The following is a 144,179-nucleotide window of genomic DNA, read 5'->3' as shown; positions in this document are numbered from 1 at the left end:
GACAAAAGCATGACTAAAGTGTTTTGGGCAATATTATCTGCTCATATTCAACCAAATTTTTCAGAACTCATTGGATGGCGCTTCACAGTGCAGATGGACAATGACCCAAAGCAAAGTTTTTGAAGTGAAAGAAGTGGAATTTTATGCAATGGCCAAGTCAGTCACTTGAGCTGAATCTGATTGAGCATGCATTTCCCTTGAAGACAAAACTGAAAGGGCAAATGCCCCAAGAACAAGCAGGAACTGAAGACAGTTGCTGTAGAGGCCTGGCAGAGCATAACCAGGAATGAGACCCAGTGTCTGGTGATGTCTATGCGTTCCAGACATTTGAAAGTTTGATTTAGGATTAATATTATGTCTCAATAGATTTGGTCCCTTAACAAGCGGGAGGCACATATGCAAATTGCTGTAATTCCTATACCATTTCACCTGATTTGGATGTAAATACCCTGAAATTAAAGCTGACAGTCTTCAGTTAAAAATAAAAATGTAAGAATTGTGTTAATGTACCAATATTTATAAACCTGACTGTACACATAAAAAGGTGTGTGAAAGCATATTGTAGCTAGTGTGAAGGTCTTTAAAAATGTCTCAAAAAATTTTGAATGAACAAATTTGTGTAGAACAGGTTATAAAAACAAATCAGTAATTTGCACTTTGATTAAGCACACAGACTCTAGATGTGTCTTCCAGTATGTTTTAGTATATGTTTGTAAGCTTTTACCAATACAAAACTGTATTTGTACACTGCCATTTAAAAGTAGTCAGTAAATGATATTATCAGTTTGGTATGATGCTAACAAATGTTGTACGTTTCCTTTCTTAAAGTTTCCACAAAAAATATTTTGTTTCTCGATTTTTATTTCATTTTGACTTACATTATTTTGAGGGCAATATAACGAAAACCTGCTGCAGAACTTGTTTCAGTTACAAGGATCGAGAAGCACTTCCACTTTTGGCATTAGTTAAAAAAAAACAAATCAAAACTGTAGAGATGGTCTAAAATATTTCAGTTAAGATGATGAGTGGGAGACCTTGAAATAAGTGCATCTAGAAGATGCGTCTCTTAGGCTTCATTTGGACTGTCAAATCAGATGTTCTGAAGCTCAGTGTGAGCTTGTTCCATCATATATGTATAAGGATGAGATTTCTGGAATTTGTGAGATGCTGATGAGTAGGAGTTTGGAACAAGGTGACAGTTTGATGTTAGTTTGAAGGTAGCAGGGAGACAGGCAGATTCTGGCAGCTGCTGACAGACTCAGAGCATGCAAAAACTCTCAGCGCTTAAATATATGATGATGGGACTTACAGATGACATACACTTTTTTTATATGTATTTGACAGTAAATATCGCTCTAGGTGTTATTTTGAAGATACATTTATACACAAGCCTGTAAGTTATATAATCATAGTCATAATAATTCTGTTTGTATATTTGCAGCTGTGACATGATGTATGAAATCAACACATGAACAATAAATAAAATAAACAAGCCAACACGTATACACATAGTTTTGTGGTTGATTCTCAATATATCAAATGTATTCATAAATATGAAATATTCATATATTCACAGCTCTGTATGGGTAAGAAATGATGATACCAAAATCAATACCCGAGCCAAAGATTTAATGTGCTACTTGTGGCTGTTTTGAAACACTTTAATTTCACTGTATTAATAATGTATACTAGCAATCAGAAGTTTGAGGTATGATTTTGTTTATTTATTTAGTTTTTTATTTTTTAATGTCTCTTATTTTTGACTTAACTGTAACAGTAAAAATTTGAAATATTATTACAGTTTGAGTAAGTATTTTGTACTAAAAATCTAATTAAAGAACCCCTATTATGCGTCATAAAAGGTCATATTTTGGTTTTAGGGGTCTCCAACAATAAGCTGATATGTATGCAAGGTCAAAAAACACGTTCAGTTTCTTATAATATGCATGTATTTTGACAAATTATCTCAACGACTCCCATATGATTTGTTCAGCGGTTCATTTGTTCCCAAACCCCTCCTTTGTGTAAGGCTAATCTGCGCTGATTAGCAAACTATTGAAATAAGGCAACAATTTTAATTACACTTACATGTTATGATCTGGAGGAAGAAGAAACTGGTCCATATGAACTGTAACAGTTACTGACAAAGTTCCATACATAATAGTCTGCTGCTCCTTTTTTTAAATAGCAAACAGCCAGCGAATCCTGCGTTGCTGCGTAGGTTATTGTATCAACAATCAGAAAAATGACAGGAACAAACACAGCACACGGTTGGCTATACTGTGGTATTGTTCTGAAAAATAACCCTTTATTCCCCACAGCCGAAATTTCATCTGTCAGTGATCGTCATCTGTCTGAAGAGCAAGGCACGTTCACGTTTTACTGGATCTGGCACTACATTTGGTGATGTACCGTATCGACCTCGATGCGTTCAAGCAAAAGATCCAAACCAACATGATTCATTTATTGGACTCTGAGTCGACTATTTTGTTAAAGAATCAATAGTTTTAGTCACGGTGCACTTTCAGATTTAAACCTCAGCTGGATGTTTTCATTCACTTAGTGCTGTGTTACACACTGCATGGAAGGTCATTTGCAAAAAGGGGCTCTTTAATTTTTGTGGAAATTGAACATTTCAGCATTGTTACTGTAGTCACTGTCAAATGATCTTTCCAAATCAATGTAGTATACTGACTTGGAGACATTTCTGATTATGATTGTTTTAAGCAGTTTTGCAGCTTAATATTTATTTATTTATTTTGTGGACTCTGACACATTATACATTTCTAATTAAAAATAAAAAGCAAAGCATGCTTTAACACGTGTTTGTGTGCTAAAATGCAGATTTTTTTTGTTTATTTATTTAATTTTTTTTTTACTTGTTCTGAGTGTATTAATTTGCTCAGAAACTCTGATTGCCTGTGATTCTACCTTTTGTTTAGGGGGTTGAGTATTTCACTTTTAACCAACAAACCACTCAACCTATTTTTTTTTCTCTCTCTTTGCAATTCTAATACACCATGTCGCATTGAGACAAGGCTCTAAATTCAGCAGGAGGTCTATTTCACTCTTCCCTGGGCATTCTCTCACAATAATTGCAACAGGAACATTGGCTTGTTTACTTGTTAGTAATTGGAGGATTTAGTCATGGAAGGCTGTTATCTGGTTGCATAGAGCTTCTAAAAAATTAAAAGCCTTTCCTATGAGAGTGATATTCAGTGCTGTGCTGTGTCTGTGTGGTCTAATTAAACGTTTTCTTTTTTTAAAACATAGGTTGACCAAAATAGGATTAGAACTTATAAACTTATACAACAATGCTCTAGAATGAACATGTAAGCGTACAAAAAATTTGAATTAACCCATTTGTGCCCAAAATTTTCCAAATAGTTTCATGCATGTAGCCTTGTTACTAGTGTCCTATATGAACATGTTTATTTTCTCCATTTTTTTTTTTCTTTTTTTTCGATATGATCCCCTAGGCCAGTGGTTCTCAGTCTTTTAAACCAGCGACCCCCAATGTAAGATTGCAAGAACTGGCGACCCCCCCACGACCAAAGCATATACAAACAATAAAAATAACTTTTTTAAGCTGTTCACAATATTTTAACTATATTTACATTACATTACAGGGCTCAAAATTAACATTTTTGCTTGGTAGTACTGGTGCTCCTAACATTAAAAATTTAGGCGCACCAGCCAAAATTAGAGGCACCCACCAATTACCGCACTGTTACTACAAGTTTTATAAACAGATTTATTGCATTTGAAATCAACACTAATCAAAACTAACAAGCAAAAAAATATATATACTGTATATGCGTGAGGAAAATATGTCTCAATGAAATCCCGTTATCACAAGAACATACATTTTTATAACATAATTGAGTGACCAAAAGATATCACGGACGGACCGCTCACCGGCCCTGCATGCACTGCTTGAAATGAATTCATTAATGTATCTGTTAACAATAACTGTGCTGTGTTCTCACGCCTGGTGTCTGATATTGCACAGATGCTTTTGACAGATACCTTATTATTTGCATACGTCATTTTAATAGCAATACCGGTCTTTTCATGAGCTGCAATATTAGTTTACTCTTAGTCGGTGGAAGTCCTTTTGCAATGGTGTACGTGGTGTTAAATGTTACGTATAGCTGCCACTTGCACGACTGACAGCATCTGGCGATTAATTGAGGGATTAAACAGAACCTCTCGTGCTCAAAATGTGCAGATGTGGTAAGCAGTTACCTGAAAATTCCATCCCACAGACTTTACAGTGAATGCTTTAGTTATTTTTATAGCGGACTTGAAGCCAATGGAAGTCTTTTATCCACTCTTCGAAAAATGTAGATGGTGGATTAACATTCACCACATGATCAGTAATCAGATAAGCCATTATTTGTAGCTTTAGGTGTTTCTAAGACAAAATCTGTCAGTGTTGTTTTCATTCTCTCATCTTCAGCGATTTACATTTTGGCGGTTGTAGCTCATGTCATCTGAAGACAGGTGGCGTTGACTGAGTGATTGACAGCTGATTTTAACCAATCCATTCGTGTTCAGTTCTTAGAGCAGTGGGCCAATAAGAAGAGCGCGAAGGCGGGGCAAGCGTTGCGTCTGTTTACTGCGGCAAGTTAACATGACAACAATTTTAAACAAAAAGCTTTGTATTTTCAAGTACAAAGATGCAATCTGCCTGAATGTGTCCTAAATACTTTATAAATTTATCAGTAAAATCTTTTTTAAAAATATGAAAATATTAGGTTTTACTTGTAATACTGAAAAATATTTATTATAATTACTGAAAATTACACAGTTTTTAAATCACTCTCGCGACCCCTTGAAATTATTTTGCGACTCCCAGTTTGAGAACCACTGCCCAAGGCGACGCTGTGGTGCAGTGGGTAGCACAATCGCCTCACAGCAAGAAGGTCGCTGGTTCATGGCTTGGCTGGGTCAGTTGGGATTTCTGTGTGGAGTTTGCATGTTCTCCCCATGTTCGCATGGGTTTCCTCAGGGTGCTCCGGTTTTCCCCACAAGTCCAAAGACATGTAGTATAGGTGAATGGTTGTTTCCCAGCGATGGGTTGCAGGTGGAAGGGCATCCGCTGCATAAAACATGTGCTGGATAAATTGGTGATTCATTGCGCTGTGGTGACCCCAGATTAATAAAGAGACTAAGCCGAAAAGAAAATGAATGAAACTAATGACCCCATATTAATTATCTATCATACAGTATAATTTCATGAATAAGAAAAACAGAAAGAACTAATTCATTTGTCCTAAAGTGATGAAATGCATGCTAGTTTCCCCAACAAACTACTGTGTCAAAAAGATAAATGATAATATTAATATAATTATTAAGTAATAAAAATATTAATATATTAAAATATATATTCATTGTCTAATTCTCTACACAGTAAAATCCCAAGAGCAGAGAATTTGGTCACACACTGCAGTTTTACAGCAGTCATAGAAAAAAGAAAAAATCTCGAGTCAAAGAGCGCAAGTACAGTAAATACTGCTCTCTACAATGGTGATGTCTAACAAAACGAGTATTTTTAGCAAATCTCACTGTGACAAAAATAGTCAAACAGGTTAGTAATAAGTTAAGCTGCTGATGCAATTTGTGGAGCTGTTTAATGATCCCAATGAGCTGAGATTTTGAGAGATTTAATAAGTTTTCAGTTGAGTTCCTCTAAGGACATGTCCACGTTATTTTTGTAAAAAAAAAAAATGTTTCTCCATTTTCTAAAATACAGACCCTGGCACTTTTTAAAATCTTCGCCCTAACAAGAGATTTGAACATTTGAATCATAGTGTTAGATAGAAAGTGATAGTAGACAATATCTATGTTTGTGTGGACAGCAGGGCTTAACTGACTGAAATCAGTCAGTTTTTTTTGTGTTTTCTTCAGTGATTCTGCTTTTTAACAGTAGGAGTTAGTTATTCTCTGTCCAATCATCACTTTAACTCTGCTCCAGTGTTATTTTTACTCTCTTTGGGTGAGTGGGACTGGTGGGGGGGAAGTTATTTTTAGGTGGGGTATTATGAAAGCAAAAAAAAAAAAAAAAAATCATTAAACATATATATATAATTCTGCCGAAGGCATTCAGAATATGTGTGCTACCCGAATAATTACTAAAAGTAAGTGTTTGAGAATGAGTTTCTCAAGACAGGTGGCGCATTAGACTAGGGGCTCATCTCCTGTTTCCAAAATGAATCACAAACTGCTTGATAAAAATGGCTTTTGTTTTGTTTTTGTTAAATTAATGTTGGATTAATATCCCTTTACAGCCATATCCTGTACAGTTTGGCTGTCCTTTCAAACTAAAATGGTTCTGTGGTCCACTACAGTGGACATGCTGTAAAATAAAAAAATAAATAAAATGTAAAAACTCTAAATTGTAGATTTTTTTTAACCCAAAGGATGTAGGAAATCACAAAAAACAACAAAAAAAGATTTTTTTTTTCTTTGGGTCTCTGGATTATTTTCAACACTTAATGCTTGCATTTGTATTCTTCTGTGAGTGAGTTCCCCATGATGCGTAGATTGCTGTAGGTAAATATTGGTGGTGCTGATCGGTTGTCAGTTGGTCAATTTTGAGTTCCTCAGGAAACCACTTGAACAGTTGGAGTTGTCAGTTGGAAGCCTTGTGCTCCCATTGCCATGCTGTTTCACAATAAAGTCTCCCAATGTCTTAGTGAGCTACAGGAGGCAGAGTATTATCTTCTTCTGCAAGGTTCAAAGACGGCTCAAATTGAAGGGAAATGGAAATTCTCATTGGTGATGTGCAGTGCAAGCAGGTGGTATTTACTAGTCTAAAGCTCAAGTTCTGGGTGCAAAAAAAGTTTCTCAAGGTTTTTCCTATAGTAATTCTGGCATTAGGACCACTATCATGTGTCTGTTCTTTTCTGTCATACATTCGGAGAGTTATTATCATGAAGTGTTGTTAGGCCATTCAGAGAATTAATATGTTTTGGAAGCCACTGAGGGTCTTCTTCTTTGAACAGTTTTCACTGTTGACCACCTAGTTCAGAGTGTGCAGTTAAGAGGAAAGACGGTTCAGATAATCAGGAACCACTGATTAGTTTTATGGCCCATCCATGAGTGGGGAGCTGCTTTGATCTCTGAGGGCGTACTCACACTATGCTATCCGAACTGTGCCCAGGCCCGTTTCCCGGATCGTTTGAGAAGTGTGAGTGCTCTGAATTGTTCTCAGACACAGTTAAGTTGGCCGGCCCTGGCCTGGTTGGAAGAGGTGTGCCAAAGCGCGGTTCACTTAGGCGTACAGGTATGCTTGTAGTGTGAGTGCAAAGCGTGCCTGAGCCCGAAACTGAAGATGGGACGTGACTTTTAAGGGACTGTTTTAAGGGACTGAATGGATTTATTAAGCATTCTTACTGTTCAATGAACACAAACTGCCATAGACTATTAAAGACGCAAACCCCTCACTGCACCACAGCTGCACCTTTAGCAAACCTCCTAATTCCTGCAGCACAAGGACTTTACGATTGTTTATGAATGTCAAAAGGGGCTGATCTGTTCAGATAAATATTTGGCTGTGTGTCACTACATTCCAAACGACTAAAACAATATAATTAATGAAATCTCCACTGTGCTGAGCGAGAGCACTCCTTACTGAACAGCGCATCATCGATGACGTAAGCGTGCTGAGACCCGAATGCAATATGAGTGCGGGCCGTCAGGGGAGATAGGAGGGGGGACAAGCGTGCTTTGGCCTGGTTCAAGGCAACTGTACATAGTGTGAGTACGCTCTGAGTCCCCGTTTACACTAATACGTTTTGCTATGGTTACGCCTTCCATCCACACTACCCTGGAGTTTTTGAGCCTTGACAATGGAGCGTTTTGAAAACACTGAACAAGCCGTATTCATTTTAAAACGCTGCTGTCTCGTGTTAGTGTGGATGAGGGAAACTGAGACATCTGGAAAGGGAGCCATGACTGCAGAAATTCGCCTATTTGATTGGAGTTTTTTCCTCAATATTAAGTGCACAAAGTTCCGTCTTGCATCCTTTCCTTAAGTCTAGACTTCACAAGTTTGATATGAAAAACAAACTCTCGATGACATGTCAGGTAAAAACAGTGTGCATCACATCACCTTTCACATCTTAACAATAAAATGAAAACTTGATTTAAGGAACTGCCTGTTTTCATTTTGATATTAACTTAACAGACACTAAAAATCTTGAGGCGTCATGTAGTTACATATTTAAATGACCGTCATCTTCACTATATGCATATTTATAACAAAACGAAGCCTATAACATAACTACCTAAGGGGCCCCCAAAAAAGAAGTTCTAATTCACCCAGCTGAACACCTCCTGCGACAATAAATGGTCTATAGATGTTATTCCAGCCATCTTTGTTATTTTCAGAAAAATAAAGTCAATTTATAACCCGATGCTAACTGACATGGCATGTTACGATAGAATATAGCTATAAAATAATAAACTAGATGCACATGTGATTTAGCTATTACAGAAACAGATGTGACTAGGTGTATCATATCTAGAAAAAATATGTCTAGATATCTATATCATAGAAAGCTATTACATTATATGTTTATCTGAATAATTTGCATGTATTTGCAATAATATGACGGAGATTTTATTGATTACAGTTATTTTATTTCAACAAAACTACACATTTTATTCCATGAAAACAAATATTAAGCTTTGTCACTACTTAGAACTCTTCAATTTTGCGAAACAGTTGTATTATTACCTCATCAGCTTCAGCTCCTCAAAATAATGAATAAATGTTGACAGTGCAGTGACAGTAGAAACAGGTACTGATGAACAACTGACCATTTACAACCGACACAAAAACTGTGTTAAGTCGAATGCGTGTGATGTATGTGGTAATTTTAAGTACTTGGATGACAAAATAAATGTTATACAACCAATTTATTTTTTTTTCTTAAGTGCAACATATTCCAAAAGATCAAGGGCTCGACAGAGCGTCAAAGCCCCCCTCTCGAATTGCCACTGTGCCTCCTTTCATTTTCTTTGAAAAATATGAAACATACCCTCTCTTTTGGTGAATATCAGTTCTAAAAATCAATAAGGGGCATTATAAAAGTATCACATACTGTACAATAAGTTTATGCAATACAGGAAATAAAGGTAAGCAATCAGTCAAACTGCAGAATCAGTGTACGTGGTTACATAAATTAATATATTAACTTATCTTTGCGTTCAGCCAAAACATGCTACCTGAGAACAAATAATAGATTCAAAAGACCATTAGATAGTGACAAGATGAATTAAATATCACGTTTAACAACTATAGTGAGATGAAATCCAGCGGAAGATCCCTGATGAACTGACCAACATGCTCTGCTCTCACCTGGGGAGGTGTGCTCAAAGCTCCTGCTGACTGCCTCGAGCTCAGACGTGTAGTGTGGATGGGGAGATTTTCAGAAACACTAGGTGAAACGCCAGTGTGGACGTGGATTGTTTTCATTCTAAAACGCCATTTTAAAACTAAAATTTATTAAAGTAAACAGGGCCTGAGTGTGTTTATTGGATGTTGTGTCCATTCAGCAAAATCTGGTTCATGGTAAATGCTTCATTACCATTAAAACAGACAAGGGCAAAGGCGAGAAGGACAATATGAAAAGAACTGAGATAAGAAACAAATGTTCAATCTCAGAACAATATCTATCTATCTATCTATCTATCTATCTATCTATCTATCTATCTATCTATCTATCTATCTATCTATCTATCTATCTATCTATCTATCTATCTATCTATCTATCTATCTATCTATCTATCTATCTATCTATCTGGATTTTAATTGTGCCACTTCACATGTATATTGTTGAACAAATGATTTCGTAATTACTCTCTTTAACACAAAGTTTCATCTCTTGAACATTAATGAGAGAGTAAATGAGCCATGTGAGGAGGCATTAGATCTCACTGAAAAGCAGCCATTTCCTCAGAGAACAAAAACCTCATCAGAATTTTAATTGCATAAGCGGAGCGCGAGGCCATCATCCGCCACTCTGTGCGTTTATCCTCAGCAACGTGTTTAGTGTAGTTCAGTGTAGGCAGTGTCGTTAGAACACACACACACACACATACACAAACACACACACACACACACACACATCTGCGGGACCTCTACTGTGACCAGACAAAGTGTTTATTATGTGAACCTGTCAATACTTTTCAGATTCAATGCTTTTTACACCCACTGCTAATAGCTGAGACTGGCCATTGATGTAATGCACAGAGTTTTAAAAACACAAAACCTTACTTGCTTTAAATAAAAAGAGAGATCACATTTCATTTCATGCTGGATTTGAAGCCAAATGTAAAATAACAAGTTAGTTGTAAGTCAGTGCACAGTTATATTCATATTTGGTTTTTATTCTGTTTATGTATTCCACATATTGTTTCTCAGGTGCCGAACAGCTGGCTTTATTCTCTATCCAAGCTTCACTGTATGCGGTGTGTATATATACGGTTCACGGTGGTATGTATTGATCTGGATTGTGCAGTGACATTGAACCTAAAACATGGATAAAATCACAAAGAAAGTGCATTCTGTTCAATGTTTACTCACAAAGTATATTGAAACTAACTAAATAAAAGCTAATAAAAACATAACATAATGCATATGCATTGATTTGTGATATGCAGTGGTGTAAAGTAATTAATTACAAATACTCAAATACTCATTGAGTAGTTTGTATCAGGAGTAGTAATTTACAGACTAGTTTTGAAAAGGTGTACTTTTACTTTCCCTTGAGTACATTTTTTTGCGCAGTATTGATACTTTTACTCCATTATTTTCCTTCAACCTGCAGTCACTACTTTATTTTCTTGTCTTTGGGGATCGGCTAAAGTAGAATAATCAGTCCAGTCCTTGTCCAATCAAATTGCACATAGAAAGTAAATTGCATCATACTGAACTACTGCAAGACATTAGCGCTTCATAAATGCAACAAACCATTTGGAGGCATTAAAAGTATGCAAGAAGATGTCTAAAATGTTTACACGCAATGATCGAGAGACTTTATAGACTGTCACTGATGGGAAGATGGATTTTTACTCTTTGAGGACTGAAATCAATCAAATGCCCTTAAACAATTACTAATGCACTACAGAATGTTACGTTTACACATCCGGGCTCAAATTGCATGTAAACACATGAGGCGCTCACATTGTAATACTCAACTCATTGCTCTTGAGTGCTTTAAAAATAGCTACTTTTTACTCCTACTTTGAGTAATATTTACAAAAGATACTTTTACTCTATTTGCACTCCATTTTTGGGCAAGTAATGGTACTTTTACTTGAGTTATTTCTCAGTACTCATTCCACCAGTGGTGATACAGTATGTAGTGACATTGAACCTAAAACATATTATCATTAAGACAATAGCTATTTTTCCATCCAAAACAGCAAACTACCTTTATGCGCAAAACTGGAATATCGCATAAAAGATGTGTGAATAAAGCAGCATTTCCATCAAACAAGTCAAAGCAAACAAAATCGTCACTTCCTGGTTAACTGCCACCAAATATCAACAGTAAAAACAAAATTTCTTGCGTTAAGAGAAGCTTCATGAATCTTTTCTACATTTAATAAGTGACTTGCGCCTCAGAAGACAGTCTTGACACGCTGTGAACGCGCTGTAGCGTTTGAAGGCTTGAGACATGGAGCACAGACGCTCATGATTCTGGAGGTCATTAATAATAGAATAACACTGATACTGAAATGGTTAAGGCATTTTAGAATGACCAAAACAACATTTCAGATGTTTTACAATGTGCTCAGCCTGCTGGTTTGTCCATTCACACAAATTTTTATCATCACATGATCTCTTATAACAACATCGCGTGGCCTTTTTTTAAAGTGCATACTGGAATTAATAGGTACAAATGTTTCTATCTTAGTTTATGCGCATCTTTTCTTATCAAATAAAAAGTTTATCCTACTTAGTCATGCGCATATGTTTTTATGCCTTTTTTAAAAATGTATGCACATCTTGCCGTTTCCATCAACTGTTTTTTTTATGCACATCTCCAAAATGAGCATAAAAATAGGCGAATGGAAATGTAGCTAATGCCACCAAGAATTGCTAACTCTGTTCAATGTTCATTCTAAACAAAGTAAAAAAAAAGGTATTTTAAAACTCACTCCTTCAGCTTAGTCCCTGATTTATCAGGGGTTGCCACAGCGGAATGAACCGCCAGTTACTCTGGCATGTATTTTATGCAATGGATGCTCTTCCAGGTGCAACCCAGCACTGATTTTAACACACTACAGCAAATTTTAGTTTTAGTTCACTTGAGAATTGTTATAGAATTCCAAAAGGCAAGACCACGAGAATTGTCAGGCACTAAAACATTAAACTTTCTAATCTGAGAAGAAGATCAGCTAGGAAACCAGTTGCTCAACTGTCTCGATCATGCATGCTGAGCCCCACTCTCTGCCCTCTACTTTACCTTCCCCACCAGAGCAGCTCACTCACATTCCACAAAAAATGTCCAAGTTTTAATATGGTGTGTCTTGTGGCTCTATATTCATGTTTGGTGTCATTTTAGATGTCTCTGTGTGATTGGTAAAGTAGTCTCAATTTCACAGTAGTATTTTATAATTTCACTTGTATATGGTGATCTAGGTTTCGGCTTTGATGAGATCTTTGCCATATGCTCCACTCCAGGGAAAATGGTCTTCACATCAACTCATGACCAGACAAAAGTCTTTGTAATGCCTTTATTGACTTGAATTTATGATCGTTTGTTGTGATTTGAGTATTTAAGGGAAAGGTGCAGAAGTGTCTGTGGGATTCTGTAGCCAGGATACCCCATTGCAAGTGTGCGAGTCTCTGACTTTTATGCTGCAACGTACTTCTACACGGTCAGGTATTAATCTCTAACTCCTAAATGTATCTTTGGGAAACTGATCTGAATTGACTTATTTTTGTTTAATTATGTGAATTGAAATGGAAAATCTTTGTCTGACAAATAAATGTAAAAGTCTTTTTTAACTATAATATCTCCAGAAGTTCTTATAACTAGATTGTTTAGGCTGATGTTTCTGCAACCTACGACCAGGATTTGTTCATACATTCAGGATCAATGGATGGAGCATAGGCACAGCATTAGAGACCTGTTGATATCTGACAATCACTGACTTAGTAGGATATAATCTAGGGGCTAAATCAAACTTTATGGATGAGCAAGCATGAACTGATATTACTTAAAATAAATTAGTTTACAGTTATATCCTCTATCTAACCTCTATCTAAGAACCAGAACTGGTGAGTTTGTGTCCATGAGCAGATGTAACTGACCAGCATACTGACTCTAAGCGACTTCGGGTAAACGATAAACCATTAACTGAAAATAAATTAGACCTAATCACAATCTATAAGGAAATCAGCTTGAATTAGATAAATCTAATTTTAAATTAATATAAATTGGAGTCATGAGAGTTAAGGGTTAAACAAAGTTTAAGAATTTCAGTAATCTGTTTTCTAGCTGCATGAGAAAAGGCTGCATTTAACCTTCACCCATGCTGTTAGTTCTGTCATAGGACTAACAGATGGACCCTTACACCAGAGCACCTGGAGAAAACCCTCGCAAACGTGGAGAACATGCAAACTCCACACAGAAATGCCTCCTAGTCTAGCTGGGACTCGAACTGTTGACCTTCTTGCTGTGAGGCGACAGTGGTAACCACAAAGCTTTAGAATAGTAGCAATAATAATAATAATAATAATAATAATAATAATAATAATAATAATAATTAATTAAACACAATAAATAGTGTTTCACATAAAGGTTGTTCTTTTTTAAGTCCTAGCTATCAAACAATTAAGGTATAGACAAATGGTAAATACATAAAGAAAACTCTTTAAAAATAAGCATAACAGATTGTTTTCAACATTATATATAAATATTAAGCAGCAATTATGAAACTGAAGACTAGTTAGTCTGAAAGCTTTGTCATCACAGGAATATATGACAAATGAACATACTGTATCTTAAAGTAGAAACAATTATTCTAAATAGTAAACAGTACTGCTTCTCTGACTGCTACAATCTGCTGTTGCTTTATTAAACATAAAAGACTTTTATTTTTATATTATTATTATATTACATTACATTATTAGGGGCTGCATGGTGGCACAGTGGGTAGCACATTCACCTCACAGCAAGAAGGTTGCTGGTTTGAGCCTCGACTAGGTCAGTTGCCATTTCTGTGTGGAGTTTGCATGTTCTCCCCACGTTCCTGTGGGTTTCCTCCTGGGTGTTTCGGTTTCCCTCACAATTCTAAAGACATGTGGTATAGGTGAATTGGGTAAGCTGAATTGTCCTTAGTGTATGAGTGTGTATGGATGTTTCCCAGTGATGGGTTGCAGCTAAAAGGGCATCTGCTGCCCTTAATAATATGAATTCTCCCCGTGTTCGTGTGGGTTTCCTCTGTGTGCTCCAGTTTCCCCCACAAGTCCAAAGACGTGGTATAAGTGAATTGGGTAGGCTAAATTGTCCGTAGTGTATGAGTGTGGATGGATGTTTCCCAGTGATGGGTTGCAGCTGGAAGGGCATCATCTGTGTGAAACATATGCTGGATAAGTTTGTTGGTTAATTCCGCTGTGGCGACCCCTGATTAATAAAGGGACTAAGCCGAAAAGAAAATGAATGAATTACATAATTTTTAAAAAATTATTATTTATTTATTCATCAGGGTCCTTGGTAGTGGCTATTTTTCCTAGGTTCCATCAAACACTAAACAAAATGAAATTAATACTAGTGCTGTCAATCGATTGACCTCAAAAGAGCACCTACTTCTGCTACTCACAAATCAGGTAATCAGCTAGACCTTATTTACACTCGACATTGCTTCGCTGATCAAACACTAGTAACTCCACTACAAACATCGGATCATTTCCTTCTGTCTCTCAACATCCACATTACTCCTGAGCCGCCACACACTCCAACTCTTGTTGCCTTTCGCAAAAACCTACGCTCTCACCCAATAGACTATCCACCATTGTTTCAGACTCTCTTCCTCCATCTTGCAAACTCTCTGCACTTGATACGAACAGTACCACTGATACACTCTGCTCCACACTAGCATCATGTCTAGACAGACAATGTCCTCTTACATCCAAGCCAGCCCGTGCCAGTCCTCCTACACCCTGGCTGTCTGATGTTCTCCGTGAACATCGCTCAAAACTTCAGGCTGCAGAGAGAATTTGGCGAAAAACTAAAAATCCTGAACAGCTCATGACATACCAAACTCTTCTGTCCTCTTTCTCGGCTGAGGTTACTTCTGCAAAGCAGACATACTTCCGTCAGAAAGTCAACAGTGCCACCAATCCTCGCTTACTTTTTAAAACATTTTCCTCCTCCTCCACCTGCATCCTCCATACTCACTACTGATGACTTTGCTACATTCTTTTGCACCAAAACTGCAAAAATTAGTGCTCAATTTGCTGCACCTACAACAAACACGCAAGATACACCACCAACACCACACACACTCACCTCTTTCTCCTAGCTCTCTGAGTCTGAGGTGTCCAATCTCGTGCTATCTAGCCATGCAACCACCTGTCCGCTTGATCCCATTCCCTCTCATCTCTTGCAAGCCATTTCTCCTGCAGTCATACCAACACTGACTCACATAATTAACACATCTCTTGACTCTGGTTTATTCCCTACTTCATTTAAGCAGGCTAGGGTAACCCCACTGCTAAAGAAACCCAACCTGGATCAAACGCTACTTGAAAACTACCGACCGGTATCCCTGCTTCCATTCATGGCCAAGATTCTGGAGAAAGTAGTGTTCAATCAAGTCCTGGACTTTCTTACTCAAAACAACCTCATGGACAACAAGCAATCTTGCTTTAAGAAAGGCCACTCAACTGAGACTGCCCTGCTCTCGGTCGTGGAGGATCTCAGACTGGCTAAAGCAGACTCTAAATCATCTGTCCTCATCTTGCTGGATTTATCAGCTGCTTTTGACACTGTAAACCACCAGATCCTGATATCTACGCTTGAGTCACTGGGCGTTGCAGGCACTGTTATTCAATGGTTCAAATCTTACCTCTCTGACAGGTCATTCAGGGTGTCTTGGAGGGGAGAGGTGTCCAACCTACAGCATCTAAACACTGGGGTACCTCAGGGCTCTGTTCTTGGGCCACTTCTCTTCTCCATCTACACAACATCTTTAGGACCAGTCATCCAGAAATATGGATTTTCTTACCACTGCTATGCTGATGATACCCAGCTATACCTCTCTTTTCACCCTGATGATCTCTCGGTTCCAGCTCGCATTTCAGCCTGCCTGTCAGACATTTCACACTGGATGAAAGATCATTATCAACTCTACACCATAACTTTTCAATCCAGATGGATGGGGCAACCATTACTGCATCCAAAATGGTAAAAAGCTTTCGAGTAACGATTGATGACCAACTAAACTTCTCTGACCACATTTCTAGAACTGCTCGATCTTGCAGATTCGCACTCTATAACATCAGAAAGGTCCGACCCTTCCTATCTGAATATGCAGCTCAACTCATTGTTCAAGCTCTTGTTCTCTCCAAACTGGATTATTGCAACTCTCTACTAGCCAGGCTTCCTGCTAACTCCATCAAACCTCTTCAGCTGCTTCAGAACGCAGCAGCACGAGTGGTCTTTGATGAACCCAAAAGAGCACATGTCACTCCGCTACTCACCCGTTTGCACTCGCTGCCAGTTGCTGCTCGCATCAAATTCAAAGCTCTGATGTTTGCTTACAAAGCGACCTCTGGCTTTGCTCCTTCTTATCTGCTCTCACTTCTGCAGATTTATGTGCCCTCCAGAAACTTGCGTTCTGTGAATGAACGTCGCCTTGTGGTTCCATCCCTAAGAGGGAAGAAATCACTTTCCCGAACTCTCGCATTCAATCTGCCCAGTTGGTGGAATAAACTCAATAACTACATCAGAACAGCAGAGTCACTTGCTGTCTTCAAGAAACTACAAAAAACTCAACAATTTAGTCTCCACTTTCCTTCCTAATCTGCAACTGCCTCTCTGGCCATACCACTAACTGTACTCTCTCTCTTAAAAAAAAAACATTACATTATTAATGCTTTGCTTCTTAGACTTTACACACCTGAAACTTGCCTATAGCACTTATTCACTGTTGCTCTTATAGTTGTGTAAATTGCTTCCTTGTCCTCATTTGTAAGTCGCTTTGGATAAAACATCTGCTAAATGACTAAATGTAAATGTAAAAAAAACATAAAATGAGATGATTTATGAATGGAGCAAATTTCCATCCCATAAATTCTGAAATAATATGAAAACATAATAATAATATTATTCCATATGAAGACATTTTTCATTCATTTGAACGTTTAGAATTAATAAACAAGCTCATGCTGTTATAATTACTAAAAAGGAGCATATTTTACATAATGTTTTTTGTATAACTGATATGTTTGTGACTAAACAAGAACTTACCATGGAAATCTGAAGGCTCAGGGAAATGGCTCATTCTTAGCTCGATGTTGTTGCAGGCAAATCAAAATCCTGCTGTGAAACAAGTGTAAAACTGCCTGTATGCCTGTAACCCATGGCGCTTCATAATATGAATATTTTTGTCCAAGTTTAAAGGCTTGCCTGCTAGTTAAATGATGTTATCCTGTCTGCACCTAGCGATTTGCTCTCTGCTCTTTGAAGAGGAACTATGGTAGGTTGAAGATGCACTGCAGTGAGTCTAGCTTCAAAACCCCTTTTAGCAGCTGACTGCCATGATGAGGCTTTGATGTGCCTGTGAGTGTGCCCACCCTTGAGGCTTGTTTTAGCCCTCACTCTGTGGTTCCTGCTTCTTTGTTTGTGTCTCTGATTTTAAACCACAACTTTTTTTTTCTCAGGCACAAGTCTTAAACATTTAACCCTCAACAACAAATCTATCTATGGAGAATCAAGCAGTCAGTAAAGACGTTAATGCTCCATATAAGTACTTCATGCAGATAATTTGTGATATATATATATATATATATATATATATATATATATATATATATATATATATATATATATACTGTATATATATATATATATATATATATATATATATATATATATATATATATATATATATATATATATATATATATATATAATTGCCTTAATAAATGAATTTCTGTATTGTATTTTGAAGAAATCAATTTCCAAATGTTAACCATGTGTTATTTTACATTTAGAGTTTGATTTGATGTTTTAGTAATTTTGCTGTTTCTGTTATTTCATTTACTCACTCACTTAGAATAATTACGTATGTAAAGTGTTTTTATGGTTTTAGTTGTATTAAATATGTATTTTTTTCTTTTTTTTTAATATTGTTGCCCTTTCCTTGTTACTGTACAAGTGTTATGTGATGGGACGCTGAGTTGCAGATCAAAATGCAAGTTTATTATGAAAATAGTCAGGTAGGTAACAGTCAACAGGGTCAAACAGATGTATACAGGCAATCCAGAGTCATGGTCATAAACAGGTGAATGTTCAGTTCCAGTGGCAAGCAATGTAAACAAACAAAGCAACGGTCAAAACACAGCAAAGCAAGGCAAGGGAAACGTGTTGTAATGTTCACAATAACATTTAAACAAGACTCAGCCAAGAGGTGTGTATGTGTGCTGTGTATATAGTCTGTGTGTGTGTCTGTGTGTAATCAATGAAACCCGAAACAGGTGCTTGTAAGCGGTGCATGACTGGATATGTAGCTCTTTAGTGGGGTGTGTGTATGTAGTTCTCCAGAGATCCATATGTATTCCAGCGATCTGCAAGGATTAGATCGCTAGTGATTGTGACAACATGAAACATTCAAGCACAAAGAAGTATGTTTTCCACCATTACCTTTATATTCTCAAACATGATTAATGTTCAAACCAAAATCAAACAAAAGGTGCTCATGGGTAGCTTAATTAGTGTGCCAGTGGTCTTTGGGTAAGTGATTTGTCAGAATAAACAGCAAAAGTAAGTCCAAGGCACTCGAAAGATGTGGAAAAAAAACATTTAAAAGCCTTTATTGACATGGCTATTCCTTAAAACTGATTAATATTCAGTTTAATCGTGTTTGAGAATATAAATGTAATTTTTTTATTCAGTCTTGAAATGTTTCAATTTGCTTTCATTATGAATGCTATGTACCTTTTATTTAATCGTAATTTTGATTGATAGACACTTTTGTTAGTGGCTGTCATATGTGAATACTGAATTTACAATTGCTTTGAAACACATTTGCATTAGTGTCAGACATTTATTTCAAGTATTATACAGTACTAATCCTGCAGCATACACTTAAATATTAATCATTTATGTGGGTTTGTAAAATTCTTCAGCTGTGGGCATTTCTTCACATTTCATATGGCACTCTAAAAAGCGTGGCACACAGATTTGCAAGTGTGATTCATCTATATATTGCACACATTTGGCACACAGAATGATCCATTTTGACTAAAATACTGCAGTCACGGCATATAGCCGGACATATTGAATTTATCTATTTTTTAAAAGTCAGTAGCACATTATTGTTTATTTCAGTTTTTTTTTTTTTTTTTTTTTTTGTAATCTGCAAAAAAAAAAATTATGTGTTTTTCTGTCAATAATGGGGTGCTGTGTATACATTGAGGAAAAAGTTTAAATAAATTTAAAATAAATTATCTTAAATAAATTTAATAAAGGGTTGTAATTTAACAAAGAGTGAAATATTTAGGATCATCTGCTCATTAATGCAAATTTCTAAGGATCCAATCACATGGCAGCAACTCAATGCATTTAGGTATGTAGACATGGTCAAGACCATCTGCTGCAGTTCAAACCGAGCAACAGAATGGGGAAGAAAGGTGATTTAAGTGACTTTGAACGTGGCATGGTTGTTGGTGTCAGACGGGCTGGTCTGAGTATTTCAGAAACTGCTGATTTACTGGGACCATCTCTAGGGTTTACAGAGAATGGTCAGAAAAAGAGAAAGTATGCAGTGGGCAGCAGTTTTGTGGGTGCAAATGCCTTGTTGATGCCAGAGGTCAAAAGAGAATGGCCAGACTGATTCGAGCTGATAGAAAGGCAACAGTAACTCAAATAACCACTCTTTACAACTGAGGTATGCAGAAGAACGTCTCTGAATGCACAACACATCCAACCTTGAGAAGGATGAGCTACAGCAGCAGAAGAACTCACCAGGTGCCACTCCTATCAACTAAGAACAGGAAACTGAGGCTGAGGGTATATTTTCTTGGCACAATTTGGGACAATTAGTACCAGTTGAGCATCGTGTCGATGTCACAGCTTACCTGAGAATTGTTGCTGAGCATGTCCATCCCTGTATGACTACAGCATTCTGATGGCTACTTCCAGCAGGATGAATCATCTCAGACTGGTTTCTTGAACATGACAATGAGTTAGCTATACTCAAATGGCCTCCACAGTCACCAGACTTAATCCAATAGAGCACCTTTAAGATGTGGTAGAACGGGAGATTTGCATCATGGATGTGCAGCCAACAAATCTGCAGCAACTGTGATGCAATGATGTAATATAGACCAAAATATCAGAGGAATATTTTCAGTACCTTGTTGAACCTATGCCACGGAGGATTAAGACAGTTCTGAAGGCAAAAAGGGGTCCAAACCGGTACTAGTAAGGTGTACCTAATAAAGTGGCCGGTGAGTATATATATAAATATCATTAAAATGTAATAATTTCTGAAATGTAATAAGTCTCATTGAATCATTTTTTGTACATTTAAGGGCTTAAAAAGTCTTAAATCAGAGCCTCAAAGTCTCATATTCATGTGATCTTGGCATTACATTGTGTGAAGTATAAATTCTGTAGTGAGCATCATTGTCATCATCACTGACACCTTCAGTGTTTACCGTGGTATTTATGTCAGAGATGTGATTTTACTTATATAAAAATATTTTCTTATTTATATTTTTATGACTGTAGGGCGCTTTGTGTATTACACAATGATAACATGTCCTATAATGTCTGCTACCAATATACAAGATCATATACAAGACATTCTCTTTTGTTTTTCACTGTGACTATTTTGAATGCTGGTACTTTTGAGTCCTGCATTTCCCTTCAGCAGTCAATAAACATCTAACTATAGGATGAAACAATTTGCATCTTCTCCATCATTACGTGAAGTTCATGTTTGTCTCGGTCTGTGCTGTGTTGAAGATGAAGCTGGAACAGAAAGGAGTTAGTCTGATAATGTATAACAAGACTCTTTCACCATTAGGAAGCCTCTGTGACCTTTAACCGAGATGGAGGTTGTGACAGCGGTGAAGGGCAGCTCAGTCTTGTTAAGGCTTAGCTCGAGGTGATGAGTAGATATCCATGTTGAATTCTCAGAAAGAAGGGCTGAGGTGTTCTCAGAGAAGTGGCGATGTTACTGACAGAAAACAATGAAATGTGTGACATTATGACAGAAGCACTAGGTTATTTATTATATGGCCAAGATCAGATTCCCTTGAGGCAACGATGGATGAATCTCAGACCTTTGCTGCTGATATGATATAGGATCAGTTGTCTCTGTAGAAAACAAACCTGGAATGGACTCTCAGCTGGTTTAGCGGAATGTAGTGCAAATATGGTATTACAATGTTATTACTTGTCATTACATCATAAAATTGTTACACAAACAATTTTAATTGTTATATTGTTGTGCTAGCAGTGTGTAATGTAGCTGTTTGTGATAATGTAGGTGTGCAAGGTTTTAAATGGCAAAGGATAAATGACAAAAGAATAAAGGAGTTTTTGCCTCTAAAATAAAACAACCAGTTGTGAACTACCTAGAATCAGTCGTCGGTAATTCCAATATGATTTTCTGCACAAGCCTGTGTCTGTGTCTGTGTCTGTGTTTTTTTTTTTTTTTTTTACATTTACATAATGGCATAATGGCATAATTCAGCTTCAATAGCTGAGGCTTGGAAGAGTTCATTTTGATGTTGAGAAGACGCTGTTTTCTGTGGTGTAAAAGTAAATACATTTGCATACACTTCCAAAAGCCTTTGGGTGTGTTGTGAATCGAAGAAGAGATAGACCAGGACACTTTTCAGGTATCTTCAAAGGAGAATCCTTTAATGAGAACTTGCCGTTGCTTTGTTGTTCAATGAAAAATCTGAACTAGAGCAGCATGGCACTCAATTAAATGCTAAATTTAAGGGGCAGTGCTTATTAGTAAAAACAAAAAACGTAAAGTTTATTTGAAAAATCTTTTGCCTGAAAGACAAAAAGACATTTTACAATTTGCATTAGTTTGGAGAAATGATACTGTCTTTCACACATAGGCAGTCAAACCTGATCTCTCGGAATGCACCTTACAACAGGGATGGATTGGCCATCTGGCAGACTGTTGCAGTTTCCTGCTGAGCTACTTTATTGGGCCGGGCTGGTCATCTGTTTATGATCTGGATTGCGTTTCCCAAACAATGACGTAACTCGCAGCTGAACTATCAGTATGATGCATCGTTTGAAAAAAGAACGGTGTAGTGACAAGTGTTTCCCAAAACCCATTTTCTGTGTCAGATCCATCGTTTGAACCACGTTAGTTAAATGTAAAACACCCATAATTATGCTCTAAATGGGGTGGTAACAACATCTTTAGAGAAGAACCTCATCATTTCTTTGGGAAATTAAAACCTAAATAATAGGTCACCTATAGCTTTCGTCATGAGCCACGCAGCTATGTTCAAAATGACATCAATGTTTTCAAAGTGCACTGCGAAGGGAGCGCAATTGTAAACATGAAGATCGCTAAAACTGAACTGTAAAACTACTTTGAAAGCAAATTACACTGAAGAGAGATGACTTTAATGCTTTAAAAAAAAGCATTCCAAGTTTAAATGTTAAAATGAAGGGAGATAATTGGGAATAGAACACAACCAGGAACTATGTTCCTAACTACAGCTCCAGAGGTGTAGTTAGAACGCAGTTTTCGAATGCATTTGGGAAATGCCAAATCAACAAACTATGTTTGTAATGACACAACTTGCGACCTTAGTTGGCTAACGATGGTTTTCGGAAACGCACCCCTGTTTGGCCCATAAAATGCTTAACAGCCTATCGTTTTTTCTGTCTATTTTTTTTTTGGACAGACCTGCCCATGTGACACAATCTGCAGCCCATTGGTTCTTATATTTATTGACATTGGACTCACCCTATTACAAACTGCTATGTTGAGCTCTTTGAGAGCGGTGTGTACTTGTCAAACTAGTTGAGAGTCAGAGAGATGGAGAAGAAACCAAAGGGAGGTGCAGAGAAATTGCAGAAAAAAGAGACAACTTCTTCGAACAGACGCTGATAAATTTAGCAAAAAAACAGAAATGTTTTCTGCTGCTGCCGCTGCTGTAGGGTAACTCAGTCCACACCATGATGCTAAAAATGCACATCCCGTGACCACACATGTTGTATCGTATGCGCAAGTATGAGCTCCAGGCACTTAGTGGGTGCTTTACGCACAATACCCCAGGTGAGAGCAGCGCACGTCGGACAGTTCATCATGTCACTATAGTTATGAAACATGATATTTAATTTATCTTGTTGTCTACAATATATCTGACTCTTTAGAATCTATTAATTGTTCTCAGGTAACTAATTTTAGCTGAACGCAAAGATAAATTAGTATATTAGTCTATGTAACTACCTACACTGATTCTGCATATTTGCTTGCTTGTCAATATTGCATAAACTTTTATAATGGCCGTTTTATGATTATATATACTATATTTTTTCAGCAAAAGAGACAGGGTATGTTTTATATTTTTCAATGAAAATTGAAGGAGGCAGTTATGTTATAGGCTATGCATACAGTGAAGATGACAGTCATATAAATATGTAGCTACACAACGTCTCAACATTTTTGGTGTCTGTTAAGTTTTTAATATCCAATATCCCTGTCTTGACATCATAGCTGTCTAAATAAATCCGTTCATTCACGCTTTCTTCAACTGCAAAGCTACACATTATACTTTACCCCCTCCCCCCACCCCCTTTTCCAACTGCTTCTACATCAAGCTGTTATCTGATTTATTTCCGATGTTTATATCCGATGTTTTACAGCCTCTAATGAGTAAAAGCAAACTTGTTAGAAGAGACTTAATTTCAAGGATTTGTGACACATGAACAAAACCAACCCAAGCTCGTTCTGAAAAAGCTATACATTTCTGAATACTGCCAAATACGTCCCAGGAGCTACTTTTCTTTTTTTTTCTTTTTTTTTTTCATTTCTCAAATCCACTAGAGGCCGCTGTGTACACTTTTTTAGATCTCAAATTTCTCTTGCAAGGCTGATGTCGACTAACTGTTTGACTGACCGACCAATCCCCCCACCCTCCTCCTTCCCTAAACCCAACCAACAATTTTAAAAAGCACTCCATAAAAAAGCCCTTACATGATTTTTAGCACATTTTCAGATTTTACCACATTCTCACCCTGTTAATTACTTGTTTATTTTATTTTTTGGATTCTGTTTTAGTCTTACCCGATATCTGGAACCGTTCTTCATCGAACTCAAACCCTGTCATCGTGGTCAACTGCTCTCTGCGTCTCAAGTCCATTGTCGTACATGGCAAGCTAACTGGACAAATGGGTAACAGTGGGAAAGCCGTCAATACTGAGGTTATCGTCAGCTGGAAAGCACGAAAGGAACAATGTCATACGGCCCTGTACTGTTTGCTTTAAAAACAAAATGCAGCCATACGTACTTCTGGCTACATAATTCACAATCTCCAGAAATGTATATTGGGCCTATGTTGAACAAAACATGCAAAAGCCTATTTACACTGGCCCCAATGGGTGGCTTTGTTGGTTTTTGTGGATCAGTGCGTTACCTCTTTCTTTGTCTACTGAACATGTTGAATAGGCACTGGTAAGGTCATAGAATCTCAGAGAAGTGAGCAGTTCACATTCTGTTGATTTTGTTGGCTTTTGAAGTGTGAATTTGCCTTAAGAATCATAAGCCTTTGTTGGGCACAGAATGTATTTTCTGTAGTAATCCAAAAGCCAATGGCAATATTCTATGTTTTTTTTTTTATTGAATTCAATTTGCAGCAGGGTGATGCAGACATCTGGATTGGCCTCCAAAATATGTTCTATTACTATTATATTATAATATATTACTGGTGCACTGCGTTGCATTTCGAAGAAATTATTACAGAAAACTTAAGAACAAACTTTGTGGTCACAGCTTTTGCTTGTTCAAAAGTAATATTCTAAGCTTCAACCTTTTCAAGAACATACAGTATGTTGCTTTTTCCTCGGCAGAGTTGTCTTTCAAAGGTTTGGGAGCATACAACTTGCAAACTTTAATAAATATAGTGCTACCAGTTCTTCCTTAGAAGTGCTCATTTTAGCAGCCTACTAACATCATCACAAGCTCAGATTCTGCAGGGAAACATAAAGCTGCCATAAGGTTCAACACAGCTTGGATGGGTCTGCAGCTTCATTAAATGGTAAGACAATTATTCATGAGCCTAGCTGCCGTTCTGGAATATGCAGTTTTATTATGCAGTTTTCATTCATTTAGAGGATTACCAGTGGGATAAAATCATAGCTTTTTTTTACTGGAGAAATAAAATGTAAAAAAATGACAAATTAAGCCTGTTAAAAGAATCATAAAGCTGTGCGTGTGCTTCTAACCCCAACCCTATTTTTTTTTGATCCACTTAAATATTGATAGTATATATATATATATATATATATATATATATATATATATATATATATATATATATATATATATATATATATATATATTATTATACATGTATATTAGTAAACGTAAAAACTGACAATAATAATACATGCTGTAGAAGGTTTTTTTTTTTTTTGGTCAACTTTTACTAATATACTAATAATATTATATTTATTAGTATATGCTAATATACTAATATGGTGGAGGCAGGCCAATGACTGCTGATAGGGTTGAGGGAGCCTGGTAGAATACAAAGACCAGCGCAAAAGAGTGTGAAGACAAAGAGGACCAGAACAGTTGGAAGGCCAAGGTGGAGTCCAGAGCTCAAAGATGGAGGTTAGGGATCCTGTTTTCATGACTGGGGACCATGCTTAGGTTTAGAGTAGTGCATGAGGGGATTTGGAACAGGAGGCGACTGTGGTGGTCCAAACAGATCAATCAACAGTGATGGAGATGTGGAGCTAATCAATCAATGAAAAAAAATGTTGGTCTGGACATCAAAGAAGAGGCTGGGTGGAAATCTTCCTCTTCCATTTGATCAAAATAATTTTTTGAAGCCAGCAGTAGGAGTGTGTGTGTAAACTACTCAAAAATGCCCTCAGTAATTGACCGTCTTGCTTGCTCCCCACACCTGACCACACTTTCTAGGATGTTCTGGTTCTGGGGCAGTGGTGGGCTCAGTCCTGTGATGATTGGCCCTGTCTCGCTGGGTACCTCCAAATTTTCCCTCATGGATTACTTTATGCAGCATGATGCACATCAGATCTTCTGGTCTCACCTTGCTGGAATAGGAAAGTCATGTCATCCTCAGGGGAGATACAACAGTTTAACACCACACACTCTACAAAGGCCATGAAACACTCCTCAAACCACATAAAAAAGAAAATGCTACAGTAATTCTAGTAAAGACTATAGGTTATTTGAACCACACTATGGACAATTACTTAAATTAATTTGTTGTGGTAATACTCTATTTGCCTTTATAATACAATATTTATAATTATAATAATATAAATGCATTACCCAATAATGTACTTTATACAACTCTATACAAAACACCACCGTTTTTTTTTTTTAACTGAAGTACACTTTTTTTAGTTTATTAGTTCAGATTAGAACACAATATGCTGTAGCATTCATTAACATGTTGTAAGACTAAAAAAGTCTTACTGCCTTAAATACTTTAGTTGAGTCAAATTAATGTTCTAGTCAACACTGGTATTACATTAGTCAAACTGACACAAAATATTAAGTTTAATAAACTTTCTATAACTTAGGCTACAAAATGTAGTTGAAACCAGTTTAACGTATTAAAATAAGTTTGGCTTTTTTGTCATTATTTTTTTACAGTGTATAATAGATACATTAGCATAATGCCTTTTACCATGGTATAGTTGAAAAATATGGCACTGTAATATTGAATTTTATTTACAGTAGTATATTTGTTACGTAGAAAACTCCCCAGTGGGTCCTTGAGGAAATGATTGCTTAATCTATGTCTAATTAAGCAATTTCTAAATATATTCCAAACACTCTCAGAAAAAAAAAAAAATGGTACAATGTTGTACCAAAGGTACAAACCCTTGTCACTGGGGCAGTACCTTTTTATGGAATAGAATTGTACATTAAGACCAAAACCAAAATGTACCTTTGGTTTTTAAAACCTGCAAATACAATATTGCACCTTCATCAAAGGCACAAATCTGATCCATGAAGGTTCCACAAATCTGATCCATTTTGCTACAGTATATCCTACGTGTGTCAATTTATTTTCAGTAAATAGAAAACATCAAATACATTTTTAAACTATGCTTTTAAAATGCACCTTTTTCATTTACAATAGTCAAAATACTTTATAAGATAAATCAAAAGATCAATTTTTTGCTAAACATACCACAACACTATTCACCAAAAAAATGTTACAGAAACACATTCTCCCATGTACAACTTTTTTCTCTCTAATTTTCACACAATACCTTTGTAATCACTTTAAAGTTTATTTTACTTATTTTAATTTTAATTTACTATTGCAAACGTGTTGTAACGAGATATGAACACTGTTTGATTTAGTTTTAAAATACTAAAATGTCTGCATGAACACTTTGCATATGCAGGACTTTTGCCAGCTCACGTGTGCAGTAGAAAGCAAACGCCAAAAAGTATGGCTATCAATAATGAAATTGTATTCATCAGAAAATGTTTATTAAAAATGCCTTAAATGTTTATTTTACAATACCTGTAGTTTTGTTTTACCAGTTGTTTTGTATTATAGAACTCAATAATTAGTTTTATGAGTTTCTTTAAACATATGCTTTTAAATGATGATTCGTGTTTTAATATGGAAATTATTCATAAAATCACTTTGCCTTTCCAGTACTATTTATTTTCATAGATATTGTAATAAAGGAGTTGTCCAGCACTTACTGTATGTACCCTTTTTATACGAACAATTTTGCTCCTTCATTTCAATTGTACCATATAAGGTACAGAACAGTATCATAAGAGGTCTTTTCTGTACCATATAAGGTACAACTTTTACAAAGGAACATTAAGGAACCTTATTTGTACCATCGTACACCTTTTTTTTTCAGAGAGAGTAGGTATTGTGTTCTGCTACCACACAGCTGTTTTTTTTTTTTTTTTGGTTATAAATCCAACAAGTCACTGAAAGTATGAAATCCAAACAGCTTTAATATGATTATTGGAACTAGCAAATGATTCTGGAAACTTGCATCAATGCAATGCAAAGGAATGAAGGAACTGTGCGTTAAATACAAACAAGGAATAATCAGAGGAACAGAAAACAGGTGTGACCTAATTAGAGACTTAAGAAACTAACAAGAGGCAGGAAAATAAGGAACAAAGGAAACTATGTCAAATGAATTAAGAAACAGTACAACATATACTGTAACATACATGTGACTATTAAGACTACTGTACTTTAGGCAGGGCACACATCACAAGATAACTGCTGATTTTGAGCCAATTTCTCCCCTTTCAACAATTCTAGGCAATGTCCTCATTTATCGTGGTTCTAAAGATTATCTTATCAGATTATCCTATGGTGTGAGGTGTGCTAAGAGTGAATTAATATGCTCAGAAGAACAATGGAAGTTCTATGATGATGAATTGTAAATATTTGGCATGTTGAATATACAGTCAGAAATCCTGATGTGTAGAGGAATTCTTGAGGACAAACATGTACACAAGTCAGAGATTGTCAAATGAAACTAAACAATATTAGAAAGTAAGCTGACAGAAGCATAACAAACACAGACATAATGCAGCTCAAATTGAAATGAATTTGGACAGCTGAGATGGAGGATCAGTTAGCCGATTTGTGGCAACAGTACACATGTTTATACAGTAGATCCGCCATATTCTCAAGTCTCGAGAGATTTTGTGAGATTTTATGTGTGCACATTCAGGACTTGAGCATCTGTGTTATGTCTTTTGGCACATTACAGCACACTACACTCTAAAAACAATGAAATCTATGGGTTTTTTTTGTCCTCATTTTTGTGATCTCTAACATTTTGAAACTCTTATAAGTTTTAAAGGGCACCTATGGTGAAAAATCTACTGTCAAGCTGTATGGACAGACATGTGTATAGGTATAGTGTGTAGACCGTCATATTAGGGTGATATAAACACACCCAGTCCTTTTACTTTTTCAATTTAACAACATGAAAACGATGGAACAATTGCAGCGGTTTTGAGATCGACCGCAACTTGACGTAGGAGTTTCAACCCGCCCACCAATATTGATTGACAGACACGCATTACCACATCTTCAGTTTGTTGTTTAACGTCCGCCATATTCAGCATGTGAGTCAAAGCGATGTCACCAAAGAAACACCCTTGCTCTATTTCTGATGTAAGGCTCATTGGGCTCAACACAAGATCAACATTCACCACATTGATCGGTCTCGTTGGCGCCATTGTTTATGACTTTAGGTGGGTTTGCAAACATGTGTACTTTTCATCGCGTCTTCCTTAAACTTCAGCCGTTTGCATTTCTCGCGGTCACAGAAGCTCATGTGATCTTAACTAGGTGCAGCTGGAAATTGTGAGCGCGTTGTCTCACGTGCGCGTCCCTCCATTGGAAGTAACAAATTTGCCTTAAGCAGGTCACACACCAGAAGTGCCGCTTGCATTTTAGGTTTCTATCAGGGTACACACCAGCGCCGCAAGTCGGCGGCTGTCCGCGGCGCCCAGCAACGACTCAGGACACTGCTCATTTGCTGCGCCACAGAGTGCCATCTGAATAGTTTCATTTTAAATAACATGTAAATGTGCGCATCTGGTGTACCATGTCATGGCTCTGAGCGGTGCATCTGGTGTGTGACGCCCCTTAGTTTTAGCCTCAAAGTTAATTCAGTGTGCGTGGTTATAAGTCTCAGTGTACAAGCTCTGAACTTCAAACTAGCACACAGTTGCCTGTAAAACTATACAAAGACACAAATGATTTCGTAACTACCACTCGGATATATTCTGGCACATTTGGAATATTGATTCAGTAGTCTCTTCTTGGTCTGCGTCCAAGTCGTACATGTACGGCTGAATACTGGTCCTCTCACTCATGTTGCTTCTCTCTGTCTGCCTGTCTGTTGCCATACACAAAGCGGAGCTCTTGACTCTGCCCCCTTGTTAAATTGGGCGGGAATTCGAAACAATTTTTCATGTGAAGCAACACACCCCTAAAACACTGACCTGTTTTAATGACCACCCCAAATTGACACTTTTTAACACATTATAATAAAACAATCTGAATTGTGTTTTCAACTGAACCTAGACTGGCACACTCAGAAGAACCTTAATATTAATATTAAATCTTAAAAAAGGGGTAAACTAGGTGCCTCTTAAAGGGCCATGAAACTTTATTCTTTCAGTTCAAGTCTACCTCAGAGTTTTTTTCAAAAAATGCTCCGAGATGCACATGGATTGATGAGAGCAGAGGGAGGAGTGGGCATGGCCAGCAGAGCAGGGGAAAAAGTAGGGCTTTTGTCGGTTGGCTCAGCAGCTCAAAAAAAAAAAAAAACAGATACAAAATTTGAGGAGAAGCATGATTTTATAGTTAGAGTTAAAAATGCATAGAAAAAAACAGTAAGTGATTTAATGCTGTGACATCTACAATTCATCTACATTCGACTATTCATAATATATAACCACGATTTATTATATCATTATATAAATAATCACTATACATGAGGAGGATTTCTCTCCTCCTGAATCCCCAGGTCTAAATGCAGTAATTTATTGTTGTTCTCTTTCACTTTCTCAGGCCATCCAATTTTTACAGTCTGCTTTTAATATTGTCCAGTCTCGTCTTAAGGATCTTAAATTGGTTTTAAATGTAGACAAATCTAAATTAAGGATTTTCACAAATTGTCCCACACCTGTGCAGGACCAACCATTAATTACCGCTGCCCAAGTTAAACAAATTAATTTAGTGTCCAGCTATAAATATTTAGGCCTTCTACTCGATCAGGAGCTTTCCTTCAAAGAACACAAAGCAAATTTGGTTTTTTTTTTGGGTTTTACTATCGAAATCCATCCTGCTTTTCTCGTAAAGCTCGTAAACATTTGGTCTCTGCAACATTTTTACCATTGATGGACTATGCGGATGTTTTATTTATGAATGCTTAAACTCTGTCTATCACAGCGCTCTGAGGTTTGTTACAGGCTGTCAGAGACTAATTCACCATTGTGAACTGTATGCCAAAGCTGAGTGGCCTTCTCTGTGTGTAAGAAGGTACACCCATTGGATGACTCTGGGCTACAAGGCTTTTCTGGGTCTGGTGCCTTCACACCCAAGTTCCCATCTTCATAAGTCAAAAAGCCAGTATGCCCTACGTTCAAGGGAATATTATCATTTGACTGTTCCCCGGGTTCGAACTGAAATAGGGAAGTGGGCCTTTAGTCATGCCGCCCCCTCATCCTGGAATACTCTTCAGTCTGAATTAAAAATGTCTGAGCTCATCCCAATTACATCTTTTGCAAACAAGAACAGTCCATTTATTAATTTATGTGTTTTTAACATATTGTAATATGGTATAGCTGAACAACCAAATTGTATTTTATATTATCTTAATTTTCTATTTATTATTATTATTATTATTATTATTCATAAGTCTTGTGTTGCAGAACTCTTGGCCAGGTCACCCTCGTAAATGAGATCTTGATCCCAATGGGTTTTTATCTGGTTAAATAAAATAAAAAACATATACACAGTGGATAGCAGTATACAGCAGGTCTCCTTCCTTATCTATTCCAATCATTAGCCCTGCCCGTTATATGGAGGATTTTAAACATAGGCGAATAGCAGCATGGATATAGGCGATGTGTCTGAATGGTAAAAACTCAACTGATAAAAGACAAAGTCCACCATTCTTCAACTCTCATACAGCTCTCCTGACAAAAATGCTTGCTGCACACAAACAGATTGGCTGTGTCGATGGCCCTGACAGCATCGCGGAGAAAGCCAGGCAACAATCTTTGTGGATCATGGAAACAAACAATTACAGTACAAGCCTTAATGAACGGCTAATTACTGCATGCCCTGCATGGACGCGGTCTCAAAGCTTCGCGGGTCTGTGGTCTGTCATTGGAATGCACTATAGATAGAAAGCACATGCTCTCATTAATAATTAAGAAGCAGGTCTTCTCATAGGATAAGATAACTCAGCTATGAATAATAATGAGAAACCGACGCATCATCACTCCACTTGCAGTTGCGCGCTACGTCACCAATTTTGATCCTGCCCAGCAAAAAAATATTTAAAACCCAGAAGATGAAATTAGCTGACAAAAGCTCAAAATGATATCCAGTTTTTCTCACAATGAAGCTGACAGGCGCTAACGTTGTCTGAAATGATGACAAATTTGGTGAAATCTCAAAAAAAGTACTCCAGGGTGTCTTGAACCTTTAAAAGATCTTTCAGTAGAAGCTCAACCTTATTGTGTACACTTTCAATTCAAGTTACTGTATTGATTGTTCATTGCTTTCTTACAGTAAATTCTGTGTCATGTTTTGTAAAGTTATGTTCATACTGATGTTTTGATTAAAAAAAAAAAACTTTGAAGTTTTGATTGAATTACAATGAACAACTGCTTTGTTATTTGAAGTTCATTTGAAGAAGTGTGAACGCTGCATTAGGAACATTGTGTACACTGAACAAATTAACTGAAACCTCTGAGGTGGGTTGCTGTGTACCTCCAATAAAACACATTTTCACTAAAATATTTATAGTATATTCATTTTGGTGCATCCCTAGTGTGAATGCTAAGCTAACCACTGTCTATCGATGTATCGTTTACTTTTCAGTTCTGATCAAACAAACTAAGTGAAATTTTCACAGTCAGAATGAATGAATCTTTCTCCTCCATGGGTCACTGACATCGTGAATCACTGACTTTATTTATCTTGTATTGTGTCTTTAAGTTCACTGCTATGAATCCTGCTCATAGTTTTGGGTTAATAGAGTGCAGCGCCACTGGTTTAGTGATACTAAACCTGAATGAAAAGCCTGTGCGTGTGTGAGTTGGTGGGGTGGACAGAATGTTTCAATTAGGCATACGTTTGAAGGGTTGTCATAGTGCTGTGACACATCCTGCAGTCTAACGACAGCACAAAAATGAATTGATTTTCAGCACAGCAGTAATTACTTAAAACCTTTCTCTATCGTCCTTGCTTCTTTTTTCCTTCACACGACACACTCTGAAAAAAAAGTAAATAAAAAGGACAGTTTGCTTTGAAAAGTTTGGTGGTTTAAGAATTTACCTTTTGAAGTCTAGTTCAAATAAAATGTCATGCAATTTAAGTCTTTAATTTATGCTTGTATTTTTACACAATGTAACAGCTCACGCACTTTGATTGAACACTGAACAGCTGCTGTTTTCTCATTAAGTTTTACATCTTGACTGTTATATCTGATTATTGTGCATTCTACACGTACTGATCATTGAAGTCAAATGTGAAGCTGTAAACAAATCTATAAATGGGGAAATGAAAGTGTTTTGAATTGTCTCTCATCTAGTGTATGATTTGATTATTCATCAGTAACATTGGACAGATTAAAAAAATAATATAAGAGGACATCTTGGGGGAAGTTGTTTGAGGATGTGTTGTGAAAATCAGACATGAGAAGATCAGTGTTGGGTAAGTTACTTCAAAAGGTAATTCATTACTAATTACTCATTAAAATTGGATTAAGTTACATATTTACTTAGTTGAATAATTAAAATGGCATTTCAGACAATGTAATTTAATTAACCTACACTGTAAAAAATAAACGTCAATTTCCAGGTAATTGTGTATTTTTTGTAGAATTTACCTATTTTTTTCATTATACAGTGAAATACTTGTTATTTTACAGATATGTTCTGAAATAAATAAAATTCTAACATTAAGTTTACAGTTATTGCTTGTATGTTGGTGTTATGTTATCTTTCTGTTTTTTAAAGGAAATGTTCTGTATTTTCAGAGAGTAACATGTAATTTTGCGTTAATATTTACAGATTATTCCTGTAAAAATAGGGAAACAAAAATTGTCATTGTTTTTAGTGAAGGTAGTAATCATATGAAAGTTAACGTGAGGTTAATAATGTCAAATAATAGCCTATTAGACTGTATAAATGTTCATTTTACTAACATTGTTTACTAACAATGTTGTTATGCTAATTGTTATGATGACCAGTGATCTAGCGGCTGCGGACCGCTAGAAAACTACATACACAGTTACTACTTACAACACTACAATACTAATACTTACTACAACCCCCAGCATGCACCGCGCATATCCGGGTTGCTAATTCTAACTAATTACACACACAGTCAGAGGATTGGTATGAACTGATTTCAAGGACTATAAACTCAGCACACACAGACACATCGTTGCTGAGTCCTAAACTGTTTAATGAGCATTACGATGCACTTTCCCTTGCTGCGTTTGACCCCTTTACTTTATTTTGTTTGCCGCCTTTACGCTTGGGATTATTAGTATGCAACTGTTTATTCCTGCTTAAACCTTTAATTGCAAGACGATTCTCTTAATAACTGGTATTTGATCCTCAACTTTGTTGTGTAGTTTTGTATTTTTTCAAGCAAATTGTTTTGGAGTTTACCCTATATCTCCTAAAAATATTTGTTAAACTATACAATAGTTTATAGTTGTATTCACAGTGTTTTATGACAACAGCAAATATTTGTACCCAACCTTTTTTAATCATTGTTTAAAAGCTTTATTTTTCTGTTATAAAGGTATGTTTAAAGTGGAAAGTTTTATGGAATATTTTGAGATTTCATGCAAAATTACATGAATTAATCTGTAAAATCACATTATTTAATGTGCATAATTACATTAATAACCTGCATAATTACAGTGATAATCATTATAATCACATTTATCTGCATAATTACAGTAATAAATTATATATTTACAGTAATCATTTGTAAAATATCTCTGGAAGCCCTGCTGCGAGTCTTTTGACCGTTTTTATTTTTATTATTATTTTTTTTTACACAGATTTTTTTTTACAGTGAACTCAACACAATACTAAATAGAGATTTTTTTCTTTTAGTCTAACGGGTTACAGTATTAGCTTAACAATAAGAAAGCTTTAAGTGAGAAGAGTAAAATGTGGCAAAGGCATTAAATTCTCAAATTCACTCATTCATCTAAGAAGATTTATCTATGTTCAGGCCATCACATCACACTACATTTTATCTGTACATAATATATTTCAATTATTAATATCCAATAAAAAATTATAACAGAACTGTTGTGCATTCCTGATTGTCACACAGCAATACAGCTGTGTTTAGTTGCTAATTCAGTACGATTTAGTGACTCATTTAATGAGTGATTTACTGTCAGTTTTTGTCATTTTTTAAAGTTTTTTTTTCTTGTTTCACATTTTAAATTTGTGCATTTGGAACCGATTCCAATGCAATTTTTTTAAGAATACAGTGACAAAAGACAAAACTATGATCTGAACACATTGATTACTGAGCCACATTATTTGTAATTTGTTCTGCTTTTGACAGATTGTGATGCTAATTGTAGAAATTAGCTGCTTCTTTGTTCTTAATTTTCCAATATATCCTCCAACTAATGCCACTGAATAGGTTGTTTGACACTCTCCTGAAATTAGACCTATTCAGAGCATTTATTAAAGTAGAACTCCTCTACAAGTAAGACGTAATGCATTGTATGCTTTCATCAGTGAAGTTCATGAATTTTGTAGCTTAATTGGTAGAGCATTGCTTTGTAGTAGTACAGTACAACAATCATGGGCTTTATCCCAGAACACATACATTGGTACAATGTGTGCCTTGAACTGACTGTTAATCATGTTCTAAAGCCTCTGCCAAATGTGTAAATTTGGTGATTTTGAAAAGGAAAAGTAGTGATTAAGACACTGTCTAAATAATCCACATTCTTCTTTTTTTAAATAGACCTGCATTTTGATTGGTTACGATGGATATACTTTCAGTTATTACAAAAAGGTCATTTAACTCTGCAACCCAATATTATAATGCTGAAATGTTGACAGATAGAATGTAGAGAAGTGTCTTTGCTCTACTCTCATAAATAAAGGTTCAGAAGCTGTCACTGTAGTGGTACCTTTTCAAAACATATACCATTCTGTTTCTTAAAGGGTCAATGTTGATTTCTTAAAACAGTGTTCCCCTACCTTTTTTTCACCACGGTCTGGTCAAAGATTGACAATTTTACATAGATTGCTAGGCGACCATCATCCATTTACTCAGAGGATGACAAGCTGATAAAACATTGCTGAAACTCCAATACAAGTTTTATTTATTGAAAAAATCTAATAAGGTGTTCTGTGTTTGTCTGATATAATTAGTCTACATTCTCAGAAAAAAAAGCGTTTGCTTTCTGCTACGCATGTGAGCTGGCAAAAGTCCTGCAAATGCAAAGTGTTCATGCAAACAATTTAGTATTGTAAAACTAATCAAACAGTGTGCATATCTCATTACAATATTTTTTGCATAATTCAATTTATATTTTAAAATAGAAAAAAAAGGTAAATTCTAAAAAATATTTAAATTCAAAAAAATTTTTGAAGGTAAATTCCATCACAAAGGTATTTTGTGAAAATTGATTTTTTTTTCCATTGGAAAAAAATGTTTTATATTGTAAGTGGGAGAATGTGTTTCTGTACAATTTTTGTGAAGTGTTGTGAAATGTCTAGCAAAAAATAGATCTTTTGATTTATGTTGAAGTATTTTTGATTCTTTATTGTAAATGGAAAAGGTGCATTTACACAAAAAGAAACTTTTTTAAAAGCATTGTTTAAAATGTATTTGATGTTTTATATTTACTGAAAATAAATTGACACATGTAGGATATACTGTAGCAAAATGTCTTCAAATAGTTCTTGAAGGAACACATTTGACACTGTTAAGGTACAAAGTGTCTTGTCACTGTAGTGGAACATTCATGGATCAGATTTGTACCATTGATGAAGGTGCAATATTGTATTTGCAGGTTTTAAAAACCAAAGGTTCATTTTCCATACAAATCATGTCTTTAAAGGTACAAACTGCAATGGTACAAATTAGTTTCTTTGTCTTTAAGTGCAATTCTGTTCCATAAAAAGGTACTGCCCCAGTGACAAGGGTTTGTACCTTCTTTGGTACAACATTGTACCATTTTCAACAGTGTACCGAAATGTGTATATTCCATTCAAAGTATAAAGCTGATTGGTAAATTCTTATCACATGACTCGTGGTGAGCTCACAGCAGTTCAGATGTTTTCCACTGAGTGCACCTGGAAGGTGCGAGTGTGTCGCAAACAGCGCATGCACCAGTGCACGAAGATGCAATATGTGAATGGCCGTCATTGTTTGCAATTTCCAGCAGTTGATCTTTTTCTCACACTCATCGTGCTGAATTCACCTGATTTGCTGACAAATGGTTTACAGAACCATTACTTGGCAGTTCACTGAGCCTTATCCCTTTTGCAAAGAAACTTTCCAAAGACATCTGTTTCTTACACATCCTACTTGCTTGTGGGTTAAATTTTGGTGGTCAATGACATTTGTTAAAATAAAATACTTTTCAAAATAAAATATTGTTCGGACCCAGATAATAAATAAAACTGATATAATTTCTGATTTCTTGTGTGACCCGGTACCAATTAATCTAAGCCCAGTGGTTGGGAACCACTGCCTTAAAGGTAGTACCTACATTTTGATAATACTATTTACCTTTGAGGTATAGGACCAATTGTGACCCTTAAGAGACAAATGTAAACCTTTTGAAAAGGTAACGCTCCAGTGACCGCTTTTTTACCTGTTATTTCTAAGAGTGTACAGATTTGTTTTCTGTGGTATTTAGTAATAAAGTAGTGAAAAGGAAAGAATGCATGAAAGGACAAAAGAATATTTGATTCTAAAGATTTTTTCTAAAGTCCATTTCTTCTCTAGTCTTTTTTTCTGTCTCCATTCTCCACATGCCACTGTGATTTAGCATCAGGCTCAGTGTTGTTTGCTGAACTGTGAAACAAAGGCAGTGCTGTGGGTTCACTTTGATACCCACAATCACTGAATCCAATAGACTGTTTATTTGCCTTCTCAGTCTGCTATCCTAACATTATTTTGTGTTCCAACTCAATTGAGCTTTTACTGTTCTGTGATTTAAAGAGTAAAATAAGGGCAGTGTTTGAGTTTCAAATGTGGAATTTCTCAGATAATTTTACAGAATTAATTTTTTCAAATCTTTGTTGGGTAATGAAAAATAAAATAAAATAAATACAGCTTTAAATACATCATGTTCATACCATATTTATTTTGAATGTAAATGTAAGTTTTTTTTAACAGCGGTGGTTGGATATTTTTACCAGGATTGGTTTCTTCCTATTTTCATTACACATTCCAATGATATTTTTATTGGTTAAATTACTGATTTTTATGCATTTTATATTTTTTTCTGAAATGCTGGACTCTCTTTAAAATAATAAAAGTTATACCAATGTTTAATACTTTAAGTCAGAGCTGTTAGGAATTAAGTAGAGACAGGAAATGACAGATATTCAAAGTACAGCAACAGACATGCAATTTTATTTGAAAAATATTCAAAGCGCATCAATCAAATAGCTTCCATACATAAAAGGTCAATTTATAATTGTACACTTTGTTTAATTTTTTTTTTTTTCATTTTAAAAGCAGCTTCTAAAAGCACTGCACACTGAGTAAGAAGAACATGCATAAAGAATATACAATACATATACAGTGGCTAATGAAAATAGTCATCCATGTGCTTTCCTTTGTTCTAAAAGAAAAGTATTCCAGAGTGTAAGAGTACAGAAAAATCCCTGTAACCCATAAATCTGATAGGGGTATGAGTAGCAGCCAACATGGACTATGTATGATTTGGAGTGTATAACATTGATGATAAAAATGTTGAACCAGAGCATGCAATTTTTGGAATATCAGATTCCTTAATTTAAAAACACTACAGAGCCAGGCCAGAAGATATTGCATTGATCCCAAAATTAAGCTAAAGCAAATGACATATCCTGGTTAGGTTATTATATCAGCAGCTAGTTTTTGTATGCATTGCAGCTTGTCAATTGTGAATTTGGAACCTACAGTTGAAAGTGTGTTACAGTAATCTAGATATGCCAAATAATTGTTTCAGAAACATACAAATGTAATGCTATCTTAAAATAGGATGCTTTTACAGTTCTTTGATCGATGTAAAACATGAATGGAAGATAGTTCCTCATTTTAATTTTATTCTGTAGGTCAGAGCTACAGTATCAGTAGACAGTGGGGATGGATTTACTTTAAGTTTAGACATTAGATGATGATGGCAATGAGTAAGCATAATTTTAGGTTTGCCACAATTCAGAAAAAGGAAATTACCATTTATCCACATATTTATCTTACAAAAATAGTCTGAAAGATAAGAAATGTCAATGTCCTCACTAGATTTTGAGTGTATATTTGCATATCATCAGATGTTTTTTTCTGATAATTTATTTTTTAAATATGAAACCTAAAATCACAAATTAACTACAATAAACCCCCTTTTTCAAGATTTATTTTAAGCCTTTTGTGTCTCCAGAATGTGTCTGTAAAATTTCAGCTCTAAATAGATTATTTGAATTTTCTGCTCTGAACACACTGTTTTTGTTGCCTGTGCCTTTAATGCAAATTAGCTAGTTCTCCCCACCAACCATTCCCATGTGCCTGTCAGAGTGTGCCTCAATCTCCAGCTGTGTCAGATAAACAGCAGAGTGACAGGGATGAAGGAAGTAGATCTCGTGATGTTTGTGAAAATTTTCACAATGATTATTCAATTTATTTGTTGTGTGGAGTTAATTCAAGCCTTTTTGCAACGACGAGTCGCACACAATGTCGTGTGTGACACACACACAGCGTGAGCACACACACACACAGCTCATGTTTAACTTTGCACTGTTTTTGCATGGCAAATATGACAGGATACAGGTTAATATCCACTTCTGTATGGATATCCGTTATGTTAATGTACAAAGTAAACCTCATTACACATCCACAAACCGGGATTGAAGCGTCTTCTTTTATAATTGTACTGACATGCTGATGAATGGTGATGAATTACAGCAGTTTTACCGTTACAAACATGCATTGTTTTAAAAACGTTTTAAACTTGTAAAACTCATTCTTGGTCACATTTGATGATGATTGATGATCACAGATCTTTTTTCCCATTTGCTTTACGCAAGTCCTGTCTTGTTGATATGACTACATGCGTTACTACAGACACATGTTAATACATGGCTGTCAATAAATTCGGTGAGTGGGGAAACCACACTCCTACATCACACTGCGGTGGTCCTCAAAATGAGAGGGATTTGAATCCTATTTTAACGTCACAAAATTAATAAAAGAAACGTATTGTATTTATATCACCCAAATATGAGTGTGGACACACTATATCAACACACAGTTCTGTCCAAACAGCCTGCAAAAGATGATTTTCATCATAGGTGCCCTTTAGGTTACTTTTTATTTCCACTTTTTAACCTTTTCCACCGTTCAATGACTCTTTACATATTTTTTGGTTTCAGTTTTTTTTTTTTATTATTTATTTATTTTTTTGGAATTTCAATATTTTGTTGAACATAATGTATCACACGAGAGCTAAAATTTTTAAACTTGCTTTCATTGTTTATGTGAACTTGTCTAAGCTTGTTTCTTAGCAAATGTTTAGCCCCAACCTTAATCAAGCACACCTGCTTTAGCTTTCTAGTGATCTTGATGACATTTACTGCATGTCAATATGCATATCATCCATCGTAAATAGTATTTGTAAATAGAATTAATATGCCAGGGGGCAACACGGTGGCATCCGGTGTGTGGTACAATCCCTTTCCATAAGGAATCTGTAATTGTAAATTTGTTTAAGGACTGGTAAAAGTTTTACGTCTTGTTAATGTTTTTCGAAAATGTTAATTTGTTTCGTCCTTGGTAAAATTGTTTTTTCTATGTAATTGTGCTAACAAAGTTAGTGTTAGCTCTACTATAAAAGATCTGGGTGTCATATTAGACAGCAATTTAACTTTTAAAAATCATATATCCCATGTCACAAAAACGCTACGGTTACTAAAGTAACCCTTCGTTCCCCGAGGGGGGGAACGGAAATGCTATGTGGAAACTTCCACTATGGGGATTTCGTCAGAATCCAATCATCTGAAAGAGTATAAAAACGGGCCAATGAAATGCCAATAAGTTGGCAGCGTCAGCGTGCACAGCTGGCGTCAATGACAATCAGTCATGCTATAAAGACGCAGCCAGTGCCATGCTCGACATCCTTTTCTAGCTGAAGAGACTTTCACGCTCAACAGCTAAGGGACAATCGTTGTGGCGAAGGAACATAGCATTTCCGTTCCCCCCCTCGGGGAACGAAGGGTTACTTTAGTAACCGTAGCGTTCCCCTTCGGATGGGGAACTCCAATGCTATGTGGAAACTTCCACTATGGGGAAATCTATGGAAAACGCCACAACGAAAGAACCTTACTGCGCCCCTGGCGAAGGGTGTGCCACGCAGTAGAGCAAGCGCACCTACAACGCCCCGAGACACAGTCTTCCAACGTGTCCCCTGGCCCTCACTTACCTGTTCAGAAACGGTTATATTTTTCGGGGAGTCGCAATAACCCTGTAAAAAGGTTTTGATACGACAGTGCGTTGGGAAAGCGTTCAGTCCCGATAGGGAGGACGCTGCGGAGCTCACCTGCTACCCAGAGGGGAGACCTGGTGACAATCTATGGACCAGCCCAGAGATGGGGGGGTCCTAGCATAAGGATGGTTAGCGGGGAGGGAAGACACGAGCCTGCCCTAGAAGGGGGGACTATACCGTGGCTGTGTGAACGTATGGGATCGCCAGCGGGAATCACACTTAGCAGGCACCTATACCCAGAACGCGGGCTGACCAGCGGGCATGCCGACAACGTAACGGGCCAACACCTGACTCCTCCGCTGAGTCAGGTGCTGGGGGCCTCGGAGGAACTCTGCAGGGTTCGCCAAAGAAATGGGGAACTAAACTGACAAAGCTGAAAAAGCGCACGTATCTCCGGGTTAGGGAGAGTGGCGCAGCAAGCGTGTTTCGACACCTCAACCGAATCGTTTCCTCAATCACCAAGGGTTGCCTAATACCCTTGAGGAAACCGGCTCCACTCGCAGATTGTAACCTTGCAAATGTATTGGGTGTCACCCAACCCGTAGCTCTACAAATGTCTGTCAGAGAGGCGCCGCGTGCTAACGCCCAGGAGGATGCGATGCTCCGTAATGGAGTGCGCTCTCACCCCCGGGGGACACGGCTCACCCTGGCCCAAAGGCGAGGGAGATGGCATCCACTACCCAGTGGGCCAACCTCTGTTTAGATACGGCACTTCCCATCTGCCGACCACTGTAATGGACAAAGAGCTGGTCAGAGGATCTAAGGCTCTGAGTGTGGTCCCCATATATTCGCAAAGCGCGAACAGGACACAACAATGAAAGGGCTGGGTCTGCCTCCTCCGCGGGCAGCGCTTGCAGGCTCACTACCTGATTGTTAAACGGCGTGGTAGGAACCTTGGGCACATAGCCGGGCCGGGGTCTCAGGACAACGTGAGAGTAGGCCGGCCCGAATTCTAGGCACGAGTCACTGACCGAAAATGCCTCCAGGTACCTAACCCTCTTAACCGATGCCAACACGACCAGCAGAGCTGTCTTCAAGGACAGAAATCTCAAGGATACTGAGTCGAGTGGTTCGAAGGGATCCCCACGTAGGCTCGTAGCACTACCGCGAGATCTCAAGAGGGTATGAGAGGGGGGCGGGGGAAAACATCCGCCTCGCACCTCTGAGGAACTGGATGATGAGGTTATGCCTCCCCACGGTGCCGCCATCCACGCATCATGATGAGCGGAGATGGTGGCCACGTAAACCCTCAGTGTGGAGCGCGACAGCCTTCGCTCCACCTGTCCTGAAGGAAAGAAAGCACAACACTGATCTGGCAAGATCGGGGGTCTTCTCGGCGAGAAGCGCACCACTCAGTGAATAGACTCCACTCCAGGGCGTAGGCATGCCTCGTAGAGGGTGCACTAGCCTGAGTGATGGTATTAACCACCGCCACCGGTAGGTTACCTAAGTCTTCCTCGTCGCGTCTTATGGACCCCACGTGGAGGTTCCACAGAACTAAGCGAGGGTGCCAGATGGTGCCCTGTCCCTGAGAGAGTAGGTCCTCTCTCAGAGGGACTCGCCAGGGGGGGCGTCGCGAGGAGGGAGAGTTCTGATATCCAGGTCCGGTTGGGCCAGGGGCGCAACTAGCAAGACCTGCCCCTCGTCCTCCCTGACTTTGCACAGAAACTGCGCGAGTAGGCTCACTGGGGGGAGTGCATACTTACGCATGACTCGGGGTGGAGTCGCCATTCTCCCGGGGAAGGAGCTGCCGTGAGAGCCTGTTGGCCGCACGGTTGAGCCCATCCGGGGTGTGAATAGCAAGCAGCGACTTCAGCCGCATATGACTCCAGAGGAGCAGACGACGAGCGAGCTGAGACATGCAGCGGGAGCGTATACCCCCCCATCCGGATGGAATACGCTACCGCGGCCGTGCTGTCCGTCCTGACCAGCACGTGTTGCCCCCTCAGCACCGGTAAAAAGCGGCGCAGAGCGAGAAACACTGCCAACAGCTCTAGGCAGTTGATATGCCAATGCAGCTGGCTTCCCCTCCACAGGTCCGCAGCAGCATGCCCGCTACACACGGCCCCCCCACCCCATACTGGAGGCATCTGCCGAAACGACAGCCTGCCTGGACGCCTGACCTAGGGGCACACTGGCCCGTAGGAAGGAGGGGTCCTTTCCAGGGGGTGCGGGTGCGGTGACACAGCGCAGTGACAGTCACTCGGTGTGGGCCCGCGTGCCATGCGCGTCTGGGGACCCGATCGTGAAGCCAATGCTGTAGTGGTCTCATATGGAGCAATCCGAGCGGCGTGGCCGCGGCTACGGATGCCATATGCCCCAGGAGCCTCTGAAATAATTTCAGGGGGACCACTTTTTTTTCTGTCGAACTCTCTCAGACAGTTCAGCATTACCTCGGCGCGCTCTCGTGAGAGGCGCGCCTCCATAGTGATCGAGTCCAGCTCCAACCCGAGAAAGGAGATGCTCTGCACGGGGGCGAGCTTGCTCTTTTCTCGGTTGACCTGAAACCCCAACGGGCGGAGGTGCCGGAGCACCTTGTCTCTGTGCATAATCAATTGCTCCCGAGAGTGGGCTAAAAATCAGCCAGTCATCGAAATAATTGAGCGTGCGGATGCCGGCGAGCCGAAGGGGTGCGAGGGCACCCCCCGCGAGCTTGGTGAAAACTCGCGAAGACAGAGAGAGCCCGAAGGGGAGGACCTTGTATTGCCACGCTCGACCTTCAAACGCAAACCGCAGAAACTGCCGGTGGCGTGGAAGTGTGGAGATATGAAAATACGCGTCCTTCAGATCTATTGCTGCAAACCAATCCTGAGGACGAACGCATCGCGTGATGCGCATCTGCGTAAGCATTCCGAAGCGCAGCCTGTGAAGGCAGCGGTTCAAAATGTGCAGATATAGGATTGGCCATAGCCCACCGCTTTTTTTTTTTTTTTTTTTTTTTTGGGGCACGATGTAGTGCGGGCTGTAAAACCCGCGCTCCATCTCGGCTGGAGGGCCGGCTCGATTGCATCCTTCGCCAGGAGGACAGCAATCTCCTCTTGCAAGACAGGGGCGGACGCAGGACTGACCCTGGTCGCCCGTGAACCTGGGAGGCCGTTTAGCGAACTGAATCGCATAGCCGAGTCTGGTCGTATGGATGAGCCATTGCGATGGGCTGGCCCGCGCTAACCAGGCAGGCAGAGCCCCCGCAAATGGTCCCACCCGCACGATTGCTAACGTACCAGCGGCGGGGCAGCGTGGAGTGAGTGGGCTCATCCGGGGAGAGCTGGGGTCCCACAGGAGAGGAGGAGAGGAGATGTTCTCGTCTCGCACTCAAACTCCAGGAGAGGGGCTGGGAGTGGAGAGAAAGGAGACCGTTCTCTCGTGCTCCATGAGCCATTGGCGAAATGCACCGATCCTGCGAGCTGGAAAGTATAGTGTCCCAGACTGGCAGTGTTCGGGCTGTCACATCCGGGAGGGGAAAAGTGCTCTTTCACTGAGGATTTTGATGGCGTTTTTTTTTAATTTTTTTTTACGCCTTTAAATAACGTGCCCCGCCCTCCAGCGGGGAAAGAGCAAATTCCCTCCTCCCCAGATGGCCCGCCTCAGGGACGCTTCGCGGTCCGTTTTACCGAACTTAGCGGCGCCCTGGGCGGGGGACGCTGGTTGCCGGCGCGATGCTCGGCGCAGCCGCGTGGCCGGAGGCGCAGGCGGGGGCGGCGAAGCAAAGCTGCGGGCGGGCGTCCTCGGCGAAAAAGCAGTGGATGTGGATGGCTCGGCGGGGGGGAGCGGTCATACAATCCCGCCGATAGAGACCTCGCCCATCGCCTCCGACTGCTCTATCACCGGCGTGAATTCCTGGGCGAATTCACCGCCAGTGTCGCCAAACAGGCCAGCCTGGGATATGGGTGAGTTAAGAAAGCGAACTTTGTCAACGTCACGCACATCACAAGGTTTAGCCTGAGGTGGCATTCCTGGATCACAGATGTGATCATCGTCCTTCCCAGGGCACACACAGCCGACTTTTTTTTTTTTTTTTTTTTTGTAAGAGCATAGTCGGTTGCGGTGCGGAGCGCATGCTCAGTCCTGGGTCAGAACCATCCTCACGCAGCCGGGCCAGCGCCTGCGCTTGGTAGCACTGGTAGGTGGCCATAGCGTGCATGGTGAGGGGGAAGGCGCACGCAGCACACTGCGTGAGCCTACTGTGCCCATCCAGGAAGATGGGGATGGGGAGGCTTAGAAGGTCTCGCCTTCATCCTCCACATCACACCCCTCTAATCGGTCCGGCCGCGGGGCTGGGGGATAAACCATCTCCAGAGCCACGGCCGAAGCAGCCTGGGGAAGCACAGCCGCAAAGTCTGCTTCTGGATTCGACGCCGCACTCAAAGTCCCGGAGGGAGCGAGCGGGTTCGAATCCTCGTCAGACCTTGACAGCCCAACCTCCAAGGATGGTGAGGATGGAAGCGCACGCAGATCGGGCAGAAAAAAGTGCCCTCAGGACCGCGTGAGTTTACTGTGCACTTCCGGGAAGAAGGGGACGGGAGGCTTTGAAGGTCTTGCCTCCTTATATCCTCCACATACACCCATCTAGTCGGTCCGGCCGCGGGGCTGGGGGATAAACCATCACCAGACCCACGGTCGAAGCAGCCCGAGAAAGCACGGCCATCACGTCTGCTTTTTAGATGCTAACGCCGCGCTCTCCACCCCGGAGGGAGGGAGCGAGCGGGCTCGCATCCTCATCAGACAATGACAGCCCATCCTCCGATGCAGCGATGGACATCTGACCCCCGGTGTCATCAGGTGACAGCGACCATCCAAGGACGGAGCGCTTCTCTTCACCTGAAGCTTGGATGGAGCGCGTGGAGGAGCGAGAGGTCCGCGGCCCGGGGGCGGCGGATTTACTCTCACTGAAACCCTCAGATCTGCCCGAGTGCCAACCGCAGTGCGGGGGACAACTGGGGTGGGTGGCTCTTTTGCAAGAGCGAGCCGCGATCTTAACTGCGCAACAGACATGACATCAGTGATGGCATGCACTGCCCGCGAGCACCGCATTAACATGCTGGACCCCCAGACATGAAACGCTGTGCTCGTGCCCATCATCCGGGGATAGGAAACCACCGCATCCAGAAACGCACGGTCGGAGTGACGTCTTGAAAAAGACGCGCTGCACGACCGTGTTGCTCTTTTAGGAAAGCTTTTTTTTTTTCCTATATACAAACCGCTCTTGGAGGACCGGACAAAAGACTCTCTCAGAAGGTTCGTGAAAGGCTCTGAAAGCGAAAGGAAAGGATGTCGAGCATGGCACTGGCTGCGTCTTTATAGCATGACTGATTGTCATTGACGCCAGCTGTGCACGCTGACGCTGCCAACTCATTGGCATTTCATTGGCCCGTTTTTATACTCTTTCAGATGATTGGATTCTGACGAAATCCCCATAGTGGAAGTTTCCACATAGCATTGGAGTTCCCCATCCGAAGGGGAACTGCTTTCTTTCATCTGAGAAATATCGCTAAGTTACGAAGTATTCTATCCATCTCAGATGCAGAAAAGCTAGTCCATACTTTTATGACTTCTAGGCTGGACTACTGTAATGCACTGTTTGCTGGCTGCCCAGCATCCTCTATTAACAAACTTCAATTAGTACAAAACGCAGCTGCCAGAGTTCTTACCAGGTCTAGAAAATTTGATCACATCACCCCAATTTTATCCTCCTTACACTGGCTGCCTGTTAAGTTTCGTATTGAATTTAAAATATTGCTTCTTACATATAAAGCTTTAAATAATGTAGCTCCTGTTTATCTAACCAATCTTCTGTCTCTCTACAATCCAACTCGCTCTTTAAGGTCTCAAAACTCAGGGCTTCTGGTAGTACCTAGAAAAGCAAAGTCGAGTAAAGGAGGTCGAGCCTTCTCATTTATAGCTCCTAAACTCTGGAGTAGCCTTCCTGATAATGTCCGAGGCTCAGACACACTCTCCCAATTCAAAACTAGATTAAAGACCTATCTGTTCAGTAAAGCATACACTTAGTGCACCACTTAGGGGGCTTCCACACAGGTTATGCATCTTGTTGATATACACTGTGAACATCAGCTACGCTAATTATTTTCTTTATTCTCCATTTCCACCTGGGGATACTCTTCCCGAGGCCCTCAGACTATGCAGAGTCACTGATTCGATCCAAGACCAACGACGAGATGATCCCAAGGTTTTTTAAATCCTGGACCTGGCCGAATACTGAGCAGCTACTGTGATGGTCATGGAAGAGTGGAGAACATGAGACTGATTCCTGTGACGCTCCAGAGACAGACGAGTCTTCGCTGAGGCCAGCTTCCAGCCTCCGCCACTGAGACTGCAGCTCTGCACAAGACGTTTGGCCAGCGGAGAAATTAAAATGGTCGTGCCTAACTGAGCCTGGTTTCTCTCAAGGTTTTTTTTTCTTCACTTCCGCCTTTAGTGAAGTTTTTTTCCCTCTCCGCTGTCGCCACTGGCTCGCATGGTTCAGGATCTGTAGAGCTGCGCATCGTTGGATTTGCTCTTCAGTATTTGGACTCTCAGTAGTGATTATTAAACCACACTGAACTGAGCTAAACTGAACTGAACTTAAACACTACAAACTGAACTACACTGTTCCTATTTACTATGACCTTTTATGTGAAGCTGCTTTGACACAATCTACATTGTATAAGCGCTATACAAATAAAGGTGAATTGAATTGAATTGAATTGAATCTTATGATAGGTAAAAATGTTTTTCAAAATGTAAATTTGTCTCGAGCTTTGTAAAAATGTTTCACATTTTATAATATTGTTTTGCACTTCCCGGCCACCGTAGCTTCTCATGCATTGCATAAGATAAACAAGAGTCAGTGATAGAAACAGACATGAATGAAGCTGAAATAAGGTCACGAGTCAAAAATACCAAGTAATTTAATTTGATGTATTTGTAGTGGAGTTTATTCAAGCCTTTCTGAAACAATGAGTCACACACAGATGCAGTTTGCAGTACACAGACACACATATGCCTGTTTACTGACACCATGTGTCCGTGATGATTATATAACGATTAGGAATTACATAGCAATTTTACTGTCTTTATAACAAACTTGCTCTGTTTTAAAAACATTTTAAACTTATCAAATTTATTATTGATGTGCAGCTGATCACAGAGAATTTTAACATATACTTAAATCCCAGTTTCTTTGCAAAAATTGTTCTGTGGACATGTGTATACATGTTATTATAGAAACACGGTGCCTATCAATCAGTTCGGTGGGCAGGGAAAACCACACTCTTACATCACGTTGCAGTGGGCCTCAAAATTACTTTGATTTTGATCCTATTTTAACATCGGGAAATTAAAAAAAATTGACTTGTTGGGTTTATACTACTCTAATATGACAGTAGGAACACTATACATACACACAGTTCTGTCCAAACAGCTTTAAAAAGTTTATTTTCATCATAGGTACTCTTTAAGCAGCCTTTTTTTTTGCCTTACAAAACACATTGTGTGCATCTCTTTTAATATGTCATTGTAAATTCAAAATTCTAATTTCAGACAGTTCAAACAAGTAGTTTGGTCTAGGAATAGCCTTAAGCCTTGTCTGTGAAAACAGAGGAAAAGTAAAATATTTTGACCTATGAATAAGAACTTTGCTGCACCAAAAGTCATAATGAAATGTCTTACTGTTCTTTCCTCTTGCTACTGTCAAACTGATTGGAGTGAGTCACTGTGAGCACAATGTCTATCCGCTGCTGGGCATCCATAAACCAGCACACACCCTCTAATCAGCACACAACACAATCACTGAGAAGAGGCTAGAAATTATTATTTCTTTTATTTAATTCACCAAAAATCATTATATTTTCCTCCTGTTATCCTTAACTGTGGTGCACACACACTTGCATATATGGTTTACAGGGACTTTTCATAGGTGTAATGTATCTTATACTGTAGAAAATGCTTATAATATGGCCTTATGCTACACCTAAACCCAACCCTCAAAAGAAACCTGTGGAAATGTTTTATTTTTAAAACACCTTAAGCATAGTTTAAGCATTTTTAATTATCAGGAGACAAGGTGTGTGCCTGTAAATTAGCTTAATAGAGTACAACTAGGTCATACCCATGTCATTATAGACTTTTGTGTCCCTTTAAACCACATAAACACACACACACACACACACACACACACACACACACACACACACACACACACGCACACACACACACACATCATTAAAGACCTGAGCATCTGGTGGCCTCAAGGATGGCTTTCCGCTTGAATGACCTGACCTGGGATTATTTTGTACTCATAGGAAGGTCATTTAGATCACTTAAGTAACATTGATATTATAAAACATTTGAAGCCTGTAACCATATGTCATGTATCAAAGGTCACCTTTCACCCTCGTGGTATCAAATGTCATTGATTTAAATTATGTAACTATATGTACTGTGGCTGAATTCAGTGCAACTCTTACTGAAGGACTAAAAATGACTATTGAAAGTTGCAGAATGTAACTAGTTTTTGTTAAGAATTAAGTAAATCAATAAAAGTTTTTTATGTATAGTTTGAAAGACGTGTATGAAGTAAAGTTACATTTTTGCTTTCAGAAAATAGTTTTTGTTAGCAGAAAGTGGCTAGGTAACAGAGGTGTGCACATTCAAAGGCATGGGAATCATAGATATATACACTAGATATCGCATATGGACCCTGAGATAAATAGCACCGCCACATTTGTACAGGGCTCTTTAGCGCTGGACTTTAGCGCTGTGTACGGGTGTAGTAATGAGCAAACAAAGAAAACAAAGCGCAATAGCAGAACATTTCACAGGAAAGATTTAGTTTTTTACTTTTTGCATGTTACAAACTTTTGTGCTAAACTAGTAACATTATTAATGATAACGCAGTCTCTTACTGCACTGACTATAAGGCAAAGTAGCATCAATTTGATCAAAATATTAGGCTTATGCTAGTTTTGTGGAATAAAATAAGCAATGTAAATTAAATATGACAACAAGACGCTGCGGTGCTAGAAACTTGTATTATTGTCGGCTAAGTGAACGAGATGTTCATAATGGGGATTCATTCACAAACGAATCGCTCCCTCCGTTAGAATGAGAAGTGAAAGCGGGAGAGGGGGAGATTAGATCAAATTTAACAGATAGGGAGGATTATACATTCCATGCACACAAACACGCTCTTTGATGGCAATGCTTGTGCGCTCACTTATCCATCAATGGGAAAAAAGTGATGTAAAATTATAATTTTTGTAATTTAAAAGAATTTACATATAGACCACCGGGAAAACTCCCAATCATTCATATATATATATATATATATATATATATATATATATATATATATATATATATATATATATATATATATATATATATATATATATATATATATATATATATGTGTGTGTGTGTGTACAGGGTGGGCCATTTATATGGATACACCTTAATAAAATGGGAATGGTTGGTAATATTAACATCCTGTTTGTGGCACATTAGTATATGTGAGGGGGCAAACTTTTTAAGATGGGTGGTGACCATGGTAGCCATTTTTAAGTCACCATCTTGGATTCAACTTTAGTTTTTTTATAGGAAGTGGGTCATGTCACACATTAAACTTATTGGGAATTTCACAAAAAAAAAGTGTGGTTTTATCATAACTTTATTTCTTCATGAGTCCCCTCATAAAAAAAATAAAAAATAATATATATATATATATATATATATATATATATATATATATATATATATATATATATATATATATATATATATATATATATATATATATATATATATATATATATATATGACTCTGGATGGCCAGTCCTTCACTGCACCTAGTACTGCCCAGTACTAAAATGGCAGCTCTATAGATGGATTTCTTCCAATAGACAACAATATCGTGGGCGACATCTAATGTAAATACTGGAAACTGAAATGCAAGCAGTTGTTTTGAACATTATGGCCATTCAATGTAGAAATACCCAGAGCTGTTTTGTGTTTTGTATTTTTAATAAAACAACATTGTTAGAATGAAATGCACACATGCTTGGGAAATATCAGGATACTGTAGTTTTATTTGAACAAAGTTATTCAATTTAAAATCTGTCAAAATGTCTGCCTCTGTGATTTCAGTGTTTAATTAAGATTCAAATATAAATGCAAGTCTGTCAAGCTATTCATGCATAAACAAGTCAGTAAGTTGTTGTAAAGAAAACTGTGATTCCATCCATAATTATGGATGGTTAATTGGAACAAAACCATAAAATTAAGAATGCATGTGTTTGATAAACTGCAAAAATAATTGTATTTTGCATCAGGTTTATCATTCGAGTGTGTGAACACGCAAGAGGCTGGTTTGGTAATTTAGTTTTCTCGATATAGTCAATTAGCTGTAAAATGTTATTCGGACGAACATGACAGAAGACAGTGTTGCTAATCAAGCTCTGCACAATAAATCTGTGTGGATAAATACAATTGATTTTGTGAAAGAATCTATAAGTCTAGATCACGTACATGATGAATCTCAGTCCACTGAATATCTTAGTTACAGTCCACTGAGTTACTAAGTTAATTACATTGCTCAATACTGTGTCACGTCAGCCATATTAAAAATAACATTGATATTGAGTACTGCTTTTTACAGCAAGCAGCAGTGCAGCATGACAAAATGCTGCCCTGCTGTTTTCCATGACACACTAAATTGCACAAACTGCTTTAAAGTAGTTCCCCTATTAAAATGAAAAATGTCAGAATTAATGAAATTTAGTGGCTTAAATTAAAAACAAGCCAAAGGGATAACTACCATGACAAGCAGATTTATAAAATATAAACACTAATTTGTTGACATTGAACTGATTTAAAGACATTTGAACCTCAAAAAGCTCCAACACATGACTTTAAATCAGTGCATCCCTAGTCATTTTAAAGTTCAACCCAACCAGATGCCTGGACATATGGCAGTTGCAGCTTTATATGAACAGAAATAACCGCTGCCAGTCTTTAAACACTTGCAATCCAGACCTCTTGCTAGGAAATTCATATGCTTCTCCATATGGTGCCTGTAATTTCTCGCACTTGATGTACTAAGCTTGACAAAAAGATACATTAAGCTTTTGAAAAAAATAAACTACAGTGGCACAAATTGAATATAAAATTGTAATTAAATATTAACAAAGATGTTATAAAATCATTTGAGTAACGACACTTTTAATGAGAAAATTTAATAATAAATACAATTTTTACCACTGAAAAAAAAGTGATCAGAAATATATTCAAGACAACTTTAATGGCCTTGTGAAATTATGTTATTGGCATATTTATGACAAGTTGTTTTGTCTTGATAATGTCAAGTTGTCATAACAAAGTCTAGGCATGGGACGATAACCATTTTCCAGGTATACGGTTTGGAAAAGTCAAGGTTTTAAAACCATCAAAATTTTCTGCCATACCGTTCTTAAGGTATGAGTATGATTTTTTATTTACATTTGTTGTTTTACAACAGTATCTCCAGCAGAAAATACAGTATATGCTTTTTTTAAATTGTAAAAAATTAATACTGTGTTTTTGAAACAAATGAACAATAAAAAAGTCAATAATTTATTTGAATTATTTAGCCCGACATGTTTACTGCTCCAAAATATTTGAATTGTTTCTCAAAACTAAATATATTGTGTTCAAAGGAGAAAAAAGTTTTTTTTTTACACAGACATTTAAAAAGAATATATTTTAGTGCAGTAATCACAATACCGCAAATTCGTGAAACTGATATTTTTATCCAAGGTTATCACACCGTCAGAATCTTATACCGGCCCATGCGTAACAAAGACATCTTAAACAATGACATTTTTGCATTTAAAATGTCATAACTGCAAACAATTCTATTCTATGGGCCCAACGTCGGAATCTAATGAATGGTCGAAGGTTAAATGCGTGTAGGCCATTTCTATTGTTTCTGAAAAGGATCAGTTATTTATTAGAACTTATTTAAATTTGTTTTCAGCTCCAAGTTCAATCTGACTCCAATTTTGATTATTCCAATTTTATTCTTTATGTTTTCAGCTAGTCATATTACTAGTCATGATATAATTTCGATTTTGATATTTTCTTGGGTCCGACATTCTTATTGTATGTTCATCAGGGACCAAATCCCGCATAGAGTTCCACGCCCCATGATTGCGTTTCTTCTCACTGACTCATCATTCTGAAGTTAGTCAGAAGATGTAGGGTTAACTAATACCCAATTAGTTTGGTTGCCTGCTGCTCACTCGTACTGAAGGAGTGGTTAATTTAGTCATTTCCATACAACTTGCTAATAGCATTGATTAAATAATTAAAATGTCTTCATGCTGCCTTGCCTCCTGCTCCGTACAGTCAAATGCGCCTTAAAAATCTATAAAATCATGTCACAACATAGAGGTTGCGCAGACTCTGCATATTATACTAGATACAGTGAAATAAGGGAGACTCCAGAATTAATCAAAAAGGTTAACACTTTATTTTCCAGATGTAGCCAATTACAGAATCAAACAATAAAAGCCAATTCAGAATTTATCCAGTTGAAAAAATTACCCCAAAAAGCAATGCTGTGAACAGTATTTTTCCTCATGGAGCTGTTTAGAATGTCACCTGTCCGGAAACCTGGAAACAGATTACAAACAACAGTACTAAATTACTTTCATTTATTACAGCGATTTATCTCCATTGACAAGTGGAACAAAGGCTGTAGGCCATTTTGTTTTATGTCAACTGGTGCAGCTGACAATTGCAAGTGGTGTTACTTGCAGACACTTTACATTTTTGTTGTTGTCAAAACAGGCAATTTCTTACAGAGGGTGGTGGGGAGGGAATATATTTTTTTATTTTATTTTTTAAGGCAGTAACAAGGTCATTATGTTTGTTTCCGTGTGTAATCTGACACATTTGCACTGTTAGGCAGGTCAGCACAACTTCCTTCCTGACAGACCACTGAGTGGAAAGCTTGTTAGGGGACGTGATACAAACTGGGTCTTCATCCTGTGCAGAAATGAGCTCTTGTGCTCCTTCTGACTTTCAATCCATCTTACTTTTTAACTGGGACACTCACTCAGAGATAACAACCATAGCCATTAACTGCGGATTCTTTTCTCTGCTAATTTGATGCTTCGATCATGTGGAAAATGGAACACTATTCCAGCAACTGTTGCATTTCATTCTTTTATTTTAAGCATAGTTGCCCTAACAAATGGTTTTGTAGTGCTCCAAAATTGCACCTATGCAATTTACTGAAATGTGCCATATAATGCATTGATGCAATATGTAACATTTTCATCTGATATCTATACGGTAGTCATGTTGCTTGGGTAACTAAAAAAAAAATAATCTCCAGAAACTGTTTTATGCTCATTTATTACTCCAGAAAATGCTCCTTGAATCAGAAGCTCGAAATTACATTTACTGTATGGGCAAATTATAATGAGACTCATCAAATGAAGCAACGTAGATGTTTTTTTAGAGTTGTATATTGAAGCTTTAAGATGGAAACAGTCAGGAACTAATATCAACATCTGCTTAAAAATATGCATTTTTTAAAAAATATTACAGTAGGAGCTGAGTGATTATAGAACATTAAAATTAACTATTGTAAATTGTTTTCTAATTTTGATCTCCATAGTTTGCATCAGCAGGTACACTGAATATTTTCATTTAAGATGATTTCCCCCCTTTATTTTATTTTAGGTATAGTTGTCCTAACAAATTAACTAAAGTTCACTGAAGTTATATATTATACAATACCTGACATAAGTCTTGTCGTTGATCCCAGTTGTAAGAGCAACAAATAATGACTTCTTGATCATTTACAAAAGTGGCAGAAGGTATATTTTTCTGATGAATCATCTGTTGAACTGCATCCCAATCATCACAAATACTGCAGAAGACCTATTGAAACCCACATGGACCAAAGATTCTGACTGAAATCAGTCAAGTTTGGGGAAGGAAAAATCATGGTTTGGGGTTGCATTCAGTAAGGGGGCGTGCAAGAGATCTGCAGAGTGGATGGCAGCATAGACAGCCTGAGGTATCAAGACATTTGTGCTGCTCATTACATCACAAACCACAGGAGAGGGAAAATTCTTCAGCTGGATAGCGCTCCTTCTCGTACTTCAGCCTCCACATCAAAATTCCTGAAAGCAAAGAAGATCAAGGTGCTCCAGGATTGGCCAGCCCAGTCACCAGATTTGATCATTATTGAGCATGTCTGGGGTAAGATGAAGGAGACATTGTAGATGAATCCAAGGAATCTTGAAAAACTCTGGCAGTCCTGCAAGAATGCTTTCTTTGCCATTCTAGATGACTGTATTAATAAGTTATTTGAGGCATTGCAGAGATGTATGGATGCAGTCCTCTAAGCTCATGGGAGTCATACACAATATTAATTCTTTTTCCACTGCACCATGACTTTATATACTGTACATTCTTTCTGTTAAGTGACAAGACTTTTGTCTCAGCAAAGTCAGACCTTACTGTTCTAATTAAATAATTAAAAATCAAGGCATTATCAAATTTTATTTTGGTAAAATAAGCATAATCTGAGGCCTTTGCCTTCCGTTTAAGCCTCTTCTGATACCAAATGATCAACTAAAAGTCAAATATTATTTTATTGATCCTAAAACTTGGATATGTGACAAGACTTTTGTCAGGTAGTGTACATCCGAAGTTTTTAAAGCTTTCAGCTGAAATGAACATAAGGCTGTTTTTTTTTACTTCTTCACATTATCAGTTTTAGAGTAGACTGATGGCAGAATGTCTGGAATTAATTACAGTTTTCATTGACCAAGGACCAGCAATTTAAAACAGTATAAAACAAAGTTACTTTTGTTCACTGCCATGTTTAGGGCCAAAACATTTAAGGTAACAGTTCACTATACAGCAAATAAATATTTTATTCACGAGAGATAGTTCCAAATCACTGATTTCAGTTATTTTTTAATTACTTGATAGCCTATAACCCAATCAAACATTAGAAAAGGCTTCGGGGGATCAATTAAAATATTCAGTCAAATTATTGTTTAATAGTAATTAATTAAAAACATATTTATGCAATTGCCAGAGATTCTTATTTTTATTATTACCTGTCTCACTTACACACCCTCACTCTAGTTTCGATCTTTTACTTTCGAATGTAGGCATCTGAGGACAGGACAGGAGAACAGAATGTATGTGTGTGTGTGTGTCTGCTCAAGGCCAGACCTGAAGCTGGCTGACTGTGGAGGCGTTCAACTGGCAGTCCTAACCCGCTCCGCTCTCTTAGCTTCAGCCTCCTGGCATCACCAGCCTCAAAACAGCCAGATGAAAAAGACGAACAGGCCTTACTCACTGCTAGGTAAGTCAGAGTATTAGGACAGCTCAGCAGCGCTCACAAAGATTTCTGGAAACATCTGTTCATGCTCTGTTTTATGCTTTAGGACATAAAACCGTCTGCATTTAATGGTTGTGCTTTACTAGCCTCTACAACAGCATGAAGTTTTCACTAGTACTGCACTCAGGAGTACATATAAATGAATAATCACATACAAAACATTTGTGAACAGGACCACGAAACCTGTCTTAAGTTAAGTGATCACAGACCTTTTTTGCAGTGGAGTTTTATGAGTAGTTCTCAGACAGTGATCTCTTCTCATAAATGCATTATAAATTTATTCTGTGGAAATCAGAAGATGGTTAAGGTCTAACTCTTTCCCCATCAGCTTTTTTGTTTATGTTTTTGATCAAAAAAGCAATAGCCAAAAAAGAATTGCATGGGTCCAACTATATATACAGTGCCTAGAAAATGATAATTTCCCTTTGAAATAATGACTTTATTTGTCATACAGCCGGAAATCAAATCACATCTCAAATAACTTTTCCAGCCTTTCTGTAGCCTTCTCCTAATCTGTGCCTTTCTACAACTGTACCCCAAAGGTCTTTTGAAAGCAGGATGTAATGTGAGTAAAGGTATATGTTTTTTCAGGGTATGATCATTTTTATGCCAAAAATACATTTGACAGCCAACCTCATTGCAACTTTAGGGCAATAATCTATAGTTCTATAATCTATGATAATCTATTTTCAGGTTTCATCTATATACAAACAGAAAAGCAAAGGTCCCAATATTGAGCCTTGTGGTACACCTAATTTGCATTTTTGAAGTGTTGACTTCGCACCGTTAATTTTAACACATTTCTGTCTACAATCCAGGTATGATTTAAACCAGTTTAGAACTTGTTGTGAACAGTATTATTATTAGTTACAGTATTATTATTTTTGAGCCATATTTCAGATATTCAAATGGTTGTATTATGGCCAAATATTGTTTTATCCCAAAAAATCTATTCTAATTCTAATAAATTGCACACAACTTGTTTCGTGTTCCAGGGTCAGATATGTAAATTGATTTGATTAAAACATTACTAATTTAATCAAATAAGACAATTTGTTTTATTTAAGTATTATTTTAAACATACAGTTCAGCTTTAAATGGACATTTAGAATCAAGATAAGCTACAGTTCTATTACCAAAGATTACATTCAGTGGATATTGCATTTTATTACAAAATTTAAGACAGAGTATAGATTATCAGAAAAAAGTCCACAAGGCTTGTTACTAAAAAGCTGGTGCTAATACTGTATGTACACTTTAGGTAATACTATATACCTTTATGGCACGTTTCTACTGAGTGGTACGGTACGGTTTGGTTTGGTACGCTTTTATGGTCGTTTCAACTGTCAAAAGGCGTACCAAACCATACCGTACCACTTTTTCGGCACCCTTTCGAAAGGGTACCAAACACGAGAAAGGGTACCAAAAGGCGGAGCTAGACGCACAGCTGAACGCTATTGGTTTAAAGAGATACATAATTCACTTACGCAACAAGCCAGAATGAAAACAAAAAACCTGCCATGTTTGAAATACACAGCCGACGAGCTGAGAGATTACAGCGGAATTATATATACATATAATAACGAGCCATGGTCGATCCGGGCTCAAACAAACCTTGTCATCATCTTGATGAACAGCCACAAAGCCAAGAAGAAGAGCAGATTTACCCTGTGCCCCGTGGTTTTTTACGAGGCAGTCTGAAGCGCGAACGGTTTCGCTTTCTTCCTTGAGTTCGCCGCGCGTCTATATCTGAAATAACAAACTTCTTGAGCTGATGATAATAACCTGCACTTGATTATTGACGTGCTTTTGAAACCCGATCCTGTCAGACACTGACAAACGAGAGAGTAGACTATATTTTGTGTTGTTTTGAACCTAAATACGGGCGAAATGTCTGCTGTGTAGTTCTTCTGTAATTGATTACATATCGGAGACTGTAAGGGGCTGTATGTGTTTATATGTTTTCATTTATTTATTTATTTTATATAATTGCAGATGTTACAGTAGACTATTTCACACGGTCATTGATCTGCAGTTATAATCAACTCATGTTCATAGAAAAGTTAGTAATAAACATTTCTTCACAAGTATTTATGTGTGTAAAGCATCTGTTTTGTGAGAAGTGCTTCTCATATGATATGTGAGCAACCTGTACAGCTTTATGGTAAACATTTCCTTGAGCGAGAATGACATCGACTGAAACTTTCTGTCATACACCACGCCCACCAAAAGGGTACCCTTGTTAGTGGAAATGGCAAGCCTGATAAAGGTGACCCGTACCGACCCGAACCGTACCGTACCAGTCAGTGGTAACGAGCCTTTAGAGCTATACAAGTTGTAATTATGTACATTTTTACTTTTATACCTTAGAGTATAGCTCCAATCATAAGCTATATGCAAAAATCCAAAATCAAACAAAAATGCTCAGGGGTAACTTAAATAATGTGTCTGGACTTTTTGGGTAAGGGATTCAACAGAAAAAAAGCAAAAGTCAGTACAAGGCACTTGAAAAATGTGTAAAAAATATGAAAAAACCTATATTGGCATGGCTATTCCTTAAACCTGTACCTACACTTTTCGTTTCATCAGGGTAACCAGGCTTTGTGCACTTTTTTCTTTTACTGAGTGTGTATATAGCATATAATTTGCTGTGTGTTGTATAAAAAGTTGCTTAGTGTGCTTTGAAAACTGTTGTGTAAGACCATTTGCAGTCTTTGTTTTGGGGTTAAGTTACAGGATTTAAGATTTAATGCTAAACCCCTTGAGTTTCAATTTGGGCCCTCTAAGCTTTAGTTCATCTTTGCAGAAAAACAACATTGCATCGATCAATGTGTCTGAGAAGAATGGAGAAAGATGAGAAGCTGTAGAGGACACTCACATCTCCACTTTCTCTTTGAGCATTTCAATGGAACCCTCCTCCTCACTTTACCTTACAAGAGAGCTCTGAATGGCCCTTCAGCTTAACACAGGTTTTCTGTCTCTCTTAACACACATGCAAATCAAACTACTCCTGTTATTTTAAGCTCTGTGTCTTTGTCATAAACCACAAGCTTTCATATAGTGGTTTATTGTGAATTATGCTTATGACGTTAATGCTCATCAATACAAAGGCTGTGGCATTAAGTCAAGACTAATTCCTTTTCTCCTTTTATTGATCTTTAAATTGGTCTTAATTATAAGAAAATATGTTGCCCTGGAAATAAGAGCTAGTGATTAACACAGATTCATGAGAGATAGAATTTGAAATTCATCATTTGGTCAAGGGTTGCAAAACATCAAAATGGCTGCTCATGTGTCTCTAAGCTTTGACCAATGGTATTAGAAGGGAAATAAATTAGAACATTTTGGATTTATGAATAAATTCTAAATAAATAAATAAATGACTGTACACAATACACATTAAGATTTTGTTTTTCCATTCTTACGATTTAAGTTCATAGAACCCCATAAGTTTATAGAAAGCACTTTGAAAGGTTGACTCTGCAGTTTTGAATCTTTTGATGTTTCAAAAATGATATATCATAAGGAATAATTGATGGCAGGCCATTCAATTACTTGAGAATAATGTACAGTCTACTTAATTACTCAACTTAAACTATGGTTACCACACCAAAAGAGACTGTTCAAATGTTGTATATCAAGACATTTTTGTCCTCAAACTGCACGTCTGTAAGATTAGTTCCCCTTCAGTCAAGCCAGGAATACACTGTGCTATTTTGGATCTGATTCTGAGCTGAAATTCGACTCATGTAACTCTTCCATGAATCAGGCCAAATGTAAGCTTTTCACTGCTTCGTTTCAAAGGCAATTCAATTCTCATGATTAGCAATCGAATAGTTGGTTAATTGTCTCATATGGCCGAAATTTCAGACTGCCATTGTGAGGGAATAATTGGTGTAAAGAATACTGAAAAATCATACTTAAGTAAAAGTACCATTACATGCCTAAAATTGTAGTGCAAGTAGAGAACTGAGTAACTGTTGTAAATATTACTCAAAGTATGAGTAAAAAGTAGACCTTTTTAAAGTACTCAAGAGTAGTGAGTATTACGCTGTTAAAAGGTGATGCATCTACATGTAATTCAGGGATGTGTGTAAACGTAACGTTCTGTAGTGCATTTAGTTATTGCCCAGCAGGTACAGAACATCACAAGACATTAAAATTAGGTTAGATTTAGGTGTGACGTCAGGTGAGCAAAATTCAATGTCTAGCCAGCGTCTAAGGACAATGTTATTTTGACATCCAATAACGACGTTAGAAAGTGTTGGAAAGTGACCAAAAACCAACATCGAGACAACATCTGACATTAATTTGTCTGGTATCGCAACCAAAATCCAACATCTGATAGACGTCATAGTGGTAACCCTCACACAACATCAAACTGTAACATCATTAGACATTGATATTTGGTTGATTTTAGGTTAGTCATTAGACATTGACGTCGGCCTGATGTTGAGTTCTTTTCATTTCCAAACAAAATACAACGTCTCCACGAAGTTGGACTACAACGTCAATCTGACGTCATGTTGACTTCCTGTGCCTGCTGGGTGTTTAAGGCCATTTTGGTCATCATACAGTAAACATATGTCATCTTCTCATCAGTGACATGCATCTAAACAGTCTCTGGGTCATTGTGTGTAAAGATTTTGGAGATCTACTTGGAACACTTTAATGCTTCCAAACAGTTTGCTGCAATTACTGTATAAATCGTAAATGTCTTGAGGTAGTTCATTATGGTGCGATTTACCTTCTTTGTGCGATTTGATTGGACAGGAACCACAGGACTGATTTTTCTAATTCCCATATACAAGAAAAAATGCAGTAGTGACTGCAGGTTGAACGAAAGTAAAAGTTCCAATACTGTACTAAAAATGTACTCAAGGGAAAGTAAAAGTACACATTTATAAAACTACTTAGTAAATTACAGTTCCTGATAAAACTACTCAGTTACAGTAATTTAAGTATTTGTAATTTGTTATTTTACACCACTGGGAATTACAGAGTTGAATCAGAACTACAAAGCGATTGAGTTGAACTCAATATTTGTGCCCTCACTGCACAAAACAGAAACAGGCATGCACACTTTCGGGTTCTGTCACACCCACGGCCTGTTCATACTCTCCCAATCATCGCTCTCCCTCACCAATTACCTGCACCCGTTCCTCCTCATCAAGGACAATATATAAGCTCACCTTATCCCTTCATTCCTGGGCCGGTATTGAAGTCGGATGGTTGTCTTCATCTTCGCTCCTTCGTCTTCTCCTCTTCTTCCATGGATGTTCCTTATGAGTCTTCTAGTCCTTCACACTTATCAAGGAAAGTGAATATTCTTATCTGGTGTTTACTAGAAGATCTGCCAACTATCTGATGAACTGTGTGTCTGTATACTCACCCACGGATGTTCCTTATGTGCCTTCGGATCCTTCACACTGATCAAGGGAAGTGCTTACATTTATATAGTATTTACTAGAAGATCTGCCATTGTCTTGATGAATTTGATGAACATCAGGTGTTTACATTTCCATGCTGTGAAAGAAGATCGCTAACAGCATTAACCCCACTCCTTTACTTACCCGCTTTGATTAAGTGACTTTGCTTTAAATAAAACTGATAAATGATAACCATCCTTGTCTACCAGCGTGACAGGTTTACAGAGGTACAGTGTTGCAATATTAAAGGAAATATTCCAGAATGCACAGAAACATTTAAGTGTATGATCAGCTCTGATTAGGGAAATTTTTGTATTTTTTTTTTATTTCTTCATTTCCACCCGAGCTTCACACTTATTTCTTTAGGTGGGTTTTTCAACCCACATTAAACAAAAAAAAAAAAAAAAGGGCTCAATGTGTCAATGTCATATGCACAGTGTGAGCAGTCAAGCTGCTGCTGAGTCCTGCATGAATCGTAGGTTTTGGCTTTACATTACATGCAATCTTACCACAGTGTGAGTTGGTACCATACTGACATCACACGGAAGTCTAATGTTGGAATGACAGATTGGGAAATCTCTTAGATGCCTAATCACTCTGAAATATATTTATAAAAGGGCCAATGACATACCTATGAAATTGGCAAATGCAGTTCTGCAGGTGCAGCCACTTTATAATCAGAGGAATATACATGATGTTCTGCACGCTGTGCTCCAGTCTCCAGCAGTGTTGCCAACTATTTCCAATGAAAAGATGCTAAAGTCTGCTCGAAAAGTAGCTAAATGTTGGCAGATGACGTCACACGCTAATTTGGATATCAGTGACATCATCATGTAGTATCTGACAAGCGTAAGCCCATCATGTCTTAACTCTCTGAGGCGCCGTGTATTATATTAGATTAAAGCATTACATCCAGATAGGTACTTAATAACATATTACTTTGCATGATGACGTCATTGCGTAATCGCAACTCAAAACTACATCTTTATGTAGTATACAAAATAATTAGTGTTTTCTCTAAATGATTGGCCATCTCCGCAAAAACATTATTTGAAATATGTCCATTTAGATTTGTATGAAAAATAGAGTTGACTATTTGTAAATGTAATACAAACGCTTTTTGATAGTAATCTTTTATTTTCAAATATAACACTGATAATAAACAGTTACATTCTTTTAACCAATCACAGCTTGTGAACTTACTCTTTTTAACTTGTGAAATTAACACATTTGTGAAAGTGACAACGATTATAGCACTATTGGAATTTATTGCTACCTAAATTACCAACAATTATACATGTTAACAAATATCTTTAAATTAACGGTTATGAAAAACAATCTGAGCTAACTACTCTAGTGAGAGAAGCCTGCAGCCACAGCTCTTTCAAGTCACTTTTTAAAAATTGCTAAAAGTAACTGAATGAATGTTAAAAATTGCAAAATTTGTTGCTAGGTGCTTTTTGGAAGAGAAAAAAATTGCTAGGGTAATATGAAAAGTTACTAAATCTAGCAAAAAAATTGCTAAGTTGGCAATACTGGTGCTACGACACATTCAGCGGTGATTGAGCTTGGGTCACACCCATTGACTACGTTTACATGGACATCAGTAATCGAATTATTTGCTTTAATCTAACTAGTAGAATAATAAGACTAAGATGTTTACATGAGTTGCTTTTTGAGTGTTACTTTCATGATCCCGTTTTACATGTTATAGCACACAATTCGATTAATGTCATTGCGTCACCGCGCTATCCGCATTTCCTCCGAAGTTTCATGCAATTTCGCGTTATTCATTCGCCCTCAGTGACAAAATGAGATATTGGATGCTACTATGAACTGCTGGAAGTGTTGTTTTAATGGAAGTTTATACCGCATGCTGAATGTAAGAAAAACATGTGTGTGTTTGTGTGTGTGTGTGTGTGTGTGGACTATCCTGTCGCAAAACGTGGCGAAAATTCCTACATGATGGTAATAGTTCAATTAAGGTGTTTATATGTCTGTACTGTACTTCAATAATGCGACTAAAATCAGCATACTCCACACGTCTTAATTCGATTTCTTTTTAGTTCGATTATGACCTTAATCTGATTAAATTAATTAAAAATTGCAGTTTACATGGTAGACTCTAAATCAGAGTATTGTCTTAATCGCATTAAAATCGAATTATTGGTGTCCATGTAAACGTAGTCACTGTTTAAGGTTTTCTAAATCAATTCAGGTGCTACTGTGCATTTATGGCCCAGCTCAACTAATTACTTTAATTAATTTTACATTTCTGATCAGCTATTACAATGCTTGTTTTTTATATATATAAAAAAATAATGGCTTAAATTTCAGTTTGATTTTCATCACTATATCTTTAGAAGAAACTGGATGTACTGTATGAGTCATGTATTCCACTTTCTGGGCGCTTTTGTTTTGTTTTTTAAGCTTGTCTGCTTCAGTCAAATGTAACTGTGATTGCATGGAAATAAGCTGGCAATCTTTACATTTTCTGCTTTGTCTTGGATGGAAGAAGGAAAGAATGTCAGCTTGATGATGAGTAAATGATGACAATCTTCATTTTCAGTGGATAAAACTGAAAATGACAACAGACTGACTCATAGTGTTCAAAAGGCATGGTGAATGCTATATGTGTGAAATATGTCTATACCACACACTTTCATGTCTACAGAGCTTTATCAACATTGAAAAAAAGTGTTTTAAGTGCAGTCGAAATCATCATGTGTTGCTCACGATCATGTTATAGTGTTTATGATTACATTGAAAAGCACAGATCTTTAATTGCTCATCTATTCCTTCAATGAATTCTCAAGAAATTAAAGTGCAGAGGGACGCTTTGCAGAACAAGTTGGAAAAGTAAAACGGAAGCCATTACGCATAAGGCGTCAGGGGACATGGTTTGTTTCTCATCGAGCAATGCACTCAGATGGTAATTGCTTGGCATTCAGAATCTATTCCTGGCTACGGAGACAGAGCTGTGCGCTACTGCATTTGTGCACAGCATAACATGGAGCAGCAGGTGCAATGTGTGAAAAGAGCATTGGGTCAAATCTCTAAAACACAATTAGACAGCCAAGCAATTAAAATCGCAAAGTTCTCAATTAACACTTGAACAGCCAGAAAGTGCATACTAAACGGTTAAGAGTGGATACTTTTAGATTAGAGTTTTTTGGTACTGAACCCAGTCTGTTTGATGTCAGAGTTCAGTTGATGTTTAAGTGGTTTTGTAATAATATGTCTGGGTTCAAGTGAACACCTGCGTGATTTAGATTATTATATGAGCAATCTGACTTGTGCTGTAAAAAAGTGCTAATAGTATTCAGTGTTGCCTACTATTTCCAACAAATAGTAGCTAAAGTCTGCCCGAAAAGCAGCTAAATGTTGCCAGATGACGTCACGCACTAATTTGCATATCAGTGAAGTCATCACATAGTATTTGACTTTCTTTTAAACAATCACAGCTTGTGAACTTACTCTTTTTAACTTGTGAAATTAACACTTGTGAAAGTGATAACAATTATAGCACTATTGGGACTTTATTGCTACCTAAATTACCAACAATTATTCATGTTAACAAATATTAACAGTTATGAAAAACAATCTGAGCTAACCACTCTACTGAGTGAAGCCTGCAGCCACAGCTCTTTTGAGTCACTATTTAAAAATTGCTAACAGTAGCCAAATGAATGTTAAAAATTGCTAAATTTCTTGCTAGGTGCTTTTTGAAAGAAAAAAAAAAAGTTGCTAGGGTAGTATGAAAGGTTGCTAAATCTAGCAACAGAATTGCTAAGCTGGCAACACTGATGGTATTTACCAAATACAAGTACTGTGAAATTTCATTTCTGATTTACAAGGGAAAAAAACAAATCACATACGACTGTTTTATTTTATTTAAAAAGTTTCAGTTTTTATATGTGAATTGAACAAGTGTTGTGGTTTACATGTCTGTGATTTAGTAATGTTTATTGTATTATGTCAGTGTTGTGTCTAACCCTATAAAACACTGTGCTGTATCAATATATATTATTGTTTGAAAATGGACATACCACTAATGACTAACCACCTTTATTATTATGATGATGGTTAAAAGGTAGATTTTGGTAATTCAAGAAGATGTATTAAGGGTTGGTCTACTACTATATCATATTTTAAACTTTAGTTCATGTGTAATGTAGCTGTGTGAACATAAACAACATCTCTGAATGTAATACGCTCAACGTTAAACGCAAAGAGAGACACTGGTTTTTACAGAGTTAGCTTAGCAGAGCCTACAGCAAATGAAGTTTGGGGACTACAAAAAAATACCACTGGGTTAATGAGATCATAATGTTGAGCAAAGGGGCATGGCCAGAGGCATTGCAATATTATAGCAGAGAAAGGTAAAATGGTGTTTCATCGCTACTATTTCCACAGAGCTTATTTCTGTATGTGTGCTGCCAAAGTACATAACACAAAGAGAGAAGTGCTTACTGTTTAATTTTAATTATGTTCCAGAGAATTATAAAAAAAGATATAGCTAGCATTTGACAAAGGACAGCCTCTTAAATCCCAGTTCAGTGCTGCATTCAGCTAAAAACTCCTCAAGGAGCAGCTCCAGCCATAATACAAGAAGCTGTGGATTGGAAGTCACAACCTGTAAGTATTTTTATTTGTTAAAATGTATCTATTACATGCACAGTTTCTAGCATTAACAGTATGTTGTAGGAAGGATGTAAACAAGAATGTAAACAATGGGAAATACTGTTTGGCACTGTTAACAATTTAGCTACAAATTCATATTTATCCGTCAAATTGCTGTAAACAGCCTCAATCTTTGCCAGAGCTGCAGTGTCTTTCTATGCGCCCGCTTTCTGTGAGTTCTACATTTTAAATAATGAACTCACAAAAGATATGTGAACATTTCATATTACTCACACATGCTTATTATCTGAATATATATGAACACTTGTCAGGTTTTATTTTTTAGAGCAGGCCTGAGGTTCAGCTGTGTCCTCTTCATTTTCTGCCAGTTGTTCAGCACAGGATTTTAAACAGGCTGGTGTTATAAAATCTGGGCCTGGTGCTTTTTTCCTGTTTTTTTTCTGTTTCCGGAAGACCAGGTGCACCTCATCTTCACTGAACTGAAGTGCAGGTATGGGGAGGCGGTGGGTGTTGGAGGTGTTAATGGCCATTATAATTGTAAAAATGGAAATTTAAAATATGACATTTATTTGCATGTTTAATTTATTAACCAGTTAAACTCTAGTGCTATTTTGGGATTTCCGCCTGGATTTTGCCTATACCCAAATTTAAAAGCTTTCCAAATCCACATGCAGAGGTGTAAATGCAAAAATTTGGTATCATTTTAAAGAAAACCCTTTGAATTTTCATAAAACACTATTGAAATTGTTTAAAATTGTTTTCATATTTCACTATTCTTTTGTTTGATCAAACATAATTCACTGTGTTTGGACCACGTCAGGCATATAAAAGGATTACTTATGCACATCACCTCAAAAACAGAGGAGAAATGGCCCCGAAGCGCACAGCATAAGGTAAGAGATGACAGCTGTCTGTGCTATCTGGGGCTGCTTATTGATCATAATTGTATTGTTTTCACTTCTGCGCCATGGAAACACTGCAATTCATTCGACAACTGTTTGATATAAGAATATAATTTAGTACAAAGAATGCTAGAACCATATGAGCACCAGCAAGTGCTTTCATTTGAGCTATAACTTGTACATGTGTCATATATGAACCATATGAAAATGAACCAATGTTCAATACCCAGCTCGGGTATCCAAAATACTGTGTATTTAAGTGTAAATAACTTTTGTACAGTAGAATAAAAACCAAAGTAATGCATATGAGCATAAAATATAGATTATACACTTTTAAACGAAACCACTTAATGGGGTCTGGTGCAATGCTAGCCCTTTAAATCTTAAAGCGAAAGTCGATGACGTACCGGGTCCACAGAGTTTAATTCATGGCATCGGTAGCTAAAAAAATGTCTAAAAATGTGGTTCAGCCTAAGAATTTGTAGACCACAAGATCATATAATGGCTATACACATTATTGAGTGTGCATTTGGTTTACCATAAATGCATATGCATGTTAACAGAATGCTCATTTTAACACTTGCAAAGTGGCAGACAAACGCAAATGATACACGCAACTCAGTTATAGCAAAACTGGCAGATTTTCTCATTACAGTAAAAAACTATAAGGGGGTTAGTGTTTTGGGGACAAAAGGATGATGTGTTATCGGAAATGTTTTTGACAGCTGTTAAATCTAGCTGCCTGGTGTCTATCAGATAGACCTTTTACTATTCCATGTTGCAGGTAGAAATCTGTCTTTACAGTGCATTGCATCAGAATGATTTCTCATTCATGCAAGGTTTACTTACAGCACACAATATTGACCACAGATAAAAATGACTCTCCCATCATCCTTTATTAATATTGACAATATATCATCTGTTGCCACCAGATAGTGAAAGTCTAATTATACAATACCAGGCTATAAGGATAATGTGAGTTTGATGGGGAGACACAGACAGAAAATCAGTAAATCTGTTTTAATGTCAATAGGATTCTGCTGAAGTACGATATTATAACACGGGGAGGGACACAGACAACTGAAGTTTAGATTCACTTGCAGGTTTAATCAAAGTCAGGCAAGCAATTTCAACACAGGTGCAAAGAGATGTATAAAGGCAGTCCAGAATCATAGTAAAAAGTATTAGGTGAGAGGTCGGAAGGCAGGCGGCAGACAGGGATATCTAGGAACAAGGCTAGGGTTAACACACGGAGAAACAAGACTAAGGAAACGCCTTGAATTGTCACTTTACAGATAACAAGTCTCTGCAATGTGAATGAGTGTGTGTGCTGCTTAAATGGTGTTTGTAATCAGTCCTTGATGATCCTCAGGTGGTGCCAGTGTCATCAGTAGAGACTTGTAGCAGGTGTGAGTATGTGTGTGGCATGACTGAATATGTAGTCCATTAATGGCGGAATTGTAGTCCATGTGTGTTTGTGTGTGAGATCCAGCAATCTGGGAGTTATGATCGCTGGTGATCGTGACAGATATATTGTCATAATTTAACAGTTATTAATTATATCTGCATAATCATATTATGAATCATTCTTCTTCTTCTTCTTCTTCTTCTTCTTCTTCTTCTTCTTCTTCTTCTTCTTCTTCTTATTATTATTATTATTATTATTATTTTCATGTTTTTCCAAATCTATGGTCACAAACACTTCTGTCAGTCTTTAATCAGATTTTTCATATTATATGTACTGTAAGCGTGAACATTTATTAAGAGATTTAGACCATTTAAACTTTGCTGTTATTTCAAATTTCACTAGCACAAAGGTTTATGACCGTTTTTCATAATTCATTTAAAATGATTCATGGACAAACTATGTTTCAACTAATTTACTGCTCATGCTTCTTTGTAAAGTGTTGTCAAAAATATATTATTAAATAAATTAATGTTTTTATTAATGCAAGGACATATTCTGGGGATCAAAACAGCACAGACGTATCTTCTGTTTACCTTGGTATTCATTTAACCTTCTATTAACTTTTTAATACAAAAAGTTAATTTAATTTTAATAAATTTTAGTCGTATACTCATGTTAAACTTATATCAGTTTTTACCCACACACACATGCACACATACACACAGAGGCATTTCTGTGCATCTACTGGCCTCAAGGCTGGTTTACCGATAGAGGGATATGACCTGGCCTCATTTTTTACTTATAGGAAAGTCAGTTAAATGTATTTACAGGCTATACGTACGAGAACAGAAAAAAAAAAAAACTGTTTAAGACTTTTATCAATCTGATAAATCCACAAAAATCAGTTCTTTATGTCCTTTTTTTAAGTGTGACCAAAGCAGAAGGATCACACATGGAACTTGAATGCTGCAAATTTTTGTAAACACATGGCGGAATAATGCTATACCTTAGGCCCAATCACAATTCTATTTTTGTACCCCTTCCCTTTGGCCTTTCAAACAGAGCTTTCAATTTTACCTCTAAGAAATGGGACAGCACTACAACACCAGCACACATCATCAAATGTCATGGCAATCTCTTGCTTTATTTGAGATTGACGATAGCAACTGATGTAGTTATTCCAGTTGAGTTTTTTTTTTTTTTGTTATTTACTTTCAGGACATCACTGAAGGTAACGATATCATGTTATCATTACGATATAATGTGGCAATAAGCTCGTACTTGTACTGTGCATTTTCACAGTGGCCATATTCAGCTATGTAAATACACAAAAACAACATTAACATTACAGCAGATACTGCAAAAATCTAGTTCCCAGCCACTAGACTTTTCTGACAGTGTATTTGAGTTTTCAACAAATGACTGAATGTTGTGGGAGTACTATACAGGAGTTATGATTAAAGATAGCGAAATTTAACAGTTTTAATTTAGCTTTTATTTTTAAAGCATTATGGTAAAACACGAACACGGTTATAAATGTATTAAAACATATGCTTGTTTGTTATAAAAATTCATTATAATGACAAGAAATACAAATTTGTGCATCTCCTGACTTTGGTGTGCAGCAATGCTGCCGTTGTAGATGGTGTATTCTTGGAAATTTTCATTCCCCTTGGCTTCCAGTGTGGTCCTAAAAAAAGGTTTTGAGGGCTATCTAGCCCTTCCCCTTAGCCTTACGCCTTTAAGCTAAAGAGAATTTGGACACCCCTAATCCTTCACGTGAATGTGCAAAATGAGGGGTAAGGGGAAGTGCTAAGGGAGAGAATTGGGATTGGGCCTTAGAATGGTATTGCTCTCGTTCTGACACAATTTACAGTAACACATTATTCATCTGATTATGGTAAAAGAATGCTCTCTAACAAATATGAGTGTAAAATTTTCTTTGTTACTGCTGTGTTTTTTGCTTTGTTTAATTTAGTTACACCACAGTTTTGAAAATTTCAAAAATATATCGAAAGAACCAAATTAAATGGAAAAATGCAACATCCAGATATGATTACATAATATTTTTCATGTTTTTTTTGTTTTTGTTCTTTTTGTCAGCAAGCTGACTGCACGTTAGCATTCATAAACACCTCAGATGATATATTGTGCTCATCAAACTGAAAATGCTCTTACAACACTCTTGACGACAAAGTCGAATAACATACTAGCAAACTGCAGCATTTATTAATGTTAGAAATACAATGTTTTAGTCTGTATATTTTACCTTTATTATCCAGGCTCAGTGTCACACCCTGCCTTGATTGTTTGCTTGAAAATCTAATTTACAGACACTCTGCTTCACTTGAAACATAAAAACAAAAACAGTTTGTTCTACTAGCTACTAAATACCATGCTAACACTTTAGATTAACAAAATGTCTTAATGGCTTCCCCAAACTGATCCAACTGAAGGATTTTGACCATTTTTATCATTTTCCCACTTCTCCAAATAAATTTTTATCTATAATGAGGGACACACATGAGGCATCCCATTCCTTCTTCGATTGATTTTTTTCTAGATCATTTAGGAAATCTTTATAATCCACATACAAGGACTGAAAAGTCCCAAAAAATTGGTCCTTCATGGTCAACCCGGTCAAAAGCTTTTTCTTGATCTAAAGAGACCTAAACTTCATTCGCACTATAAATTGCACATATATCCAAAACATCTCTAGTTGCCCTTATTGAACCTCATAGAAACTTAATATGACTGATTTATATGTACAATCAGTTCTAGAATTTTTTTTAACTATTTGCAAGAAATTCGAGAACAGTTTGTATTCAGTTTTATTTTAATCTATATTTTATTTGTTAAGAGAATACACTTTTATCAAGATGTATTCACCAAAAAAAGTAAGACGACCTTTTACTGTTTAATCTACTATAAATAAATACTTATTATATATATATATATATATATATATATATATATATATATATATATATATATATATATATATATATATATATATATATATATATATATAATGGGTAATGTATGACCCCTCCATCACAAATTCCTCTCAGTTTCTTTATTAATATAAGTCTCTTGTAAAAAAAAACAAAAAACATTATTATGCTTCTATTCAACAATTTCATTAAGAAGAGTGCGCTTAGTGCTGTCCTGCCCACAACAAAAATTAAAAAAAACTTTAAAATTTTGATACAACCAGAAAAGAAAAAGAATTGGAACCCAAGCAGAAGAAATCAAACATAATTGATGTAAAATTGATGTATAATAAATGTATAATAGATCCTTGAACAGTCTGATGCGCACAGCTATATATATGCTCAAAGCACGCTGCAGTGCATGCCCGAGTGTGTGTGTGGTCACGTGATGTGCGTTTTCCCCGTTTTAATGTAGTTGTAGTTGTTCAGAAACGCTGGGTGAAACGCTAGTGTGGACGCGGATCGTTTTCATTCTAAAACGCCATTTTAAAACTAAAACATGTTAGTGTAAACGGGGCCTAAGCAGGCCTCAAAGAAAGCCGAAGAGCAGTAGAGCCAAAGAAGATAGACTCTAAAATAGGAGAGAAACAGAGCAGGAAAAGAGACAGAGCAAAGTTTACCAACTATTTTGTATCTTTCTTGACCATGTGACCAAAGCCCAAATACTGAGACATTCAAACTGATCAATCAACATGTGACCACATCGTAAATCCCCCAAAAGTCCACACACCAGGCCCTGATCTTATCATTTTCTGCCTTTGGAATTTGTGTGAACCTTCTTTGGAGAAAAATACATGTTTTGCCATATAAACAATTATTAATAATTTATAAATTAGTAGTAATTATCGGCCCAGCAGTTTTTAATTGGATGAACATTTTTTTAATCTTATGCCTTACCCAGAATTTAAAAATACATATAAATACATTTAGATCATTTACTTTAAAGGACACATAGTTTACCCCTTTTTTAAGATTTAATATTAATATTATGGTTCTTCTGAGTATGCCTGATTAAGTTCAAAACACAATTCAGATTGTTTTATTATAATGTGTTAAAAAGTGTCATTTTGGGGGGGGTCATTAAAACAGGTCATTGTTTTAGGGGTGTGTTGCTTCACATGAAAATTTGTTTCGAAATCCCGCACAACGTAACAAGGGGGCGGAGCCAAGAGTCCCCCGCTCTGTGTTTAACAGCAGACAGGCAGACAGAGAGAAGCAACATGAGTGAGAGAACCATCATTCAGCCGTACATGTACAAGTCGGACACAGTCCAAGCAGAGACTACAAAATAATTTGTGTCTTTGTATAGTTTTACAGCCAACTGTGTGCTAGTTTAAAATTCGGAGCTTGTACACCGAGACTAATAACCACGCACACTGAATTAACTTTGACTGAGGCACCAGAGCCGCGACACGGCACACTCAGACACGAAATTTGGATGTTGTTAAAAATGAAGCTATTCAAATGGCGCTCTGTGGCGCATCAGAAATATGAAGTGTCCAGAATCGTGGCACCTAGTTAAGATCACAGGGAGCTTCTGTGACTGCTAGAAATGCAAACGGCGGAAGTTTAAGGTAGATGCAATGAAAAGTACACATGTTAGCAAACCTACCTACAAACAAACTAAGTTACAAACAACAATTCTGATTCGAGCGATCATGTGGTGAATGTTGATCTTGTGTTGAGCACAATGAGCCCTACATCTAAAAACAGAGCAACGGTGTTCCTTTAGTGACATCGCTTTGACTCACATGCTGAAAATGGCGGACGTAAAACAACAAACTGAGGATATGGTGATGCGCGCCGGTCAATCAATATTGGTGGGCGGGGGGACTGCACTCCTACGTCAAGTTGCGGTCGGTCTGAAAACCACTCCAATTGGTCCACCGTTTTCATGTTGTTAAATTGAAAAAAAGGTGTTTATATCACCCTAATATGACGGTCTATACACTATACATACACACATTTCTGTCCAAACAGCTTGAAAAGTAGATTTTTACCATAGGTGCCCTTCAATAATTACTACTAATAATAATTACTAATAATTACTAATCTAATCAAACAATGTAATAAAATGTAAAATGACACTGTATAGTCAGCATTGTAATAAAAATACTAAATAATCTTTGTTAAAGCTATATATTTTATTATTTCTTGTGTCCTAATGGTTTATATTATCTCAAAAGTCCTACACAATCATTCAGTCTAAAAAAACGTAAGATTTTATTCAGCATTAAAAAAATAAATGTGTTTACTGTAGTAGGGTTATACTTTGCTTGTATTTAAAAACTGTTTCCTGGTTAATTTTAATCACAACCCAACATTGCAGATTAACCAATGTGACTTGCATATTTGCACTATGCGATATCGATACTTAAATGATACATTGTGCAGCCTTAATGTGCACTCTTTGTTCAGTCTGCTTTAATCTGTTTGGTGTGTTCACTAGCAGCTTTTTAATCCAGACAACTAGACTCTGGCTCTGGCTTTTTAATCCTTGGAAAGCATAGATACTAGCTCCAGGTCCATGGAATGTATGAGAAGGCAAGTGGATGGACTATGGAGAATTTCTGAAAAGGGTTGTGTCACTACAACAATGGCAGACAAAAAGAATTTTGATGGGGAGGCTGTAGTGGAGTTATAACTACTACTTCTAACTCGATGAAAGTGAATGGCGAGCCTCTCGGAACAGTTGACAATCCAGGAATTGTGCCAGCATGCCGGTGTTAGCTTCAATGTGGGGGATTGTGAAAGCACTCAGTGGATAAAACAGATGTTTAAGGTGCTGTCGCTCCAGGATACCTTATAGCGAAGCTTGAGGAACTCACTGTGGGAAGGAGTTGTGAGAGGTGTTCAATAATGACAGGTGAAGAGACTGCTGTTAGCTCTATTTTTTATTGTGGGTTGGTTCTTTTTTCAAAGCTGCTGTAAGCAAACATACACAAATACCTTTAAATAACCTCCATCAAAGAAATAACTAGTAGAGGATCCACTAAGTAAATAAGCAAAACCAGCAATGAGAAATATAAGAGCTACACAAACAAAGGAAACTAAATGAAAAGCATGTAAAGGAAATCAATAATGAGGCAAAACAAATCAGAGGCTGAGAGCAAATCATAAGCTGAAACAAAGGAAAAAGGGAACATGACAAAAACAAAAAGATCTAAACCAAGTCCACAAATATAAATGTACCCCTTTCACAATGGGGGTGTTTTGTTCTTAATATAGACACAGTATACATCTTTCCATTCATCTTCACTGAAAAAGCTGGATTATGTATAACGCGCTGTCTTGGATTTTGTGACGAGTGCCTCTTCACACACTCATCATTGTACACTGTATAAAATGCTGGGGTGGTCCTCACTGTATCAAAGCAGGAAAGTGTATATGCTGCTATTTATATGCAAGGCATTGCTTGGTGAATTACCAATTTACATCTTTACTCTTTTATCCCTTTTACACTTGCAGCTATAGTACTAGTTCGTCTACCAAATTAATTTGAAATGTTCCACGAGTTCATTCACAGTTAAGGTTATTGCACACTGAATCCAAAATTTTTATGTTATTTTTGCACGTTAAAAAATCAATTTTATCTCACGTTGAGTGAATTGTATTGACACAATACCTACAAAACTTTCATCTATCATTAAAAAAATGAGTTTGTTTGACCACTCAGAGCCACCGTACAAGCAAAAGGCAAAATACAAAATGGCGTCACTTGAGTCACAGATCACTTTGACAAACACAGTGCATAATATATAACAGAATGTAGTGGACAGTTAGTTGAGAGTCCCTATACTGGATTCAATGACTGGTGCAGTTCTCCCCTGCTGCTTTTTGGTGTGAATGTGTCCATACATTTGATGTATGGATGTGAGGTGTTTGGATGTTGGGTGTTTGGGTCACAGACAAAATTGACTGGTGAGGCGGGGTGGTGATTGGGTTGGGTGTTGCAAATGAAATTAAAGTGCGGGGGATGGGTGGTGTTAAGAATGGGTGTTTGGGGCTCGAACGAAATCGAAGACCGAGGGGGTGTGGATTGCACCCCCAGTAGTAAATTCAGGGGTCCCAAAAGTGCACGGGCCCTTAGAATCATCCTAATATCCCTAACTAACCCCATCATTCCACCACTCCCCAGGTACTGCCCATAGATAGACATTATAATTGCCTCATGGTCTGCTTCGGTCCGTTGCTCCTAAACGTCAATGCGGCCGCCATAAACAGTTGAAGTCAAAATTATTAGCCGCACTTTGAATTTTTTTTTCTTTTTTAAATATTTCCCAAATGATGTTTGACAGAGCAAGGAAATTTTCATAGTATGTCTGATAATATTTTTTCTTCTGGAGAAAGTCTTATTTGTTTTATTTCGACTAGGATAAAAGCAGTTTTTAATTTTTTTAAAAACCATTTTAAGGTGGAAATTATTAGCCTCTTTGAGCTATGTATTTTTTTCGATAGTCTACAGAACAAACCATCATTATACAATAACTTGCCTAATTAACCCCAACCTGCCTAGTTAACCTAATTAACCTAGTTAAGCCTTTAAATGTCACTTTAAGCTGTATAGAAGTGTCTTGAAATATAACTAATCAAATATTATGTGCTGTCATCATGGCAAAGATACCAAAAATCAGTTATTAGAAATGAAAAAAACGGCTTTTTTTTTTCTCCCTTGTTTTGGAACGAGTGGCGTAGTATTGTGATGGAAAAACTCCCCACTCTTAATTTCTTAAAAAGGCTCTTATGGCCAACACTAAAGGGAACATGCACTTGTTATTCTTGATTGTTTATTTTATTTTTATTTTTTTCTTTAAAATGTTGTAATAATGTGAAACTTTTTGTGCTGCCATTTTGGCCAGGACTCTCTGGAAGAATAGATCTTGTGTCTCAATGGGACTCTCCTGGTAAAATAAAGGATAAATAAAAGAAAAAAATGTGACTTCTTTTTTATGACTTTCTCAGCACAGCTGTATTGTATTGTGATCTTAAGATGCGCTTACCGTCTTGACTTTAATCGGCTTTAATTATTCTCATGGCCTGGCTTCTCTGTGTTTGACGAGACTGAGAGCCTGGATTACGATGGGGATATTTAGTAATATGGAATGTTAGAAAAGAGCAATGATACATGAAATGACAATTATCCTTTTGAAATCACGACGATAAATGAGCAAGAAATCAGGAGACATTATAATCACTCATACAGTGGCTTTTCTAAAGCTTTGATCCACCCAGTGGCTTTCATGACTAAATGCCAAAGTGATTAGTCTTTTATCACGTCATATTTCATCTGCACATGTCTCTGTTTATCAACCTTTGATGCTCATTTTTCTTGAAAGTGAAACTTGGTGATTTCCTGACGTAAAGTCATTTTGCTTAATGAAATGTTCAGATTCTTAAATTAACTATATTAACAGAAAGTATTAGACTCTGGTTTAATATCTTGTCTGATGATTATAAGAGTCCCTGCTCTGTCAAGAGGTTTATAACAGCAGGTTTTTAACAGCAACCCATTATCACAGGTGGTTTAATCCTGCACCGAGACATTTAAAAAATGATCGCCAACACTGATGGGAAACTTTCAGGGGTTTCCTCGGCAACCATTGAGAAGTGTGCAGTTGCCTGGAGATGTAACTTTTCCCTTTCAGTGGAGCATAGTGAGGTCACGTACCGGTCCAGGGGCATATAATAACACTTCACTTCTTAGTTGACCATATACCTCTCCCTACAGGAATTAGTATCCTTGTGAATGTACAGGTATACGGTTGTTGGTGAAGCTTAAAGGAGCAGGTTCACTCAAAAATTGAAATTGAGTTGTTGTTTAGTCATCCTGATTTTTTTTTCCTCAGATAAAGGCACAAAAGTTGTCACTGTGGTGGAACCTTTTCAAAAGAGACACATTATTCCTAATGGGTCCACACTAATACCTTAAAGGTACACTTACTATCTGTACTGAAATGTACACTTCCGGCACCTTTAAACACCTTTTGAAAAGGGTGTCGACGGTTGACTTTCTTTTGTTTTTGTACCACAATGAATAAAAGTCTATTCTTTCTTTACAAAGCAGTTGCATACCTCTAATTTCTGCCATATATTCTATTCTATTTTTCTTGTTTAAAGATTTATCTTTGGCCTTTTAGCCTTTATTAGATAGGACAGTATTGAGGCAGGAGGCGAAGTTGGGGAGAGAGAGGGGTAGAGTAGAAAAATGTCCTCAAGCCAGGATTCGAACTCGGGGCGCCCTGACTTGCTACTGCACCATATGTCGGTCCACTAACCACTAGGCTGTTGCATCGACCAAATATTCTATTCTAAGTGTTCTTGAGAACTTTAGATCATTTTTGGAAGGGATTTCTTGGTGTTGAATTTCACATCACTGATCTACCTTTTTTCAAAATGGTGCATGTGTGCTTTATATGCATGTTGGAGTTGGATTAAAGTGTATTATTGAGTTTTATAAATGCACTGAGATCAGTGGTCAATGTAATATTGTATAACCCCAAAATATTTGGAATACACAAGTTCCTTGACTCATTTTTAAAAATTGGTCACTAGTCAACACTAATGGGAGAATTACTTTTTTCTTTCATTTTGTTGTTACAAAAGAAAGGCATTTGACAATGGGAACATTCCATTTTTTTTATTTTAATGAACTGTCAATTTAAGTGGTGCTTTGAGCTGATTATGGCCCATTTATTACCACAAATACCACTATCTCTTCATATCTGTAACTGAAGGAGGCTTTTAAGGAGATGCGAATGCAGATTTATTTACAATGATCGTAAATTAGGCAAGGGTCAACAACAGGAGCAATCGGGTACATATAGATGATCCAGAAGTCGTTGTCGATAAACAGGCAAATAGTTAAAACTAGAGAATGGTATGATAAACTAGGAACAAGACAAAAAACAAAGCACAAAAATCAAAGAACATGGCTAGACAAGGAAATGAAAATGCTACGTAAAGTTACAGGTTCGTTTTAACTAACAAAAACATACAAACAACATATTATACAGTATATAATATAATATAATATAATATAATTATTAGTAATAACTTAATAATTAGCAGATGATAAGTATCTAGCTAATAGCGAGAATTGGCAATTAAACTAAAGGGTTACCAATATAATATGATCAGATCAGAAAATCAGATCAAATATGTGGCATATGCTGTCTCAAATGAATAATTAGTATAGATGATTAGATAGCTTTTGCAAATTTTACACATTAATTTACACCAGTTGTGTACATTTTTCTCCCCATAGACTTCCATTCATATGCACGTGAATGCGGCAGACGGAAACGCAAGCTCATGCAAGTTTCGCAGTTCACTACGTTGGAAAGTTTAAGCCAGGTGAACTCTGACCAGCGAAATTGCATCACATGGTTGCGTGAGACCAGTCAAAGATCAAAACATGACCTCTCTGGACAGAAATTAAAAATATGGACCAATCACTCATTTTTTTAATGTCTAATCATCTTGTTTAATCCCGCCCCTTTTTACAGCACCATACAACAGAATTCCACATGCAAAAACTGTAGTGTGACCGCGGAATAACTTATATCAGATAGACATTTTCTTAATGTAGACTTAAATAGCATAGCTCATCATAAGTAATACATAATAAGTGCATTACTTACACATGAATTCATGTATGTTGGTGCATTAGGCAAATACAATATGTTTGTGTATATAATAAATTAAATGCTAGCTAATTTTTGAAATTTGTTTCTGGCATATTTAAAAGATATATATATTTATAAATTACAAACATGTGTTTATTTCATTTGAAATAAGGTGAAAATATATCATAAAAATAATGATGTGTCCATATAGATATGTATATGCAATGTACAGATAATGACATCACCATTACATCACATTATTTTAAAAAACACCTTGTGTCAACCTTGTACGCTGATGGAAAAGACAGGCTTTCAGCTTGAAGTGATTATGGTGTTAAGCTTTGCATTTGCTCCTCAGAGGCCACAGAAAGTTGTTAATCATCCAGATATTGACAAGAAGACAACCATTCAGAAAAACTGTCGGGGGATAATTGTGTATCCCTGTGTGTGTGTGTGTTGTAGAAATTGGAAGTAATAAGGTTAGCCCAAGTCTTAATCACCATGATGTTGCCCGGCGAAGAAAAAGGAGGTCATGCTCTTTTCTGCAGTCTTCCTGAGGTGATAAACGAGTGTGTTTAGTGCAGTGGCAAAAATGAGAGAAGACACGGTCAAAGAAAGAAGTGTCAACATCTCGGTAAAAGGTAGAGCGAGTTGACAGAGAAAGAGAGAGGGAGACTGATGGACAGGAAGTGGGTGTGGATGAGAAAAAGACAATTTGCCACTTGTAACAAGTGAAAATAACATCGAATAACTATGCCACTGAGTTATGTGAAGGGGTAACAAAGAATATGAATGCATAGATTTAAAATGCTATGTATTTAAAAAATGTTGGTGTCCACAGAAAAGCATTGTCCACATGTACCAGAGGCACAGGTGTCTGTGGTCTAGTCTGTGTATAAATAGAGCAAGACATGGCTTAAGGGAAGGCTATTGTGTCAGTATGACACAAGCACACCAATGCACGCACAAATGTTTTTTTTTATTCTATTTATTTTCCATGGTGGTGATTTCAGTGCAACTGCATTGTTTGTTTTCTTTGCTGATGATACATTCATTCTCAGAACCTAAACTTAACTTTCAATTCATTTAGAATGAATCAGAGTGTCCTATTCAATGGTTCTATGGAAAGTAATGTGAAAGTATGTGTTATGTAGTTTTGTTTGTTTGCTTGCTTTTATGAGTAAAATAGGCTAAAAAAGCCTGAACTGCTTCATTTGCTGCTATTTCAGGAGAAATATTCACAGCAACCAGAATAACAAAGTTAAATTGTCTGGAAAGGTGAAAAGGTTTCCATTTTAAAAAAAACTTTGTATCCATGCACCACATTTTTCGCATAAAACACATGCCTCTGCCTTGACCAGTGAAAATGAAGAATTATCCACTCACAATAAGTAAAACCACACTGATGGAATGCTTCGTATATCTCAAACGATCAAGGAAATTTGGATGTCTTGTACTGAGCCCCATGTTGGTATGGGTTTCCTCCGGGTGCTCTGGTTTCCCCCACAAGTCCAAAGACATGCGGTACAGGTGAATTGGGTAAGCTAAATTGGTCGTAGTGTATGTATGTAGTTGAGTGTGTATGGATGTTTCCCAGTGATGGGTTGCAGCTGGAAGGGCATCCGCTGCGTAGAACATATGCTTGATAAGTTGGCGGTTCATTCCACTGCGGCGACCCCAGATTAATAAAGGGACTAAGCCGAAAAGAAAATGAATAAATGAATGAATTTATTGTGAGCCCTTTAATAAAACCAGACAACTCTTAATGGTCAGTTATTTTATGTTAAAGGCAAAGAAAAATAACATATTCTTTGTCAAAAAAGTGAAATCAGAACTCTTTTTTTTTTTTTTTTTTTTTTTGAATCTGAACTCTTTATATAAAGAACTGAAATTCAGATGTGGAGAAAGTACAATAGTCCCATATGCTGAAGTAAAACCATATGTTACACCAATGACATTTATTTGAGTTGTTGTTAACACTGTTTAAGACTTAGTCTTATTAAACCAAAAAGTGTTTGGCTTTGAAAAACAAACACTATTTCCCAAGGTTTTAATGAAGGGTCATTTTATCTCATACCTGCTTTTGACTCGTTCTGTCTTGTTTCCCATTAGTAGAGTATTCTAAAGTCAAAAAAGATAATAGTGGCCTTTATGTGAGATGCTATTAAAAGCTGTTTGATGTCACACCCACAGATGACATTTCTTTTAATTCACATCAAGATATCAAGAAGAAGATATCAATAGTATTTCTTTTCTCTCTCCTTTCTCTTTTTTTCCTTTGGAAGGGGAATTCAAAGAGATCTAGAAGCTATTATTGCAGAGCTCTGGATGTGACTGCAACTGCTTGCCATAATACAGCCAATCTTGCTATACTCTGTCACAAATGTGGGGGAGTGAAAGAAAGAAAAACTGAGAAACATATTCTAATTTATATCAAACCCAATTGACTAAATATAGTGTTTCTCAGTTTCAAAGACTTCTTTGAAATTGCTTTTTAAATTTACAAGCAATTTTGTTCAGTTTGAGCTTTATTTTATTGAATAGGCAGAAGACAGTTTGATATACATTTGGCAAAATTGACTGTTTACAATATATACTTTCTGGGTTTTCATTTATAAAATGTTGCAAAGAAACATCCTATATTTGATTGAATGTCATTTATTCAAGAAAAATAAAAGTATGCATGTTGCCGTTTTATTTTTTGACACTTGTTAGCACTCATGTCATTGGCCTTGTTCATCTCTCACAGCAACACTCCACAAATAATAATGATAATCTTAAAAAAAAAAAAAAAAAAAATATATATATATTTCTTAACTTTTTTATTGAAAATACTGTTTATTTATTTTTTCTTTTAAACCTCTTTCTTTCACCAGACTCCATGTTGATGTATATACTGTTATGTTGGCTTGAGAAAGTCAACATACTGTTATGCTACTTAAACATTATTGTTTAGCCAAAGATTTGCCAGAAATTTAGACTAGTCTGACTCGAGTTGCTTTATCTTTTCAAACTGATTTGGCTTTCGGTTTTCCAGCAACTGACCCAGAAAACTCTGAAAAAATCCCATTGACCTAACATTTGACCAAACTTTGAAGGATTATAACTTCGAAAGAGAAGATTTTTAGAAACGTGATCTTCCACAATTGAAGAGGCTGCAAACTGTGTAAATCTACATAATAAACTGGGGTAAGTTGTACCCATGGGGCGTAAAAGTGACCCATATTGCCCCTTGACTTACAATCGTGAAGAAACTTCCATTTAAAACATAGAGACTTCAAATTCCATTGACTTAACATTGGACCAAACTCCTCCTTACCTTCTCTTTACCTTCAATACCCCCTCCTTACCAGCCACCAACTTGTTACCCTAACAACCCCCCACCCCCTGATATGGCAAGCCACTTTTGACTTAAACTATTAAAATATTTTATTTTACCAAAAGTTTGCTTTTTTACTGATATGGCAAGCCATTTTTGCATGTATCACTTTTGCACTTATTAATCATTGTATTTTCAATAAAATATGGCAAGCCATATTTACATACTGTCCAAGTCCAGTTTTGACTGTCATAGAGACATTAAGGTTGATTTATATCACTCATTTTGGCCAGAAGCTTTAATGTATCATCACTAAGCTGTCAATTGTCACCATAGCAACAAAACAGGCTAACCTAGCAATCATTTAAAAATGGCAATACCTCTACATCAGAACATCGTAGAGACCTGGGTAATGGATTGTTCGACTCATGCTAGCAAAATGGAACTTCCTGTGTACTATGTTCCTGTAACATGTTCCTATGTTCTATGTTCCTGTAACAATGTCATTCAGATGAGACGTTAAACCAAGGTCCTGACTCTTTGTGGTCATTAAAAATACCAGGATGTCCTTTGAAAAAGAGTAGGGGTTTAACCCCGGCCTCCTGGCCAAATTTGCCCACTGGCCTCCGTCGATCATGGCCTCCTAACCATCCCCATATCATAATTGGCGTCATCACTCTGTCTCCTCTCCACCAATCAGCTGGTGTGTGGTGTGCGGTCTGGTTCAACATGGCTGCCGTCGCGTCATCCAGGTGGATGCTGCACACTGGTGGTGAATAAGGAGATTCCCCCAATGTGTAAAGCACCTTGAGTAAATGTAAGGAATTATTATTATTATTATATTATTAACAATGATTAGCTAAATGCTAGTAACGATTAGCTACATGCTATTTAAGATTTTCTTATCAAGAAAGATCAAACATGTACATGAAGGTTGCTATTTAGCAACCCAGTTTATGTTAGCAAATGCTTAGCAACCACCTAGCAATGCCATAAACATTTTAGCAACTGCTTAGCAACCACTAAGCAACGGCTGTGTTTCCTGCCAACTGCTATTCTCAATCTTAGCACAGTCACATTAGCTTTCTCAAGCCAACATCAAGCATCAAAATAACTTCTATTTTTTAATTGAAATCCCTTTTCACTCTGAAATGCATCAAATTTATTTGTCATGCTCATAGAGTACTTTTCTATATTCAGCATTTAAACAATAGCGAATCACAACCCACATAGCAAAATATCTCTGGCCCAGCTCTGGCCCACACAATCAGCTTTTGCTTGGCCCACATGCCGCAGTGAATTACGGCACATGACTGGACCATATCTGGCTTCCAGACAAGGGCCAAACACAGACCATATCTGGGCCAAGTCTCAGCCGAGTTAGTAACCCATAACTGAGCCTAAAATGGGCCAGATATGTTGGTGTGTCACGACTGCAATGAAAATGATAAAGCCATAAATCATTCCACTTTAGGCTTGCTATGGGTGAGCTTTTTTCTCAAAGCGACCTGATTGGTAGAATTTTTTTCTTTATTTTAAAATAACAAAAATGTATTTTAAATGTGGGTCAGGACAGGCCAAACTTACATGGCCCACATATCAAGTATTAACATCTGGGCCAAATACTACATTTTCCTTTGGCCGAGTATTGTTTGCCACCTTAAAGACAGTGCCACCTCTGCCAAACCAGGGCCAAGTTTGGCCACATGCTGTATGCCAGTGCCGGATAAATGCCTGCTGTGCCAGATTTATGCCAAATCTGGGCCAGAATTCTTTGCTACCTGGGAATTAGTACTACCTTTCGAACAAATGCTCAACTTTCTTTTCTCTCTCTGCAACATTGAGAGTGTCAGCAAAAGGCTGATTGGTTTCCACCCCTTGAGACTTTGATGTTCTGGAAGAAAACTGAAGTCTTCCCTAACACGGTATTTCGCTGAGCTTCCTGAGCTTGAGCCCTAAATAGAAAGCTTGCTCACAATCTCTTTCTTCTCCACCTGTCCTCTTCTTCCAGGCTCTTCTTATGCAATGTTTTCCCCCTTTGAATGCTCTCTCTGTGTGTATTATGGAGATGCTCAGAAGAGAGTGATAGGCCCGGCTGAACAGTTCTCATGCACAATGCAGCTGGACTAATGAGCTTCCAGAGTGTGTCATCAAACCAACTTATTTACATGCATTTCAAGACCGCTGCTTAATCTGCCTTATGAATGTGTCCATGGGAGAATTATAATGTCAGACAAGTAGATTTTAATTAAAACATCCCACACACTAACAAAAACATGCAATTGTCACAGTTGTCGTTTGTGATTTTGAGCATTTGCTATGGTAATTGAGTGTTGGTTGTGAGTGCAGGGTTGGTTGAAAGTCCTCTTTCGAAGCCATGCTTGTTGCTGTGCAGGAGGATGTTCTGCGCAAGACAGAGAGCTGATTGAACGAAAAGTGAATGGAAGAAGGCATACCAGTGTGTAGTTTTCCAAAAGTACTGGGTTAAGAGAGAGTTTTGTAAGGAGTGGTGTTTTTTTCAGCTTGTTTAAATGCGCTGGGAAGTACCAGTGTGAAGAGATTGATGTTGATGATGTGAGTGAGAGCAGGTATCAGGTTTGTGAGAGATAGGATGAGAAAAGATCAAGTGGAGCCCACTCACTCACTTTTCTTCAGCTTAGCAAAATGAACCAGCAAAAATTTTGGCATATCGTCACCTTGGAATTATAAGGTTCTATTTCTGAGAGATTTTAAGATATTGAGCTTCAAAGTTTAAAAAATTTCTTAAAATGTAAACAACTTATAAAAAAAAACATCCCATAATGTAAATAAGTAGTCATTTAATAAGAATATGTCAATAACTCAATTTTGACAAAAATGTCAGATAGAACCTTATAATTCTAAGGTGATGAAATGTTTTAAACTTCAAACTTCAAACAAACTCCACATATAATGGCCTCTAGTCCATTTAGGAATTAAACCAGTGACCTTCTGGCTGTGAGGCAACAGTGCTAACCACTGAGCCATCGTGCCACCCACTCAAGTGAAGCCGTTGTTTGTTGTTGTATAAAAAAAAAAAAAAAGAAGGAACACGTTTGTTATTAAATATCCAAACTCTTGTGTGTGTGTGTGTGTGTGTGTGTGTGTGTGTGTGTGTGTGTACACATGTATTTTTTATGCATTTTAAAAAATAATTGCTTTGACAGTACATGCTATTTACTAGTCATTTTGCAAGATATTAATTAGTTTAAAATAAAGGCTTAATCAAGTTAATTAGGGAATTAGGTTAATTAGGCAAGTCACTGATAATAATAGTTAGTTTTTTAGCTATTAAGAGAAAAGTTTTCCTAAGAGGAAACATTATATTGAACCTGTTCTTTATTTATTTCTAAAAAACTGCATTTATTTCAGTCAAAATACATATAATTGGAAATACTGTGAAAATGACCTTGCTCTGATAAACATCACACGAGAAATATTTGAAAAAAAAAAAAAAAAAAATATATATATATATATATATATATATATATATATATATATATATATATATAAATAAATGTCAGAGGGTCAAATAATTTAGCCTTTATCTATGTTTATTCACTTTCAATGTATTCAATGTATAGCAGATTTCAGAGTACATATCACTTTTATCATCACAATACTGTAGCGAATTAGCTCAAAGTGAATTGAAGGTTAATTTGAATGTAGCTTCAAAAGAATTGACTCTTTAATCAGCGATCGTTTGAATGGACAATTTACTTCAACTACGGCTATTGCTATAAAAAATTAAAACACATTTATGTTTAAGCAGGGTTGCAAGATCGAAGTTTAAGACATTAGATTCAAAAACATCCACAGACCACCTGTCTTTATACAAAATGAAGATTTATTGACTAATTTAACAGAAATTAACACCTAACTCAAACACACATTCATTCAAGTGTAGAGAAGAGTAAGAGTAAGGAAGACAAATAACAGTTTGAGAGACTGTAATGATGGAAAAACCTCGGATTTTGTAAGACCAAACCAAGCGAACCACAAATAATCAATTTAACACTTCTATGGTGTCTTTGGGGTTGCATTTAGTTTACACCAGTTCAGTGGTAGTCTGGAAGTGTTTACTTGCGTTCATTTTGTGATGTGAAGAACTCCCACTGTCGAGCATATGATTAGCTGGATGTTCAGTTCTTTTGTCTTTGCGAGGCTTGGAGCGGGGTGGGAGTCTGTAGTTTCAAGTTTTTGAGGTGGCAAAAAGGACGGCTTACTAAACTTAAGCAGACTCTCAATGGAAAAGAAGGAAATAAAGGTATGGGAGATGAGAATTAAGAGATTATGAGATTGCAATTAACCCATTTTGTCTGGGTCCCAGCCTGATCCCTGAGTCCTCTGGGGTTCTAGTTCTGGGTTCAAAGTCTTTCAATCAATCAATCTATCAACATTTATTTATATAGCACCTTATTACAATCAAGAGGCTGCCTAAGTGCTTTACGTCTAAAAAACAGAAATCAAACATTAGATTATAAAATGATAAGAACACAAGTGTCAATAAAACAATAAAACAGCAGTTGTATTAACGCATATCAAAAGCAAGTCTAAATAAATAGGTTTTGAGTTAAGCTTTAAATAGTGCCACAATTGTATGATGCAAAGTTCTAAAGGCAGGGTGTTCCATAGTTTTGGGACCTGCCACTGAAAATGACGATCACCCCATTGTTTGTACCTGGATCTGGGGACCTCCAGCAACAACTGACCTGCTGCTCGTACAGCCCTGTTCGATTTTGAACCTTTAAAATCTCACATAAATATGAAGGTGCAAGACCATTAGCTGCATTAAAAACAAACTAAAGTAGTTTAAAATCAGTTCTGAATTTAACAGGGAGCCAGTGAAGAGAGAAAAGAACAGGCGTAATGTGCTCCCGTTTGCAAATATTCGTCGGCATGCGAGAAGCAGCATTTGTACTAGCTGTAACCGATGGAGTAGGGTTTGGTTAATTCCAACATAGAGTGCATTGCAATAGTCCAGAAAAGAACTGATAAAAGCATGAATGGCATTTTCTAGGTCACCGCTGGCTCAGAAATGGCTTGACTTTGGCAAGAAGGTGAAGCTGAAAGAGCTTGCCTTGACCCCTTAATTTACCTCTTTGTCAATTTAAACTACTGTCTAAGTTCACTCCCAAATTTTTTACTACATGGCTAAAATGTGGGGAAAAGCTAAGATAATTTGAGTTTCTTCAGTCTGTAGTCGTCTAGTCTCTCTAGTGTGTGGCCTTAGGTCACAAGCTTTATAAGATGGTTTTGGTACCCACCCTCCAGAGCAAAGTTGACCAATGAGAAGTTAAACTCTTGGTTCAAAGCAGGTGATTTGCATAAGTATTCTGGTTGTAAACTGATGCAAGAAATGTTCAAGTTTATTAAAATGTTTATATGTTGCATTGATTGAAGTAATAAAACCATAATATTAATAAATAAACAGGGGACTTGATACAAAACACCTGATTACACATAAAGAAAGAATAAAGTTTACATTAAGCAAGGAGATTATAAAGGTTCTCTCTGTGTCCAGTTCTGAGCATTCCTTTGTGTCGTAAATACCTTGGAATCAGATAGCAACTGAACATCCAGTTATTTCATGGGTAGAATAAGTTGAGGTGTATTATTTGATGAATAAAAGCAGAATAATTATGCGTCTGATCGGCCACAATTGTTGCAATACATTTGCACTGCAAGAAAAACACAATTAATTTGAATCGCTCGTATTTTAAAGTGTCTCGAGCTATGACAAGCTAACTCTTTGAGCTGAGGACCCTGGGATGCCTTTATTAAGAGTGACAGCATGCACCGGGAACACACTCGTAAAAATTCATCCTGCCACACTGTCCTGTCAAAATGTCAGCAGAATATGTCCTTAAATCTCAGGTGATGCTGGGGCACCCTATCTAGCAGACTGTCAGCAGAACAACATACAAACTCTTCCCACGTTTCAAGGAGATGTAACACCTAAAAATATTTAATGACTTGACGGCAAGACTGCTTAAACATTAAGAATGAATTGCTTAGTTTGCAGAGAGAAGAAAATTTACCTCATGAATGTGGCAGTGTATGAATTAGCAATCACTCTAGTCAATCAACGAAGTCAAAACATCAATCAAGACATCTTTCAAATCAAATGTGTCTGAAAAAACATATCTAGTGAGTGCCTAAAGTACACTCACTATTCTTTGTGCAGTTCTTATCAAAAACAATAAATTTTAAAGGAACAACCATGCAATGTCATAAAGAATGCTAATTAGGGCTAGCCGGCAGCTCTCTCACATGGTTGCCCACTGAGCTAAGCAGGGCTGCGTCCTTGTATATACACAATACAGTTTCAGTTAGTTCTAGTTTTTAAAAAAAACTCTCGTTTTTAATTTTTATTTCAGTTTAATGTTTTTTATTCTTTTTTTTTTTTTTTTTTTTGGCATTCGGTTTCCTTAACTATAATAACTTGCAGTGTATTTGTAGTTTCTGCTCAATAGTGCCCTGTGGCCTACGGATGAGTTTTCGTAGTGAATCACTGAGCCGGTGCTTTCCTGACAAGATGTGCTTGGCAATCAAAGCTTTTGATAAATCGCATTTTCATTTGACTAATCATGGAGTCCTAATTCTAACTCGGTTTCAAAAAATTAGCCAAATGAAGAGCAACATGTAATAGTACGTGTGTATTGCATGGACCTGATTTAAAGAAGTATTCATCCACTTGCCATTTTTCCAATTCTAACATATAGCACTTAGAAACAACATAGGCCCTTATCCTTAAAGAATGTCAACTTGCTTTCAAAATGAATACTAAAATGAGAATTTATAAATTAATGTGGATCTAGTTGATTTGCATATATTCATCCACCCACAATGTGTCTCATTATAGCATCCTTACACATATGAGCACATCTTTATATATATATATATATAGATATATATATATATATAGATATATATATATATATATATATATTTATATTATATATATATATACTTTATATATACTTTATATACATTCATATACATTATATATACATACATTATATATATATATATATATATATATATAGATATACTATATATATATATTATATATTATATATATATATATATATATATATAATTAGTGCTGTCAAAATTTAGAGTTTCATCTAATTTTTATGTTTCATTTTAATCTTTCGACTTTTGTTTTAATGGAATTTGATAACAACATGCTGACTGGAAAGAAAAACCTCCGCATTTCGTGACTCGGTGGTCCTTTAATGGCTCGTTTCCACTGACTGGGTACGGTACGGAACGTTTCAGTTTGGTACGGGTCACCTTTATCAGGCTTGCGTTCCCACTAACAAGGGTACCCTTTTGGTGGGCGTGGTGTATGACAGAAAGTTTCAGTCGATGTCATTTCGCTCGAGGTAATGTCTACAATAAAGCTGTACAGGTCACTTACATTTCATATGAGAAGCACTTCTCACAAAACAGATGCTTTACACACATAAATACTTGTGTAGAAATGTTTATTACTAACTTTTCTATGAACATGAGTCGATTATAACTGCAGATCAATGATCGATACAGCCTACTGTAACGTCTGTTTATTATATAAATAACTAAATAAAATGAACATATATAAACACATACAGCCCCTTACAGTCTCTTGATATGTTATCAACTACAGAAGAACTACATATAGCAGACATTTCGTCCGTATTTAGGTTCAAAACAACACTAAAGCCTACAGTCAGTGAAAACCTCTTATCTGTGTCTGTAATCATCAGCAGCACATGTAGCCTCGGTTAGACAGTAATTCCGTCATTCCCGGTTCATATTAGTCCAAAAGGTGAAGATAATAAGTTAGTTATACATGGCATTTTGTTCATGTTTGCTGAAAAATAATGTGCTCCTTTTTTTCCGGCTTCTCCTTTGCTTCTTCACACTTCACTCTCACGTTTGTCATGTCTGACAGGATTGGGTTTCAAAAGCACATCATAATCAAGCGCAAGTTATTATCATCAGCTAAAGAAGTTTGTCATTTCAGATATAATATTAGACGCGCGCGAGCGCAAGAAAAAAGCAAAACCGCTCGCGCCTCAGACTGCTCGTAAAAAACTATGGGGCACAGGGTAGATCTGCTCCTCTTCTTGGATTTGTGGCTGTTCATCAGACGACGACAAGGTTTGTTTGAGCCCAGATCGACCATGGCTCATTATTATATGTATTATAATTCTGCTTATAATCTCTCGCTGTGTATTTCAAACATGGCGTTTTTTTTGTTTCATTCTGGCTTGTTGCGTAAGCAATCTCTGACGTATCTCTGTAAACCAATAGCGTTCAGCTGCGCGTGTGGCTCCGCCTTTTGGTACCCTTTCTCGTGTTTGGTACCCTTCGAAAGGGGTGCCGAAAAGTGTTTGGTTCTGTACGCTTTTTGACAGTGGAAACGGCCATAAAAGCGTACCAAACCGAACCGTACCGTACCACTCAGTGGAAACGGGCATAAGGTAAACAAAAATCCCTGTCTACATGTTAGACTCTTAATAAGAGTATTATCTTAATCATATTAAAATCTGAGTATTGGTGTAACAAGTGGTGTCAAAGACAGCACATTCTGTCATGTTTCCCCCTTAAACGCAACTTTTGTAAAGCGTCTGCTTCACGTTGTTGTGTCAGAATCCTTTTGAAATATAGCCATACTTAGAGAACGCTTAATTTAAGCAAATTGATGAACGCGATCATGCGTGTTGAATCTGAAGGGAGTCGCTCCGGCTGTGCTGTCCTGAGCGCGTTGTGTGTGTGTGTGTATGTGTGTGCGTGTGTGTGCGTGCGTGCGTGCGTGGCGTGCGTGCGCGTGTTTCCTAGCAACAAGAACAAATGTCTAAACAGTCCCATTTTCTCTGTCCGTATCCCTCAAAGTTGTTTAAATGTTAGAGATGGGTGGACCAAAAGTTCCTGTAAGAATTAGTCTTTGGGTGTGACACAACGCGTACCTGTGGGTGCCTTTGATGTACAGCTTGATGCTTCTTATTGGTCGTAGCAACCAGCGGCAACAAAATTAGGCACCGAAATGCATATGCTGATTCAGTGATCCTGCTTGTGAGAGACTGTTCTCACTCTCAGCTCACATCATTCAAAAGAAACTGGACAGTCTTAGCAATACTGGCTAAATGTAAAGGAGGACTAAGTAAAATTGTTTTCTACTTTATAATTAATGTTCTCAACTATCAGCAATACAACTTTTCAATGAGTGCAATTGTTTGTATTCAATACTTTATTATTATTATTATTATTATTATTATTATTATTATTATCCAATTTCCATATTTGCAATGCTGGTATTTTGGCATTTTTTTGCAGTCCACTTAGAATCCATCATGGAAATAATTTTTTTCTTTATTAACATGCCTGTGTTTTTATTTCTGTACTAACATGGCTGTCAAGCCAGGATCTTGATGGTTTATTGTGGGTATGTTGTTTACATGAAGCGACTTACAAATGAGGAGAGGGAAGCAATTTACACAACTATAAGAGTAGCAATGAGTAGGTGCTATAGACAAGTTTCAGGTGTGTAAGTTAAACAAAAATTCGAATAAACAATTATACTTTAAATTTAAATATTTTTTTGTCTTGTGTTTACATTCATTTACATTTGAACAGGCAAAATTACAAGTTTCAGTCTTTTAAATGTGATTAATCGTGATTAATTGAAAATAAAATGTGAAAAAAAGTGTGATTAATTGGTTAATTTTTTTTAAATCGATTGACAGCACTGTGCGGATTTGATTTATATGATTATTCATTCATGCAATTGTCTTGCTTGATTGAATTGCCAATCAAAACATTTTTTTAATAACCTTAAGGTAGCATTTATCTACTGCTAACATTTATAATGTGTGAACATAATTTGTGTAATTTATTCACAGGGATTTTTTTTTTCTGTTTTAGCACTTTAGCACTCATAAAAACAAGCACACTACAAACTTACTTTCAAAAATAAACTAAAATGAGATCAAAAGGAGAAATTAGCCTATATATTCTTAAATCAAATGAAATTATGAATTATGAAAAACAAATCTTGACATTATCTTCTGTGGATTTGATTGATTTTGTTTGTTTGTATGTTTATAGCCTGCTAGCTTATATAGAAACAAGCTCACATCTTAAAGAATGGCAAGTTGCTTTCAAAATAAAAATAAATGAAGATTAAAAAGGAGAAATTACACACAAGTATGTATCTAGTGCAGCTATTTATCTGGTGTGGCTTGAGTTTTAATAATTATTCATGAGCCATTTGCCCTTTTTAGTTTATAACATTAGCACATTAGCGCTTACAAACAAACACACACACACACACACACACACACACACACACACACACACACACACGCACACGTCTTAAAGAATGCTAAGTCGCTTTGAAAAATAAACTAAAGGATAACAAAAGGAGTGATTATAAAGACTTTGACTCATTCAGAGCTCTCGGATGCCTTATTTTCAGCTATTTATTCAGAATTACAGCTGAATTGCGGGATAAAAACGTTGCATCTTTGTTACTGCAGCCCACTTGCTGCCTTATTATTTTGCACAAAGCTGCTTTGATTTCCGTTTTACACATGGGAGCGTGTGTGTCATAATTAAGTCCATATTAAATATATTCAGCATGTTCGCACATTCATAGATGAGGCTTAATTTATTCAACACAGGTTAAGACTCTACACAGTATTACAAGACCCGTTGGAGTTTGTGAGAGAGAGAGACATTGTTGATGAAATTATTCACAAATTCCCTTTAATTGGACCTGCTGTCTAATGCAATTAAACACGTCTGTATGATTTCTATTTGCATTCAAATCCTATAAATAAATAAATAAATAAACGAATAAATAACATGCAATGGCTTCAGTGCTGATACAAACCAGCAATTTTAATTCTTTGATTATTTACTGTTTTCTTTTATTATTTTATTTTTATCTGATTTCCCGATAACACTTTAGTTTGTCACAATTCATGCTATTTACTTCTCACTTAGTACATATCTATTATTGAAATATTACAGTTTTAGTCCTTATAAAGTCTGATTTTATTCTACATCTTTAATCCTACTCAAAACTGAAACTCAACTTTCACCTTACTAACTATTAATACGCAACTAATTAACAGTTTAAAGAGCTGAGGGTCTTAGTTAAATATTCATTAATAGCATAAATTGTGACTTGAAATAAACTGTTTCTGATTTCTCTTGCCAATTTACATTGTCTGTGCAACTGCAAAATCATAATGTAAAGAATGAGGCTTTCTGGCCATGCACTGACATTTTTTTTTTATAATGTTTAACAATTTTAAACATTTTTACCAAAAGTACATCCATTTCATTGGCTGATTAGATGCTTGACCGATGTTTCTTCTCTCTGTCCAGATATTAATCAGTGCTTTGAGTCTGCAGGGATGATTATGAAGCATTTATTCTGCCTGTCTGTTCTTCCATATTTGAAATCCACAAAATAAAGCTTGATTTTCAATTAAACCATGTAAAACAAATGTGAGCTGGACATAAAAATTGCCCTTGTCGTTTTTAAAAACAGCCAGTAAACTTCAGTTGCAATAGGAGAAAAAATAGTGTAGTGCATGATGAGTCATATTTAATTAAATCTGTGGAGAGAGACAAAATATTGCTCAAAACTACACACTAGCATGGGGACATACTTTTTAAAAAGTACTTATTAAATAATATACTTCAATGAAAACAGTATATGCTAATGTCATTAGTTGAATTCTGATTTACTTGAAAAGGAATCTAAAGGGATAGTTCACCTCCCTCAACAATTAATAATAAAAATGACTTTAATTTACTTCCAATTAATTTGACCATAATGTAGGTGATGCGTTTCTTCAGTAGAACCAAAAGGAAATTTGTAGCTGAAACCATGGTTTAACAGTTACCAAGATATTAAGAGTTGAAAAAAGAAATCAAAAAATATTTTAAGCATTATCACTTCAAATTCACAGTAACATCATTTCTTCCCCCTTCATTTCATAATTATTGTTTGAAAACGTAGTTAAAAGCATTCCATCAAATGTACTCTGAATATAATATCACTACCTTCACAAGGACACGTGCGTTTGTTGTGTGTGTGTGTGTGTGTGTGTGTGTGTGTACTGGCTCTAAACTGCGCACATTGGATGTGTTATGAAATGCTGTTTGACTGCAGTCTCCTTAAAGACTGTACTTCAGCATGAAAAACTGTACAGTAATTACTGTTGTCTTTGACTTGACTTTATCAAACAATCATTTGCAGACAATCCCTTGCCAACCCTAAGCTTGGCATGATGAGACATTTGAGGACGAACAAACCTCTGGGATACAAAACGTGTTGAAGAGACAAAAATGGAAGATTTGATCAATAGTAAAGTTGTTCACTTTAAGGCTGAGACAGTAAAGAGATATTTCATGAAATGGTGTTCCAATTCCCTGCTGCATAAAAAAAAAATATTGGTATGCCACAGTGAGTCTCTTGTAAAATGTCATTATGTTAATTATTATAATAATAAATTTTATTTGTATGCATTTTAACAATTACTTGATATATATATTTTTTTACTTTATTTTACACATTAACTTAGCTATTGAATTTAATTCTATAGATAATTAAAAAATTTTATTAATTTGTTTTTAAAAAGTCTTTTTTATTTCATAAAATTAAACCTGGGCATCACGGTGGCGCAATGGGAAGTACATTCACCTCACAGCAAGGAGGTCACTGGTTCGAGCCCTGGCTGAGTCAGTTGGAAATTCTGTGTGACGTTTGCATGTTCTCCCCGTGTTCGCGTGGGTTTCCCACTGGGTGCTCTGGTTTCCCCCCACAGTTCAAAGACATGCGCTATAGGTGAATTGAATAAACTAAATTGGCCGTAGTGCATGTGATTGCGGCTGGAAAGTCATCTGCTGCGTAAAACATGTGCTGGCGGTTCATTCCGCTTTGGTGACCTTTGGTAAATAAAGGGACTAAGCCAAAAAGAAATGAATGAATGAATGAAAAATTAAACCTTAATCGAAAACCCGTGATATTGATTGACACCTGCCTATTATCATATTTCAGCAATATTGTCTATTATATTGTCCACAAGACAGGATTTTCAAAGAAACTGGGATTAACAGATCTGTTTCAACTCTCTGTGATGCACCTCAAGAAGTAAGTGGTAGACTTTGCAATTTTTTTATAACTAATTGTCATTGTAAATCAATGTACCAGTTTCACAGCATAAGTAAATGAACTGCACGTAATGAACTTGCACAATGGCAAAACAATAAGACTTTTTTTTTCAAATAAAGAAAAACTGACTGCAATAATTGCTATGTATTTCATAGCCGCTTGAATTACTCAAAATTTCACAAAATTGTTCTTTATTTATTTTCAATTTCAGATGTTATAGTTGTGTTTGTTTTCAGTGGATTAGCGGAATATGGTACATGGTCTCTTTTGGTGTTGTTTCCAGAGCCAGCTGTTCTTCCTCCCTAACCCTCCTAAACACGATTGAGGAGAGGTGAGTTGCACTGAAGGTCCATCATATGAGTTTTGTTTATCATAATAATACATATAATTAATATGAAGAATGCATTTTTGGAGGAGTTCATAAGCATGAGTGTGCAAGCTTTGTGGTGAAAATAATCCCTTTCAATGATAGGTCGATGACAAATTTGAAACAAGGCCACAGAATCAGCTTGATATGATTTGTTTCCTTTTATTCATGCAGGTATGTTCTTATTTGTGCTTCTAATATGCTTTTGAATTTATGCATAATGTTCTACTCTTTTTATAAAATGTGTTAAACACTGTGACTTGATTATGAGTTCACTGCAAACGCGACTGAGGAGAGTTCGATCACAAATTCCGAAGGCCACAGATTCAGCTTGATATGATTTTTTTTTTAAAGGTTAAAAAATAAAAAAAGTGGCCTGAGTAACCGTATACCTGGTTTTACTTGTTAACATACAACATAGGGGCTGCTCGATTATGGGAAAATTCATAATCACGATTATTTTGGTCATAATTGTAATCACGATTATTCAAAACGATTATCAGTTGAAGTCAAAATTATTCGCCCTACTGGTATTTGTTTTTTAATACATATGTTTAACAGATTCAGGAATTTTTCACAGTATTTCCTACAATATTTTGTTCTTCTGGAGAAAGTCTTATTTATTTTATTTTGGCTAGAATAAAAGTTTATTTATATAGCACATTTCATACACAGTGGCAATTCAAAGTGCTTTACATAAACAGGAATAAAAGAAACAAGTATAAGAAAAAATTAAAACAAATAATAAGAATGGTAAAAAAAATAATAAAATAAATAAGCATAAAAACAGATAAAATGTGTTATAAAAAGAATGAAAAAGAAGAGAAAAACATAATGTTGCGATCTGTCGGACGTAGCTCAGTGCTCATTGCGTAAAGGCACAGCTAAACAGATGTGTTTTCAGTCTTGATTTGAATGTGCCTAATGTTGGAGCACATCTGATCAGTTCTGGAAGGGGCGTAGTAGCTAAAAGATTCACCCTGCTTTGACTGCACTATTGGAATTTCTAGTTTATTTGATCCTAAAGATCTGAGTGATCTGTTAGGTTTGTATTCAGTGAGCATATCTGTAATGTATTGAGGTCCTAGGCCATTTAGTGATTTATAGACCAGTAATAATACTTTAAAATCTATTCTGAATGTAACTGGGAGCCAGTGTGCTCTGATTTCCTGGTTCTGGTCAGAATTCTGGCCGCAGCGTTCTGGATGAGCTGCAACTGTCTGACTGTCTTTTTGAGAAGGCCAGTGAGGAGGCCGTTACAGTAATCCATGCTGCTGCTGATAAAAGCATGAACAAGTTTCTCTAAGTCTTCACTGGAAACAAACCATTTAATTCTTGCAATGTTTTTGAGATGATTTTTAATTTTGCTTTTAATTTTACAATTAAAAGCAGTTTTTAATTGTTTATGTTTAAAGGATTTGTTTAAACCGATTTTAAGGGTCAAAATTATTTGCCCCCTTAAGCAATATATTTTTTAAATGTCTGCAGAAGACACCACTGTTATATAATGACTTGCCTAATTACCCTAACTTTAACATAATTAAGCCTTTGAATGTCACGTTAAGCTAAATAGCAGTATCTTGAAAAATAAGTAGAAAAAATATAATGTGCTGTCATCATAGCAAAGATAAAAGAAATCAGTTATTAGAAATGAGTTATTAAAACTATTATGTTTAGAAATGTGTTGAAAAAAAAATCTTATTTCTTTTAAACAGAAATTGGGGGAAAGGGGCTGCTAAAAATTCTGGAGGGCTAATAATTCTGACTTCAACTGTATATATGCTGTTATTTTCCTCCCTGTCAATAAGGAAAGTGAAATAATACTATAGAAGAATAACATGAACAAACTGTGTGTTACAAGCTTCTTCACTCTGTAAGAAAAAAAATTAATTATAAAGTCTTCAGTCAAGAGGCAAATGAGCGATTTTGTCCGGCAGCAGGAATATTGCGTGCTGTGACTTTAAGAGCAGTACGGGTTCTGATTTATGGTTTTCACTTGACGTGCTTTGATTCTGCAGCTTCGTTGTTTATTACATAAATGACGGGTTAATATGAATAATCACGAAACACTGCATTTTTGACCACAAATTTGTCATGTATTTGACCATTAATAAATCGCTCACATTAAGAGGACTTTTAGATGGTGTGTGCGCTGCTCATCTCTGAAGGCTGAGCGCATACACCACAACAGCATGCGATGTCTTTTGCTCGGTTTTAGAAAACATGAATGATTCGAATGTACATCAATAGTGACGCACCCCGTGGTTGCAAACGTTACATGTACAGTACATGCTTTCAGTCATTTTCACATGAAACTGAACTTTGCAGAACAACAATGTGTACAACTGGAAAGGGAGTGGTATATGTAAAGTAATAGTTTTATCTGGATTGTTTTTTCATAATCGTTAGAAGCCAAAATCAAACTGAATGTTCATTAATGTTAATTACACAGCCCTATAACAACACAGAGTAAGTATTGAAGATCGGTCACATTTAGTTTTTTTCTCTCTGCTTCAGTCCAGCTCTCTGTTATTGTGCAGTGGCAGGGGGGAACCTGCTCATTTGCATTTAAAGACACAGATAGCTAAAATTCCCTCTGACCCATGCATTTACATTTTCAGCCAGATGAAATAAATGATCTGACAGGTATTTTAAGCTGAAACTTCACAGACACATTCTGGAAAGACCAAAAGCTTATTTTTACTTCTTGTAAAAAGGGGCATAATAGGAGCCCTTTAAATTACTGTCATTAAATGAATTCCTGACAAAACCCCTTTCAGCTGAACAGTGTTCTGCTTTTCGTACATTACCCTATTTAGTTTTCATTCAAACCTTCATCTCATTCTCAATTTCGTGTCCTCACAAGACTGAGAGCAAGAGCATGAATGGATCTGAAGTTAAAGGAAAGCTGTCGGTCTAATGTGAGAGATGAATCAAAATTTCCTGTGTGAGGGTCGACCGAGGTGATTTCTTGCGCGCTGTGGTAGCTGCGCTTAGTCATGTAGATCAGGCTGGAAAAAAAATGCTATTTATAAAAATGTGCTGTGAATATCACACAAAAACAACATGTTTTAAGGCTTTAAGTACACTCAGCAAAAACAAATGCAACAGCCATTTTTTTAGCTGAACTATTATAATGTAATCTAATGATTATAATGTAATCAGTATGCCAATTTCTTTGAAATACTGCTCAAAATTTCTCTTTTGTTTTATAAAATCTAATTTGAGAAAAACTAATACATTAAGCTCAATTAATAATTATTATTATGTATTTTTGTTACATTTAAGCTTGTTTTGTCATGGTTTATGGGTCTATGTGTTCTTCTCTGTATGTTATGTGTTATGCCATGTGTGAGGGTGTGTGTTTGCTAACCTTTGTTTCACTGGCTCTATAATCAGTCGGTGGTTACTGCTGGTTATCAGTCCGTTGTTTGTTCTTGTTCCTGTCTGTTTGTCTCTCAGAGTTCTCGGCAGTTTGTTCGTCGGTTGATGACTTCCTTTGGCCTGTTGTCACTCTTTGTTTTTGGACTTTTTCTATCTTTTTTTTTTTTTTGTCTCCGGCTTCTAAGCAAATTTAGTCATTTAAGCAAAGGAGATACTGAAAGTATGCAATAAATTATGATATTTTCTTACTATAGTAGTTGTATACATTTGGGAAGATAGTTATACAAAAAATTATATAAATAAAACTTATGCAATCTGCACTCCGAAAAAGTACAAAGACGGGGGTGGTTCTCCTTAAGGGGTTCAAAGAGAGCATTTATTAACATGGACTTTTTAGATACAAAAGCATACTATTTAAGGTACCAGCTTTAGTACAATTTTTGTAGGATAATAGACATGCACATAGCTTATTCTACTGTTTTATTAAAGGAATAATAGTTTATGCAGTCATGCACATGTTTTTACAGCTAATATGATGGCGATTTATAATATCAAACTAATATCAAAATATTTTTTGCAAAATTAATACAGGCAATTATTCCTTACACCGATTAAGAAACTTGAATAGGCCTAGGGTACTATAATATATAAATGTAAAACTAAATAAATTGCTAAATACTCGACACATGTAAGTGTAAAGCCTGCAGCCCACAACAAAGGTGGAAAGTTATTGTGCATATTATATAACTGTTTACTACAAATTTTGTCATTTTGCTCACATGGATAATTGAATATAACTCAGATGATGTCATTACACTGCTGTGCCGTAAGCCAATATTTACATTGCTGATCATGATTTTGAGGATCAATAGATTTGTCCTTCACAACACACACAGTGATCTTAGATCAGTTCATCCAGACATTTTAATCTGATACACGAACTCGTTTGAAGAACCAAATTAGCCCGAGATCAGGTATCAAGATTAAAAGATCCAGGATCTGTCCTGGACACAAATACAGGGTGTGTAACAGGATGTTTTTATTTTATATGTTACTTGATTGTGTATAGGGTTGTAGCTGGAAGGCCACTCGCTGCATGGGACACATGTTGGATAAGTTGGTTGTTCGTTCTGCTGTGGCGATCCCTGATTGATAGAGGAACTAAGCCGAAAAGAAAATGAATGAATGAAGGAATGTATTTGTGAATTATTTTGTTCCCGTTTTAAAAATGTATGAGGTACTGTCTGTTTTATGCATCATCTGTATTTTAAAGCCATACTTTGTTTTATTTAACAGGGAGGACCACAATGGAAACAAGCCCAGGGCTTTGTGTTTTTATCCTCGACAGTTTGTATTTCAAAATGTATGGAATACTTGTTCAGCTTGTCTAAAATCTGTCAAATAAAATTCAAATTCAAATAATATGCACACAAATGAGCTATAACATACTGACAAACATGAAGGGAAATAAGGTGGTATAAATAGGAAAAAGGAAATGAGAGACAGAAGGAACAAGTTTGGTCAAATGACCTGTGCTCCTGTAACTGCAAATAAAAGTAGATGACAAGAGGTAATCTGTAAAATGCGAGGTGACATTTATAAATTATTGCCATGGCAAAATGTTAAAATTCAATTATCTGTTTCTTACAGCTTAATTTGAGTTGTAAAATATTTTAAAAGAGATACGGATTTTCAGTGCTCCTACTCAACCAACCTTGACTGATATCTGTCACAAAGCTTATGAGCTTCTCATTTTTATGAAGTGTTTGTCCTGACATTGTCATTAAAACTCATTAGAAACCTGAACAGCTTGTCCTTTATTCAAAAACACATCAACCAGTCAACGCTCACTCCTGTTTAGATCTTTGTATTTCACATCCACTGTCAAGAATTGTTTTATTTGAATTGGATTCTGAACTCAGATCCCTGACAAGCATTAATGCAATATTTGTTCGTACAGTCAAATGCGCCTTAAAAATCTATAAATCATGTCACAACATAGAGGTTGCGCAGACTCTGCATATTATACTAGATACAGTGAAATAAGGGAGACTCCAGAATTAATCAAAAAGGTTAACACTTTATTTTCCAGATGTAGCCAATTACAGAATCAAACAATAAAAGCCAATTCAGAATTTATCCAGTTGAAAAAATTACCCCAAAAAGCAATGCTGTGAACAGTATTTTTCCTCATGGAGCTGTTTAGAATGTCACCTGTCCGGAAACCTGGAAACAGATTACAAACAACAGTACTAAATTACTTTCATTTATTACAGCGATTTATCTCCATTGACAAGTGGAACAAAGGCTGTAGGCCATTTTGTTTTATGTCAACTGGTGCAGCTGACAATTGCAAGTGGTGTTACTTGCAGACACTTTACATTTTTGTTGTTGTCAAAACAGGCAATTTCTTACAGAGGGTGGTGGGGAGGGAATATATTTTTTTTATTTTATTTTTTAAGGCAGTAACAAGGTCATTATGTTTGTTTCCGTGTGTAATCTGACACATTTGCACTGTTAGGCAGGTCAGCACAACTTCCTTCCTGACAGACCACTGAGTGGAAAGCTTGTTAGGGGACGTGATACAAACTGGGTCTTCATCCTGTGCAGAAATGAGCTCTTGTGCTCCTTCTGACTTTCAATCCATCTTACTTTTTAACTGGGACACTCACTCAGAGATAACAACCATAGCCATTAACTGCGGATTCTTTTCTCTGCTAATTTGATGCTTCGATCATGTGGAAAATGGAACACTATTCCAGCAACTGTTGCATTTCATTCTTTTATTTAAGCATAGTTGCCCTAACAAATGGTTTTGTAGTGCTCCAAAATTGCACCTATGCAATTTACTGAAATGTGCCATATAATGCATTGATGCAATATGTAACATTTTCATCTGATATCTATACGGTAGTCATGTTGCTTGGGTAACTAAAAAAAAAATAATCTCCAGAAACTGTTTTATGCTCATTTTACTCCAGAAAATGCTCCTTGAATCAGAAGCTCGAAATTACATTACTGTATGGGCAAATTATAATGAGACTCATCAAATGAAGCAACGTAGATGTTTTTTTAGAGTTGTATATTGAAGCTTTAAGATGGAAACAGTCAGGAACTAATATCAACATCTGCTTAAAAATAGCATTTTTTAAAAAATATTACAGTAGGAGCTGAGTGATTATAGAACATTAAAATTAACTATTGTAAATTGTTTTCTAATTTTGATCTCCATAGTTTGCATCAGCAGGTACACTGAATATTTTCATTTAAGATGATTTCCCCCCTTTATTTTATTTTAGGTATAGTTGTCCTAACAAATTAACTAAAGTTCACTGAAGTTATATATACAATACCTGACATAAGTCTTGTCGTTGATCCCAGTTGTAAGAGCAACAAATAATGACTTCTTGATCATTTACAAAAGTGGCAGAAGGTATATTTTTCTGATGAATCATCTGTTGAACTGCATCCCAATCATCACAAATACTGCAGAAGACCTATTGAAACCCACATGGACCAAAGATTCTGACTGAAATCAGTCAAGTTTGGGGAAGGAAAAATCATGGTTTGGGGTTGCATTCAGTAAGGGGGCGTGCAAGAGATCTGCAGAGTGGATGGCAGCATAGACAGCCTGAGGTATCAAGACATTTGTGCTGCTCATTACATCACAAACCACAGGAGAGGGAAAATTCTTCAGCTGGATAGCGCTCCTTCTCGTACTTCAGCCTCCACATCAAAATTCCTGAAAGCAAAGAAGATCAAGGTGCTCCAGGATTGGCCAGCCCAGTCACCAGATTTGATCATTATTGAGCATGTCTGGGGTAAGATGAAGGAGACATTGTAGATGAATCCAAGGAATCTTGAAAAACTCTGGCAGTCCTGCAAGAATGCTTTCTTTGCCATTCTAGATGACTGTATTAAAAGTTATTTGAGGCATTGCAGAGATGTATGGATGCAGTCCTCTAAGCTCATGGGAGTCATACACAATATTAATTCTTTTTCCACTGCACCATGACTTTATATACTGTACATTCTTTCTGTTAAGTGACAAGACTTTTGTCTCAGCAAAGTCAGACCTTACTGTTCTAATTAAATAATTAAAAATCAAGGCATTATCAAATTTTATTTTGGTAAAATAAGCATAATCTGAGGCCTTTGCCTTCCGTTTAAGCCTCTTCTGATACCAAATGATCAACTAAAAGTCAAATATTATTTTATTGATCCTAAAACTTGGATATGTGACAAGACTTTTGTCAGGTAGTGTACATCCGAAGTTTTTAAAGCTTTCAGCTGAAATGAACATAAGGCTGTTTTTTTTTACTTCTTCACATTATCAGTTTTAGAGTAGACTGATGGCAGAATGTCTGGAATTAATTACAGTTTTCATTGACCAAGGACCATCAATTTAAAAACAGTATAAAAACAAAGTTACTTTTGTTCACTGCCATGTTTAGGGCCAAAACATTTAAGGTAACAGTTCACTATACAGCAAATAAATATTTTATTCACGAGAGATAGTTCCAAATCACTGATTTCAGTTATTTTTAATTACTTGATAGCCTATAACCCAATCAAACATTAGAAAAGGCTTCGGGGGATCAATTAAAATATTCAGTCAAATTATTGTTTAATAGTAATAATTAAAAACATATTTATGCAATTGCAGAGATTCTTATTTTTATTATTACCTGTCTCACTTACACACCCTCACTCTAGTTTCGATCTTTACTTTCGAATGTAGGCATCTGAGGACAGGACAGGAGAACAGAATGTATGTGTGTGTGGGTGTCTGCTCAAGGCCAGACCTGAAGCTGGCTGACTGTGGAGGCGTTCACCTGGCAGGTCCCTAACCCGCTCCGCTCTCTTAGCTTCAGCCTCCTGGCAATCACCAGCCTCAAAACAGCCAGATGAAAAAGACAAACAGGCTACTCACTGCTAGGTAAGTCAGAGTATTAGGACAGCTCGCAGCGCTCACAAAGATTTCTGGAAACATCTGTTCATGCTCTGTTTTATGCTTTAGGACATAAACCGTCTGCATTTAATGGTTGTGCTTTACTAGCCCTCTACAACAGCATGAAGTTTTCACTAGTACTGCACTCAGGAGTACATATAAATGAATAATCACATACAAACATTTGTGAACAGGACCACGAAACCTGTCTTAAGTTAAGTGATTCACAGACCTTTTTTGCAGTGGAGTTTTATGAGTAGTTCTCAGACAGTGATCTCTTCTCATAAATGCATTATAAATTATTCTGTGGAAATCAGAAGATGGTTAAGGTCTAACCTCTTTCCCCATCAGCTTTTTTGTTTATGTTTTTGATCAAAAAAGCAATAGCCAAAAAAGAATTGCATGGGTCCAACTATATATACAGTGCCTAGAAAATGATAATTTCCCTTTGAAATAATGACTTTATTTGTCATACAGCCGGAAATCAAATCACATCTCAAATAACTTTTCCAGCCTTTCTGTAGCCTTCTCCTAATCTGTGCCTTTTCTACAACTGTACCCCAAAGGTCTTTTGAAAGCAGGATGTAATGTGATAAAGGTATATGTTTTTTCAGGGTATGATCATTTTTATGCCAAAAATACATTTGACAGCCAACCTCATTGCAACTTTAGGGCAATAATCTATAGTTCTATATCTATGATAATCTATTTTCAGGTTTTCATCTATATACAAACAGAAAAGCAAAGGTCCCAATATTGAGCCTTGTGGTACACCTAATTTGCATTTTGAAGTGTTGACTTCGCACCGTTAATTTTAACACATTTCTGTCTACAATCCAGGTATGATTTAAACCAGTTTAGAACTTGTTGTGAACAGTATTATTATTAGTTACAGTATTATTATTTTTGAGCCATATTTCAGATATTCAAATGGTTGTATTATGGCCAAATATTGTTTTATCCCAAAAATCTATTCTAATTCTAATAAATTGCACACAACTTGTTTCGTGTTCCAGGGTCAGATATGTAAATGATTTGATTAAAACATTACTAATTTAATCAAATAAGACAATTTGTTTTATTTAAGTATTATTTTAAACATACAGTTCAGCTTTTAAATGGACATTTAGAATCAAGATAAGCTACAGTTCTATTACCAAAGATTACATTCAGTGGATATTGCATTTTATTACAAAATTTAAGACAGAGTATAGATTATCAGAAAAAAAGTCCACAAGGCTTGTTACTAAAAAGCTGGTGCTAAATACTGTAGTACACTTTAGGTAATACTATATACCTTTATGGCACGTTTCTACTGAGTGGTACGGTACGGTTTGGTTTGGTACGCTTTTATGGTCGTTTCAACTGTCAAAAGGCGGTACCAAACCATACCGTACCACTTTTTCGGCACCCTTTCGAAAGGGTACCAAACACGAGAAAGGGTTACCAAAAGGCGGAGCTAGACGCACAGCTGAACGCTATTGGTTTAAAGAGATACATAATTCACTTACGCAACAAGCCAGAATGAAAACAAAAAACCTGCCATGTTTGAAATACACAGCCGACGAGCTGAGAGATTACAGCGGAATTATATATACATATAATAACGAGCCATGGTCGATCCGGGCTCAAACAAACCTTGTCATCATCTTGATGAACAGCCACAAAGCCAAGAAGAAGAGCAGATTTACCCTGTGCCCCGTGGTTTTTTACGAGGCAGTCTGAAGCGCGAACGGTTTCGCTTTCTTCCTTGAGTTCGCCGCGCGTCTATATCTGAAATAACAAACTTCTTGAGCTGATGATAATAACCTGCACTTGATTATTGACGTGCTTTTGAAACCCGATCCTGTCAGACACTGACAAACGAGAGAGTAGACTATATTTTGTGTTGTTTTGAACCTAAATACGGGCGAAATGTCTGCTGTGTAGTTCTTCTGTAATTGATTACATATCGGAGACTGTAAGGGGCTGTAGTGTTTATATGTTTTCATTTATTTATTTATTTTATATAATTGCAGATGTTACAGTAGACTATTTCACACGGTCATTGATCTGCAGTTATAATCAACTCATGTTCATAGAAAGTTAGTAATAAACATTTCTTCACAAGTATTTATGTGTGTAAAGCATCTGTTTTGTGAGAAGTGCTTCTCATATGATATGTGAGCAACCTGTACAGCTTTATGGTAAACATTCCTTGAGCGAGAATGACATCGACCTGAAACTTTCTGTCATACACCACGGCCCACCAAAAGGGTACCCTTGTTAGTGGAAATGGCAAGCCTGATAAAGGTGACCCGTACCGACCCGAACCGTACCGTACCAGTCAGTGGTAACGAGCCTTTAGAGCTATACAAGTTGTAATTATGTACATTTTTACTTTTATACCTTAGAGTATAGCTCCAATCATAAGCTATATGCAAAAATCCAAAATCAAACAAAAATGCTCAGGGGTAACTTAAATAATGTGTCTGGACTTTTTGGGTAAGGGATTCAACAGAAAAAAGCAAAGTCAGTACAAGGCACTTGAAAAATGTGTAAAAAATATGAAAAAACCTATATTGGCATGGCTATTCCTTAAACCTGTACCTACACTTTTCGTTTCATCAGGGTAACCAGGCTTTGTGCACTTTTTTCTTTTACTGAGTGTGTATATAGCATATAATTTGCTGTGTGTTGTATAAAAAGTTGCTTAGTGTGCTTTGAAAACTGTTGTGTAAGACCATTTGCAGTCTTTGTTTTGGGGTTAAGTTACAGGATTTAAGATTTAATGCTAAACCCCTTGAGTTTCAATTTGGGCCCTCTAAGCTTTAGTTCATCTTTGCAGAAAAACAACATTGCATCGATCAATGTGTCTGAGAAGAATGGAGAAAGATGAGAAGCTGTAGAGGACACTCACATCTCCACTTTCTCTTTGAGCATTTCAATGGAACCCTCCTCCTCACTTTACCTTACAAGAGAGCTCTGAATGGCCCTTCAGCTTAACACAGGTTTTCTGTCTCTCTTAACACACATGCAAATCAAACTACTCCTGTTATTTTAAGCTCTGTGTCTTTGTCATAAACCACAAGCTTTCATATAGTGGTTTATTGTGAATTATGCTTATGACGTTAATGCTCATCAATACAAAGGCTGTGGCATTAAGTCAAGACTAATTCCTTTTCTCCTTTTATTGATCTTTAAATTGGTCTTAATTATAAGAAAATATGTTGCCCTGGAAATAAGAGCTAGTGATTAACACAGATTCATGAGAGATAGAATTTGAAATTCATCATTTGGTCAAGGGTTGCAAAACATCAAAATGGCTGCTCATGTGTCTCTAAGCTTTGACCAATGGTATTAGAAGGGAAATAAATTAGAACATTTTGGATTTATGAATAAATTCTAAATAAATAAATAAATGACTGTACACAATACACATTAAGATTTTGTTTTTCCATTCTTACGATTTAAGTTCATAGAACCCCATAAGTTTATAGAAAGCACTTTGAAAGGTTGACTCTGCAGTTTTGAATCTTTTGATGTTTCAAAAATGATATATCATAAGGAATAATTGATGGCAGGCCATTCAATTACTTGAGAATAATGTACAGTCTACTTAATTACTCAACTTAAACTATGGTTACCACACCAAAAGAGACTGTTCAAATGTTGTATATCAAGACATTTTTGTCCTCAAACTGCACGTCTGTAAGATTAGTTCCCCTTCAGTCAAGCCAGGAATACACTGTGCTATTTGGATCTGATTCTTGAGCTGAAATTCGACTCATGTAACTCTTCCATGAATCAGGCCAATGTAAGCTTTTCACTGCTTGTCGTTTCAAAGGCAATTCAATTCTCATGATTAGCAATCGAATAGTTGGTTAATTGTCTCATATGGCCGAAATTTCAGACTGCCATTGTGAGGGAATAATTGGTGTAAAGAATACTGAAAAATCATACTTAAGTAAAAGTACCATTACATGCCTAAAATTGGTAGTGCAAGTAGAGAACTGAGTAACTGTTGTAAATATTACTCAAAGTATGAGTAAAAAGTAGACCTTTTTAAAGTACTCAAGAGTAGTGAGTATTACGCTGTTAAAAGGTGATGCATCTACATGTAATTCAGGGATGTGTGTAAACGTAACGTTCTGTAGTGCATTTAGTTATTGCCCAGCAGTACAGAACATCACAAGACATTAAAATTAGGTTAGATTTAGGTGTGACGTCAGGTGAGCAAAATTCAATGTCTAGCCCAGCGTCTAAGGACAATGTTATTTTGACATCCAATAACGACGTTAGAAAGTGTTGGAAGTGACCAAAAACCACATCGAGACAACATCTGACATTAATTTGTCTGGTATCGCAACCAAAATCCAACATCTGATAGACGTCATAGTGGTAACCCTCACACAACATCACTGTAACATCATTAGACATTGATATTTGTTGATTTTAGGTTAGTCATTAGACATTGACGTCGGCCTGATGTTGAGTTCTTTTCATTTCCAAACAAAATACAACGTCTCCACGAAGTTGGAGGGACTACAACGTCAATCTGACGTCATGTTGACTTTCCTGTGCCTGCTGGGTGTTTAAGGCCATTTTGGTCATCATACAGTAAACTATGTCATCTTCTCATCAGGACATGCATCTAAACAGTCTCTGGGTCATTGTGTGTAAGATTTTGGAGATCTACTATGGAACACTTTAATGCTTCCAAACAGTTTGCTGCAATTACTGTATAAATCGTAAATGTCTTGAGGTAGTTCATTATGGTGCGATTTACCTTCTTTGTGCGATTTGATTGGACAGGAACCACAGGACTGATTTTTCTAATTCCCATATACAAGAAAAAATGCAGTAGTGACTGCAGGTTGAACGAAAGTAAAAGTTCCAATACTGTACTAAAATGTACTCAAGGGAAAGTAAAAGTACACATTTATAAAACTACTTAGTAAATTACAGTTCCTGATAAAACTACTCAGTTACAGTAATTTAAGTATTTGTAATTTGTTATTTTACACCACTGGGAATTACAGAGTTGAATCAGAACTACAAAGCGATTGAGTTGAACTCAATATTTGTGCCCTCACTGCACAAAACAGAAACAGGCATGCACACTTTCGGGTTCTGTCACACCCACGGCCTGTTCATACTCTCCCAATCATCGCTCTCCCTCACCAATTACCTGCACCCGTTCCTCCTCATCAAGGACAATATATAAGCTCACCTTATCCCTTCATTCCTGGGCCGGTATTGAAGTCGGATGGTTGTCTTCATCTTCGCTCCTTCGTCTTCTCCTCTTCTTCCATGGATGTTCCTTATGAGTCTTCTAGTCCTTCACACTTATCAAGGAAAGTGAATATTCTTATCTGGTGTTTACTAGAAGATCTGCCAACTATCTGATGAACTGTGTGTCTGTATACTCACCCACGGATGTTCCTTATGTGCCTTCGGATCCTTCACACTGATCAAGGGAAGTGCTTACATTTATATAGTATTTACTAGAAGATCTGCCATTGTCTTGATGAATTTGATGAACATCAGGTGTTTACATTTCCATGCTGTGAAAGAAGATCGCTAACAGCATTAACCCCACTCCTTTACTTACCCGCTTTGATTAAGTGACTTTGCTTTAAATAAAACTGATAAATGATAACCATCCTTGTCTACCAGCGTGACAGGTTTACAGAGGTACAGTGTTTGCAATATTAAAGGAAATATTCCAGAATGCACAGAAACATTTAAGTGTATGATCAGCTCTGATTAGGGAAATTTTTGTATTTTTTTTTTATTTCTTCATTTCCACCCGAGCTTCACACTTATTTCTTTAGGTGGGTTTTTCAACCCACATTAAACAAAAAAAAAAAAAAGGGCTCAATGTGTCAATGTCATATGCACAGTGTGAGCAGTCAAGCTGCTGCTGAGTCCTGCATGAATCGTAGGTTTGGCTTTACATTACATGCAATCTTACCACAGTGTGAGTTGGTACCATACTGACATCACACGGAAGTCTAATGTTGGAATGACAGATTGGGAAATCTCTTAGATGCCTAATCACTCTGAAATATATTTATAAAAGGGCCAATGACATACCTATGAAATTGGCAAATGCAGTTCTGCAGGTGCAGCCACTTTATAATCAGAGGAATATACATGATGTTCTGCACGCTGTGCTCCAGTCTCCAGCAGTGTGCCAACTATTTCCAATGAAAAGATGCTAAAGTCTGCTCGAAAAGTAGCTAAATGTTGGCAGATGACGTCACACGCTAATTTGGATATCAGTGACATCATCATGTAGTATCTGACAAGCGTAAGCCCATCATGTCTTAACTCTCTGAGGCGCCGTGTATTATATTAGATTAAAGCATTACATCCAGATAGGTACTTAATAACATATTACTTTGCATGATGACGTCATTGCGTAATCGCAACTCAAAACTACATCTTTATGTAGTATACAAAATAATTAGTGTTTTCTCTAAATGATTGGCCATCTCCGCAAAAACATTATTTGAAATATGTCCATTTAGATTTGTATGAAAATAGAGTTGACTATTTGTAAATGTAATACAAACGCTTTTTGATAGTAATCTTTTATTTTCAAATATAACACTGATAATAAACAGTTACATTCTTTTAACCAATCACAGCTTGTGAACTTACTCTTTTTAACTTGTGAAATTAACACATTTGTGAAAGTGACAACGATTATAGCACTATTGGAATTTATTGCTACCTAAATTACCAACAATTATACATGTTAACAAATATCTTTAAATTAACGGTTATGAAAAACAATCTGAGCTAACTACTCTAGTGAGAGAAGCCTGCAGCCACAGCTCTTTCAAGTCACTTTTTAAAAATTGCCTAAAAGTAACTGAATGAATGTTAAAAATTGCAAAATTTGTGCTAGGTGCTTTTGGAAGAGAAAAAAATTGCTAGGGTAATATGAAAAGTTACTAAATCTAGCAAAAAAATTGCTAAGTTGGCAATACTGGTGCTACGACACATTCAGCGGTGATTGAGCTTGGGTCACACCCATTGACTACGTTTACATGGACATCAGTAATCGAATTATTTGCTTTAATCTAACTAGTAGAATAATAAGACTAAGATGTTTACATGAGTTGCTTTTTGAGTGTTTACTTTCATGATCCCGTTTTACATGTTATAGCACACAATTCGATTAATGTCATTGCGTCACCGCGCTATCCGCATTTCCTCCGAAGTTTCATGCAATTTCGCGTTATTCATTCGCCCTCAGTGACAAAATGAGATATTGGATGCTACTATGAACTGCTGGAAGTGTTGTTTTAATGGAAGTTTATACCGCATGCTGAATGTAAGAAAAACATGTGTGTGTTGTGTGTGTGTGTGTGTGTGTGTGGACTATCCTGTCGCAAAACGTGGCGAAATTCCTACATGATGGTAATAGTTCAATTAAGGTGTTTATATGTCTGTACTGTACTTCAATAATGCGACTAAAATCAGCATACTCCACACGTCTTAATTCGATTTCTTTTTAGTTCGATTATGACCTTAATCTGATTAAATTAATTAAAAATTGCAGTTTACATGGTAGACTCTAAATCAGAGTATTGTCTTAATCGCATTAAAATCGAATTATTGGTGTCCATGTAAACGTAGTCACTGTTTAAGGTTTTCTAAATCAATTCAGGTGCTACTGTGCATTTATGGCCCAGCTCAACTAATTACTTTAATTAATTTTACATTTCTGATCAGCTATTACAATGCTTGTTTTTTATATATATAAAAAAATAATGGCTTAAATTTCAGTTTGATTTTCATCACTATATCTTTAGAAGAAACTGGATGTACTGTATGAGTCATGTATTCCACTTTCTGGGCGCTTTTGTTTTGTTTTTTAAGCTTGTCTGCTTCAGTCAAATGTAACTGTGATTGCATGGAAATAAGCTGGCAATCTTTACATTTTCTGCTTTGTCTTGGATGGAAGAAGGAAAGAATGTCAGCTTGATGATGAGTAAATGATGACAATCTTCATTTTCAGTGGATAAAACTGAAAATGACAACAGACTGACTCATAGTGTTCAAAAGGCATGGTGAATGCTATATGTGTGAAATATGTCTATACCACACACTTTCATGTCTACAGAGCTTTATCAACATTGAAAAAAAGTGTTTTAAGTGCAGTCGAAATCATCATGTGTTGCTCACGATCATGTTATAGTGTTTATGATTACATTGAAAAGCACAGATCTTTAATTGCTCATCTATTCCTTCAATGAATTCTCAAGAAATTAAAGTGCAGAGGGACGCTTTGCAGAACAAGTTGGAAAAGTAAAACGGAAGCCATTACGCATAAGGCGTCAGGGGACATGGTTTGTTTCTCATCGAGCAATGCACTCAGATGGTAATTGCTTGGCATTCAGAATCTATTCCTGGCTACGGAGACAGAGCTGTGCGCTACTGCATTTGTGCACAGCATAACATGGAGCAGCAGGTGCAATGTGTGAAAAGAGCATTGGGTCAAATCTCTAAAACACAATTAGACAGCCAAGCAATTAAAATCGCAAAGTTCTCAATTAACACTTGAACAGCCAGAAAGTGCATACTAAACGGTTAAGAGTGGATACTTTTAGATTAGAGTTTTTTGGTACTGAACCCAGTCTGTTTGATGTCAGAGTTCAGTTGATGTTTAAGTGGTTTTGTAATAATATGTCTGGGTTCAAGTGAACACCTGCGTGATTTAGATTATTATATGAGCAATCTGACTTGTGCTGTAAAAAAGTGCTAATAGTATTCAGTGTTGCCTACTATTTCCAACAAATAGTAGCTAAAGTCTGCCCGAAAAGCAGCTAAATGTTGCCAGATGACGTCACGCACTAATTTGCATATCAGTGAAGTCATCACATAGTATTTGACTTTCTTTTAAACAATCACAGCTTGTGAACTTACTCTTTTTAACTTGTGAAATTAACACTTGTGAAAGTGATAACAATTATAGCACTATTGGGACTTTATTGCTACCTAAATTACCAACAATTATTCATGTTAACAAATATTAACAGTTATGAAAAACAATCTGAGCTAACCACTCTACTGAGTGAAGCCTGCAGCCACAGCTCTTTTGAGTCACTATTTAAAAATTGCTAACAGTAGCCAAATGAATGTTAAAAATTGCTAAATTTCTTGCTAGGTGCTTTTTGAAAGAAAAAAAAAAAAGTTGCTAGGGTAGTATGAAAGGTTGCTAAATCTAGCAACAGAATTGCTAAGCTGGCAACACTGATGGTATTTACCAAATACAAGTACTGTGAAATTTCATTTCTGATTTACAAGGGAAAAAAACAAATCACATACGACTGTTTTATTTTATTTAAAAAGTTTCAGTTTTTATATGTGAATTGAACAAGTGTTGTGGTTTACATGTCTGTGATTTAGTAATGTTTATTGTATTATGTCAGTGTTGTGTCTAACCCTATAAAACACTGTGCTGTATCAATATATATTATTGTTTGAAAATGGACATACCACTAATGACTAACCACCTTTATTATTATGATGATGGTTAAAAGGTAGATTTTGGTAATTCAAGAAGATGTATTAAGGGTTGGTCTACTACTATATCATATTTTAAACTTTAGTTCATGTGTAATGTAGCTGTGTGAACATAAACAACATCTCTGAATGTAATACGCTCAACGTTAAACGCAAAGAGAGACACTGGTTTTTACAGAGTTAGCTTAGCAGGAGCCTACAGCAAATGAAGTTTGGGGACTACAAAAAAATACCACTGGGTTAATGAGATCATAATGTTGAGCAAAGGGGCATGGCCAGAGGCATTGCAATATTATAGCAGAGAAAGGTAAAATGGTGTTTCATCGCTACTATTTCCACAGAGCTTATTTCTGTATGTGTGCTGCCAAAGTACATAACACAAAGAGAGAAGTGCTTACTGTTTAATTTTAATTATGTTCCAGAGAATTATAAAAAAAGATATAGCTAGCATTTGACAAAGGACAGCCTCTTAAATCCCAGTTCAGTGCTGCATTCAGCTAAAAACTCCTCAAGGAGCAGCTCCAGCCATAATACAAGAAGCTGTGGATTGGAAGTCACAACCTGTAAGTATTTTTATTTGTTAAAATGTATCTATTACATGCACAGTTTCTAGCATTAACAGTATGTTGTAGGAAGGATGTAAACAAGAATGTAAACAATGGGAAATACTGTTTGGCACTGTTAACAATTTAGCTACAAATTCATATTTATCCGTCAAATTGCTGTAAACAGCCTCAATCTTTGCCAGAGCTGCAGTGTCTTTCTATGCGCCCGCTTTCTGTGAGTTCTACATTTTAAATAATGAACTCACAAAAGATATGTGAACATTTCATATTACTCACACATGCTTATTATCTGAATATATATGAACACTTGTCAGGTTTTATTTTTTAGAGCAGGCCTGAGGTTCAGCTGTGTCCTCTTCATTTTCTGCCAGTTGTTCAGCACAGGATTTTAAACAGGCTGGTGTTATAAAATCTGGGCCTGGTGCTTTTTTCCTGTTTTTTTTCTGTTTCCGGAAGACCAGGTGCACCTCATCTTCACTGAACTGAAGTGCAGGTATGGGGAGGCGGTGGGTGTTGGAGGTGTTAATGGCCATTATAATTGTAAAAATGGAAATTTAAAAATATGACATTTATTTGCATGTTTAATTTATTAACCAGTTAAACTCTAGTGCTATTTTGGGATTTCCGCCTGGATTTTGCCTATACCCAAATTTAAAAGCTTTCCAAATCCACATGCAGAGGTGTAAATGCAAAAATTTGGTATCATTTTAAAGAAAACCCTTTGAATTTTCATAAAACACTATTGAAATTGTTTAAAATTGTTTTCATATTTCACTATTCTTTTGTTTGATCAAACATAATTCACTGTGTTTGGACCACGTCAGGCATATAAAAGGATTACTTATGCACATCACCTCAAAAACAGAGGAGAAATGGCCCCGAAGCGCACAGCATAAGGTAAGAGATGACAGCTGTCTGTGCTATCTGGGGCTGCTTATTGATCATAATTGTATTGTTTTCACTTCTGCGCCATGGAAACACTGCAATTCATTCGACAACTGTTTGATATAAGAATATAATTTAGTACAAAGAATGCTAGAACCATATGAGCACCAGCAAGTGCTTTCATTTGAGCTATAACTTGTACATGTGTCATATATGAACCATATGAAAATGAACCAATGTTCAATACCCAGCTCGGGTATCCAAAATACTGTGTATTTAAGTGTAAATAACTTTTGTACAGTAGAATAAAAACCAAGTAATGCATATGAGCATAAAATATAGATTATACACTTTTAAACGAAACCACTTAATGGGGTCTGGTGCAATGCTAGCCCTTTAAATCTTAAAGCGAAAGTCGATGACGTACCGGGTCCACAGAGTTTAATTCATGGCATCGGTAGCTAAAAAAATGTCTAAAAATGTGGTTCAGCCTAAGAATTTGTAGACCACAAGATCATATAATGGCTATACACATTATTGAGTGTGCATTTGGTTTACCATAAATGCATATGCATGTTAACAGAATGCTCATTTTAACACTTGCAAAGTGGCAGACAAACGCAAATGATACACGCAACTCAGTTATAGCAAAACTGGCAGATTTTCTCATTACAGTAAAAAACTATAAGGGGGTTAGTGTTTTGGGGACAAAAGGATGATGTGTTATCGGAAATGTTTTTGACAGCTGTTAAATCTAGCTGCCTGGTGTCTATCAGATAGACCTTTTACTATTCCATGTTGCAGGTAGAAATCTGTCTTTACAGTGCATTGCATCAGAATGATTTCTCATTCATGCAAGGTTTACTTACAGCACACAATATTGACCACAGATAAAAATGACTCTCCCATCATCCTTTATTAATATTGACAATATATCATCTGTTGCCACCAGATAGTGAAAGTCTAATTATACAATACCAGGCTATAAGGATAATGTGAGTTTGATGGGGAGACACAGACAGAAAATCAGTAAATCTGTTTTAATGTCAATAGGATTCTGCTGAAGTACGATATTATAACACGGGGAGGGACACAGACAACTGAAGTTTAGATTCACTTGCAGGTTTAATCAAAGTCAGGCAAGCAATTTCAACACAGGTGCAAAGAGATGTATAAAGGCAGTCCAGAATCATAGTAAAAAGTATTAGGTGAGAGGTCGGAAGGCAGGCGGCAGACAGGGATATCTAGGAACAAGGCTAGGGTTAACACACGGAGAAACAAGACTAAGGAAACGCCTTGAATTGTCACTTTACAGATAACAAGTCTCTGCAATGTGAATGAGTGTGTGTGCTGCTTAAATGGTGTTTGTAATCAGTCCTTGATGATCCTCAGGTGGTGCCAGTGTCATCAGTAGAGACTTGTAGCAGGTGTGAGTATGTGTGTGGCATGACTGAATATGTAGTCCATTAATGGCGGAATTGTAGTCCATGTGTGTTTGTGTGTGAGATCCAGCAATCTGGGAGTTATGATCGCTGGTGATCGTGACAGATATATTGTCATAATTTAACAGTTATTAATTATATCTGCATAATCATATTATGAATCATTCTTCTTCTTCTTCTTCTTCTTCTTCTTCTTCTTCTTCTTCTTCTTCTTCTTCTTCTTATTATTATTATTATTATTATTATTATTTTCATGTTTTTCCAAATCTATGGTCACAAACACTTCTGTCAGTCTTTAATCAGATTTTTCATATTATATGTACTGTAAGCGTGAACATTTATTAAGAGATTTAGACCATTTAAACTTTGCTGTTATTTCAAATTTCACTAGCACAAAGGTTTATGACCGTTTTTCATAATTCATTTAAAATGATTCATGGACAAACTATGTTTCAACTAATTTACTGCTCATGCTTCTTTTGTAAAGTGTTGTCAAAAATATATATTAATAAATTAATGTTTTTATTAATGCAAGGACATATTCTGGGGATCAAAACAGCACAGACGTATCTTCTGTTTACCTTGGTATTCATTTAACCTTCTATTAACTTTTTAATACAAAAAGTTAATTTAATTTTATAAATTTTAGTCGTATACTCATGTTAAACTTATATCAGTTTTTACCCACACACACATGCACACATACACACAGAGGCATTTCTGTGCATCTACTGGCCTCAAGGCTGGTTTACCGATAGAGGGATATGACCTGGCCTCATTTTTTACTTATAGGAAAGTCAGTTAAATGTATTTACAGGCTATACGTACGAGAACAGAAAAAAAAAAAACTGTTTAAGACTTTTATCAATCTGATAAATCCACAAAAATCAGTTCTTTATGTCCTTTTTTTAAGTGTGACCAAAGCAGAAGGATCACACATGGAACTTGAATGCTGCAAATTTTTGTAAACACATGGCGGAATAATGCTATACCTTAGGCCCAATCACAATTCTATTTTTGTACCCCTTCCCTTTGGCCTTTCAAACAGAGCTTTCAATTTTACCTCTAAGAAATGGGACAGCACTACAACACCAGCACACATCATCAAATGTCATGGCAATCTCTTGCTTTATTTGAGATTGACGATAGCAACTGATGTAGTTATTCCAGTTGAGTTTTTTTTTTTTTGTTATTTACTTTCAGGACATCACTGAAGGTAACGATATCATGTTATCATTACGATATAATGTGGCAATAAGCTCGTACTTGTACTGTGCATTTTCACAGTGGCCATATTCAGCTATGTAAATACACAAAAACAACATTAACATTACAGCAGATACTGCAAAAATCTAGTTCCCAGCCACTAGACTTTTCTGACAGTGTATTTGAGTTTTCAACAAATGACTGAATGTTGTGGGAGTACTATACAGGAGTTATGATTAAAGATAGCGAAATTTAACAGTTTTAATTTAGCTTTTATTTTAAAGCATTATGGTAAAACACGAACACGGTTATAAATGTATTAAAACATATGCTTGTTTGTTATAAAAATTCATTATAATGACAAGAAATACAAATTTGTGCATCTCCTGACTTTGGTGTGCAGCAATGCTGCCGTTGTAGATGGTGTATTCTTGGAAATTTTCATTCCCCTTGGCTTCCAGTGTGGTCCTAAAAAAGGTTTTGAGGGCTATCTAGCCCTTCCCCTTAGCCTTACGCCTTTAAGCTAAAGAGAATTTGGACACCCCTAATCCTTCACGTGAATGTGCAAAATGAGGGGTAAGGGAAGTGCTAAGGGAGAGAATTGGGATTGGGCCTTAGAATGGTATTGCTCTCGTTCTGACACAATTTACAGTAACACATTATTCATCTGATTATGGTAAAAGAATGCTCTCTAACAAATATGAGTGTAAAATTTTCTTTGTTACTGCTGTGTTTTTTGCTTTGTTTAATTTAGTTACACCACAGTTTTGAAAATTTCAAAAATATATCGAAAGAACCAAATTAAATGGAAAAATGCAACATCCAGATATGATTACATACTATTTTTCATGTTTTTTTTGTTTTTGTTCTTTTTGTCAGCAAGCTGACTGCACGTTAGCATTCATAAACACCTCAGATGATATATTGTGCTCATCAAACTGAAAATGCTCTTACAACACTCTTGACGACAAAGTCGAATAACATACTAGCAAACTGCAGCATTTATTAATGTTAGAAATACAATGTTTTAGTCTGTATATTTTACCTTTATTATCCAGGCTCAGTGTCACACCCTGCCTTGATTGTTTGCTTGAAAATCTAATTTACAGACACTCTGCTTCACTTGAAACATAAAAACAAAACAGTTTGTTCTACTAGCTACTAAATACCATGCTAACACTTTAGATTAACAAAATGTCTTAATGGCTTCCCCAAACTGATCCAACTGAAGGATTTTGACCATTTTTATCATCTTTTCCCACTTCTCCAAATAAATTTTTATCTATAATGAGGGACACACATGAGGCATCCCATTCCTTCTTCGATTGATTTTTTTCTAGATCATTTAGGAAATCTTTATAATCCACATACAAGGACTGAAAAGTCCCAAAAAATTGGTCCTTCATGGTCAACCCGGTCAAAAGCTTTTTCTTGATCTAAAGAGACCTAAACTTCATTCGCACTATAAATTGCAACATATATCCAAAACATCTCTAGTTGCCCTTATTGAACCTCATAGAAACTTAATATGACTGATTATATGTACAATCAGTTCTAGAATTTTTTTTTAACTATTTGCAAGAAATTCGAGAACAGTTGTATTCAGTTTTATTTTAATCTATATTTTATTTGTTAAGAGAATACACTTTTATCAAGATGTATTCACCAAAAAAGTAAGACGACCTTTTACTGTTTAATCTACTATAAATAAATACTTATTATATATATATATATATATATATATATATATATATATATATATATATATATATATATATATATATATATATATATATATATATATATAATGGGTAATGTATGACCCCTCCATCACAAATTCCTCTCAGTTTCTTTATTAATATAAGTCTCTTGTAAAAAAACAAAAAACATATTATGCTTCTATTCAACAATTTCATTAAGAAGAGTGCGCTTAGTGCTGTCCTGCCCACAACAAAAATTAAAAAAACTTTAAAATTTTGATACAACCAGAAAAGAAAAAGAATTGGAACCCAAGCAGAAGAAATCAACATAATTGATGTAAAATTGATGTATAATAAATGTATAATAGATCCTTGAACAGTCTGATGCGCACAGCATATATATGCTCAAAGCACGCTGCAGTGCATGCCCGAGTGTGTGTGTGGTCACGTGATGTGCGTTTTCCCCGTTTTAATGTAGTTGTAGTTGTCAGAAACGCTGGGTGAAACGCTAGTGTGGACGCGGATCGTTTTCATTCTAAAACGCCATTTTAAAACTAAAACATGTTAGTGTAAACGGGGCCTAAGCAGGCCTCAAAGAAAGCCGAAGAGCAGTAGAGCCAAAGAAGATAGACTCTAAAATAGGAGAGAAACAGAGCAGGAAAAGAGACAGAGCAAAGTTTACCAACTATTTTGTATCTTTCTTGACCATGTGACCAAAGCCCAAATACTGAGACATTCAAACTGATCAATCAACATGTGACCACATCGTAAATCCCCCAAAGTCCACACACCAGGCCCTGATCTTATCATTTTCTGCCTTTGGAATTTGTGTGAACCTTCTTTGGAGAAAAATACATGTTTTGCCATATAAACAATTATTAATAATTTATAAATTAGTAGTAATTATCGGCCCAGCAGTTTTTAATTGGATGAACATTTTTTAATCTTATGCCTTACCCAGAATTTAAAAATACATATAAATACATTTAGATCATTTACTTTAAAGGACACATAGTTTACCCCTTTTTTAAGATTTAATATTAATATTATGGTTCTTCTGAGTATGCCTGATTAAGTTCAAAACACAATTCAGATTGTTTTATTATAATGTGTTAAAAAGTGTCATTTTGGGGGGGGTCATTAAAACAGGTCATTGTTTTAGGGGTGTGTTGCTTCACATGAAAATTGTTTTCGAAATCCCGCACAACGTAACAAGGGGGCGGAGCCAAGAGTCCCCCGCTCTGTGTTTAACAGCAGACAGGCAGACAGAGAGAAGCAACATGAGTGAGAGAACCATCATTCAGCCGTACATGTACAAGTCGGACACAGTCCAAGCAGAGACTACAAAATAATTTGTGTCTTTGTATAGTTTTACAGCCAACTGTGTGCTAGTTTAAAATTCGGAGCTTGTACACCGAGACTAATAACCACGCACACTGAATTAACTTTGACTGAGGCACCAGAGCCGCGACACGGCACACTCAGACACGAAATTTGGATGTTGTTAAAAATGAAGCTATTCAAATGGCGCTCTGTGGCGCATCAGAAATATGAAGTGTCCAGAATCGTGGCACCTAGTTAAGATCACAGGGAGCTTCTGTGACTGCTAGAAATGCAAACGGCGGAAGTTTAAGGTAGATGCAATGAAAAGTACACATGTTAGCAAACCTACCTACAAACAAACTAAGTTACAAACAACATTCTGATTCGAGCGATCATGTGGTGAATGTTGATCTTGTGTTGAGCACAATGAGCCCTACATCTAAAAACAGAGCAACGGTGTTCCTTTAGTGACATCGCTTTGACTCACATGCTGAAAATGGCGGACGTAAAACAACAAACTGAGGATATGGTGATGCGCGCCGGTCAATCAATATTGGTGGGCGGGGGGACTGCACTCCTACGTCAAGTTGCGGTCGGTCTGAAAACCACTCCAATTGGTCCACCGTTTTCATGTTGTTAAATTGAAAAAAAGGTGTTTATATCACCCTAATATGACGGTCTATACACTATACATACACACATTTCTGTCCAAACAGCTTGAAAAGTAGATTTTTACCATAGGTGCCCTTCAATAATTACTACTAATAATAATTACTAATAATTACTAATCTAATCAAACAATGTAATAAAATGTAAAATGACACTGTATAGTCAGCATTGTAATAAAAATACTAAATATCTTTGTTAAAGCTATATATTTTATTATTTCTTGTGTCCTAATGGTTTATATTATCTCAAAAGTCCTACACAATCATTCAGTCTAAAAAAACGTAAGATTTTATTCAGCATTAAAAAATAAATGTGTTTACTGTAGTAGGGTTATACTTTGCTTGTATTTAAAACTGTTTCCTGGTTAATTTTAATCACAACCCAACATTGCAGATTAACCAATGTGACTTGCATATTTGCACTATGCGATATCGATACTTAAATGATACATTGTGCAGCCTTAATGTGCACTCTTTGTTCAGGTCTGCTTTAATCGTTTGGTGTGTTCACTAGCAGCTTTTTAATCCAGACAACTAGACTCTGGCTTCTGGCTTTTTAATCCTGGAAAGCATAGATACTAGCTCCAGGTCCATGGAATGTATGAGAAGGCAAGTGGAATGGACTATGGAGAATTTCTGAAAAGGGTTGTGTCACTACAACAATGGCAGACAAAAAGAATTTTTGATGGGGAGGCTGTAGTGGAGTTATAACTACTACTTCTAACTCGATGAAAGTGAATGGCGAGCCTCTCGGAACAGTTGACAATCCAGGAATTGTGCCAGCTGCCGGTGTTAGCTTCAATGTGGGGGATTGTGAAAGCACTCAGTGGATAAAACAGATGTTTAAGGTGCTGTCGGCTCCAGGATACCTTATAGCGAAGCTTGAGGAACTCACTGTGGGAAGGAGTTGTGAGAGGTGTTCAATAATGACAGGTGAAGAGACTGCTGTTAGCTCTATTTTTATTGTGGGTTGGTTCTTTTTTCAAAGCTGCTGTAAGCAAACATACACAAATACCTTTAAATAACCTCCATCAAAGAATAACTAGTAGAGGATCCACTAAGTAATAAGCAAAACCAGCAATGAGAAATATAAGAGCTACACAAACAAAGGAAACTAAATGAAAAGCATGTAAAGGAAATCAATAATGAGGCAAAACAAATCAGAGGCTGAGAGCAAATCATAAGCTGAAACAAAGGAAAAAGGGAACATGACAAAACAAAAAGATCTAAACCAAGTCCACAAATATAAATGTACCCTTTCACAATGGGGGTTGTTTGTTCTTAATATGACACAGTATACATCTTTCCATTCATCTTCACTGAAAAAGCTGGATATGTATAACGCGCTGTCTTGGATTTTGTGACGAGTGCCTCTCACACACTCATCATTGTACACTGTATAAAAATGCTGGGGTGGTCCTCACTGTATCAAAGCAGGAAAGTGTATATGCTGCTATTTATATGCAAGGCATTGCTTGGTGAATTACCAATTTACATCTTTACTCTTTTATCCCTTTCACTTGCAGCTATAGTACTAGTTCGTCTACCAAATTAATTTGAAATGTTCCACGAGTTCATTCACAGTTAAGGTTATTGCACACTGAATCCAAAATTTTTATGTTATTTTTTGCACGTTAAAAAATCAATTTTATCTCACGTTGAGTGAATTGTATTGACACAATACCTACAAAACTTTCATCTATCATTAAAAAAATGAGTTTGTTTGACCACTCAGAGCCACCGTACAAGCAAAAGGCAAAAATACAAAATGGCTTCACTTGAGTCACAGATCCTTTGACAAACACAGTGCATAATATATAACAGAATGTATGTGGACAGTTAGTTGAGAGTCCCTATACTGGATTCAATGACTGGTGCAGTTCTCCCCTTGCTGCTTTTTGGTGTGAATGTGTCCATACATTTGATGTATGGATGTGAGGTGTTTGGATGTTGGGTGTTTGGGTCACAGACAAATTGACTGGTGAGGCGGGGTGGTGATTGGGTTGGGTGTTGCAAATGAAATTAAAGTGCGGGGGATGGTGGTGTTAAGACTGGGTGTTGGGGCTCGAACGAAATCGAAGACCGAGGGGTGTGGATTGCACCCCCAGTAGTAAATTCAGGGTCCCAAAAGTGCACGGGCCCTTAGAATCATCCTAATATCCCTAACTAACCCCATCATTCCACCACTCCCAGGTACTGCCATAGATAGACATTATAATTGCCTCATGGTCTGCTTCGGTCCGTTGCTCCTAAACGTCAATGCGGCCGCCATAAACAGTTTGAAGTCAAAATTATTAGCCGCACTTTGAATTTTTTTTTCTTTTTTAAATATTTCCCAAATGATGTTTGACAGAGCAAGGAAATTTTCATAGTATGTCTGATAATATTTTTTCTTCTGGGAAAGTCTTATTTGGTTTATTTCGACTAGGATAAAGCAGTTTTTAATTTTTTTAAAAACCATTTTAAGGTGGAAATTATTAGCCTCTTTGAGCTATGTATATTTTTTCGATAGTCTACAGAACAAACCATCATTATACAATAACTTGCCTAATTAACCCAACCTGCCTAGTTAACCTAATTAACCTAGTTAAGCCTTTAAATGTCACTTAAGCTGTATAGAAGTGTCTGAATATAACTAATCAAATATTCATGTGCTGTCATCATGGCAAAGATACCAAAAATCAGTATTAGAAATGAAAAAAACGGCTTTTTTTTTCTCCCTTGTTTTGGAACGAGTGGCGTAGTATTGTGATGGAAAAACTCCCCACTCTTAATTTCTTAAAAAGGCTCTTATGGCCACACTAAAGGGAACATGCACTTGTTATTCTTGCTTGTTTATTTATTTTTATTTTTTTTCTTTAAAATGTTGTCAATAATGTGAAACTTTTTGTGCTGCCATTTTGGCCAGGACTCTCTGGAAGAATAGATTCTTGTGTCTCAATGGGACTCTCCTGGTAAAATAAAGGATAAATAAAAGAAAAAAATGTGACTTCTTTTTTATGACTTTCTCAGCACAGCTGTATTGTATTGTGATCTTAAGATGCGCTTACCGTTGACTTTAATCGGCTTTAATTATTCTCAATGGCCTGGCTTCTCTGTGTTTGACGAGACTGAGAGCCTGGATTACGATGGGATATTTTAGTAATATGGAATGTTAGAAAAAGAGCAATGATACATGAAATGACAATTATCCTTTTGAAATCACGACGATAATGAGCAAGAAATCAGGAGACATTATAATCACTCATACAGTGGCTTTTCTAAAGCTTTGATCCACCAGTGGCTTTCATGACTAAATGCCAAAGTGATTAGTCTTTTATCACGTCATATTTCATCTGCACATGTCTCTGTTTATCAACCTTTGATGCTCATTTTTCTTGAAAGTGAAACTTGGTGATTTCCTGACGTAAAGTCATTTTGCTTAATGAATGTTCAGATTCTTAAATTAACTATATTAACAGAAAGTATTAGACTCTGGTTTAATATCTTGTCTGATGATTATAAGAGTCCCTGCTCTGTCAAGAGGTTTATAACAGCAGGTTTTTAACAGCAACCCATTACACAGGTGGTTTAATCCTGCACCGAGACATTTAAAAAATGATCGCCAACACTGATGGGAAACTTTCAGGGGTTTCCTCGGCAACCATTGAGAAGTGTGCAGTTGCCTGGAGATGTAACTTTTCCCTTTCAGTGGAGCATAGTGAGGTCACGTACCGGTCCAGGGGCATATAATAACACTTCACTTCTTAGTTGACCATATACCTCTCCCTACAGGAATTAGTATCCTTGTGAATGTACAGGTATACGGTTGTTGGTGAAGCTTAAAGGAGCAGGTTCACTCAAAAATTGAAATTGAGTGTTGTTTAGTCATCCTGATTTTTTTTTCCTCAGATAAAGGCACAAAAGTTGTCACTGTGGTGGAACCTTTTCAAAAGAGACACATTATTCCTAATGGGTCCACACTAATACCTTAAAGGTACACTTACTATCTGTACTGAAATGTACACTTCCGGCACCTTTAAACACCTTTTGAAAAGGGTGTCGACGGTTGACTTTCTTTTGTTTTTGTACCACAATGAATAAAAGTCTATTCTTTCTTTACAAAGCAGTTGCATACCTCTAATTTCTGCCATATATTCTATTCTATTTTCTTGTTTAAAGATTATCTTGGCCTTTTAGCCTTTATTAGATAGGACAGTATTGAGGCAGGAGGCGAAGTTGGGGAGAGAAGAGGGGTAGAGTAGAAAAATGTCCTCAAGCCAGGATTCGAACTCGGGGCGGCCCTGACTTGCTACTGCACCATATGTCGGTCCACTAACCACTAGGCTGTTGCATTCGACCAAATATTCTATTCTAATGTTCTTGAGAACTTTAGATCATTTTTGGAAGGGATTTCTTGGTGTTGAATTCACATCACTGATCTACCTTTTTTCAAAATGGTGCATGTGTGCTTTATATGCATGTTGGAGTTGGATTAAAGTGTATTATTGAGTTTTATAAATGCACTGAGATCAGTGGTCAATGTAATATTGTATAACCCCAAAATATTTGGAATACACAAGTTCCTTGACTCATTTTAAAAATTGGTCACTAGTCAACACTAATGGGAGAATTACTTTTTTTCTTTCATTTTGTTGTTACAAAAGAAAGGCATTTGACAATGGGAACATTCCATTTTTTTTATTTTAATGAACTGTCAATTTAAGTGGTGCTTTGAGCTGATTATGGCCCATTTATTACCACAAATACCACTATCTCTTCATATCTGTAACTGAAGGAGGCTTTTAAGGAGATGCGAATGCAGATTTATTTACAATGATCGTAAATTAGGCAAGGGTCAACAACAGGAGCAATCGGGTACATATAGATGATCCAGAAGTCGTTGTCGATAAACAGGCAAATAGTTAAAACTAGAGAATGGTATGATAAACTAGGAACAAGACAAAAAACAAAGCACAAAAATCAAAGAACATGGCTAGACAAGGAAATGAAAATGCTACGTAAAGTTACAGGTTCGTTTTAACTAACAAAAACATACAAACAACATATTATACAGTATATAATATAATATAATATAATATAATTATTAGTAATAACTTAATAATTAGCAGATGATAAGTATCTAGCTAATAGCGAGAATTGGCAATTAAACTAAAGGTTACCAATATAATATGATCAGATCAGAAAATCAGATCAAATATGTGGCATATGCTGTCTCAAATGAATAATTAGTATAGATGATTAGATAGCTTTTGCAAATTTTACACATTAATTTACACCAGTTGTGTACATTTTTCTCCCCATAGACTTCCATTCATATGCACGTGAATGCGGCAGACGGAAACGCAAGCTCATGCAAGTTTCGCAGTTCACTACGTTGGAAAGTTTAAGCCAGGTGAACTCTGACCAGCGAAAATTGCATCACATGGTTGCGTTGAGACCAGTCAAAGATCAAAACATGACCTCTCTGGACAGAAATTAAAAATATGGACCAATCACTCATTTTTTTAATGTCTAATCATCTTGTTTAATCCCGCCCCTTTTTACAGCACCATACAACAGAATTCCACATGCAAAAACTGTAGTGTGACCGCGGAATAACTTATATCAGATAGACATTTTCTTAATGTAGACTTAAATAGCATAGCTCATCATAAGTAATACATAATAAGTGCATTACTTACACATGAATTCATGTATGTTGGTGCATTAGGCAAATACAATATGTTTGTGTATATAATAAATTAATGCTAGCTAATTTTTGAAATTTGTTTCTGGCATATTTAAAAGATATATATATTTATAAATTACAAACATGTGTTTATTTCATTTGAAATAAGGTGAAAATATATCATAAAAATAATGATGTGTCCATATAGATATGTATATGCAATGTACAGATAATGACATCACCATTACATCACATTATTTTAAAAAACACCTTGTGTCAACCTTGTACGCTGATGGAAAAGACAGGCTTTCAGCTTGAAGTGATTATGGTGTTAAGCTTTGCATTTGCTCCTCAGAGGCCACAGAAAGTTGTTAATCATCCAGATATTGACAAGAAGACAACCATTCAGAAAAACTGTCGGGGATAATTGTGTATCCCTGTGTGTGTGTGTGTTGTAGAAATTGGAAGTAATAAGGTTAGCCCAAGTCTTAATCACCATGATGTTGCCACGGCGAAGAAAAAGGAGGTCATGCTCTTTTCTGCAGTCTTCCTGAGGTGATAAACGAGTGTGTTTAGTGCAGTGGCAAAAATGAGAGAAGACACGGTCAAAGAAAGAAGTGTCAACATCTCGGTAAAAGGTAGAGCGAGTTGACAGAGAAGAGAGAGGGAGACTGATTGGACAGGAAGTGGGTGTGGATGAGAAAAAGACAATTTGCCACTTGTAACAAGTGAAAATAACATCGAATAACTATGCCACTGAGTTATGTGAAGGGGGTAACAAAGAATATGAATGCATAGATTTAAAATGCTATGTATTTAAAAAATGTTGGTGTCCACAGAAAAGCATTGTCCACATGTACCAGAGGCACAGGTGTCTGTGGTCTAGTCTGTGTATAAATAGAGCAAGACATGGCTTAAGGGAAGGCTATTGTGTCAGTATGACACAAGCACACCAATGCACGCACAAATGTTTTTTTTTATTCTATTTATTTTCCATGGTGGTGATTTCAGTGCAACTGCATTGTTTGTTTTCTTTGCTGATGATACATTCATTCTCAGAACCTAAACTTAACTTTCAATTCATTTAGAATGAATCAGAGTGTCCTATTCAATGGTTCTATGGAAAGTAATGTGAAAGTATGTGTTATGTAGTTTTGTTGTTTGCTTGCTTTTATGAGTAAAATAGGCTAAAAAAGCCTGAACTGCTTCATTTGCTGCTATTTCAGGAGAAATATTCACAGCAACCAGAATAACAAAGTTAAATTGTCTGGAAAGGTGAAAAGGTTTCCATTTAAAAAAAACTTTGTATCCATGCACCACATTTTTCGCATAAAACACATGCCTCTGCCTTGACCAGTGAAAATGAAGAATTATCCACTCACAATAAGTAAAACCACACTGATGGAATGCTTCGTATATCTCAAACGATCAAGGAAATTTGGATGTCTTGTACTGAGCCCCATGTGGTATGGGTTTCCTCCGGGTGCTCTGGTTTCCCCCACAAGTCCAAAGACATGCGGTACAGGTGAATTGGGTAAGCTAAATTGGTCGTAGTGTATGTATGTAGTTGAGTGTGTATGGATGTTTCCCAGTGATGGGTTGCAGCTGGAAGGGCATCCGCTGCGTAGAACATATGCTTGATAAGTTGGCGGTTCATTCCACTGCGGCGACCCCAGATTAATAAAGGGACTAAGCCGAAAAGAAAATGAATAAATGAATGAATTTATTGTGAGCCCTTTAATAAAACCAGACAACTCTTAATGGTCAGTTATTTTATGTTAAAGGCAAAGAAAAATAACATATTCTTTGTCAAAAAAGTGAAATCAGAACTCTTTTTTTTTTTTTTTTTTTTTTGAATCTGAACTCTTTATATAAAGAACTGAAATTCAGATGTGGAGAAAGTACAATAGTCCCATATGCTGAAGTAAAACCATATGTTACACCAATGACATTTATTTGAGTTGTTGTTAACACTGTTTAAGACTTAGTCTTATTAAACCAAAAAGTGTTTGGCTTTGAAAAAACAAACACTATTTCCCAAGGTTTAATGAAGGGTCATTTTATCTCATACCTGCTTTTGACTCGTTCTGTCTTGTTTCCCATTAGTAGAGTATTCTAAAGTCAAAAAAGATAATAGTGGCCTTTATGTGAGATGCTATTAAAAGCTGTTTGATGTCACACCCACAGATGACATTTCTTTTAATTCACATCAAGATATCAAGAAGAAGATATCAATAGTATTTCTTTTCTCTCTCCTTTCTCTTTTTTTCCTTTGGAAGGGGAATTCAAAGAGATCTAGAAGCTATTATTGCAGAGCTCTGGATGTGACTGCAACTGCTTGCCATAATACAGCCAATCTTGCTATACTCTGTCACAAATGTGGGGGAGTGAAAGAAAGAAAAACTGAGAAACATATTCTAATTTATATCAAACCCAATTGACTAAATATAGTGTTTCTCAGTTTCAAAGACTTCTTTGAAATTGCTTTTTAAATTTACAAGCAATTTTGTTCAGTTGAGCTTTATTTTATTGAATAGGCAGAAGACAGTTTGATATACATTTGGCAAAATGACTGTTTACAATATATACTTTCTGGGTTTTCATTTATAAAATGTTGCAAAGAAACATCCTATATTTGATTGAATGTCATTTATTCAAGAAAAATAAAAGTATGCATGTTGCCGTTTTATTTTTTGACACTTGTTAGCACTCATGTCATTGGCCTTGTTCATCTCTCACAGCAACACTCCACAAATAATAATGATAATCTTAAAAAAAAAAAAAAAAATATATATATATATTTCTTAACTTTTTTATTGAAAATACTGTTTATTTATTTTTTCTTTTAAACCTCTTTCTTTCACCAGACTCCATGTTGATGTATATACTGTTATGTTGGCTTGAGAAAGTCAACATACTGTTATGCTACTTAAACATTATTGTTTAGCCAAAGATTTGCCAGAAATTTAGACTAGTCTGACTCGAGTTGCTTTATCTTTTCAAACTGATTTGGCTTTCGGTTTTCCAGCAACTGACCCAGAAAACTCTGAAAAAATCCCATTGACCTAACATTTGACCAAACTTTGAAGGATTATAACTTCGAAAGAGAAGATTTTTAGAAACGTGATCTTCCACAATTGAAGAGGCTGCAAAACTGTGTAAATCTACATAATAAACTGGGGTAAGTTGTACCCATGGGGCGTAAAAGTGACCCATATTGCCCCTTGACTTACAATCGTGAAGAAACTTCCATTTAAAACATAGAGACTTCAAATTCCATTGACTTAACATTGGACCAAACTCCTCCTTACCTTCTCTTTACCTTCAATACCCCCTCCTTACCAGCCACCAACTTGTTACCCTAACAACCCCCCACCCCCTGATATGGCAAGCCACTTTTGACTTAAACTATTAAAATATTTTATTTTACCAAAAGTTTGCTTTTTTACTGATATGGCAAGCCATTTTTGCATGTATCACTTTTGCACTTATTAATCATTGTATTTTCAATAAAATATGGCAAGCCATATTTACATACTGTCCAAGTCCAGTTTTGACTGTCATAGAGACATTAAGGTTGATTTATATCACTCATTTTGGCCAGAAGCTTTAATGTATCATCACTAAGCTGTCAATTGTCACCATAGCAACAAAACAGGCTAACCTAGCAATCATTTAAAAATGGCAATACCTCTACATCAGAACATCGTAGAGACCTGGGTAATGGATTGTTCGACTCATGCTAGCAAAATGGAACTTCCTGTGTACTATGTTCCTGTAACATGTTCCTATGTTCTATGTTCCTGTAACAATGTCATTCAGATGAGACGTTAAACCAAGGTCCTGACTCTTTGTGGTCATTAAAAATACCAGGATGTCCTTTGAAAAAGAGTAGGGGTTTAACCCCGGCCTCCTGGCCAAATTTGCCCACTGGCCTCCGTCGATCATGGCCTCCTAACCATCCCCATATCATAATTGGCGTCATCACTCTGTCTCCTCTCCACCAATCAGCTGGTGTGTGGTGTGCGGTCTGGTTCAACATGGCTGCCGTCGCGTCATCCAGGTGGATGCTGCACACTGGTGGTGAATAAGGAGATTCCCCCAATGTGTAAAGCACCTTGAGTAAATGTAAGGAATTATTATTATTATTATTATTATTAACAATGATTAGCTAAATGCTAGTAACGATTAGCTACATGCTATTTAAGATTTTCTTATCAAGAAAGATCAAACATGTACATGAAGGTTGCTATTTAGCAACCCAGTTTATGTTAGCAAATGCTTAGCAACCACCTAGCAATGCCATAAACATTTTAGCAACTGCTTAGCAACCACTAAGCAACGGCTGTGTTTCCTGCCAACTGCTATTCTCAATCTTAGCACAGTCACATTAGCTTTCTCAAGCCAACATCAAGCATCAAAATAACTTCTATTTTTTAATTGAAATCCCTTTTCACTCTGAAATGCATCAAATTTATTTGTCATGCTCATAGAGTACTTTTCTATATTCAGCATTTAAACAATAGCGAATCACAACCCACATAGCAAAATATCTCTGGCCCAGCTCTGGCCCACACAATCAGCTTTTGCTTGGCCCACATGCCGCAGTGAATTACGGCACATGACTGGACCATATCTGGCTTCCAGACAAGGGCCAAACACAGACCATATCTGGGCCAAGTCTCAGCCGAGTTAGTAACCCATAACTGAGCCTAAAATGGGCCAGATATGTTGGTGTGTCACGACTGCAATGAAAATGATAAAGCCATAAATCATTCCACTTTAGGCTTGCTATGGGTGAGCTTTTTTCTCAAAGCGACCTGATTGGTAGAATTTTTTTCTTTATTTTAAAATAACAAAAATGTATTTTAAATGTGGGTCAGGACAGGCCAAACTTACATGGCCCACATATCAAGTATTAACATCTGGGCCAAATACTACATTTTCCTTTTGGCCCGAGTATTGTTTGCCACCTTAAAGACAGTGCCACCTCTGCCAAACCAGGGCCAAGTTTGGCCCACATGCTGTATGCCAGTGCCGGATAAATGCCTGCTGTGCCAGATTTATGCCAAATCTGGGCCAGAATTCTTTGCTACCTGGGAATTAGTACTACCTTTCGAACAAATGCTCAACTTTCTTTTCTCTCTCTGCAACATTGAGAGTGTCAGCAAAAGGCTGATTGGTTTCCACCCCTTGAGACTTTGATGTTCTGGAAGAAAACTGAAGTCTTCCCTAACACGGTATTTCGCTGAGCTTCCTGAGCTTGAGCCCTAAATAGAAAGCTTGCTCAACAATCTCTTTCTTCTCCACCTGTCCTCTTCTTCCAGGCTCTTCTTATGCAATGTTTTCCCCCTTTGAATGCTCTCTCTGTGTGTATTATGGAGATGCTCAGAAGAGAGTGATAGGCCCGGCTGAACAGTTCTCATGCACAATGCAGCTGGACTAATGAGCTTCCAGAGTGTGTCATCAAACCAACTTATTTACATGCATTTCAAGACCGCTGCTTAATCTGCCTTATGAATGTGTCCATGGGAGAATTATAATGTCAGACAAGTAGATTTTAATTAAAACATCCCACACACTAACAAAAACATGCAATTGTCACAGTTGTCGTTTGTGATTTTGAGCATTTGCTATGGTAATTGAGTGTTGGTTGTGAGTGCAGGGTTGGTTGAAAGTCCTCTTTCGAAGCCATGCTTGTTGCTGTGCAGGAGGATGTTCTGCGCAAGACAGAGAGCTGATTGAACGAAAAGTGAATGGAAGAAGGCATACCAGTGTGTAGTTTTCCAAAAGTACTGGGTTAAGAGAGAGTTTTGTAAGGAGTGGTGTTTTTTTCAGCTTGTTTAAATGCGCTGGGAAAGTACCAGTGTGAAGAGATTGATGTTGATGATGTGAGTGAGAGCAGGTATCAGGTTTGTGAGAGATAGGATGAGAAAAGATCAAGTGGAGCCCACTCACTCACTTTTCTTCAGCTTAGCAAAATGAACCAGCAAAAATTTTGGCATATCGTCACCTTGGAATTATAAGGTTCTATTTCTGAGAGATTTTAAGATATTGAGCTTCAAAGTTTAAAAAATTTCTTAAAATGTAAACAACTTATAAAAAAAAACATCCCATAATGTAAATAAGTAGTCATTTAATAAGAATATGTCAATAACTCAATTTTGACAAAAATGTCAGATAGAACCTTATAATTCTAAGGTGATGAAATGTTTTAAACTTCAAACTTCAAACAAACTCCACATATAATGGCCTCTAGTCCATTTAGGAATTAAACCAGTGACCTTCTGGCTGTGAGGCAACAGTGCTAACCACTGAGCCATCGTGCCACCCACTCAAGTGAAGCCGTTGTTTGTTGTTGTATAAAAAAAAAAAAAAAGAAGGAACACGTTTGTTATTAAATATCCAAACTCTTGTGTGTGTGTGTGTGTGTGTGTGTGTGTGTGTGTGTGTGTGTGTACACATGTATTTTTTATGCATTTTAAAAAATAATTGCTTTGACAGTACATGCTATTTACTAGTCATTTTGCAAGATATTAATTAGTTTAAAATAAAGGCTTAATCAAGTTAATTAGGGAAATTAGGTTAATTAGGCAAGTCACTGAATAATAATAGTTAGTTTTTTAGCTATTAAGAGAAAAGTTTTCCTAAGAGGAACATTATATTGACCCTGTTCTTTATTTTATTTCTAAAAAACTGCATTTATTTCAGTCAAAAATAACATATAATTGGAAATACTGTGAAAATGACCTTGCTCTGATAAACATCACACGAGAAATATTTGAAAAAAAAAAAAAAAAAAAAATATATATATATATATATATATATATATATATATATATATATATATATATATAAATAAATGTCAAGAGGTCAAATAATTTAGCCTTTATCTATGTTTATTCACTTTCAATGTATTCAATGTATAGCAGATTTCAGAGTACATATCACTTTTATCATCACAATACTGTAGCGAATTAGCTCAAAGTGAATTGAAGGTTAATTTGAATGTAGCTTCAAAAGAATTGACTCTTTAATCAGCGATCGTTTGAATGGACAATTTACTTCAACTACGGCTATTGCTATAAAAAATTAAAACACATTTATGTTTAAGCAGGGTTGCAAGATCGAAGTTTAAGACATTAGATTCAAAAACATCCACAGACACCTGTCTTTATACAAAATGAAGATTTATTGACTAATTTAACAGAAATTAACACCTAACTCAAACACACATTCATTCAAGTGTAGAGAAGAGTAAGAGTAAGGAAGACAAATAACAGTTTGAGAGACTGTAATGATGGAAAAACCTCGGATTTTGTAAGACCAAACCAAGCGAACCACAAATAATCAATTTAACACTTCTATGGTGTCTTTGGGGTTGCATTTAGTTTACACCAGTTCAGTGGTAGTCTGGAAGTGTTACTTGCGTTCATTTTGTGATGTGAAGAACTCCCACTGTCGAGCATATGATTAGCTGGTGTTCAGTTCTTTTGTCTTTGCGAGGCTTGGAGCGGGGTGGAGTCTGTAGTTTCAAGTTTTTGAGGTGGCAAAAAGGACGGCTTACTAAACTTAAGCAGACTCTCAATGGAAAAGAAGGAAATAAAGGTATGGGAGATGAGAATTAAGAGATTATGAGATTGCAATTAACCCATTTTGTCTGGGTCCCAGCCTGATCCCTGGAGTCCTCTGGGGTTCTAGTTCTGGGTTCAAGTCTTTCAATCAATCAATCTATCAACATTTATTTATATAGCACCTTATTACAATCAAGAGGCTGCCTAAAGTGCTTTACAGTCTAAAAAACAGAAATCAAACATTAGATTATAAAATGATAAGAACACAAGTGTCAATAAAACAATAAAACAGCAGTTTGTATTAACGCATATCAAAAGCAAGTCTAAATAAATAGGTTTTGAGTTAAGCTTTAAATAGTGCCACAATTGTAATGATGCAAAGTTCTAAAGGCAGGGTGTTCCATAGTTTTGGACCTGCCACTGAAAATGAACGATCACCCCATTGTTTGTACCTGGATCTGGGGACCTCCAGCAACAACTGACCTGCTGCTCGTACAGCCCTGTTCGATTTTTGAACCTTTAAAATCTCACATAAATATGAAGGTGCAAGACCATTAGCTGCATTAAAAACAAACTAAAGTAGTTTAAAATCAGTTCTGAATTTAACAGGGAGCCAGTGAAGAGAGAAAAGAACAGGCGTAATGTGCTCCCGTTTGCAAATATTCGTCGGCATGCGAGAAGCAGCATTTTGTACTAGCTGTAACCGATGGAGTAGGGTTTGGTTAATTCCAACATAGAGTGCATTGCAATAGTCCAGAAAAGAACTGATAAAAGCATGAATGGCATTTTCTAGGTCACGCTGGCTCAGAAATGGCTTGACTTTGGCAAGAAGGTGAAGCTGAAAGAGCTTGCCTTGACCCCTTAATTTACCTCTTTGTCAAATTTAAACTACTGTCTAAGTTCACTCCCAAATTTTTTACTACATGGCTAAAATGTGGGGAAAAGCTAAGATAATTTGAGTTTCTTCAGTCTGTAGTCTTCTAGTCTCTCTAGTGTGTGGCCTTAGGTCACAAGCTTTATAAGGATGGTTTTGTACCCACCCTCCAGAGCAAAGTTGACCAATGAGAAGTTAAACTCTTGGTTTCAAAGCAGGTGATTTGCATAAGTATTCTGGTTGTAAACTGATGCAGAAATGTTCAAGTTTATTAAAATGTTTATATGTTGCATTGATTGAAGTAATAAAACCATAATATTAATAAATAAACAGGGGACTTGATACAAAACACCTGATTACACATAAAGAAAGAATAAAAGTTTACATTAAGCAAGGAGATTATAAAGGTTCTCTCTGTGTCCAGTTCTGAGCATTCCTTTGTGTCGTAAATACCTTGGAATCAGATAGCAACTGAACATCCAGTTATTTCATGGGTAGAATAAGTTGAGGTGTATTATTTGATGAATAAAAGCAGAATAATTATGCGTCTGATCGGCCACAATTGTTGCAATACATTTGCACTGCAAGAAAACACAATTATTTGAATCGCTCGTATTTTAAAGTGTCTCGAGCTATGACAAGCTAACTCTTTGAGCTGAGGACCCTGGGATGCCTTTATTAAGAGTGACAGCATGCACCGGGAACACACTCGTAAAAATTCATCCCTGCCACACTGTCCTGTCAAAATGTCAGCAGAATATGTCTTAAATCTCAGGTGATGCTGGGGCACCCTATCTAGCAGACTGTCAGCAGAACAACATACAAACTCTTCCCACGTTTCAAGGAGATTTACACCTAAAAATATTTAATGACTTGGACGGCAAGACTGCTTAAACATTAAGAATGAATTGCTTAGTTTGCAGAGAGAAGAAAATTTACCTCATGAATGTGGCAGTGTATGAATTAGCAATCACTCTAGTCAATCAACGAAGTCAAAACATCAATCAAGACATCTTTCAAATCAAATGTGTCTGAAAAACATATCTAGTGAGTGCCTAAAGTACACTCACTATTCTTTGTGCAGTTCTTTATCAAAAAACATAAATTTTTAAAGGAACAACCATGCATGTCATAAAGAATGCTAATTAGGGCTAGCCGGCAGCTCTCTCACATGGTTGCCCACTGAAGCTAAGCAGGGCTGCGTCCTTGTATATACACAATACAGTTTCAGTTAGTTCTAGTTTTTAAAAAAAACTCTCGTTTTTAATTTTTATTTCAGTTTAATGTTTTTTAATTCTTTTTTTTTTTTTTTTTTTTTGGCATTCGGTTTCCTTAACTATAATAACTTGCAGTGTATTTGTAGTTTCTGCTCAATAGTGCCCTGTGGCCTACGGATGAGTTTTCGTAGTGATCACTGAGCCGTGCTTTCCTGACAAGATGTGCTTGGCAATCAAAGCTTTTGATAAATCGCATTTTCATTTGACTAATCATGGAGTCCTAATTCTAACTCGGTTTCAAAAATTAGCCAAATGAAGAGCAACATGTAATTATACGTGTGTATTTAGCATGGACCTGATTTAAAGAATTATTCATCCACTTGCCATTTTTCCAATTCTAACATATTAGCACTTAGAAACAAACATAGGCCCTTATCTTAAAGAATGTCAACTTGCTTTCAAAATGAATACTAAATGAGAAGTTATAAATTAATGTGGATCTAGTTGATTTGCATAATTATTCATCCACCCACAATGTGTCTCATTATAGCATCCTTACACATATAGAGCACATCTTTATATATATATATATATATATATATATATATATATATATATATATATATATATATATATATATATTTATATTATATATATATATACTTTATATATACTTTATATACATTCATATACATTATATATACATACATTATATATATATATATATATATATATATATATATATATATATATATATATATATATATATATATATATATATATTAGTGCTGTCAAAATTTTAGAGTTTCATCTAATTTTGTATGTTTCATTTTTAATCTTTCGACTTTTGTTTTAATGGAATTTGATACAACATGCTGACTGGAAAGAAAAACCTCCGCATTTCGTGACTCGGTGGTCCTTTAATGGCTCGTTTCCACTGACTGGTACGGTACGGAACGTTTCAGTTTGGTACGGGTCACCTTTATCAGGCTTGCGTTCCCACTAACAAGGGTACCCTTTTGGTGGGCGTGGTGTATGACAGAAAGTTTCAGTCGATGTCATTTTCGCTCGAGGTAATGTCTACAATAAAGCTGTACAGGTCACTTACATTTCATATGAGAAGCACTTCTCACAAAACAGATGCTTTACACACATAAATACTTGTGTAGAAATGTTTATTACTAACTTTTCTATGAACATGAGTCGATTATAACTGCAGATCAATGATCGATACAGCCTACTGTAACGTCTGTTATTATATTAAATAACTAAATAAATGAACATATATAAACACATACAGCCCCTTACAGTCTCTGATATGTTATCAACTACAGAAGAACTACATATAGCAGACATTTCGTCCGTATTTAGGTTCAAAACAACACTAAAGCCTACAGTCAGTGAAAACCTCTTATCTGTGTCTGTAATCATCAGCAGCACATGTAGCCTCGGTTAGACAGTAATTCCGTCATTCCCGGTTCATATTAGTCCAAAAGGTGAAGATAATAAGTTAGTTATACATGGCATTTTGTTCATGTTTGCTGAAAAATAATGTGCTCCTTTTTTTCCGGCTTCTCCTTTGCTTCTTCACACTTCACTCTCACGTTTGTCAATGTCTGACAGGATTGGGTTTCAAAAGCACATCAATAATCAAGCGCAAGTTATTATCATCAGCTAAAGAAGTTTGTCATTTCAGATATAATATTAGACGCGCGCGAGCGCAAGGAAAAAAGCAAAACCGCTCGCGCCTCAGACTGGCTCGTAAAAAACTATGGGGCACAGGGTAGATCTGCTCCTCTTCTTGGATTTGTGGCTGTTCATCAAGACGACGACAAGGTTTGTTTGAGCCCAGATCGACCATGGCTCATTATTATATGTATTTATAATTCTGCTATAATCTCTCGCTGTGTATTTCAAACATGGCGTTTTTTTTGTTTTCATTCTGGCTTGTTGCGTAAGCAATCTCTGACGTATCTCTGTAAACCAATAGCGTTCAGCTGCGCGTGTGGCTCCGCCTTTTGGTACCCTTTCTCGTGTTTGGTACCCTTTCGAAAGGGTGCCGAAAAAGTGGTTTGGTTCTGTACGCTTTTTGACAGTGGAAACGGCCATAAAAGCGTACCAAACCGAACCGTACCGTACCACTCAGTGGAAACGGGGCATAAGGTAAACAAAAATCCCTGTCTACATGTTAGACTCTTAATAAGAGTATTATCTTAATCATATTAAAATCTGAGTATTGGTGTACAAGTGGTGTCAAAGACAGCACATTCTGTCATGTTTCCCCCTTAAACGCAACTTTTGTAAAGCGTCTGCTTCACGTTGTTGTGTCAGAATCCTTTTGAAATATAGCCATACTTAAGAACGCTTAATTTAAGCAAATTTGATGAACGCGATCATGCGTGTTGAATCTGAAGGGAGTCGCTCCGGCTGTGCTGTCCTGAGCGCGTTGTGTGTGTGTGTGTATGTGTGTGCGTGTGTGTGCGTGCGTGCGTGCGTGCGTGCGTGCGCGTGTTTCCTAGCAACAAGAACAAATGTCTAAACATTCCCATTTTCTCTGTCCGTATCCCTCAAAGTTGTTTAAATGTTTAGAGATGGTGACCAAAGTTCCTGTAAGAATTAGTCTTTGGTGTGACACAACGCGTACCTGTGGGTGCCTTTGATGTACAGCTTGATGCTTCTTATTGTCGTAGCACCAGCGGCAACAAAATTAGGCACCGAAATGCATATGCTGATTCAGTGATCCTGCTTGTGAGAGACTGTTCTCACTCTCAGCTCACATCATTCAAAAGAAACTGGACAGTCTTAGCAACTGGCTAAATGTAAAGGAGGACTAAGTAAAATTGTTTCTACTTTATAATTAATGTTCTCAACTATCAGCAATACAACTTTTCAATGAGTGCAATTGTTTGTATTCAATACTTTATTATTATTATTATTATTATTATTATTATTATTATTATCCAATTTCCATATTTGCAATGCTGGTATTTTGGCATTTTTTTGCAGTCCACTTAGAATCCATCATGGAAATAATTTTTTTCTTTATTAACATGCCTGTGTTTTTATTTCTGTACTAAACATGGCTGTCAAGCCAGGATCTTGATGGTTTATTGTGGGTATGTTGTTTACATGAAGCGACTTACAAATGAGGAGAGGGAAGCAATTTACACAACTATAAGAGTAGCAATGAGTAGGTGCTATAGACAAGTTTCAGGTGTGTAAAGTTAAACAAAAATTCGAATAAACAATTATACTTTAAATTTAAATATTTTTTTGTCTTGTGTTTACATTCATTTTACATTTGAACAGGCAAAATTACAAGTTTCAGTCTTTTAAATGTGATTAATCGTGATTAATTGAAAATAAAATGTGAAAAAAAGTGTGATTAATTGGTTAATTTTTTTTAATCGATTGACAGCACTGTGCGGATTTGATTTATATGATTATTCATTCATGCAATGTGTCTTGCTTGATTGAATTGCCAATCAAAACATTTTTTTAATAACCTTAAGGTAGCATTTATCTACTGCTAACATTTATAATGTGTGAACATAATTTGTGTAATTTATTCACAGGGATTTTTTTTTTCTGTTTATAGCACTTTAGCACTCATAAAAACAAGCACACTACAAACTTACTTTCAAAAATAAACTAAAATGAGATCAAAAGGAGAAATTAGCCTATATATTCTTAAATCAAATGAAATTATGAATTATGAAAAACAAATCTTGACATTATCTTCTGTGGATTTGATTGATTTTTGTTTGTTTGTATGTTTATAGCCTGCTAGCTTATATAGAAACAAGCTCACATCTTAAAGAATGGCAAGTTGCTTTCAAAATAAAAATAAATGAAGATTAAAAAGGAGAAATTACACACAAGTATGTATCTAGTGCAGCTATTTATCTGGTGTGGCTTGAGTTTTAATAATTATTCATGAGCCATTTGCCCTTTTTAGTTTATAACATTAGCACATTAGCGCTTACAAACAAACACACACACACACACACACACACACACACACACACACACACACACACGCACACGTCTTAAAGAATGCTAAGTCGCTTTGAAAAATAAACTAAAAGGATAACAAAAGGAGTGATTATAAAGACTTTGACTCATTCAGAGCTCTCGGATGCCTTATTTTCAGCTATTTATTCAGAATTACAGCTGAATTGCGGGATAAAAACGTTGCATCTTTGTTACTGCAGCCCACTTGCTGCCTTATTATTTTGCACAAAGCTGCTTTGATTTCCGTTTTACACATGGGAGCGTGTGTGTCATAATTAAGTCCATATTAAATATATTCAGCATGTTCGCACATTCATAGATGAGGCTTAATTTATTCAACACAGGTTAAGACTCTACACAGTATTACAAGACCCGTTGGAGTTTGTGAGAGAGAGAGACATTGTTGATGAAATTATTCACAAATTCCCTTTAATTGGACCTGCTGTCTAATGCAATTAAACACGTCTGTATGATTTCTATTTGCATTCAAATCCTATAAATAAATAAATAAATAAACGAATAAATAACATGCAATGGCTTCAGTGCTGATACAAACCAGCAATTTTAATTCTTTGATTATTTACTGTTTTCTTTTATTATTTTATTTTTATCTGATTTCCCGATAACACTTTAGTTTGTCACAATTCATGCTATTTACTTCTCACTTAGTACATATCTATTATTGAAATATTACAGTTTTAGTCCTTATAAAGTCTGATTTTATTCTACATCTTTAATCCTACTCAAAACTGAAACTCAACTTTCACCTTACTAACTATTAATACGCAACTAATTAACAGTTTAAAGAGCTGAGGGTCTTAGTTAAATATTCATTAATAGCATAAATTGTGACTTGAAATAAACTGTTTCTGATTTCTCTTGCCAATTTACATTGTCTGTGCAACTGCAAAATCATAATGTAAAGAATGAGGCTTTCTGGCCATGCACTGACATTTTTTTTTATAATGTTTAACAATTTTAAACATTTTTACCAAAAGTACATCCATTTCATTGGCTGATTAGATGCTTGACCGATGTTTCTTCTCTCTGTCCAGATATTAATCAGTGCTTTGAGTCTGCAGGGATGATTATGAAGCATTTATTCTGCCTGTCTGTTCTTCCATATTTGAAATCCACAAAATAAAGCTTGATTTTCAATTAAACCATGTAAAACAAATGTGAGCTGGACATAAAAATTGCCCTTGTCGTTTTTAAAAACAGCCAGTAAACTTCAGTTGCAATAGGAGAAAAAATAGTGTAGTGCATGATGAGTCATATTTAATTAAATCTGTGGAGAGAGACAAAATATTGCTCAAAACTACACACTAGCATGGGGACATACTTTTTAAAAAGTACTTATTAAATAATATACTTCAATGAAAACAGTATATGCTAATGTCATTAGTTGAATTCTGATTTACTTGAAAAGGAATCTAAAGGGATAGTTCACCTCCCTCAACAATTAATAATAAAAATGACTTTAATTTACTTCCAATTAATTTGACCATAATGTAGGTGATGCGTTTCTTCAGTAGAACCAAAAGGAAATTTGTAGCTGAAACCATGGTTTAACAGTTACCAAGATATTAAGAGTTGAAAAAAGAAATCAAAAAATATTTTAAGCATTATCACTTCAAATTCACAGTAACATCATTTTCCCCCTTCATTTCATAATTATTGTTTGAAACGTAGTTAAAGCATTCCATCAAATGTACTCTGAATATAATATCACTACCTTCACAAGGACACGTGCGTTTGTTGTGTGTGTGTGTGTGTGTGTGTGTGTGTGTACTGGCTCTAAACTGCGCACATTGGATGTGTTATGAAATGCTGTTTGACTGCAGTCTCCTTAAAGACTGTACTTCAGCATGAAAAACTGTACAGTAATTACTGTTGTCTTTGACTTGACTTTATCAAACAATCATTTGCAGACAATCCCTTGCCAACCCTAAGCTTGGCAT

The sequence above is a fragment of the Danio aesculapii genome, chromosome 23 (assembly GCF_903798145.1).
Source record: "Danio aesculapii chromosome 23, fDanAes4.1, whole genome shotgun sequence".
Classification (NCBI taxonomy): Eukaryota; Metazoa; Chordata; class Actinopteri; order Cypriniformes; family Danionidae; genus Danio; species Danio aesculapii.
The sequence above is the reverse complement of the archived record's forward strand: the minus strand, read 5'-3'. Positions refer to the sequence as shown.